Source organism: Schistocerca gregaria, chromosome 10 (genome assembly GCF_023897955.1).
Source record: "Schistocerca gregaria isolate iqSchGreg1 chromosome 10, iqSchGreg1.2, whole genome shotgun sequence".
Lineage (NCBI taxonomy): Eukaryota > Metazoa > Arthropoda > Insecta > Orthoptera > Acrididae > Schistocerca > Schistocerca gregaria.
Genome location: NC_064929.1, coordinates 65,533,420 through 65,636,543, shown reverse-complemented (window position 1 = coordinate 65,636,543; position 103,124 = coordinate 65,533,420). Strand labels below are relative to the sequence as shown.

The 103,124-nt window shown below is 39.7% G+C and overlaps 1 protein-coding gene and 1 long non-coding RNA gene across 2 annotated transcripts; one reads left to right on the top strand and one right to left on the bottom strand.

Annotated features, from left to right (window-relative positions):
- Positions 1 to 20,699: 20,699 nt before the first annotated feature.
- On the top strand, positions 20,700 to 85,509 carry LOC126293496 (ras suppressor protein 1). The gene is made up of 8 exons (XM_049986747.1): positions 20,700 to 20,935; positions 40,177 to 40,227; positions 40,332 to 40,452; positions 47,253 to 47,371; positions 55,743 to 55,825; positions 70,642 to 70,756; positions 78,769 to 78,901; positions 81,580 to 85,509. Exons 1-8 carry the CDS (start codon positions 20,791 to 20,793, stop codon positions 81,668 to 81,670), a joined length of 858 nt encoding a protein of 285 aa, XP_049842704.1. The 5' UTR covers positions 20,700 to 20,790; the 3' UTR covers positions 81,671 to 85,509.
- Positions 85,510 to 86,792: 1,283 nt separating this feature from the next.
- Positions 86,793 to 97,557, bottom strand: LOC126293497 (uncharacterized). The gene is made up of 2 exons (XR_007552296.1): positions 97,482 to 97,557; positions 86,793 to 87,587 (listed from the first exon to the last, which is right to left on the bottom strand). It is a non-coding gene; the product is annotated as an uncharacterized LOC126293497 (long non-coding RNA).
- Between the last annotated feature and the right edge of the window lie 5,567 nt (positions 97,558 to 103,124).

The window sequence follows — 103,124 nt, the reverse complement described above, 5'->3', positions numbered from 1 at the left end:
GGATGCCTCTCAGACGTATGTGTGAACCATATCATCAAACCAGTTAGTTTCAAAGAGGGAGCACTATTGGCATGAGACAAAGTGATGCTTCCATCTAGGACTCTTGGAATCACATTCCTGTGTGGGAAATTTTTTATTTTCAGTTTTTACAATACTTACGTGGCAAATAAACTGAAATAGTGCTCAATATATTGTATAAAAAGCATGAGAATGAAAAATTGGGATTGCAAACAAACTTCCAAGAAAGTATTGTAAATACAGCATCCACAGGGACTCTGCAAATAACTCTCCACTGAATGATTGTAATTAAAGTGTCCAATCTGACAGGTAAGTCAAAACTTCTCAATTGTCAATGTCAGTTGAAGTATTATTTTCAATATAATGCTTAATAAAATTTTTGCATTCGTATGTTCTCTTTCCAGGTTGCCAGTACCAACTGACTTATAAACAAACCTCAACCATTTATAATAATAATAATGATAATAATAATAATAATAATAATAATAGCAGCAATTGAAAATGTCACACACACAATATAATACAGTTAATACACACATTAAAAAAAGAGTTCTGGAACCTGTACAGAAAATTGAAATAGAGATCAACATCATTTCCACTCTTTTTACTGCTCATGAAAACCACACATTGCCTCATGCCTGTTGTACCACCATACAGCCAGACCTTCAGAGGTTGTGGTCTAGATTGCTGTACACACCGGTACCTGTAATACCCAGTAGCACATCCTGCTGCATTGATGCATGCCTGTATTCGTCGTGCCATACTATCCACCAGTTCATCAAGGCACTGTTGATCCAGATTATCCCACTCCTCAGCGGCCATTCGGCGAAGATCCCTCAGAGTGGTTGGTGGGTCACATTGTCCATAAACAGCCCTTTCCAATCTGTTCCAGGCATGTTCGATAGGGTTCATGTCTGGAGAACATGCTGGCCACTCTAGTTGAGCGATGTCGTTATCCTGAAGGAAGTTATTCACAAGATGTGCACCATGGGGGCGCGAATTGTCATCCACGAAGATGAATGCTTCGTCGATATGCTGCTGATATGGTAGCACCATTGGTTGGAGAATGGCATTCATGTATCATACAGCCGTTACGGTGCCTTCCATGACTACCAGTGGCATACGTCAGCCCCACATAATGCCACCCCAAAGCAGCGAGGAACCTCCACCTTGCTGCACTCACTGGACAGTGTGTCTAAGACATTCAGCCTGACCGGGTTGCTTCCAAACACGTCTCCGATGATTGTCTGGTTGAAATCATGTGCAACTCTCATTGGTGAAGAGAGCATGATGCCAATCCCGAGCAGTCCATTCGGCATGTTGTTCGGTCCGTCTGTATTGCGCTGCATGGTGTCATGTTTGCAAAGATGGAACTCGCAATGGATGTCTGGAGTGAAATTATGCAACATGCAGCCTATTGCACACAGTTTGAGTCATAACCCAACGTCCTGTGGCTGCAGGAAGTCATTATTCAACATGGTGGCATTACTGTCAGGGTTCTTCTGAGCCATAATCCATAGGTAGCAGTCATCCACTGCAGTAGCAGCCCTTGGGCAGCCTGAGTGATGCATATTATCGACAGATCCTGTCCCTCTGTATCTCCTGCATGTCCGAACAACATCGCTTTGTTTCATTCCGAGATGCCTGGACCCTTCCCTTGTTGAGAGCTCTTCCTGGAACTAAGTAACAACGCAGACACAATCAAACCATGGTATTGTCCGTCTAGGCATGGTTGAACTGCAGACAACATGAGCCGTGTACCTCCTTCCTGGTGAAATGACTGGAACTGATCGGTTGTCAGACCCCCTTCCTCTAATATGCGCTGCTCATGCATGGTTGTTTACATCTTTGGGGGGATTATTGACATCTCTGAATTGCCAGATGGACTGTGTCTGTGATATAATATCCACAGTCAACGTCTATCTTCAGGAGTTCTGAGAACCATGGTGATGCAAAAGTTTTTTGATGTGTGTAATTAAAAGAAACAATAGGCTAGCTGTTAACATTACAGCTCCATGTTACGGCTGGTAAAATCCTGTATATCATAGAATGAGTGGGTGACTAACCAATCATGCAGTGTTTGTTTTAATGCTCATTCTAACCTATAGTTTGTGGAAGTTTATTAAATAACCTGGGCCCCATGAGGTCATAGCTGTTAGGTGGTCTTGACAGTCTGTGGTATGGAGTATAACTGCATCTATTACTTCTTGTGTTGTAATAATGTATATTTTATCTGTATTTTGCTTCCGGTAACTTCTTCTTTGTATAAATTAAAACATTGTGTGTGTGTATGTGTGTGGGTGTGTGTCTGTACACTGTCAAAGTTTATTTGTTCGTAAAACAAAAGTTTACAGTGTGTCTGATGGAAAGAACCAGTAATTATCCTAATAGCTTTTTCTGCAATATTAAGATGTTATTCACCTAACTAGACTTAGCCCATAAAATAGTACTATATCATATTATGCTTTGGAAAAATAAAGAATAGGATGCTCTGACATATATTTCACTTAAGCAGTTCGCAAGATGCCTTGAGAAATAAATTACCACTAATATACTTTACATTTTGACACCAAGATAATTTATCATCTAAATATACCGCCAATAATTTAACTTGGATTACTTGATGGAAGCTTGTCTTTTAGACTAAAAACCATCTCAACCATCTGCCTTGTTTTCATTTTCAATCAGTAAGAATCCATTTGGTTTAAACGAATAGGTTGATTGATTAGTTGTCTATGCAACACAAGTTTTCAAATTTTAAGACTACTAAAATCATTACTACTGTGAAGAAAAGTAGTATCATCTGCACATGTGGGGAAAAAAGGGATCTCTTGTTGTCAAAGTCAACTGTTCAGTATTGGAAAAAAGTGGTTTGCCCCAAAACTATTGATTTCGAGATTTATTTATGTTCTTCTATTTTTGTTTATTTATTTATTTTGCTATTAATACACTTTACTTTGTCCTCTAAAAGCAGCAGCCGATAAAACAATTTTGATTATATAAAACTCTCAAATCTGTCATTAAAGTAGCAGATGTCATATGTAGAAAAATGTATCTCTTGTTGATTATGGAGAAATAACATGGGCTAACAAGAAGTCCGTTTTAATTAAAGCACTTGGCTAGTATGCATTACTTTGAAAACTAGTCTCTCCTGAATACCAGCAGTAACTGAGGCAAGTATTACTAGTTTCTCTCAATAGAATAAAGTTTCCTGATGACAATAATGTCTGCTGTGACTACAGTTCCCTTTTCCTCCATAGGTTTAAAAGCCGGTAATATTGCTGATATTCAAACTCTAGACCTGAACATTTCTTTTTAGGAGTTAGTTATCATTAATGGCCATTAATTTTAAAAATTTAATATACTGCATTTGACTTTTGTAAACAAGACATATTGATAACTATGCAAACAACTGCAAAGTTATTAGTGGAGCAACTCACCTGATTGCATTTGTTTCTGACTTGTTTGTTGAATGTCTAGTTAAAACATATGATTGGTTAAATTTTTTCACAAGGATGGTGCCATGAAAGTACCTCTTATAATTTAGTACAACTGCTTTGAGTTCAATGTAGAGAACCAGGGTAAAGTGTATTGCAAAATAAACATTGCAAGGAATGTGTTCGTGCATCAGACGCTCCCATTAGGAGATGGACCTCATGGATTTCCCGATGGAGTGACTCCAGGAAGAATAACAAGGAAAAGTCAAGAAAACATCTTCAAAAACATCAGACCATACTGCAAGGGTGAATTCAAAGACATTTCATGTCCTGAAGTTGAACTTTAACATGTTGCTAAAACCAACAGCAATGCAGCTGCCAATCCAGAGCTTGATGACCCACAAGCAGCTCCTGGACCCTCAAAGAAGTGCCAAAAATGCTCAATTATGGTGTCAGACCAATTAGTTGTGTGTGTTTATATTATTTAAAAGAGGACATTTAAATTCTGAGTTTTGGTACTAAATTCATTTCTTAAATGTGAAATATAAAAGTTCTGTGTTTCTTTGAACTTTTGAATGTATTTTCCTCAAAATTACTATTTTCATTTGGCAAACTGTAAAATTTTGTAATTTAAACAAAAAAAAAACAATGAAGTTGTGATTGTTGCATCAAATTATTTGGAAGTTAATGCTAAATTTGAAAATATTAATAACTCAAACTTGAAAAGTTCTGACAAGAGATCCCTTCTTGCTTTCAGCCCCACATGTAGAACTGTACTGGATTTAATAAATGGTGGCAGGTCATTAGTCATTATTGGCAACAAGAAAAGACCTAGTACAGAACTCTTGTTCTATACTACACATTTCTTTGACAACACAGAAAACTTGCTTATGGTTCTGTTAATAGTTTAAGGTTGCCATTTCTGATGCTGTAGAAATCCATTTTGTCTGGTAGTTGTGTATGCCTAGCAAAGTCAAAGGCTTTGCATAAGGCACAAAAAGTGACTTGAGCATAGCCTCCACCCTCAAGTGCTCAAAGTACGTATTTGGGTACAGAGTCCATAGCATCAACTGTTGACAAGTTTTTCCCGAAACCATATTGTTATCCACTAATTATTCTGAAATTTTCAAAGACATCATGTAACTATTGATAAATAATACTTCAAATGCTTCAGAGAAAACTGGGACTATGGAAACTGGCTTGCAACTTTAAGGTGAATCTGAAGCTCCCTTTCTATATACTGGAACTACCATAGACACTTTGAACTCATCTGGAAAACATCCCTCAGATATACGCTTGTTTATACAATATGATGAGGGGTACCCAATACAGTCATTTACTTTCTTTAACAAGTTGCAAGATATGTCATATACATCTGCACTGTCTGATGATTTCAGCTGTTTAAATACTCTTAGAACAAAACTAGGTGAGACCAGTGAGAAGGTAAACACATTTAAATTTGTTTTTGACTTACAAAGTAACTCTAATGAACTGATATCAGGTTTGATCACAGCATTTGCTACTTCTTCAACTGATTTAATAAAAAATCATTAATCATTAATTGTATGCAGACAAATATTAATTTTTTACTTCTCCCACTTCTGGCAACGCTATTGATTAGTGTCTGTGCAGTTTATTGCACTTATTGGTGGAATTCACAATGCTGCTGCAATTGTGTACCTTTTTTCCCCACAGTGACATTTTTGTACTAATTCCTACATGCCCCATAGGCTGCCTGACATGGTCAGACTTCAGGCTGTTATGTATATTGCACAACAACATACAATAATCTGATTTTTCAAGTTTGTCAGCTATTTAGTGTACCATGGATTTTGTTTGTTTGGAATCTTGGTTTCAAAGCCTTTGTCAGTTACTTAGCATTTCCTCATGGCAATGTTTTCATCAAATTGTATCAGAAATTGTTTAAAAACCTACAAAATTTTATCTTTGGTGACAAGTCATTACTTAAAGCGTATTGTGTGTCGCCACAACATTGGCCAAACCAGTTTCTGTCAGCAAGAATCTTTCAAAGCCTGATAATTTTTTCATCAGTGGCAGGTTTGGTGACAACTTTAGGGACAGGCCTTTTTATATTGCTCTTATTAAGGGGGAACCTACTTCTATAATATACAATTGTGATCAGAAAATGGAAACATTGTCACATCACATGATATTTGTGCAGTTTCAAAAGTGGCAAAAATATTGTCAAGTCAGGCTTGATCTCCTGTGGGCCTGTTTCTGATAGAGTGTAAATTGCACTGTGTTAGTTGATTTTTCAGTTTTGTGGCACTACGTTTGTGTGTTATATCCTAATTGGCATTCAAATCTCCATCTAGCACAATGTCATAATGCATCCATCTAGTCTCTCTAAATTTATCTAACAGTATGTCCAATTTTTTTAAAAAAAGCTGATGATACCATTACATGATCTGTACATTACCAACTTAAAATTGTTGATAACTGTACCAGCAGCTTCAAAGTTCTGTTTTTCATATAAAAATTTAGATCCCATTTAATAGCAGAGCAACTGAGTAATGTTAACACAGATTGCCACACCATGTCTTGCTACATGATAGTTATCAAATTTAACCATTATAAATTCATACCCAGTAGCTCAATGTTCACTTAAAAAACATCCAATTATTCTCTAGTCCAACATTTTTTACATTAAAGTATTTGTAATTTACTCCTGGAATGTTCAGATAGCAAATGTTTGGATAAAAACTATTATTCCTTTTTCATATACAGTGCAGTATGCTGTAACCCTTACTGAACATTTATTTCCAACGTTCATCATATATCTACAAGAGGGTACTGACTCTTTAGAACTGGGGATTCAAAAAATGGTGGCAGAAAAACATAGGAATGTCCTCACTACTTCATCAATATCAGGGAAACCTACAAAAGATGTGAAACTAATACTAACAAAGAGATAGAGGGGCTGGCCAGTACTTACCTCAGCTCAGTATAGCCGATAGATACACACAAAACAACCAAAAATTTACGTTCCTAGCTTTCGGAATAAATGTTCCTTTATCAGGGAGGAGAGAGGGGAAAGAAAGGGAAGAAGGGAAAGTGGATTTAGTTACTCACAACCCGGGTTATGAAGCAACAGGGAAAGGAAAACAGGGAGGGTAGCAAGGATGGCGGTATGGTTGTCAGAGGGAAGCCAAAGATATTCTATTGTAAGTACTGTGCCAGCTTCAAACCAAAGAGGATGCATACATCGGTATGACAACAACTAAACTGGCTGAGCGCATGAACGGACACGGACAAACTGTCTGCCTAGGAGATGTCCAATACCCAGTAGCACAGCATGCCCTCCAGCATAATTCTAGGGACCTTGGAACCTGCTACGCTGTATGTGCCATTTGGCTTCTCCCACCCAACACCAGTCCCTCTGAACTGCGGAGATGGGAACTTGCACTCCAACATGTCCTACCATACTGCCATCCCCCTGGACTGAACCTACGTTAAACAACGTCACTCCCATTTACTCTTCAGTCTTCTCCTCTTTCCCTTTTCTCTTTAGCCATTCACGCATCTTTTCATCCTACATAGTTGTGTTTACCTTTATACTATATACAACTTTACTTCTGTATGCATCCTCTTTGGTTTGAAGCTGGCACAGTACTTACAGTAGAATATCTTTGGCTTCCTTCTGACAACCATGCCTCCATCCTTGCTACCCTCCCTGTTTTCCTTTCCCTGTTGCTTCATAACCTGAGTTGTGAGTAACTGAATCCACTTTCCCTTCTTCCCTTTCTCTCCCCTCTCTCCTACCTGATGAAGGAACATTCATTCCGAAAGCTAGGAACGTAAATTTTTGGCTGTTTTTTGTGTGTCTATCGGCTGTACTGAGCTGAGGTAAGTACTGGCCAGCCCCTCTATCTCTTTGTTAGTATTTGTTTCACATCTTTATATGAGATTTTCCATTAATTATTTAAACCTACAAAAGACTTCTACAAAAAATGTTTGACTTACGTAACAAAGCCCTATGTGCAGGAGAACCAATTTCTCCTGTTAACTGACTCGTGGGGAGGGCTAACAAATCTGCAATTATACAATGGTGATTTCCAAAATGAAGCAGGATTGTCATCGTGCAGTACTAAAATGAATACTTCTTAAATACACATACTCGTGCAACCCTGTGATGTCTATTTTTAATGCCAGGTAAAGAACTTTCTCAAAAATCTTCAAAACTACTCGTCTCTCGTCAGGAGAGACAAAGAATTAACATCCTGAGAGGACAGCACCGAAGTCCACCCCACTGTAACCAACAGCTATCTTCACAATAACATGGTGAAATTATGCATTATGCGTGTTTGCTGTCAGATAGTGTGAAAAGAGAGAGAAACTTTTATGAAAGTGGATCAGATTTGTTTTTCTATTGAAACTTTAAAACAATAATGTAACTGTGAAACCACAATGTTTTCAATGTGCACAAGTTGCTGAGAAACTGACAGCTTCTCCTGTTCTTACAGCAAATATCACCCCAGATATGTAAACCATCGACTGTAAAATTACAGTGAATATCGCCCCAGATATGTAAATCATCAACTGTAAAATAATAAAACTATCTCATTTTATATAGAACTTTTAATGTACACCTTACAAGCCCTTCCTGGAAATTTATTGCACCCCAAATTTTCCTTTGCCTTCCTTTTATGACAATATTAATAAATACAATATACTGAGCTAGGACGTCACTCTGTTCGAAAGACCTCATTAAGACCAATTCATACTGGCCATCACAACACTCTCACATCGTGGTACTGTCAAGTCAATTCAAGTCACATGATCTCAACTCACATGGCTGTCCATAACTGTTTTCAATCTGCAACAAAATATAACAAAGAAGGAGAATAAGAATACTGTTTTTTCTTATTACAAAAGTTTCTTCACCGGATCACACAAAAGTACACAAATATTGCTAGCTTCAGTGAAATTAAAGCAACATCTCCAGACCATAAGCATTAAAACAAATTACAGGGACAATCCATTTCATCAACTTCACATTAATTGAACTCAACTATAATATACACAGAGATACAATTGTGGAAAATTCCAACCTCACACCAACATAAAACACATACAAACTGAAAGTAAATGTACCATATAGAGGCGTCATCCCACAGTTCTGTCTCTTGTCATACAATAACAGAGTAGCTGTGCAAACAGTGCACAATAGTTACAAATAAAAAAACATAAGAGCTACATAAAATGTTGTGTCTAATAGGAAACTTATGAGGGAATCAGTAGAATGCATCGTGTTTTGAGGCACCATTAGATGGCAGCAGTTTTTTACAACATAAGATTATATCTGTGAATTACAATGTAAAGAGTTTTATATTTTAATATAAAGTTTTCCAAATACATATATGTCAAAAATGTATTACAATAATATTTTATTACTGTACCATATATCAGTGTTATGGCCATTGTTACCAGATACACAAAGTGGTAAACTGTTAATGTTACAATAACAAATTCTTGCTATGTAGAGATTAAAGATATGATTTTACTACATGTGAATGTAGAGCCTCGTTCAATATTATCTTCAATGATCAGCTAATGTGTGCTACACAGCTCGAGGTATAGGTTATAGTCCAATGTATTAAGTCAGTCACCTGAGTCATTGTCTAGGTTACAAAAAGTGTTACAGATTGACTCATTATACAAAAGTTTTGGACAAAACTCCAACTTTAAATTCAAAAAAAGAGGACACCAGAGGTGGCACTCTGGTGAACTCAATTTTAATCTATTGCAGCTAGTTAGTTAGTTGATGGCATGTTCCATTGATCAATCACACGATATGGTAGCTGTTATGATGTGGAACATGTCAAGTGCACAAGAAATACACATATGAAACAAGATTTTTTAAATATATGTATATTGCAATACAGAGTTAAGGATTAATATTTCTACTATTTACCCCATTCCCTCAAATGGCACAAAATGTCTATACTGTATTTATAGATTTATTTATTCCTATTCAAGAATTCATCTATCGTGTAGAAGGAATTGCCAAAGAGATATGATTTCAATTTATTTTTGAAGCAATACTGCTGTCTGTCAGACAGTTTATTTCATCCGGTAATTGGTCGAATATTTTTATAGCAACATATTTTACCCCTTTATGTGCCAAAAATAGGTTGAGTAGAGGATAATGTAAGTCTCTCTTTTCTCTGGTATTACAATCCTAAATGTCACTGTTGTTTTTAAACTGGTCCATGTTGTTGAGAACAAATTTCATTAGTGAGTAAATGTACTGTGAGGCTGTTGTAAGAATCTCCAGTCTTGTAAAAAGATGCCTACAAGATGTGTGACTATGAACCCCACATATTATTCTGACCACTTTCTTTTGAGCAGTGAATACTTTTTGTCTAAGTGTCCCACAGCTGCAAGCGGTGTTAACTTCGGTCGCGCAGCTTGAAGCTGTTGCCAATGGGCACCACTGTGGGGAGCCGGACTTGGGTGTCACGGGGATGTCAACCTCGTCCCGTCTGTCCCCAGATCGGTCTGCCGCTGTGGTTGCCTGCAGTGGGGCTGAGCCCTCGCCTGTGGTTGATTGGGAGGTCGTTCCAAAGCATGGCAGGCAGCGAAAGACGTCTCCGGAGGCTGATCAGAAAGCCTCCCCGGTGCGTCTGACAAACAGGTTTCAGGCAACGTCTCTGGCTGAGCCAGATGCAACTGCCTGTCCTGTTTCAGAGGATGATTCTCAGCCTTCAAGGTCCGGGCAGTCGCAGAGGGTGCGCTTACTGGTAGTTGGGAGCTCCAATGTTAGGCGCGTAATGGGGCCCCTTAGGGATATGGCGGTTAAGGAGGGGAAGAAATCCAGTGTGCACTCTGTGTGCATTCCGGGTGGAGTCATTCCTGATGTGGAAAGAGTCCTTCCGGATGCCATGAAGAGCACAGGGTGCAGCCAGCTGCAGGTGGTGGCACATGTCGGCACTAATGATGTGTGTCGCTTTGGATCTGAGGAAATTCTCTCTGGATTCCAGCGGCTATCTGATTTGGTGAAGACTGCCAGTCTTGCTTACGAGATGAAGGCAGAGCTCACCATTTGCAGCATCGCTGACAGAACCAACTGCAGACCTTTGGTGCAGAGCCGGGTGGAGGGTCTGAATCAGAGGCTCAGACAGTTTTGCGACCGTGTTGGCTGCAGATTCCTTGACTTACACCATAGGGTGGTGGAGTTTCGGGTTCCGCTGAATAGGTCAGGAGTTCACTACACTCAGCTGGCAGCTACATGGGTAGCAGAGGCTGTATGATGTGGACTGGGTGTTTTTTTAGGTTAGAAGGCCTCGGGAAAGTACGGGGTGGGCTGCAATCTCAAAGGGTGCATGGCAAATACAGGACATGCTTGGATCAAGGAACAGTCGGAATTGTAGTTGTAAATTGTTGTAGTTGTGCTGGGAAAGTCCCTAAGCTTCAAGCGCTAATAGAAAGCACAGAAGCTGGAATTGTTATAGGTACAGAAAGCTGGCTAAAGCCTGAAATAAGTTCTGCAGAAATTTTTACGAAGTCTCAGATGGTATTCAGGAAAGATAGATTAGGCAGCATTGGTGGTGGAGTGTTTGTGTCTGTCAGTAGTAGTTTATCTTGTAGTGAAGTCGAAGTAGATACTCTGTGCGAATTGGTATGGGTGGAGGTTATACTTAACAGCCGAACTAAGTTAATAATTGGCTCCTTCTGCCGACCCCCAGACTCCAATGATATAGTTGCTGAACATTTCAGAGAAAATTTGAGTCTTGTAACAAATAAATACCCCACTCATACGGTTATAGTTGGTGGGGACTTCAACCTTCCCTTGATATGTTGGCAAAAATACTTGTTCAAAACCAGTGGTAGGCAGAAAACATCTTCCAAGATCGTCCTAAACGCTTTCTCCGAAAATTATTTCGAGCAGTTAGTCCACAAACCAATGTGTATTGTAAATGGTTGCAAAAACACACTTGACCTCTTAGCCACAAACAATCCAGAGCTGATAGAGAGCATCATGATTGATACAGGGATTAGTGATCACAAGGTTGTTGTAGTTAGGCTCAATACCATTTCTTCCAAATCCACCAGAAACAAACGCAAAATAATTTTATTTAAAAAAGCGGATAAAGTGTCACTAGAATCCTTCCTAAGAGGCAATCTCCTGTCCTTTCCTTTCGAACTGACTATGCAAATGTAGACGAGATGTGGCTCAAATTCAAAGATATAGTAGCAACAGCAATTGAAAGATTCATACCTCATAAATTGGTAAGAGATGGAACTGATCCCCCGTGGTACACAAAACAGGTCTGAACGCTGTTGCAGAGGCAACGGAAAAAGTATGTGAAGTTCAGAAGAACGCGAAATCCCGAAGATTGGCTAAAATTTACAGACGTGTGAAATTTGGCATGGACTTCAATGCGAGATGCCTTTAATAGGTTCCACAATGAAACATTGTCTCGAAATTTGGTAGAAAATCCGAAGAAATTCTGCTCATATTTAAAGTACACAAGCGCCAAGACGCAGTCAATACCTTCGCTGCTCAGTGCCGATGGTACTGTTACCAATGACTGTGCCGCTAAAGCGGAGTTATTGAACGCAGTTTTCTGAAATTCCTTCACCAGGGAAGATGAATGGAATATTCCAGAATTTGAAACACGAACAGCTGCTAGCATGAGCTTCTTAGAAGTAGATACCTTAGGGGTTGCGAAAAACTCAAATCGCTTGATACCGGCAAGTCTTCAGGTCCAGATTGTATACCGATTAGGTTCCTTTCAGATTACACTGATACAATAGCTCCCTACTTAGCAATCTTATACAATCGCTCGCTCACCGGTAGATCTGTACCTACAGATTGGAAAATTGCGCAATTCGCACCAGTGTTTAAGAAGGGTATTAGGAGTAATCCATCGAACTACAGACCTATATCATTGACGTCGGTTTGCAGTAGGGTTTTGGAGCATGTACTGTATTCAAACATTATGAATCACCTCAAAGGGAACGATCTATTAATATATAATCAGCATGGTTTCAGAAAACATCGTTCTTGTGCAACACAGCTAGCTCTTTATTCGCACGAAGTAATGGCCACTATTATCAGGGGATCTCAAGTTGATTCCGTATTTTTAGATTTCTAGTTACACCTAGAATTCAGAATGAAATTTTCACTCTGCAGCGGAGTGTGTGCTGATATGAAACTTCCTGGCAGATTAAAACTGTGTGCCTGGCCGAGACTCGAACTCGGGACCTTTGCTTTTGCGGGCAAGTGCTCTACCACCTGAGCTACCCAAGCACTACTCATGCCCCATCCTCACAGCTTTAATTCTGCCAGTACCTCATCTCCTACCTTCCAAACTTTGCGGAAGCTCTCCTGCATAGTTCTGTGAAGTATGCAGGAGAGCTTCTGTGAAGTTTGGAAGGTAGGGGATGAGGTACTGCTGGAATTAAAGCTGTGAGGATGGGGCATGAGTAGTGCTTGGGTACCTCAGGTGATAGAGCACTTGCCCGCGAAAGGCAAAGGTCCTGTGTTCTAATCTCGGTCTGGCACACAGTTTTAATCTGCCATGAAGTTTCAACACCTAGAATTGATTTAAGAGATTTCTGGTTTGCAGTCTAGATGACTCTTAATGCAGTCTTTCAGTAGTTATACATACTAAGTTATTCTAACTAAGCTTTATAATATTGAGAGGTGATAATACAAATGCTGTCTCTCATAGGGAAAGTAAAGCTATTAGTGGTAATTGCACTTACAATAAGGATTGTTACATACAGCCACAGTAGAACCTTTGAACTCACTTACAAAGAGTCTTATTCTGTCATGTAAAACCTAGACCTCTAAATATGCTGTATTCAGTGGCGTGCTTTACTGTTACCACATCATATGAGGTTAAGATATTAGACTTTGTGAAGCAGTAACACCATTTGTGATTCTTATGACTTGGCATGTTCCATGACGTTGGTACTTTTATTAGTATTAATGCGGTCTGATATCTGGTACCATAATATAACCCATGTAATTTTTTCTTTTTTTGTACTGCTTTGATACATATTATATATTTTTATCTGTTACTTAATTATGCATGATATTATGCTGGAAGGTGCTGCAGTCAATTAAAATGGAGCTCACCAGGGTGTTTTATAGATAATGACAGGTCACTTATGGTGTTTTTATGGTTCCACCTTGCAGCTCTTCTCTCCCTGTTTAAGTTCAATGATAAAGTTTTGTCCGAAAATTGTGTACAATGAGTCAATATATAACACTTATTGTACCCTAGACCATGACTCAGATAACAGACTTAATCTGATTTTGTCCAACATAAGTGGTTTTGTGTAAGCCTGCGAATGAAAACATTGGGTTTGTTCATAAATAACTTTACTGCTACCAGGCGTGATTGTCTTTTAAACACATTTTGGGAAATGATTCCTACTTTGAAGAGCATTAACACATTGGACCATAACCTAGACTTTATATACGCAACACCCATTCACTGATCACTGGAGATACATTATTATATGAAAGACTACTCTCGCCAGTAGCAAAATCACCAACTCCTTTTTCATACCTTTAATCTACCACTTTATGTATCTGGTAACAATGACCATAGCACTGATCAGCCAGAATATTACCTGCCTAATAGTCTTAGAAGAAAGTTTAAGGAAAGCCAAACCTACGTTTCTAGCATTTGTAGACTTAGAGAAAGCTTTTGACAATGTTGGCTGGAGTACTCTCTTTCAAATTCTAAATGTGGCAGGGGTAAAATACAGGGAGTGAAAGCCTATTTACAATTTGTACAGAAACCAGATGGCAGTTAATAAGAGTCAAGGGGCATGAAAGGGAAGCAGTGGTTGGGAAGGGAGTGAGACAGGGTTGTAACCTATCCCCGAAGTTGAGCAAGCAGTAAAGGAAACAACAGAAAAATTCAGATTAGGTATTAAAATCCATGGAGAAGAAATATAAACTTTGAGGTTCGCCAATGACATTGTAATTCTGTCAGGGACAGCAAAGGACTTGAAAGAGCAGTGGAATGGAATGGACAGTCTCTTGAAAGGAGGATGTAAGATGGACATCAACAAAAACAAAATGAGGATAATGGAACGTAGTCGAATTAAGTCATGTGATGCTGAGGGAATTAGATTAGGAAATGAGATGCTTAAAGTAGTAAAGGAGTTTTGATATTTGGGGAGCAAAATAACTGATGATGGTGGAAGTAGAGAAGATATAAAATGTAGACTGGCAATGGCAAGAAAAGCGTTTCTGAAGAAGAGAAATTTGTTAACATCGAGTATAGATTTAAGTGTCAGGAAGACATTTCGGAAAGTATTTGTATGGACTGTAGCCATGTATGGAAGTGAAACAAGGATGATACCTAGTTTGGACAAGAAGAGAATAGAAGCTTTTGAAATGTGGTGCTACAGAAGAATGCTGAAGATTAGATGGGTAGATCACGTAACTAAGGAGGAGGTATTGAATAGAATTAGGGAGAAGAGGAGTTTGTGGTACAACTTCACAAGAAGAAAGGACTGGTTGGTAGGGCATGTTCTAAGGCATCCAGGGATCACAAATTTAGCATTGGAGGGCAGCGTGGAGGGTAAGAATTGTAGAGAGAGACCAAGAGATGAGTACACTAAGCAGATTCAGAAGGATGTAGGTTGCAGTAAGTACTGGGAGATGAAGTAGCTTGCACAGGATAGGGTAGCATGGAGAGCTGCATCAAACCAGTGTCTGGACTGAAGTCCACAACAACAACAAAGAATAGCCAGTATCCTTTGGCAAGGATAATAGCAGTGATGCATCATTGTATGGAAGCAATGAGGCCTTGATAAGTTGCTAGAGGGAGTTGGCACCACATCTGCACACACAAGTCACCTAATTCCCACGAATGCTATGGAGGGGGACGATGAACTGTGACGCCACATTCAATCACATCCCAGATGTGTTCGGTTGGGCTCAGATTTGGCAAGTTTGGGGGCCAGCACATCCACTGGAACTCGCCACTGTGTTCATAAAACCACTGCGTCACATTCCTGGCCTTGTGAAATGGTGCATTATCTTTTTGAAAGATGCCAGTGTTGCTGGGAAACATAATCATCATAAAAGAGTGTACTTGGTCTGTAAATAGTTTATGGTATTCCTCGGCCATCATAGTGGTGTGCATGAGCTCCACTGTGATGTGGATGCTCATGTGAATGTTCCCGAGAACACAATGGAGTCACTACCAGCTTGTCTCCATCCTGCAGTACAGATGTCAAGTTGCTGTTCACCTGAAAGACGATGGATTCACACCCTCCCATCAGCATGATGAAGGTATCGGGATTCTTCAGAGCATGTGATGCTCTGCCACTGCATCACTATCCAGAGCCAATAGCCCATTTCTGTCGTACTTGTCGATGCCGTATTAACATAGGAATTTGCATGGGTTGTCGGCTGCGGTGGGCCATTGTTAGGAGTGTGTGGTGCACAGCATGTTCAGACACTCTTGTACTCTGCCCAGAAAGTCTGACGTTAGTGCCACCAGAGTCCACAGTCTGCCCCGTTTTAACAGTCTGTCTAGCCTACAACAAACGACACCTGTGGTTTCACCTTGGTTTAGCCACATACTGGAGACGCCATAGCACTTCTCAAATACCTGATGAGTCACGCAGTTTCCGAAATGCTCGTGCTGAGCCTCTGGGCCATCACAATCTTCCCTTGATCGAAATAAGACAGACAGCACACCTTCCCCAATCCACACTTGGACAGCACACTCGTTGTTACTATATGCACCATGCGTGTGTCTGACTAGCAGTCATTCCTCACCAGGTAACGCTGCTATCACCTGGACAGGGTTATATTGGTAGCAGGTCAGCGGTCAGGTTCTGGCTGATCAGTGAACAAGACACAGTAATAATAATATTTTTGTAATGACTTCTTGACGTATATATTTGGAAAATCAGAACATAATCCTTTTAATTTTATGGATTTTTATAAATAAAAATATATAAAATTCTTAACATTGTATTTTGAAGACATAATCTTAACTTGTAAAAGCAGAAGTGTCTTGATTCCACCTGTCTGCTTTGACTCATGATGTAATAATGTTGTGGTGAGTGACATCACTATTGCACAGAGTTTTAGAGTTGGTTGTGTTTGTAGCTGTCATGTTGTTGTATTTGGTGGTGTCCTCTAATGGTGGATGTTGACATACTGAGTTTAACATGTGGTATTTAGTTCATTTGACTTTTGGTTGTCATTGTGCTAATGTAGCTTTGAGGTGCAGTAATGTGGATTGTGGAAGTGTCTTCTTTGTTTTCAGTAAGTTACTAAGGTTTCTTTTCTTTTTTTCTGTTTATGTTTTAGAAGTTTTTGTTACGTCTGATTAGTTTGGTGTTTGTTGAATGGAAATAAGTCTAATTTTTTATTGCTTTTTTTAAGGTATGGATATTACAGTGAAGCTTATAAGTGTATCATTATGATCTGTGATGGGTGATGATATGCTGTCTACCATACAGTTTCTGCAGGTGTTTGGTCTTACTGCTGAATATCCCCAAAAAACGGTACTCAGGAATTTCCACACTGATCAAAATAAAAATCCGGCACAACCTGTAATATGTATAGATAACCAAAACATTATTGCTGTCAATGAAACTAAATTTCTTGGGATGCATATCCAGGAAAATCTTAAATGGAAAACTCATATCACAGCCCCAAATTCAAAACCAGCAAAAATGAGTTATGTGGTAAGAATTCTCTGCAACAGTACTAGAGCAGAAACAGTTAGGGCTGTATACTTTGCTCATGTACATTCAATACTGAAGTACGGTATCATTTTCTGGGAAAATGTACATCAGGCCATAACAGTTTTCAGGAAACAAAAGGCAATTATAAGAATAATGAAACAAGTGAGCAGCAGAAAATCATGCAAACATTTCTTTAAAGATCTAAAGATCCCACCCCTTCCCTGCATTTATATACTGGAAGTAGTCATGCATGTAAAAAAAAAAAAAAAAAAAAAGCATACTGAGAAAAGAAAACCTTTTTCCTCAAAACAAAAGTGTCCATGATTACAGTACCAAGTCAGACAGTGACATACATCTTAATCATTGTAACGCCATATTATGCCAAAAAGGTGTATATCATGCAGGAACAAAACTTTACAACAGATTACCAAGACATACAAAATCTGTTACTGAACTATAAAAGCTTTAAAAAGTCTGTGACATCCTATCTTCTGAAAAACTGCTACTATTCAATCTCATAGTACCTCATGCAAAAAATGTATCTTTAATTGTAGAAATAAGTTACTAATATACAGTATTTCAAAAATTTGTAATTATTAACTGTATAGATCCAATTTGTCATAAAAATTTATAAAATGTATGTTTGACATTTGAAAAACCAATAGCTAAAAAGGTTTTTCTGTCCAATATCCTGTGTACAATATATGTACTGAAAAAAAGATTTATTTGGACAAATAAATAAATAATAAATATGTTAGGTGTCACATTTGTGACAATAACATTAGATTGATGAGAGTTCTTTTGGTTCAGACCAGGGACAGGTATATGTGGTGTTGTCAGAGCGACAATATCTGTTGCTCAATAAGATGTGGCACCTGGTTCAAGAACTCTAGGTTGGCAATGAGGGAGATTGTCTTGCTTGCTTATTATTTTTGTTATTGGTCCTTTATACGTTTTTGTGCAGATAAGACTGGTATCAGTGGGACAACTGTTTTGGATTGGTTTTCTTTTTGTTGAGAGGTTTGTTTTGGAGTATGCGAAGTATAGCGGGAAGTTGGGTGGGCCAGGGGTTGTTGCTGGAACTGATGAATCGCAGTTTGGTAAGAGGGAGTATGGGAGGGACAGTTCTCTGAATGGTTTGCACGCATGGAAGGATGTTATTTCAGAGTGAGGGGTTTGCTGATTGTGTTTTTAGGGTTATGCACACTCGTAGTAAGAGGGAACTATTGGGGCTGATTGAGGAGTATATTGAGAAGCGTATTACTGTAATTAATGATGCATTTTCGTCTTATAGGGTTTTGGAGAAGAGGAATTACAATCATTTAGTAGTTAACCACAGTAGTGATTTTAAGACTGATGATGCTAGGGCTCCTATTTAATATGAAGAGATGTTTTAGGGGGTAATTAAATCAGTTACAGGGAGAGGGAAGTTGCAGTCTTCCAATCTGCAACCTCTCATTTAGATGAGACTGTTGGTGGAAAAGCATCACTGAAAATGTTTGTATTTTTTTTTTTTTGTGCAGGGGGGGGGGGGGGGATGTGCAAAGGATTTATATGTTGAATATGGTGCCTCTCATTTAGATGAGACTGTTTGGCGGAAAAGCATCACTGAAAATTTTTGAATTTTTTATTTTGGGTGGGGCGGGTGAGGGGGGGGGGGTGCAAAGGATTTATAGGTTGAATATGGTGAATTGAGATTTCTTTTCTTCTTTGTGTGTGTGTGTGTGTGTGTGTGTGTGTGTGTGTGTGTGTGTGTGTGCGCGCGCGCGCACGCGTGCTTAAGTGTGTGTGTGCAATGATGTGTGCTTGTGGTGGCCAACCTAGGCAGTATTGCCAGAGGATTTTGTTGGTAAGTAATTCTTGTTTTGGTTTTATTCTATAGTACTTGGGATGTTTTGTCTGTTATATGTTTATGGTAGATTGGTTGTGTTTTAATTGATATGGTGAATATGGGAGTATTTGTGTTTGTGAGTTGCTGGGGATCTTGGTTCCACTTGTCAGAGCTGCTCGTGTTGATTTTTTGGTATTGATAGCTGCAGTTGTGCTATAGGTCAAGGGAAATGTTTGATTCCGCTTGTCAGAGTAGCAGGCGTTGAGCTGTATAAGTTAAGCAAAATGTTCGAGTCCAATTTTTAGAGGTGGTAACTGTCTTTTTTTTTTGTATCAATTGAGCTATTGGGTCAAGGGAAATGTCCGATTCCAGCGGTTTCGTCGGTGTAGTGGTATATTCTATTGAATTTTTTTAAATTAGTTACTTGAGATGGTGTGTTTTTTTAAATTGTTATATATTTAGCTTGTCCCCGCCCTAAACCCTCAAATTCCCGCGGTTGCCCTGTTAGTTTCATTCTATTTTTGAAGTGAGACGTTATTGCGTCTTTTATTTTTGTACAAGATTGTTGGAGTGTGTATGTAGTGACGCCATAGTCGCCATTTAGTATACGCTGGAATAGGCGTTTCCGCGTCAAAGCAGACGCGTGGAATCGGACGCTTCTGTTCGGCCGGTGGCGCCTCAAAACATGATGCGTTCCGCTGACCGCCTCATTACAGTTTCGCATTAGATGTCAATAAGGATACAACATGAAAACATTTTATCCACGTCTTATGAATTTTATCTGCAACTTGTTTACTTTCCGGACGGCTGTTACAGTATGACGAGAGATGGTAATATCGAATGTCGTTCCGTAATAGTAGTTTTATGAATATTACAGCTGTGTCCAATTAGCGTGAGCAGTTGACGAAATGGGCCAGCCCTGTAAATTTTTTTGTATACAGATGATGTTAAGATGACGATTTAGTTTCGCTGAAATAAGAATTCATTGTGTATTTTTGCGCGATCTGAGCGAATAAACATCCGTAATAAGAAGAAAAACCGTGTTTAAAAGAACAGAAATTTGATGTTACAGGGTGTCGTGACGCCGATCTATTTGTCGTATCATTCACGAATATTATGGCAAGGAGAGGTCAGACAATTCTGTTTTTTAACATTAAATTCGTTAAGACTTCACAGAAAACTTGACACCACATTAATACTGACATATCTACACGTACAATTAGAAACTGAAGCTCTGTTTTCGGGTCATTGGTCTTATGTCAGTAAAACTACATACGAAGTAGGGTACGGTATCCTTCAAACGAACTAGAATTATGAAAGGCACTTAATTCATTACGTCATGTGCTGTATATAGTTTGTCACAAGAACAGGAATAGATGACTGAGGCAGAGAAGTCCCCTTTCCCCAAAACGCTTGAAAGAGATTTTTCTGATTCCTTATAAAATAAAGTTCTGAAAAATCGTCATGTTGATGCACTACAAATAAACCTAGTAAATTCCTGCTCATGATTTTAAACTCTAACGGTGCTAAAAGCTTTGAAATAGACGAAAATCAATTAATTTCACGATATATTCCCATGTTCTCAATGCAAAAAATTGAGCGCTCTTTCCGACCTGACCTGCTTGAATTTGCTACATAGTACATTGCCATCTGTGAGCAAATGCAGATACTACAAGACACATTTGGCACATGGCACGACGTGCTTGCCATCTAGTGGCAGGAACACGTACTTTGAAGTAACTTTGCTTGTGTCAGGAAGTGGTGTGTTCTTATCAATTGGTGTTAAAAAAAGTCGAGCAGACAATGAATCAAGCGCCAGTGTCGTGTATTCCCAACACCAAAATGTCGAAGGCGCGTAAAGTCATCGACGAAGCGAAGGAAATCCAGAATCCTGAGCTGGATTTGGCCGATAAAGGGATAGCACACTTCGAGGAGATGCCTGGGCTGTGTAAGTTACGCTTCAAAGTTGCGGGAAATCGCACAGTCAGGTATTGTTGACCAAATTTGGAAACTTGTTCGACGGCTTTCAGGTAGTAGGCGGGGCTAGCTAGCCCACGGCTGTCAACGCTGGCGCGTGGGAGTTGACAAAAACGGGTACAAATGAAGAAAAACAAAAGTAAAATATGAATTCATCGAAGTAATATGCGTAAATACGTAAAACGATGGACGTGCCATGTGGAAATACACGTATCAAAATATTTGAGATTGTGGACAAACCTTTAGGGTGAAAGACAAAATAATGTTTATAGAGTAGTACATTTCAATCTTCTAAACAAGATCAGAATGAGTGTTTCGCTCATTTGCTTCCAGACTAATCTCAAATTAATAATTCAGTTGCCTAAATTATGTTTCAGTCACCCGCTTTACTGCGGTTCCTGGGACTTTCAAACAGTTTTTAACTGTAGTGGAATAAATAAATAAATAAAGTAACAACACACAAAATCATCACAATCGCTTTTGCTGCTATGAACTGACAACCTTACCAAAATTTGCGCATCGTAAGTTGTAGAATTACAGTTACAATGTCACAACAGTACAGTAACTGACAGAATTGCGACGCAAGGGATGTATATAATTTAACAGGATTTTAATATTATACTTACACATTGGTCAGAAAGGCCCAAGACTAGCATAAGAGTTATATATATTAAAAAGTTATCGGCCTCAAAAGTGTAATAACCGAAATTACTGTAACTGTTTCTTTGAATATCATGACATTTGAGACTGACAGTGCTCGATTCAGAATCGCCTTAGATAATCATACGCTATCTGAATTGTTAACATAATTTACGTAAATGTATATCAATCCCGTTCACTCACTAGTTCAAAGTACTTACTGTTTTTGTGAAATACGAGTTGCCTTTGTTACATTTGTGCTCACATTTCAAGTTAAAAGTTAACTATGCGTATTATGCTTCAGAACTTTTTGGCTGTAGTATGGTACCCAAGCTAATTGTCATAGACCGACCATTAAAAATCTTTTACTCAGATATATTTTCTAAGTTAAATGTAGACAATCCTTAGGTAAACTAAGTAACAAGTTGAGATCTGTGCGTTGTCTACTTAAGAGGCCTCTGTCATTGTGTTGACATAAAAACAAATTTGTTGGCTTATTTTGCATTTTAGTACTCCTTGGTTCATGGAACTATGTTCTGTGACATTGCTCCGAAATTAATTATACTGTTTATCATGTGGAAGTGAGCAGTAAGAATTTTGTGTAATGTAGGTAATAGTATATGTTGCAGAAGCCGTTTTAAAAATCATGCTATGCTCACACTGAAGTCCCAATTTATTTACTCTTTAATGGTGTTTGTTGCTAATAACAAGTTCAATGAACTATGATTTACACAGTGACAGTACAAGACCCAAAAATTATTTTCATATAGGCATTTTACTTCTTGTCCAGGGTTCAGAATGGATTTATGTATTCTACCATTAAGAAATTCAACAAGCTCCTGTCTAACAGAAAGCAAGAAATTGGAAATCCCTACTAGTTCGAAAGAAAATGGAAAACAAATCTAGTTATTTACTGACTCAGGGATTAACTCTTTTCTGGAGATATCTATTGGGTTTCCTTATAGGCTTATTTTAAGAATGTAAGTACGTATGTACTAGAGAAAATTATAAGAGCTGTGGTAGGTGAATTTTAATGTAACACATAAACTGAGCAATGTGTTGACACATGTAAAGTGATCATTTGTTCATTCATTCTTTGTCATATGTTGATGTATAGAGGGTGTTCCAGGAAGAGTGGTCATTATATTGAGATATGCTATGAATAATCATTCAAGTCTGTTAAACATGAGCTCTAAAATGTGTATCTTAACACCTATGAAGACTACTTCATCTTTAAAACTGTGCAAATCTCGTCCATAACAAGCTCTTTGATTTCCATATTTTGGGAGGAGGTAGTATGTGCCAAAACAAGACAAAAATGCCCAGTAAACATAGGGTCTAAAGTGCATACTTTGAGAACTAGGAGCATTTGTTCAGTAGAAGAGATGTGCTTCACAGTAGTGAAGATGGAGAAGTGATCATAGTTCTTAAGGTATGCATTTGGAAATCCCTACTAGTTTGAAAGAAAATGGAAAACAAATCTAGTTATTTACTGACTCAGGGATTAACTCTTTTCTGGAGATATCTATTGGGTTTCCTTATAGGCTTAAGGCCCATGTTCACTCAACACTTCTCTTTTGTTTGGTCCGTACTACCTCTTTGTAATATGTGGAAAACAAAAAGCTTGGCAAAGAAGAGATTTATTTCATACTATCAAAGATGAACAAGTGCTTATAGCTCTTAAGGTATGCATTTTAAGGCCCATTTTTACCATACATTTTTCTTTGAATGACTGTGTCATTTCCGTGAATACTAGCTATTTCTCCTGGGACACACTGTATACTGATTCATTTCACATCTGTGGCGGCTCTCCTGCTTGATGGGATTGTTGTTGTTTTTGTCTTCAGTCCAGAGACTGGTTTGATGCAGCTCTCCATGCTACTCTATCCTGTGCGAGCTTCTTCATCTGCCAGTACCTACTGCAACCTACATCCTTCTGAATGTTTAGTGTATTCATCTCTTGCTCTCCCTCTACGATTTTTACCCTCCGCACTGCCCTCCAATACTAAATTGATACCTCAGAATATGCCCTAACAACCAGTCCCTTCTTCTAGTCAAGTTGTGCCACAAACTCCTCTTCTCCCCAATTCTGTTCAATACCTCCTCATTAGTTATGTGATCTACCCATCTAATCTTCAGCATTTTTCTGTAGCACCACATTTCAAAAGCTTCTATTCTCTTCTTGTCTAAACTATTTATCGTCCACGTTTCACTTCCATACATGGCTACACTCCATACAAATACTTTCAGAAACAACTTCCTGATACTTAAATCTATCCTCGATGTTAACAAATTTCTCTTCTTCAGAAACGCTTTCCTTGCCATTGCCAGTCTACATTTTATATCCTCTCTACTTTGACCATCATCAGTTATTTTGCTCCCTAAATAGCAAAACTCCTTTACTACTTTAAGTGTTTCATTTCCTAATCTAATTCCCTCAGCATCACCTGGCTTAATTAGACTACATTCCATTATCCTAGTTTTGCTTTTGTTGATGTTCATCTTATACCCTCCTTTCAAGAGACTGTCCATTCCGTTCAACTGTTCTTCCAAGTCCTTTGCTGTCTCTGACAGAATTACTTTTTTTTCTTTGAGTGACTGTGTCATGTCTGTGAATACTGACTATTTCTCCTGGGACACACTGTGTACTATATACTGATTCATTTGACATCTGTGAAGGCTCTCCTGCTTGATGGGATTGTTGGAACGGAAAGGAATGGATGAATGGATTATTTTGTTCACATATTGTGGTCAGTACTGTTGGGCCTTCCAAGGCTTGTTCGGACGGAGTTTAGTTTTAGTTTTATATCCCATCATGATATGGAGAGAGTGAAGTTGTGAACTGACAGGCAAAAGGCCCTGCTGGATAGTTCTGTGAAGTACACTAACAAAAAAGTTTGGTTAAAGCAAATCTACTCACATCAATAATGATGGTAATTACTTCTGTGTTACATTATATATCTACTTTAGGAGAAAGGCAGCTGCTTCGACAATAAACTGCTGCTCCTCCTGTTATGGACACAGCTTTTGTTCCGATACATCACAAAGGCATTTTAGCTTTACACAGACCACTATCTTTATATTGACAAAGTAAAGATGAATCTAATAGAGTTACGCAGATTTTACATTGTGGAGTCCAAGTGATCAATAATTTCAAATGTAGTGGGTATTCCTTCGCTTTGTCTTTGATTTTCAGTATTCTGCCTTATATCCACTAGCAACTTTTTTCAGATTTTTGTATCAGAATACCAAACTCCATCCTAAGTCCTAAAGAGGGATGCATAGCTTATCTGGAGCTTATTTCTACTTGTAGTATTGTGCTTATGAATTGGTGAGGTCATCCTAAATACACACTTCTTATTTACGACTGCCATGATTAGATAGTATATGCATTGGTATGATAAGTGTAAGAATCTCTAGGTCTGAAGAGTCTTCTGCAAGATGTTGGTTATCAGTTTTAGTATTCAATGTTTTTATTGCTCGCTTCTGTAGAAAAAAACATTTTGTTCGCCTTAGGTGAAATGTTTCATAATACGCCATAGGACAGAACTGAGTGGAAGATGCTAGCTGTCATGTCTGCAGGTCAACATGATGATAGAGATTTCTGGATGCAGAATATTCAGAACAGCATTGCCACAGTGGCAAACACCAGTTCTCATCAGATCACCAAAGTTCAGTGCTGTCAACTGTTTGGACAGGTGACTGTCTGGGTTTACAAAGTGCTGTTGGCAAGGGGGGTGCATTTGGCCCTTGTGAGGCCATTTAAGGAGCTACTTGACAGTAGTGGCTGTGTCCACAAAAGCTGGCAACAGCTGGGAGAGCAGTGTGCTGACCACATGACCCTCCATATCCCCACCCAGTGATGCCTATGGGAGCACACAATGTTTGATTGGTACTGGTGGGCTTTCAAGGCCTTCAGGAACAGAATTTAGTTTAGTAAATCAGGCAGAACTGAGCTTTTTGGTTAACTTAGCCACAAACTGGGGCATGTCAGTTTTTTGTCCATCTGGATCTCTATTTCTCATACATGTAAAGCAGTTCTGTCGATTTAGAATTGCATAATATGAGTTTTTGAAAGGTTGAAGTATAAGCTGTTGGCTATGAACCAGTAGTAGGCCTATTCCATTATTTTGTAGCTGTGTTTGGTATGCATGTGTTTGGGCCCTTTGTCAGCCTATGGGGGTTGACAAAAATATGAAAACATCAAATTACCACCCCTAATATAGTCTACAAAACCTCTTGGCATTCAAAGCAGCTTCAAATCATCTTGGATAAATACAGAACCTGTATGGTTTTCAACAGTACCTTAAACCATGTTGTTGTTGTTGTTGTTGTGTTGTGCTCTTCATTTCAAAGACTGGTTTGATGCAGCCTGTCCAAGCCTCTTCATCTCCCAGTACCTACTGCAACCTACACCCTTCTGAATCTGCGTAGTGTATTCATCTCTTGGTCTCCCTCTACGATTTTTACCCTCCACGCTGCCCTCCAATACTAACTAAATTGGTGATCCCTTGATGCCTCAGAACATGTCCTACCAACCGATCCCTTCTTCTAGTCAAGTTGTGTGACACATTCCTCTTCTCCCCATTTGTCTTCAGTACCATCTCATTACTTGCGTGATATACCCATATAGCCCTCAGCATTCATCTGTAACACCACATTTAGAAAGTTGCTATTCTATTCTTGTCCACACTGTTTATCGTCCATGTTTCACTTCCATACGTGGCTACACAACTTACAATTACTTTCATGAAAGACTTCTTGACACTTAAATCTATACTCGATGTTAACAAATTTCTCTTCTTCAGAAACGCTTTCCTTGCCATAACCAGTCTTCATTTTTATGTCCTCTCTACTTATTTTGCTCCCAAGTAGCAAAACTCATTTACTTCTTTAAGTGTCTCACTCCCTAATCTAATTCCCTCAGCATCACCCGACTTAATTCGACTACATTCCATTATCCTCGTTTTGCTTTTGTTGATGTTCATCTTATATACTCCTCTCAAGATACTGTCCATTCCATTCAACTGCTCTTCCAAGTCCTTTGCTGTCTCTGACAGAATTACGATGTCATCGGCGAACCTCAAAGTTTTTATTTCTTCTCCATGGATTTTAATTCCTATTCCAAATATTTCTTTTGTTTCCTTTACTGCTTGTTCAATACACAATTGAATAACCCTGTCTCACTCCCTTGTCAATATTGCTTCCCTTTCATGCCCCTTGACTTATAACTACCATCTGCATCCTGTATAAATTGTAAATAGTCTTTCGCTCCTATATTTGACCCCTGCTACCTTCATAATGTGAAGGAGAGTATTCCAGTCAACATTGTCAAAAGCTTTCTGTAAGTCTACAAATGATAGTAACGTAGGTTTGCCTTTCCTTAATATATCTTCTAAAATAAGTTGTAAAGTCAGTATTGCCTCATGTTTTCCAACATTTCTACAGAATCCAAACTGATCTTTGCCTCATGTTTTCCAACATTTCTACAGAATCCAAACTGATATTTTCTGAGGTCGGCTTCTGCCAGTTTTTCCATTTGTCTGAAATCTGAGGGTATTTCACCTGTCTCGTACATCTTGCTCACTAGATGATAGAGTTTGGTCAGGGCTGGCTCTTCCAAGGCTATCAATAGTTCTGATGAAATGTTGTGTACTTCTGGGGCCTTGTTTTGACTTAGATCTTTCAGTGCTCTGCCAAACTCTTCACACATTATCATATCTCCCATTTCATCTTCATATACATCCTCTTCCATTTTCATAATATTGCCTTCAAGTACATCACCCTTGTATAGACCCTCTATATACTCCTTCCACCTTTCTGCCTTCCCATCTTTGCTAAGAACTGATTTTACATTCGAACTTTTGATATTCATACAAGTGGTTCTCTTTCCTCCAAAGGTCTCTTTAATTTTTGCTGTAGGCAGTATCTGTCTTATCCCTAGCGATATATGAATCTACATCCTTACATTTGTCCTGTAGCCATCGATCTCGTTTTTGAGATGTTTATATTTCTTTTTGCCTGCTTCCTATATTGCATTTTTATATCTTCTCCTTTAATCAGTTAAATTCAGTATCTCTTCTTTCACCCAAGCATTCCTGCTAGTCCTCATCTATTTACCTACTTGATCCTCCGCTGCCTTCTCTATTTCATCTCTTAAATCTACCCATTCTTCTTCTACTGTATTTCTTTCGCCCATTCTTGTCATTCCTTCCCTAATGCTCTCTCTGAAACTTTCTACAACCTTTGGTTCTTTCACTTATCCAGGTCCTATTTCCTTAAATTCCCACCTTTTTGCAATTTTTACAGTTTTAATCTACAGTTCATAGCCAATAGGTTGTGGTCAGAGTCTACATCTGCCCCTGGAAATGTCGTACAGTTTAAAACCTGGTTCCTAAATCTCTCACTTACCATTACATAATCGATCTGAAACCTTCCAGTGTCTCCAGGCCTCTTCCACATGTACAATCTTCTTTCATGATCCTTAAACCATGTGTTAGCTATGATCAAGTTATGCTCTGTGCAAAATTCTACCAGATGGCTTCCTCTTTTATTCCTTACCCCCATTCCATATTCATCTACTACTTTTCCTTCTCCTCCTTTTCCTACTATTCAATTCCCCATGACAATTAAATTTTTGTCTCCCGCCACTATCTGAATAATTTGTTTTATCTCATAATACATTTCTTCAATATCTTCATCATCTGTGGAGCTAGTGGGCACATAAACTTGTAGCACTGTGGTAGGTGTGGGCTATGTGTCTGTCGGTGCTACAATAATGCATTCACTATGCTGTTTGTAGTAGCTTACCCACATTCCTATTTTCCTATTCATTATTAAACCTACTCCTGCATTACCCCTATTTGATTTTATATTTATAGCCCGATGTTCACCTGACCAGAAATCTTGTTCCTCCTGCCGCTAAACTTCACTAATTCCCACTGTATCTAACTTTAACCTATCCATTTCTCTTTGAAATTTTCTAACCTACTTGCCTGATCGAGGGATCTGACATACCACACTCCTTTCTGTAGAACGTCACTTTTGTTTCTCCTGATAACGACGTCCTCCGGAGATGCGAATGGGGGACTATTTTACCTCCAGAATATTTTACCCAACAGGATGCCATCATCATTTAACACACAGTTAAGCTGCATGTACTCAGGAAAAATTACGGCTGTTATTTCTCCTTGCTTTCAGTCATTCACAGTACCATCAAGAAAGGCTGTTTTGGTTAGTGTTACAAGGCCAGATCAGCTACGTCCATACTGTTGCCCCTGCACCTACTGAAAAGGCTGCTGGCCCTCTTCAGGAACCACACGTTTGTTCGGCCTCTCAACAAAACCATGGATATTCAAGGGAGAACAAGGTGCTAGTGACCTACTACGTTATACCTATCAAATTGTACACAACACACATTACAGTGGTTTTAAGAGAAGCAGTGGGTGGTTGCATAACTTCAAACGGTGCTACAGGACAATTTGTCACCTTGACACTACACAGCAAACAGCAGAATTGTTCCAAAAATGTGTAGATGAGATAAGCAAACTTATCCCATCGTTCAATAAGGAATTTGTTTTCGACTCCAACCATTTGAGATTTGAAGAGAAAATGCACATGAAAAGAACTCTTTGAAATTAGAGGTATAAAAGACAGTTGTATCAAGATCAACTAACACCAGTGCCTTAATGCATTCATATACAATTGTGTCAACAGTTAATCTGGAAAGTCATTTACTGTTTCGTGAGAAGTTGGAGGTGCTCTGCCCCTACGATTCTTTCTCATGTGGTTGATCTTGCAAGGGCAGTAGGGAATATTTATGTCACACCAAGCAAGAGTGGGAAAATGGGCATAAGAGAAATAAAAGTATGGTGTTACTACTGCTTTTGTCAAATAGCTGGTCAAAATAACTTGATTTTGCTCGATTCCTGGTCCACATAAAAAAATCGTACTCATTTAGAGCAAACTATCCCCCCTGAAAAGTGTGTGTCACTGCAATAGATACTACCTGTAACTGCTGGACAAATTCAGTCTCTGGATGTTTGTTTTCTCCATGCTTATAAAACATATTATTACACTGTCTGCAGCTGTGCCTTAAAGGATATCCAATTTCACAATAAGCTCCATGACAGACTGTTTCGCATTGGTTGCATTCCATTCCATCAGTGCTCATCACCCATTTGCACCATTATGATTCTCTATGCATTCTTTAAGAGTGGATACTAAGCTGAATGTCATGCACAGTCTGTAATCCCAAGGACTTCGCCTTCAATCTTGATGGTGCAAACCTTTGTGGTCACTACGGGATGTCATTTTTCATCCAGTGTATGTGGTGCAAGGTAATGGTTAGGTTTGAACACTTCCTGAATGATGTTGATGTCCATTTTGTGAAATGTAATACATACATCCCATAGATGCTTGATCTCTGCACCTCCCAGACACTCATTTTCTTTCGCCCTACTGATGCATGTGGTGAATCATTAGCAGCTAATATTTCTCGTGCCATAATTGTTAACACAACACTTTCAAATGAGCCTTACTAAAGGACTTGTGACCTTGCACTCAATGGGTTCCATTTAAATCATCTTATATCCTCCTATAATTACTCAATGATGACACTTACTCATACACTACAGCATCATCTGCAAACAGCTGCTTATCCTGTCCACCAGGTCATTTAAATATATAGAAAATAACAGTGGTCCTGTCACACTTCCCTTTGGCATTCTTGACTATATCCTTATCTCTTGAACACTCAATGTACTGGGTCTGTTTCTTCGAAGTCTTCAAGCCACTCACACACCTGGGAAGGTACTCCCCATCCTTGTACCCTGGTTACCTATTGGCAGTATGGCACCATCTAGAATGCTTTACAGAAATCAAGGAATATGGAGTCCATCTGTTTCCCTTCATCTGTGATTTGCAGGATCTAATATGAGGAAAAAGCAAGCTGAGTTTCACTTGAGTGATGCTTTTTGAAACCTGTTGGTTTGTTGACAGAAGCTTTCCCCTTCTGCAGAAATTTATTACGTTTGAACTGAGAATATGTTCAGAGATCCTGCAGCAAACTGGTGTTAGAGATATTGGTCTGTAATTTTTCTGGTCTGTTCTTTTACCCTTCTTATATAAAGGAGTCACCTGCACTTTGTTTAATATTCTAGTAAGAGCTCTTTTTACACCGGAAAGGCAAGGTGTGTCTTCTTGAATGCCACTTCAGGACAGTTGCGTGGAATCAGAAGAAAAGAAGACACAAACCTAAAATGGGTATCAATTTATTGTGCAGAAGTTTAGCGCTTATAATGTAGCACAGTTTGTCTAAATCACCTGTGTTGCACTTGCAGGTTAAATATGTTGTTCTTGTTGTGGTCTTCAGTCCTGAGACTGGTTTGATGCAGCTCTCCGTGCTACTCTATCCTGTGCAAGCTTCTTCATCTCCCAGTAACTACTGCAACCTACATCCTTCTGAATCTGCTTAGTGTATTCATCTCTTGGTCTCCCTCTACGACTTTTACCCTCCACGCCACCCTCCAATGCCAAATTTGTGATCCCTTGATGCCTCAGAACATGTCCTACCAACCAGTCTCTTCTTCTTGCCAAGTTGTGCCACAAATTTCTCTTCTCTCCAATTCTATTCAATACCTCCTCATTAGTTATGTGATCTACAGCATTCTTCTGTAGCACCGAATTTTGAAAGCTTCTATTTTCTTCTTGTCCAAACTGTTTATTGTCCATGTTTCACTTCCATACATCGCTACACTCCAGACAAATACTTCCAGAAACGACTTCCTGACAGTTAACTCTATACTTGATGTTAAAAAACTTCTCTTCTTCCGAAACACTTTCCTTGCCATTGCCAGTCTACATTTTATATCCTCTCTACTTCAACCATCATCAGTTATTTTGCTCCCCAAATAGCAAAACTCATTTACTGCTTTAAGCATCTCATTTCCTAATCTAATTCCCTCAGCATCACCAGACTTAATTCAACTACATTCCATTATCCTCGTTTTGCTTTTGTTGACGTTCATGTTATATCCTCCTTTCAACACACTGTCCATTCCATTCAACTGCTCTTCCAGGCCGTTTGCTGCGTCTGACAGAATTACAATGTCATCGGCAAACCTCAAAGTTTTTATTTCTTCTCCATGGATTTTAATTCCTACTATGAATTTTTCTTTTGTTTCCTTTACTGCTTGCTCAATATACAGAATGAATAACATCAGGGAGAGGCTACAACCCTGTCTCACTCCTTTCCCAACCACTGCTTCCTTTTCATGCCCCTTGACTCTTATAACTGCCATCTGATTTCTGTACAAATTGTAAATAGCCTTACGATCCCTGTATTTTACCCCTGCCACCTTTAGAATTTGAAAGAAAGTATTCCAGTCAACGTTGTCAAAAGGTTAAATATGTCATGCCAAATACCTATAACTGGACAACGAATCGAGCTTCTCGGAGTGAAGATCATTTGTGAAATGTGGCCAGGGCTGTAAAGATGAGGAGAAATTCATTGAAGGTGAGTGTGTAGAATGTCTGGAAGCTTATTCTGAAACCTAACTAAAGCTGATTAACCTAAGTCTTATGGCCACTGCTCCCTGTGAGACAAAATGCTGTCTGGTGGCATTGTGGGCATGTGATGCGGTAAGGAAAGTAAGTAAGTGGCTGATGTTAAGAGATACAAATGGGGAAATCAAGTGACATACACTGAGCTGACAAGTCATGTGGTAGCTCCCAGTGTTATGTCGGACCTCCTTTTGCCCAATGTAGTGTAGCAGCTGATCTCTAGATTATGTCCCATGAATGTTTGATGGGATTCATGTTGGGCAATCTGGGTGGCCAATTCATTCCCTGGAATTGTGTAGAATGTTCTCCAAGCCAATTGTGACATGGCGCATTGTCATCTGTAAAAAATTCGTCTTTGTTTGGCTGCAAATGGTCTCTAAGTACCCAAACATAACCATTTCCACTCGGTGATCTGTTCGGTTGGATCAGAGAGAGCAGTTCATTCCATGTAAACACAGTCCACACCATTATGAAGCCACCACCAGCTTGCACAGTGCCTAGTTGATGACTCGGGTCCACAGCTTCATGGAGTCCGTGCCATACTCGAATCCTACCATTAGCTGTTACCAACTGAAATCAGGATCACCTGACCAGGTCACAGTTTTCCAGTTGTTGAGGGTCCAACCGATATGGTCACGAGCCCAGGAGAGGTGCTGCAGTTGGTGGTGTTCTGAAAGCAATTGCTCTAGCCCATTGATGCCAGATTTTGCTGCACTATCATAATGGGTATGTTCGTTGTAATAATGGGTATGTTCGTCGTATGTCCCACATTGATTTCTGCAGTTATTTGACACAGTGTTGCTTGTCTGTTAACACTGACAACCATATGCAAATGCCACTGCTCTTGACCATGAAGCGAAGGCCATCAAACACTGCATTGTCCATGGCGGGAGCTAATATCTGAAATTTGGTATTCTCAGCATACTCTGGACACTTAGATCTGCATTCTTGAGGATAAAACATGTTCCATGATTCTACAACAGATTGATGTCAACGATACAGACCTATAATTATGTCCATCTGTCGCATGCTCCTTCTTAAAAATGGAATGGTCTGTGCCATGCTTCAGTGCTCCAGCAATCTATGATAAAATGCTGCTAGAAGTGGAGCAAATTCTTTCACATAATTTTTGTAGAATCTCTCAGCCATCTCATCTGATCCTGCTGTCTTTCCACTACTAAGTGATTGTAGTTGCATTTATTTTCCATGATCTTTTATCTCAGTATCTGCCATTTCAACATTCATAGGTGATTGAAGGTCATCCACAGTGAAACACTTTCTGCTCAAAGCAGTTTTCGGACAACACATTCGTAATACTCTCCAATGAACCCCTCTCTCTGGCACCAGTTTTTGTAACATGAGTCTCCAAATGTCTACCTGGCAAGTTGAAGTTGAACTCTACAATGATGATACAATCAGGAATTGTGTGACTTATTGTGTAATCGAAATTAAGCGGATTTCTTTTAGTACTGTGATTCATAGGAAGAATGTTAAAGTTCAAAATAGTTCAAATGGCTCTGAGCACTAGGGGACTTCTTCTAAAGTCATCAGTCCCCTAGAACTTAGAACTACTTAAACCTAACTAACCTAAGGACATCACCCACATCCGTGCCCAAGGCAGGATTCGAACCTGCGACCGTAGCAATCGCGCGGTTCCAGACTGAAGCGCCTAGAACCGCTCGGCCACTCCGGCCAGCGAATGTTAAAGATTGTAACTCATCCACAAAGGAAGTAGCTTACAGTGTGCTTCTTGACCAATTCTTCATCATTGTTGACCAATCTGGGACCCAAACCATGTAGGACTGATAGAAGAGATCAACAAAGAGGAGCATGTTTTGTCAAAGGTCATTTGGTCAGTGCAAGAGCATTATGGAGTTGCTCGACAAACTCCAGTGGTAGGTGCTACAAGAGAAGTCTTGTGCATCAAGGAGAGGTTTACTACTGAAATTTCACGAGAGAACTTTCCAGGAACAGTCAGACAACATATTACTTATTCCCAAATACATCTTCTGAATTCAGCCAGACGAGAAAATTCGAGACATTACAGCTAATACAGAGCCTTAATGACTGTCATTCTTCCCAGACAGCATTTGCAAATGGAATGGGGAAGAGAGAATCATTTAGTGGTACTGTAAGTACCCTCTACTACACCGGTTATGTGGCTTGTGGAGTATGATACAAATGTGGATGTAAATCTCAATCTCACTGTTGCATCATTCTAACAGTAGATGTCTCTCTCTTATTCTGGAGACTGAATCACCTGCCGCATACCTCTTTCTTCCCCAAACATGGGCAGCTGCTGTGTACTTATATTTTGTGTATCAGTAGCACCAAATATTTCATCTCCTTCCAGTAAATATTCGTCAGCAATTCTGCCTCCTAATGATCTGTGGTCATTTCTAAAGTCACTTCTTTTAACCCAGCCAATGTTTGTTTTTGTGAAAAATGTTGAGTTCACCATGGTTCTAAGTTAACACTAAACTAGAGGTCCCCCCTGTAACTGACTGTGTGGTGTCAACGTTAGACACGACGCTAGACGTTGCGATAATCGATAGCGGTCGAGCACTTGCAACCCCTCTGGACTCGCTGGCACTTGCAACGCCGCTGTATGATACGGACAGAGACTTGCAGATCACACCAGCCGAGTCAGCGACAGGTTTTGAGTGAAGTCAGATTAGAATAGCCTTCAGCTCACTAGGTTTGCAGCCTCTAGTTTGTGCATGTTTTACACATGTAATACCAGAATTGTGTCAGCTTGCTTGTTGTATAATCCAGTTAATGTTTGTTAATGAATCATTTGTGTTCAAGTAAGATAGTTGTTATTAGCTATGTTCCTGGAGTGCAGTAGCAGGACAAAGTTAAGTAAAATTTATTTACTTAAGTATTCCAGCACTAATTATTATAGAATGTTCCAGATTCTTACAACCATCCCACTCGTGCTAACCTCTGTCGTCCCACTACAAATCCCATGAGTACTGATCGAAAAGGATCCTGCATTTGTGTGAGGGCATGACATGCTGCCACCGACCTTCACATCAGACTGGGTGAGTCAGTTCAGTGGTCAGAGGGATATCACCTCCTGCAGTAACGTAACTGTTACAGCTCTGTGATATTCGAGACAAACTTCAGGTTGCAATAACCACTCACAGATGTGCCCACCTAGCTAACCGCGCGGTCTAAACTGCTGTGTCTTGAGCAGGAAGGCATGCCAGTCCCCAGCATAAATCTGCCCGGCGGATTAGTGTCGAGGTCTGGTGTGCCGACCAGCCTGTGGATGGTTTTTAAGGCAGTTTTCCAGCTGCCTTAGCGAATGCGGGCTGGTTCCCCTAATTCCGCCTCATGTACACTATGTCAGTGATTGCTGCGCAAACACTGTCTTACACCATAATTACTCTACCATTTAGGGTTACACTTGTCTGGTATGAGAAGTTCCCAGGGGGGGGGGGGGGGATCCACTGGGGTCCAAACCTCACAATAACTCTGGGTTCAGGGTGGGCCAGCGGTGGGGTGGGTGGACAGCTGTCGCCTGTTGCGATGTTGTGAACCACTGAGGGCTATGGCAGGACAAAGCCTCTCCATCATTTCTAGGTCCCCGGTTCAGTGCACACACTCACAGATGTCAGGGTGGAGGGTATACAAAGCATGTCAGGTGGATACGAACAACAGTACAGTTGTTGTCATAATGTGGAAATGGAGTGATTTATTTGACATCCATATGTGTATGATCATTGGCTTTGGGCCAAGGATGGAAGCATTTCCGAAACTACAAAGCGTGTAAATTTTTCATCTCCCGCTGTACTCAAAGTATACCGTGCAAGGCAAAATGATGCTATCCAAAACTGGCATACAGGCAACTGTGCTTCTCAGTGGGCCTTCGATGACAGGGCTGAATGATGGCTGTGGAAATGTGGATAGGCAAACAGACATGCAACTGAAACTTCCAGGCAGATTAAAACTGTGTGCCGGACAGAGACTCGAACTCGGGACCTTGGCCTTTCGCGGGCAAGTGCTCTACCAACTAAGCTACTGAAGCACGACTCATGCCCCGTCCTCACAGCTTTACTTCTGCCAGTACCTCGTCTCCTACCTTCCAAACTTTACAGAAGCTCTCCTGCGAACTGGCAGAAGTGAAGCTGTGAGGACGGGTGTGAGTCGTGCTTGGGTAGCTCAGTTGGTAGAGCACTTGCCTGCGAAAGGCAAAGGTCCCGAGTTCGAGTCTCGGTCGGGCACACAGTTTTAATCTGCCAGAAAGTTTCAAATCAGTGCACACTCTGCTGCAGAGTGAAAATCTCATTCTGGAAACATCCCCCAGGCTGTGGCTAAGCCATGTCTCCGCAGTATTCTTTCTTTCAGGAGTGCTAGTTCTGCAAGGTTTGCAGGAGAGCTTCTGTGAAGTTTGGAAGGTAGGAGACGAGGTACTGGCAGAAGTAAAGCTGTGAGGACGGGGCGTGAGTCGTGCTTGGATAGCTCAGTTGGTAGAGCACTTGCCCGCGAAAGTCAAAGGTCCTGAGGTCGAGTCTCTGTCCGGCACACAGTTTTAATCTGGCAGGAAGTTTCATATCAGCGCACACTCTGCTGCAGAGTGAAAATTTCATTCTGGAGACATGCAACTGCTGAGCAACAGTTGAACCGAGGTGCTACGAACAGTGTCTCCTCAGTGACCGTTCAGCAAATGTTGCCACTTATGGGCCTCCGCACCAGGTGCCTGCTGGTTCATGCACCAATACTGACTGCTGTTCATCAGCAAGGAAGGCTGGAATTTGTACATTAATACTGGAACTGGACATCCACTGAGTGGAAACAGGTGGCCTTTTCAGATGAGTCACATTTTGCACCTCATGCAACAAATGGCTGTTGGCGAGTAGGGTATAAATCATCGGTAAGCAAACAGACTGCAACAATCATCAGAAGCTTTCAGGCTGGAGAAGGGATCATTATCTACATCTACATGGTTACTCTGCAATTCACACTTAAGTGCCTGGCAGAGGGTTCATCGAACCATTTTCATACTACTACTCTACCATTCCACTCTCGAATGGCGCGTGAGAAAAACGAACACCTAAATCTTTCCGTTCAAGCTCTGATTTTTATTATTTTATTATGATGATCATTTCTCCCTACGTAGGTGGGTGTCAACAAAGTATTTTCGCATTCAGGAGAGAAAGCTGGTGATTGAAACTTCGTAAATAGATCTCGCCGCAAAGAAAACCGCCTTTGTTTCAGTGATTGCCACCCCAACTTGCATATCATATCAGTGACACTCTCACCCCTATTGCGCGATAACACGAAATGGGCTGCCCTTCCTTTCATTTTTTTTTATGTCCTCCGTCAATCGTACCTTGTAAGGATCCCACACCGCACAGCAATATTACAGCAGAGGACGGACAAGTGTAATGTAGGCTGTCTCTGTCTGTAATGTAGGCTGTCTCTGTCTGTAATGTAGGCTGTCTCTGTCTGTAATGTAGGCTGTCTCTGTTTTTTCTGTCTTCTAAGTGTTCTACCAACAAAGTACAGTCTTTGTTTTGCCTTCCCCACAGTATTATCTACATGGTCTTTTCAATTTAAGTTGCTCGTAATTGTAATTCCTAGGTATTTAGTCGAATTGACAACCCTTAGATTTGTACAATTTATCGTATACCCAAAATTTATCGGATTTCTTTTATTACCCATGTGGATGACTTCGCACTTTTATTTGTTTAGTGCCAATTGCCACTTCTCGCACCATACAGAAATTCTCTCTAGATCATTTTGTAATTGGAATTGATCATCTGATGAATTTGCTACATGGTAAATTAAAGCCTCATCTGCAAACAATCTTAGGGGGCTGCTCAGATTATCACCTAGATCATTTATGGCAATCAGGAACAGCAGAGGACCTATGACACTACCTTGTGGAATGCCAGATATCACTTCTATTCCACTCAATGATTTATTGTCTGTCAATACGAACTGTGACCTCTCTGAGAGGAAATCGCGAATCCAGTCACACAACTGAGACGATACTCCATGTGCACGCAATTTGATTAATAGTTGCTTGTGAGGAGCGGTATAAAAAGTCTTCTGGAAATCTAGGAATATGGAATCGATCTGAGATCCCTTGTCGACAGCACTCATTACTTTATGGGAATAAAGAGCTAGCTGCATTGCACAAGATCGATATTTTCTGAATCTGTGTTGGCTATGCATCAATAAGTCATTTTCTTCAAGGTGATTCATAATGTTCAAGTACAGTATATGCTCCAAAATCCTACTGCAAATTGAGGTCAGTGAAATGGGACTGTAATTCAGTGGGTTACTCCTATTTCCTTTCTTGAATATTGGTTAGACCTGTGCTACATTCCAGTCTTTAGGAACAGACCTTTTGTAAAGTTAGCAGTTGTTTATGATTGCTAAGAAAACCGCTATTGTGTCTGTATACTCTGAAAGAAACCTGATTGGTATACCATCTGGACCAGAAGACTTGCCTTTCTTAAGTGAGTTGTTTCGCAACACCTAAGATATCTACTTTTATGTCACTCATGCTAAGAGCTGTTCTGGTTTTGAATTCTGGATTATTTACTTCGTCTTCTTTCATGAAGGAATTACCGGAAACTATATTTAGTAACTCCACTTTAATGACACCATCATCTGTAACATTTCCTTCACTATCATGCAGCGATGGTATTGACTGTTGTGGTGTGGGAAATGTTTTCGTAGCATTCCCTGGGTGATCTCGTCAATCTGTAAGGCGCAGTGGATCAACATAAGTCTGCATCTATCCTGGGAGACCGTGTCCACCCCTAAACGCAGTTTGTTTTTTCTCAGCACAATGGCGTTTACCAGCAGGACAACGCCACATATTACACAGCTCGCATTGCACATGTGTGGTCTGAAGAGCACCAGGAAGAGAATTTCGTACTCTCCTGGCCACCAAACTCTACAGATTTGAACACAACCAACAATCTCTGGGACTACCTTGATCGGGCTGTTCATGCCGAGGATGCTCAACCGGGAATGTAGCACAGCTGGCCGCAGCGCTATAGTTGGCACTGTACCACATTCCTGTTAGTAACTTTCAGAACATCGTTGTCTGCCTTCTTGCACGTCTTGCTGTGGTCCACGCTGCAAAATGTGATTATTCAGGCATTTGACAGGTGATCACATGAATGTGACTGTACAGTGTATAATACTGCTTCTTAAAGTAGTCATTGTCACCATCATTATCTTCATCTTCCCTTTGTGGAGAAGGCTGCCCAATGTCTTCCAGAAACCATGTTGTCCTCAGACTTCAGGCACGTCACAGTCCACTGAGCTTGTAACCGGAGGCGATTTTAGACAGATGATTTTGGTGAATTCTTGGTAAATGGTTACATCAGTTGACTTTGCATTTTAATTTTATTTTCCACATAAAAGATCTGTAGCTCTCATCTTATTTGTGTGTTTCATATTTTGTCCATCAGTATCCAGCCTTCAACTGACCTGACAAATTTCACCTTGGCTAATGTAATTTTCCCTGTGCCTTTCTTAGAAAATACCCATATCTCTGTTCGGTATAATACTACTGGTTTTGCCGTGACTTTATAAAGCGTCAGTTTTGTTTTAAATTTCAGAGTTGTACATACATGTATGTTTAAATTTGCGAAGTTTTATTGCTATGTTATGATCTGTTGTTGAGGATATGTCACATGTGAGCTAGTTCGGGGTGGATGATGCATGCTTCAGTACTTATCTCAATTTTGGATCTTATCATGTTTTTCTCAAGAAATACAATTACTTTTGATTTATGTGGAGACAGTATCAGTCAATGTTCTTGTGTTATATTTAAGATTTATAGGCCATTTTGTAAATTATCTTGTGTGTTAGACAATAACTTCATCATTTGCATATAAAATACTACTTAACCTACACATTAGAAAATCTATTCCCACCTCATTACAACCCAATCAACATGTTAACATTTTTAAATATGTTCACTAACGATTAATGCAAATTAATCATAGTAATAGACATTATTTATTTTTGATGTTGCAGTTAATATGGTAAACATCACGAGACTGACTCTCAGCCATAATAAAATTCAAGGTATGTATGATTACTTTCTGTATTCGCCTTTATTCTGTTTTAATTTTTTTAGTAAGCATATAGGAATAACTAAAAATCTTCTTTTGTTATTTCTTACATTGCAGCTGTACCCCCAGGCTTAGCAAATATGGTTAATCTGGAAATCCTAAATTTATTCAACAATCAAATTGAGGAATTGCCAACATCCTTATCGTCAATGCCAAAACTTAGAATTTTGAATGTGGGGTAAGTTTTTTCATACTTCGTGTTGTTATGAACAATCACAGTTCAAAAAGCAACAAAATTCATAAGTATGAGAAATAATGATAAGTACATATAATTTGGAGAAATTTTGACACTATTTATTACTCAGTTTTCAACATGACACAGAAAGGAGTCACACATTCAGCTACACAAAAATATTTGACCACTCATCCAGTCATGTGAAGAATCTAATGAATAATAAAATTGAAGCTTCCTGGCAGATTAAATCTGTGTGCCCGACCGAGACTCGAACTCGGGAGCTTTGCCCTTCACGGCTTGGTAGAACACTTGCCCGCGAAAGGCAAAGGTCCCGAGTTCGAGGCTTGGTTGGGCACACAGTTTTAATCTGCCAGGAAGTTTCATATCAGCGCACACTCTGCTGCAGAGTGAAAATCTCATTCTGGAAATAATAAAATTAACTTCAAAAACAAAGTGAAGTCATATCTTTCAACCAGTCATTATACTTGGCAAATCATTATACTGCGTATAAGAATTTCTGAAAATGTAGTACTATAATGAATGTGTGTGTGTGTGTGTGTGTGTGTGTGTGTGTGTGTGTGTGTGTGTGTGTGTGTGCAGGGAGAGGGGGGGGGGCACATGTTCTAATATGCTGTACTGGGAGTGTACATCACTTTTGTGAACTAACTGACATCTTCTACATCGTAGCAGAAGCTCACAATTATGGTCCATGGGAGATGCAGATAAATGCGAGGAAACACGGGGACCATTTATGGGCAGCTATAGATGTACACGAGATATAGTAAGGCAGGCCATAAAAGTAGGAACTATAGAAAAATGGTTCACCCCAATTCGTAATCCTCCTGGCAATAAATTAACAAGAAATTTCTATGCAGAATTAATTCAGATGATCACAATTGTACTCTGTTCCTTGTTATTCTGCAACGAGTGAACAGAGTGATTTTCTCTTTATCTCTTCTCAACACTGTAGCAGGTTGTTAAAAGAACTGAATCTGATTTTGCTTTTTTATAAAGGCCGCTACTGTGATCATGGCAGGCAGAATATATAGACAAACCTCTATGAACACTGGCCTCATTCTGTATTGTTTTACAGTTGTTGTTTGATTTCTCATGAGCTGGTTTTTTAAATAATAACTCGCACATAGGAGAGGTATTTCACTGCCTTTGACTGTTCCTCCTTTTCTTCCTCTTTTCTAATGATGATTCCACACTACAGCACTCATTCAATTTGTCAATGGCAAGCGGAGTACCCATTCTTGTGAAATATGGTGCAGAGGTGGAAGACATTCTCAGAAATATAGGTACAAATTATAGGGAAAAGATGGGTAATATACAATATGTACATGAATCAAGAAGGAACAGTGAGGATGTATACTAGGATTAAAGAGGGTATAAGGCAAAGGTGGAGTCTTTCACATTTCTTGTTCAACATATAAATCAAAGAAAGACTAAGAGGAATAAAAGAAAGGTTCAAGAGTGGGATTACTCATAAAATTCAGGGTGGAAAGATACCCATGATAAGATTTACTGATGACATTACTATCCTCAATGAAAATGAAGAAGAATTACGGTATCTTTTGAATGGAATGAACAGTTTACTGAATACAGAGTATTGATTGAGAGTGAATCAAAGAAAGATGGAAGTAATGAGAAGCAGCAGAAATGAGATTAGTGATAAACTTGAAATAATATTTGGGGAACATGACATAGGTGAAGTGAAAGAATAGGCTATTTTCCTATGTTAAAAATACAGTTCAGATTGTTGTTATTCTGGATTATAGCTTTCAAATAGCATTTATGGTCAATATTCTCACAAAATATCCATTATTTTTGTGTATTTAAAGATGAAATCATTAAATATCCAGATCTGCTCAAGTGATCAAAAATGCTCTGTTATTGACTGATGCTCTGATGAAGTCACATATGAAGCTGTATGTGTGTTGTAGGAGTGTTAGCTGAAGTTATGAGGTGACTACGAAGGCTTTCCCGGCGTAATAATTGATAATATTCTTCTTGGGTATGCAGCCGGATCATAACGTCTTCATGACACAATATTTCCGCGGTCCAACTGGCCGCCATCTTCAAGTGAGAGTGCTGGTGCACGATCTCGCCGGAACTGACTTCCTAGCGCAAGCGGCAGCCCCTATATAGGCCGCTGAAGACCCACAACGTGTGCGCGAGAAGGTGCCGTAACTGCCCTCTAGCGCAGTAGACATACCCCGCTGCCAGTGATGGAAACAGGCAAAATCGAGATATTGCTGTCAAAAATTAAAAAATAAAAATAAATAAAAAAATTTTATTCCGACGATAGAACCACAGACCGTTGTTTTTTAATGTCAGATAACACTGGGTCCCAAGTCTTACTTAAAAGAAAACCCTTGTCTCTATTAATAAGATTGTCAGATAACCGAATCTCTATGGATTCTTTTAAAATACAGTCCCAATAGCGAGATGCAGGGGCAACCACTTGTGTCTCATCATATAGTATACTGTGTCCCTCGGTGAGACAGTGTTCCGCCACTGCAGACTTCTCAGGTTGAAGCAGCCTTGTGTGCCGCTGATGCTCAACACATCGCTCCTGAATGGTCCGGATTGTCTGACCAATATAAGCCTTTCCACAGTGGCAAGGGATCTTGTAAACACCGGGCTTCCTCAAACCCAAGTCATCCTTAACAGAGCCAAGGAGCGCTCTAATCTTGGCTGGCGGACGAAAAATACTTTTGATGTGATATCTTTTCAGAATCCTTCCTATCTTCGAGGAAATGCTCCCAGCAAAAGGCAGAAAAGCTACCGATTTGCAGGTATCTTCTGGTGGTTCAGGCGAAGGTCCAAACTGGAAAGCACAACGGATCTGTTTATCTGTATAGCCATTCTGCTTGAACACAATCTTAAGATGGTCTAATTCTTGTGTCAAGCTTTTTCCATCTGAAATGGCATAAGCTCTTCTCGCCAACATCCGCAGGACCCCCGTACGCTGGAACGATGGATGATAGCTAGAAGCGTGTGCGTAGGGTTTTGATAAACGCTGTGTCCCATCATCCTTTCTGTACACCAGAACATCCAGAAACGGAAGCTTTCCATCATTTTCCACCTCCATGATAAATTTGATGCTAGGATGCAGGGAATTGAAATGATCTAGGAGGCGGTCCAGAGCTTCTCTCCCATGAGGCCACACCATAAACGTATAGTCAACGTACCTCCAAAAACAGGTTGGTTTTAAGGACGCCGTCTTCAGTGCCATGTCCTCAAAATCTTCCATAAAAAGATTGGCGACTATTGGGGACAAAGGGCTCCCCATAGCCACTCCGTCATTCTGTTCAAAATATTTGTCATTGAATAAAAAGTACGTCGACGTTAACACGTGGCGACAAAGCCAGGTTGTTTCCTCATCCAGTTTCTCACCAATTAACTGCAAGGATTCTTCCAGAGGAACCCGGGTAAAAAGCGAATCCCAGGGACTAAGAGACAAGGACTTCAATCTGTCTCACCGAGGGACACAGAATACTATATGACGAGACACAAATGGTTGCCCCTGCATCTCACTATTGGGACTGTATTTTAAAAGAATCCATAGAGATTTGGTTATCTGACAATCTTATTAATAGAGACAAGGGTTTTCTTTTAAGTAAACTTGGGACCCAGTGTTATCTGACATTAAAAAACAATGGTCTGTGGTTCTATTGTCGGAATAAAAAATTTGTATTTATTTTTATTTTTTAATTTTTGACAGCGATATCTCGATTTCGCCTGTTTCCATCACTGGCGGCGGGGTATTTCTACTGCGCTAGAGGGCAGTTACGGCACCTTCTCGCGCACACGTTGTGGGTCTTCTGCGGCCTATATAGGGGCCGCCGCTTGCGCTGGGAAGTCAGTTCCGGCGAAATCGTGCACCAGCACTCTCACCTGAAGATGGCGGCCAGTTGGACCGCAGAAATATTGTGTCATGAAGACGTTATGATCCGGCTGCATACCCGAGAAGAATATTATGAAGTTATGAGGTTTTTACATACTTTTTCTGCAAACAGTTTAGCTATTTGGTGATGGGAACACAATTACAACTTTTAAGTAACTATAGAAAGGAATTTTGGGATACTGATAGTGGAAGTCTTGTGAAAGTTGATCCATATATGCTCCACCAATTTCAAGAGGCGATATGTGCAACAGACATTCTGTAACATCATTAAACTTGCTCAGAACTGAGGAATTTTAGAGCTTTTGTTAATGGATCTGTATATTATAACTAGGTGTTAGCTATCAGTCACGAGCTACGATCCAAAGCACAATAAAATTATTCTTGGCAGAACTTATTACTGATTACCACTGTAGAAGACACTCGGCAGAGAATCTGTTTCTAGCAGGTGTTTGGTGACTCAACAGATAATGCATCCAACTTAGAGAAAGAGATCATATGTTTGAACCCCAGGAGGATTATATATTTTTAAAGGTTTTACACAAAATATGAAAATAGTATCACTGATTGTAGCAGTTGTTTTGATTGTGGGATGTATTATATGTAGCTTCACATTAGTCTGAGAAATGGACAACAGAGGATAAACACATTTACTTCGCGAACAAACAATTCACTTTTTTTTGAAAGCATTGCTAGTACTGAAGATATCACCATACACCCACACTACAATGAGATGTAGGAGAGTGAGGTTATACGGAGAGATATAAAGCGTGTACAGCATGCAGGTGACACAAATGTAAGGGGTGTGAAGTTTGTGAGTGTAAACTAATGTTGGTGTCTGAAGCAGACTTACTTCATTTTTGTGTAAGCTGATGAAACTGCAAAAGTTTAAACAATAAGGATCCTAGATGGACAATATGAAGATGAAAACATTGTTTCTCATAAACTAAAAAGTGTGTGGTCATACTAACTAGAAAATATCTCTTTGAACATGAAGAGTGTGAACAGGGATTGAAAATGTAAGCACTTGTAAACAGCAAAAAAACAGAATAATATTCTGTTTTTGATTGGTGTGATGAAACTTTGTGATTGTGATTTAGTTATCATATGAGAGGACTGTCAAATCATTTTACATGTAAGTTAAAATGTTCTTTCGGGTTAGATTCGAACCAGCAATCAGTAGATTTCAATTCATAAAATTCGATGGTCTACCGGTCTAACAACTGAGCTACTGAACAATTGTGATGTAGTTGGTTAAGGTGACAATTTTCACTAGGAGGTTAGTTCTGTTGAATGATGCTATACTCCATTGTAATAGTGGGAGAGCGTATCTTTGAGGTAAATTAATGTTAATTTCACCCGTGCAACACATGTTTAATTAAGTTAGTGAACTTGTGCGTTGACATGGTGGCAGTTTGCTGGTATAGTGCAACCACATTCTATGCATTTTCTCATTCTCAGGAATGCTCAAAAACAACTTTTCAGAACTTTTTAAAGATGTATTTGTACAGTATGATACTACACACCATTTGTAACACATTTACTGAAATATAAATTCCAAAACAAGACATCACTGTGAATTAGCATTATTACAGTAGGAGCAGCAAGCTAGACAACATCACAGGCATAACATGACTCGAACGGAGTGTTTTAGCTGGTGTTCAGATTATTTGAATTTCATTTCTGTTTTTATATTAGAATACTGAAACTCAAGAGATGGTGGGGGACATGTTAGGAGTATAAAACGACATAATATATCATTTAAGACAATTTCGAGAAAACAGTCAAATACTCTATTCTACTACCTTGGAAGCAAAATTACTGATGGCAGATGAAGTGAGGAGTACATAAAAAGCAGACTAGCATAAGCAAAGAGAGCATTCTTGGCTAGAAGAAGTCTACTGATGTCAAATATCGGCCTTAATTTGAGCGAGAGATATGTGAGACTGTATGTTTGGAGCACAATATTATTCATTAGTGAATCGTGGGCTGTGGGAAAATTGCAAAAAGAGAACCAGAATGTCTGATAGTGTTACATAAGTATGCTGAAAATTAAGTAGGCGGACAAGATAAGAAAGGAGAAGGTCCAGTCCATAATTGACTAGGAGATCAATGTGTGGAAAACACTGACAAGAAGAAGGGACAGGGCGATAGAGGAGGTGTTATGGTATCACGGATTTACTTCCACGAGACTAGAGGAGCCATCGTAGGCAAAAACTGTAGAGGAAGACAAATAATTAAGGATGTTTGTTGGAATTGCTTCTGTCAAATGAGAAGGTTTTCACAGGAGTGGAAGTTGTGGCAGGCTACAGCTATGAATATTTTGGAGTGAAAGGAATGGAAAGGAAACAGGGTGGGAAAGAGATAGGGAGGAAATAATGACCTCCAGCTGTGGCAATGCAATGGCAAGAGTTGAAAATTCATGGCAAACTCTTACTTGAACCTAGATGCTCAACTTCTCTAGAACAGTTGCTGTAACTGCCTTGGCTATCCGGACATGCTGTCTGTCATACCCAAATTCCCAGCTTCCCACATGTTGCACTGCAACAATCCCCACCCATTAACCCCTTAGTTGCAGATCTGTGATTCCTATGGGAGTTTGGATGTTGGTTTTGCATCTGCATTGCAACTTTTTCATCAACCAGCCAGTGGTTTGTCGGATATAGCCGACAGAATGGACACTACTCATATCTATTATCTGAAGACTGACAACCTACGTTCCCATCCCCTTATGGTCCATGCTCAATTAAAAATTAAAAAATTTCCTTTACCAAATACTGTGGCGTGATTTGTAGAGTACAAGTAGATGTGGATGTGAATTTTCTCCTACAGTAAATATGGAAATTGTTGAAATGCGCCATTAAGTGAATAGAGTTATTTGCATCTGTTACAGAATGAATCGTCTGGATTCACTACCACGCGGGTTTGGTGCATTTCCAGTGTTGGAAGTTCTGGACCTCACATACAACAATCTCAATGAAACTGTCCTGCCTGGGAATTTCTTCAAGCTTGGTAAGTAATACTGTGTGTGCTTCATAAAGGCTAGGGAGCACATACAGAAACATAAAGTGGTGCAAGATGTTTGAAACTTTCAGAAAAATAGGTATGCACTAGCAGGAAAGGCATTTAACCTATACTACTGTATAAAAGCAAGGTGTTGTTTAATTTTGTTGGCAAATATATAGAAATGTACTTGACCAGTTTACTTCAGATTTTTAGTTGATACTCGAATAAACCTTCAGGTGGACATAGTCTACATTTTTTGGGGAGTGTTGACAGTAAAAACATCAAAGTTCTAGAACAAGTTATTTATACACAGCACTCTAATAAACATTTGGATGGACATATACTACATTTTTAATATATATTGTATATAAATGTGTGTAGCTATGTCGTTATATAAAGACTAGTCATTGTTAAACATTGTAACCAAATACCTCAAAGTTATCCACTGATGTTGAAATTTTTACATTATTCTCTAATAAATGTTGGCCACATACTTTTTTTAATATGTTGTTGTTGTGGTCTTCAGCCCTGAGACTGGTTTGATGCAGCTCTCCATGCTACTCTATCCTGTGCAAGCTTCTTCATCTTCCAGTACCTACTGCAACCTACATCCTTCTGAATCTGCTTAGTGTATTCATCTCTTGGTCTCCCTCTACGATTTATACCCTCCACGCTGCCCTCCAATACTAGCATGTCCTACCAACCGATCCCTTCTTCTAGTCAAGTTGTGTCACAAACTTCTCTCCTCCCCAATCCTATTCAGTACCCCTTATTAGTTATGTGATCTAACCATCTAATCTTCAGCATTCTCCTGTAGCACCATATTTCGAAAGCTGCTATTCTCTTCTTGTCCAAACTATTTATCGTCCATGTTTCTCTTCCATACATGGTCACACTCCATACATATACTTTCAGAAACTACTTCCTGACACTTAAATCTATACCCGATGTTAACAAATTTCTCTTCTTCAGAAAGCTTTCCTTGCCATTGCCAGTCTACATTTTATATCCTCTCTACTTCGACCATCATCAGTAATTTTGCTCCCCAAATAGCAAAACTCCTTTACTACATTAAGTGTCTCATTTCCTAATCTAATTCCCTCAGCATCACCCGACTTAATTCGACTGCATTCCATTACCCTCGTTTTGCTTTTGTTGATGTTCATCTTATATCCTCCTTTCAAGACCCTATCCATTCCGTTCAACTGCTCTTCCAAGTCCTTTGCTGTCTCTGACAGAATTACAATGCCATCGGCGAACCTCAAACTTTTTATTTCTTCTTCATGGATTTTAATTCCTACTCCAAATTTTTCTTTTGTTTCCTTTACTGCTTGCTCAATATACAGATCGAATAACATCGGTAGAGTCTACAACCCTGTCTCACTCCCTTCCCAACCACTGCTTCCCTTTCATGTCCCTCGACTCTTATAACTGCCATCTGGTTTCTGTACAAATTGTAAATAGCCTTTCGCTACCTGTATTTTACTCCTGCCACCTTCAGAATTTGAAAGAGAGTATTCCAGTCAACATTGTCAAAAGCTTTCTCTAAGTCTACAAATGCTAGAAACGTAGGTTTGCCTTTTCTTAATCTAGCTTCTAAAATAAGTCGTAGGGTCAGTATTGCCTCACGTGTTCTGATATTTCTATGGAATCCAAACTGATCTTCACCAAGGTCAGCTTCTACCAGTTTTTCCATTCGTCTGTAAAGAATTCGTGTTAGTATTTTGCAACCGTGACTTATTAAACTGATAGTTCGGTAATTTTCACATCTTTCAAAGCCTGCTTTCTTTGGGATTGGAATTATTATATTCTTCTTGAAGTCTGAGAGTATTTCGCCTGTCTCGTACATCTTGCTCACCAGATGGAAGAGTTTTCTCAGGACTGGCTCTCCCAAGGCCGTCAGTAGTTCTAATGGAATGTTGTCTACTCCCGGGGCCTTGTTTCGACTCAGGTCTTTCAGTACTCTGTCAAACTCTTCACGCAGTATCGTATCTCCCATTTCATCTTCATCTACATCCTCTTCCATTTCCAAAATATTGTGCTCAAGTACATCACCCTAGTATAGACCCTTTTTTTAAATATACATGGTACAAAATATGTACCTAAATTCTCTTTACTATTCAGAAAGAGGTTAATGTTTAACCTTGTTACCAAAAGACTCGGGTATTATTTGACCAATTTGCTTCTGATTTTTACAATATACTCTAAAAGAGGAAATGTTGATAGGAAAAAATCTCAAAGTTTTTGACCTATTTACTTCAGATTTTTACATGATACTCTAATAAACATTCATACAGACATAGCCTATATTCTTTTTAAACAACAATGTACTGGTTGTCTGTTATAACTGACTGCGAGAAAGAAATGCTACGCTGTGATAATGTGTGGTTTCATTTTTTCCTTGCAGTCAGATTTACATAAATGAGGGAAATTGTATTCATGGCTTATTGGTTAATGATTAGAATACCAAATCAGTGTCATCCAAAAGTTTGTGATCCTACCCATTTGCAGATTAAAACTATGGAAAATAGTGTATCTTACCCGATATAACATTTATCCCAACTGATTTACCTGTTTACTTTAAGTGACTTGATTTCTCAGTCAGATATTTGCTGGTAGTAGCAATAAAGATGGCTCAGAGTCAGTGAGGCAAGGGGTGGGAGGGGGGAAGGATGGACAGAATGGGCAGAGAGAGGGATAGAATGAGGAGGAAATGGACCACAGGGGGGTGGGGGAGATGAACAGCGAGAAGGATATTACAACATAAATATTTAGCAATTGCGAACCATTGCCAGGTTCACTAGTGTACAGCGTATTCAAGAATTGAAAGGAAACAGTAGGAATGAAAAAGCAAAAGAGAAGTCCTAAGTAAAAGGTGCAGAAGATGAGGGTGAAATCTTTCAGTTCTGTCTGTTTGCCAAAGAAACAGGGAAAAAAATTAAAGAAAGGCTCAAATCTGTGATTAAAATTCAGGGTCGATGTTTCACTTTACTTTTTCATGTGTATGATAATTTATAGTCAGCTGGTGATAGTGGTGTACTCTGTTTAGTTTTGTTTAGAAATGTATTAAGAGAAATTGTTAGAATAATGTTTGGTTTGGTTTTGTTTTGCTTTAGGGCGCAAAAGACAACTGGGGTCATACACGCCTGTTAGAACAGTATGTAATGGTATAATCGAAGTGAGCTGATCATTAGTTTTGAGAGGGTTGACACCACTCATTGGAAAGTCATAATTTCATTCATTCTAGTTACCTGTTTAAGTTTTCAGAAAACTGTTTAACTTGAAACATATTAGGAATTAAAGATAGGCCACACTCAAGATTACATTTCTGTTTGAGCTAGTATGCTTGTTAGATTTGACATTATATTTTTGTTGCGATAATTTTTGTGAACCAGATAATAATCTTCATTATTCAGTGAAGTCCATAATTAAGAATTTGCGTAAATTGCAAAGTTTCAAAGATGGCAATTTTACATGTAAGGCAGTTATCCATCAAAGAGTCATACAATATTCAAATCAAATAGTACTGTGAATGTCTATACTTTTCTAAACAGCTACCTTGTAGTTACATCAAGTCATTGTTGGAACACTAGTAAGTGTTCACCTTTTAGTTTTATAAACTTATATATAACATCTGAGTTTACAAAAATATCAGTACACCAGTCTATAGGTACTACCACCACACCCTGCCAAAAATCATCAGTCCACACCCTGTAATCACATGAGTAAACTCTATCTACTGAGATTGCAGTCACCTCCTAACATCTCCACGTCGCTCATGTGTTAACATTGTAAAGCCCTGTTTTGGCAGTCATTGTGGTACGATCTTGTAACAACTTTTCTTTTTTTTGCTTTGTGTGAGTTTGCACCCAGAAAAGAATCTGATAACACCTCTGTTAGTGTAACAACAAAAACAGTCAATTTTTGACAATATTATGTAATTGAATAGATAAAAAATGTACTTACTAAGTGGCAGCAGAATATGCACATAAAAGAAAGTTATAATTATGCAAGATTTTGGAGCCAGTGGCTCCTTCTTCTAGCATAAGGGTTGAAGGGGAAGGGAGAGGGATGGGGAAAAGGACAGGAGAGATCTAGAAAAGTGGGTAGATTTCAGTAAAGTCACCCAGAACGACGGGTCAGGGAAGACTTCATTCTCATCCCATGTGGTAAGTCTCTCCTGACCCACAGTTCTGGGTGACTTTTCTGAAATCTACCCATTTTTCTAGATCTCTCCTGTCCTTTTCCCCATCCCTCTCCATTCCCCTTCAACCCTTATGCTAGAAGAAGGAGCCACTGGTTCCGAAAGCTTGCACAACTATAACTTTCTGTTACGTGCGTATTCTGCTGCCACTTGGTGAGTACATTTTTTTTATTCATCCAATTACATCTGTGTTAGTGTGTGTGATAACATTGTATAGACACAATATTATTAGTGAGCTGCTGCTTGGTAAACACAAAGCCAACATCTGTATGAAAAGTCGTGTCCATTTGGTACTCATTATCATAGTGAGGTGTACAACAGTCGGCAGGCCGTACTCATACAAGTAACATTAATGTATGTAAAAAATACTGGTTTGGCAATCTGCACAATAATATCATACAGTAATTCATGTGGTTTCTTTATGGTACACGTGCATAAACTAGTAATGTGTTGTCAATTTTGCTGGACTGTGTTGTGAGTAAACCAACATGCTCAGTCATTATAAACACAGATGAAAACTTATCGCCAAACAAAGAGAGTATGTAAAATGCTGCCTGCAGTAGCAAGAAAAACATTTATGAAAAAGAGAAATTGAATATGAAATTAAATGTTAAGAGATCTTTTCTTACTTAGGGTGACGTGTCCCTTTGCAGAAGTGAAATGTGGACTATAAAGAGTAATAGTAGCTATTGAATTTTGATGTTGCAAGAGAATTCTGAAGACAGAATGGATACATCAAGTAACTAATGAGAAGGTATTGAAAGCAAATTGGGGGGGGGGGGGGCAATTTTTGAACAATTTGACTAAAAGAAGGGATTTATTAGTTGGAGACACCGTGAGATATAAAGGAAACGTCAATTTAGTAATTGAAGGTGTGTGTGTGTGTGTGTGTGTGTGTGTGTGTGTGTGTGTGTGTGTGTGTGTGAGAGAGAGAGAGAGAGAGAGAGAGAGAGAGAGAGAGAGAGAGAGAGAGAGAGAGAGAGAGAGAGAGAGAGAGAGGGAGGGAGGGAGGGAGAGAGAGAGAGAGAGAGAGAGAGAGAGAGAGAGAGAGAGAGAGAGAGGAGGAGGAGGAGGCGGAGGGGGGGGGGGTTAAATGGGGTTAAATCATAGAGGGAGACCAAGAGATGAATACAGTAAGCAGGTGCAACTGGTTGTCATGGAAAACTGTATCAAAACCAGTCTTCGGACTGAACTGCTCAGTATTGGGTATTTGTTAGTATATTTTAGTGGTAGTAAACCTTCATGTGTGCGCTGAAGAAATGTGTGTGTGCAAATATAGGCTGCATCTAATCTTTTCATATGAGATTATAAAAAAAGCAAATCTCAGATATAGGCCACACTATTAAATTTACAGTAAAGCTCAATTAGATGTTACCTGAAATGTATCTCTCTCCCTTCCCTTCTTCAGCTACATCTACATCTACATCTGTACTCCACAAGCCACCTGATGGTGTGTGGCGGAGGGTCTTTGAGTGCCTTTATCGGTTCTTCCTTGCCAATAACTAAGGTTGTCTCAGCACACACACAAAGTTATGACCTGTTCCAACACTTCTTGGTCCTCATTATTCTGTGGCTTATAGAAGAAGAAAGGGTGGGGGTCATTTTGCCTATGGAATTTAAACTTTCATATTTGTGGGTTTGGCAATTTATTCAGTGAAATAATCTATCTGTTTGTCATGGAACTACAATTTTGCAAAGCTGTGTAAAGCTTACGAAAACAATTTTATGTTACATGATCCAACTTTGATGCAAAAATTTTTATTTACACTCCCAAAAAGGGAATACACACCAAAAACCAGTCTATTTTGGTATGTTGAACAACACTGCAGTAAATAATATATGGGAAAGTAGTATGCAAATACGTATAAGTGGTGCTGAAAATCATTAGTCCACATTGCTACTGAGTATTAAGACTGATGTACAAAAATTACCACTGTTTTCGTTTTTAATCACAAAACTATCCCCTAGTGAGAAAGCTTCCATGTTGGTATTACTGTAAGAGGTCATTACATTACACTGCAGTAACTTTTAATGATATTAATTTCAACCCACAAGAGATATGTACATGTTGTTGTTGTTGTGGTCTTCAGTCCTGAACCTGGTTTGATGCAGCTCTCCATGTTAATCTATCCTGTGCAAGCTCCTTCACCTCCCAGTACTTACTGCAACCTACATCCTTCTGAATCTGCTTAGTGTATTCATCTCTTGGTCTCCCTCTACGATTTTAACCCTCCACGCTGTCCTCCAATGCTAAATTTGTGATCCCTTGATGCCTCAGAACATGCCCTACCAACTGATCCCTTCTTCTAGTCAAGTTGTGCCACAAACTCCTCTTCTCCACAATCCTATTGAATACCTCCTCATTAGTTATGTGATCTACCCATCTAATCTTCAGCATTCTTCTGTAGCACCACATTTCGAAAGCTCCTATTCTCTTCTTGTCCAAACTATTTATCGTTCATGTTTCACTTCCATACATGGCTACACTCCATACAAATACTTTCAGAAACGACTTCCTGACACTTAAATCAATACTCGATGTTAACAAATTCCTCTTCTTCAGAAACGCTTTCCTTGCCATTGCCAGTCTACATTTTATATCCTCTTTACTTCGACTATTATCAGTAAGTGTCTCCTTTCCTAATCTAATTCCCTCAGCATCACCCGACTTAATTCGACTACATTCCATTATCCTCATTTTGCTTTTGTTGACGTTCATCTTGCAGACATCTATTTAAGGATCTAGGGATCCTCACAGTAACCTCACAGTATATATATTCACTTATGAAATTTGTTGTTAACAATCCAGCCCAGTTCAAAAGTAATAGCAGTGTGCATAGCTATAACACCATGAGAAAGGATGATCTTCACTATTCAGGGTTAAATCTGACTTTGGCACAGAAGGGGGTAAATTATGCTGCCACAAAAGCCTTTGGTCACCTACCAAACAGCATCAAAAGCCTGACAGATAGTCAACCAACATTTAAAAATAAATTAAAAGAATTTCTAGATGACAACTCCTTGTACTCATTGGCTGAATTTTTAGATATAAATTAAGGTTGGGAAAAAAACTAACTTAAGCATTAGTGTCATGCAATATTTTGTGTAATGTAATATCTTGTACAGACATCTTTCATTAACCTGACTCGTTCCACATCATTACGAAGTGTCGTATTCATGATCTATGGAACAAATATTAATCTAATCTAATCCTGCTTTCAAGATACTGTCCATTCCATTCAACAGCTCTTCCAAGTCCTTTGCTGTCTCTGCCAGAATTACAATGTCCTTGGCAAACCTCAAAGTTTTTATTTCTTCTCCATGGATTTTAATATATATGTACATGTCATTTTGAAACTGACGGTTTATAATCCAAGGGGGAAAATCTCAATTACAGGCCACACCGTGGTTTTTCAAGCAAAAATTTATGGAAAAAAATGCAGCCAATATTCACGCAAATGTCGTATTATAGTGCAGATCTTGGATTTTAGAGTTGTTATGGACCTACTGACTACATTTACATTGTTAAGAGATTTGTAACAACCACTTACCAGTCTTCTCCATGAATATACTGACATGTAAATAGTCTTCACAGCTTTGCCGCCCAATCACATTGTGGAAATTCCACAATATTTCCTCGGAGCAACTGTCCGACATCTTCAGGTGGTTCAACCTTGCTGGTGGCTAGGTACCTAGCTACTAGCAAAGTTGAACCACCTGAAGATGTCGAACAGTTGCTCCGAGGAAATATCTTGGAATTTGCACAATGTGATCTGACAGCAAACCTGTGAAGACTATTTACCACACATCTGCCGGGAAAGCTTGAATTGTTTTTGGTGTGGTCTTCAGTTGGAAGACTGGTTAGATGCGGCTGTCCATGCTACTCTATCCTGTGCAAGCCTTATCTCCAAATTATTACTGCAACCTACATCCATCCGAATCTGCTTACTATATTCATCCCCTGGCCTCCCTCTACAATTTTTATCCTCCACACTTCCTTCCAGTACTAAATTCACGATCCTTTGATGTCTCTGTTCCCTTCTTTATGTTGTATATACAGTTTTATTTGCAAGATACGATATGTTTTAGACCCTAGATAAGAGCCTAAAAGTAAGCAGCAAATAAATAAATTCTCATATTTTTGTTAGCACCAAATAATCATTTTATTTTCAGAAACTCTTCGTGCTCTGTACCTGGGTGACAATGACTTTGAAACTCTATCACCTGAGATAGGACAGCTAAAGAATTTACAAATTGTGAGTACATTTAGATATTACAAAGAACTTTTACTCTTCATTTTTTTAAAATAAATTATACTCTTGTAAGCTGTGCACTGCATTTACGTACCACTTTCGTCCATACCATCTTACTGACATGCAAGTTGAACTTGACAATGCATATTATAGGAAATATTTTTTGGTGTGTAGCCAATAGCTCATGACCACCCAAACTTTATTTTTGAGGGGAATGGAAGAGGGATGAAGGAAAAGGACTGGTGAAGCTTAGGAAACTGGAAGAGCTACAGAAAAGTTCTCCAGAATCAAGGGTTAAAGGAAGTCTTGTTGGACAGGATGGGCTTACTGTATTTTGTGGGTGACTTTTCCATAATTCTCCTCATTTCCCAGACCTCGCCGCTCCTTTTCCTTTACCCCTCTTCCTTCCCCTTCAACCCCTCTGCCAGAAGAAAGAGATAATGGCTCTTAAACCCTGTACATTTCTATATCTTGTATGTGTGTTTTCCCTTGTCACTGCTTGGTGAGTAGTTTTTTTAATCTGTCCAAATATTTTATACCTTCAAACATTTATTTTACTCGTATTAAAATCATCATGGTTTTCCACTAGATCACAATTAGCTACAGACAGTTCCCAGTGACCGGGCCAAATATCTCACGAAATAAGTGCCAAACAAAAAAACTACAAAGAACAAAACTTGTCTAGCTTGAAGGGGGAATAACCCAGATGGCACTATGGTTGGCCCGCTAGATGGCGGTGCCAGAGGTCAAACGGATATCAACTGCATTTTTTTTTAAATAGGAACCCCCATTTTTTATTACATATTCGTGTAATACATAGAGAAATATGAATGTTTTATTTGGACCACTTTTTTCGCTTTGTGATAGGTGGCGCTGTTATAGTCTTAAACATATGGCTCACAATTTTAGATGAACAGTTGGTAACAGGTAGGTTTTTTAAATTAAAATACAGAACGTAGGTACATTTTATTTCGGTTGTTCCAATGTGATACATGTACCTTTGTGAACTTATCATTTCTGATTATGCATGTTGTTACAGCGTGGTTACCTGTAAATACCACATTAATGCAATAAATGCTCAAAATGATGTCCGTCAACCTCAGTGCATTCGACAATACGTGTAACGACATTCCTCTCAACATCGAGTAGTTCACCTTCCGTAGTGTTCGCACATGCATTGACAGTGCGCTGACGAATTTTGTCAGGCATTGTCGGTGGATCATGATAGCAAATATCCCTCAACTTTCCCCACAGAAATAAATCTGGGGCGTCAGATCCTGTGAACATGCGGGCCACGGCATGGTGCTTCGACGACCAATCCACTTGTCATGAAATATGCTATTCAGTACCGCTTCAACCACACATGAGCTATGTGTCGGACATCCATCATGTTGGAAGTACATCGCCATTCTGTCATGCAGTGAAACATCTTCTAGTAACATCAGTAGAACATTACATAGGAAATCAGCATACACTGCACCATTTAGATTGCCATCGATAAAATGGGGGCCCGTTATCCTTCCTCCCATAATGCCGCACCATACATTAACCAACAAAGGTCACTGATGTTCCACTTGTCACAGCCATAATGGATTTTGCGCTGCCCAATAGTGGATATTATGCCAGTTTATGTTACCGCTGTTGGCAAATGATGGTTCGTTGCTAAATAGAACATGAGCAAATAATCTGTCTATATCCCGTAATTTCTCTTGTGCCCAGTGGCAGAACTGTACACAACGTTCAAAGTCTTCGCCATGCAATTCCTGGTGCATAGAAATATGGTACGGGTGCAATCGATGGTGATGTAGCATTCTCAACACCGACATTTTTGAGATTCCCGATTCTCACGCAATTTGTCTGCTACTGATGTGCAGGCTAGCCTCGACAGCAACTAAAACACCTACTTGGGCATCATCATTTGTTGCAGGTCGTGGTTGGCGTTTCACATGTGGCTAAACACTTCCTGTTTCCTTAAATAATGTAACTATCCGGCGAACGGTCTAGACACTGGGATGATGTCGTCTAGGATACCGAGCAGCATACATAGCACATGCCTATTGGACATTTTGATCACAACAACATCAACATATCGACTTTTTCTGCAATTTGTAAACGGTCCATTTTAACACGGGTAATGTATCACGAAGCAAATACCGTCCGCACTGGTGGAATGTTACGTGATACCACGTACTTATACATTAGTGACTATTACAGCACCATCTATCACAAAGTGAAAAAAGTGCTCCAACTACAACATTGATATTTCTTTACGTACTACACGAATATGTAATAAAAAATGGTGGTTCCTATTTTAAAAATGCAGTTGATATCCGTTTGACCTATGGCAGCGCCATCTAGCGGGCCAACCATAGCGCCATCTGGTTTCCCCCTTCAAGCTAGATGAGTTTGTTCTTTGTAGATTTTTCATTTGATGCTTATTTCATGAGATATCTTTAAAGCTTTCTTTCTGATATTTCTGTCATTCACTCATCTTGTCTTAGGTTTTCTCCCTGCACTACTACTTCTGTGAAAGTGATCTGAGCTCCCAGTATATGTAGGATTCTTGTAGTGTGGAACATCCTGCTGGAGATCGTATTTAGTCATGTTATGCTGTAAAGAAATTGAGACTTGTCTTAGTCAATTTTATAAAGGCTCAGTTAATATTTACGTTGCTAACCTGTAAACCATGGTTCATAAATGCCTGTGTGCACACTGTGATTACTCTGTTTTAGTCTTTATGCTCACAATGAGAACAGTATGTAAATGACTATACTACACTCCTGGAAATGGAAAAAAGAACACATTGACACCGGTGTGTCAGACCCACCATACTTGCTCCGGACACTGCGAGAGGGCTGTACAAGCAATGATCATACGCACGGCACAGCAGACACACCAGGAACCGCCGTGTTGGCCGTCGAATGGCGCTAGCTGCGCAGCATTTGTGCACCGCCGCCGTCAGTGTCAGCCAGTTTGCCGTGGCATACGGAGCTCCATCGCAGTCTTTAACACTGGTAGCATGCCGCGACAGCGTGGACGTGAACCGTATGTGCAGTTGACGGACTTTGAGCGAGGGCATATAGTGGGCATGCGGGAGGCCGGGTGGACGTACCGCCGAATTGCTCAACACGTGGGGCGTGAGGTCTCCACAGTACATCGATGTTGTCGCCAGTGGTCGGCAGAAGGTGCACGTGCCCGTCGACCTGGGACCGGACCGCAGCGACGCACGGATGCACGCCAAGACCGTAGGATCCTACGCAGTGCCGTAGGGGACCGCACCGCCACTTCCCAGCAAATTAGGGACACTGTTGCTCCTGGGGTATCGGCGAGGACCATTCGCAACCGTCTCCATGAAGCTGGGCTACGGTCCCGCACACTGTTAGGCCGTCTTCCGCTCACGCCCCAACACCGTGCAGCCCGCCTCCAGTGGTGTCGCGACAGGTGTAAATGGAGGGACGAATGGAGACGTGTCGTCTTCAGCGATGAGAGTCGCTTCTGCCTTGGTGCCAATGATGGTCGTATGCGTGTTTGGCGCCGTGCAGGTGAGCGCCACAATCAGGACTGCATACGACCGAGGCACGCAGGGCCAACACCCGGCATCATGGTGTGGGGAGCGGTCTCCTACACTGGCCGTACACCTCTGGTGATCGTCGAGGGGACACTGAATAGTGCACGGTACATCCAAACCGTTATCGAACCCATCGTACTACGATTCCTAGACCGGCAAGGGAACTTGCTGTTCCAACAGGACAATGCACGTCCCCATGTATCCCGTGCCACCCAACGTGCTCTAGAAGGTGTAAGTCAACTACCCTGGCCAGCAAGATCTTCGGATCTGTCCCCCATTGAGCATGTTTGGGACTGGCTGAAGCGTCGTCTCACGCGGTCTGCACGTCCAGCACGAACGCTGGTCCAACTGAGGCGCCAGGTGGAAATGGCATGGCAAGCCGTTCCACAGGACTACATCCAGCATCTCTACGATCGTCTCCATGGGAGAATAGCAGCCTGCATTGCTGCGAAAGGTGGATATACACTGTACTAGTGCCGACATTGTGCATGCTCTGTTGCCTGTGTCTATGTGCCTGTGGTTCTGTCAGTGTGATCATGTGATGTATCTGACCCCAGGAATGTGTCAATAAAGTTTCCCCTTCCTGGGACAATGAATTCACGGTGTTCTTATTTCAATTTCCAGGAGTGTATATTCTTCGATTCCACGCATAATACTAGTTATTGAAATGTGACGGGCTTCCATAGAACAAGTTTGACAATGAGTAGTATTTTGTTATCCATTGAAAATGGATAACAAACAAGATGACTGCTGTTCAGTTAAAGAGAGTTATGCGGCATCAGAGATCACAGAATAAATCGCTAGCTTGGATGCTACCATAAATCATTCATTATAATCTAACAACGGAAATAATCAGGTTTTGATAATACAATGTAAATGGATAGATTAAAAGTCTACTCACTAAGTGGTGGCAGGAGAACACACACAAAAAAATGTTTAACTTTTACAAGCTTTCAGAGCCAGTGGCTCCTTCTTCTAGCAGAAGAATTGAAGAGGAGGGAAGAGAGATGAAGGAAAAGGAATGGAGAGGTTTAGGGGAAGGCGTACAGTGCAGAAAAGTCACCCTGACCCCTGGGTCAAGGGAGACTTACAGGACGCGATGAGAAGGAAAGTCTTTCCTTGTTGGAAAGCAGAGCGACAGTGGGTGTCGTCCCTTCGTCCGTGCCAGCTGCGAGTGCAGTTTCCACAGTTGCTTGCATGCCTCTTCCGTGACTGCAGAAGAGTGGCCTTAAAAGCTGGGGGATATTTCCAGAATGAGATTTTCACTTTGCAGCGGAGTGTGCACAACACAACAAAAATCTCATTCTGGAAATATCTCCTAAGTTGAAACTTCCTGGCAGATTAAAACTGTGTGCCCGACCGAGACTCGAACTCGGGACCTTTGCCTTTCGTGGGCAAGCGCTCTACCATCTGAGCTACCGAAGCACGACTCACGCCCGGTACTCACAGCTTTACTTCTGCCAGTATCCGTCTCCTACCTTCCAAACTTTACAGAAGCTCTCCTGCGAAACTTGCAGAACTAGCACTCCTGAAAGAAAGGATATTGCGGAGACATGGCTTAGCCACAGCCTGGGGGATGTTTCCAGAATGAGATTTTCACTCTGCAGCAGAGTGTGCGCTGATATGAAACTTCCTGGCAGATTAAAACTGTGTGCCCGACCGAGACTCGAACTCGGGTCCCGGTTTCTACAAACTTAACACATAACTTGAAACCTTTACAAAACTTTCTTTCATTGATGCCTCCCACAAAATGATATGAAATGAATTGAATTCATTACTTATTACATTTTCATTGTTTGTGCACTGAAACTTCATAAACATGCATTACATTTTAATTTATTACTTCTTTACTACTAACTCTGTTTCCAATACATTTTGCAAACAGTACCCACATGTACCATTCAGAGTACAGCAAAATTAAACCATTGAAAGACAAATAGTTCATGAAGGAAAACGTTGAGATGCGTGAAAAACTTGCTTTTGCTTAAAACAAAGTACAAATTACTCAAATTATTCACATCCAATGTTTGATCATGAAAGCCCTAAGGAAATTTAAACAAACTTTAAACATAATTTGAAGCCATTTGTAAATTTATTCTCGTTTCCAAGCTTAATGCCAAATATTTATCACATTAACACATTTGTAAAGTAATCTGATAATCCAAGGTGTTTGATACAATGGTTTCTTATTCCTTAAAGAATCGAATGAGGGGTTTAGTGGTTGTGGAGAACTGGCTTAACTGCAGCCAAGGGTATAGTTTCCACAGTGACTGCCTGTTGCCCTCCAGCAGATTCTGTGAGGTATGCAGGAGAGCTGTAAAGTTTGGGAAGTGGGAGAAATCTACTGGCAGAAATGAGGCTGTGGATGTGCATTTTGAGCCATACCTGGATACCTCAGCTCGTATGATTATTGTTTGCGAAAGGCAAGGTTCTGGATTTGAGTCCTGGAGTGGTGCACAGTTATAAACTGCCAGGCAGCTTGAAAGCACTGCATACTGCACTGCAGACCGAAAACTTCATTCTGGAAGTTGTTTTTCTTTCTCTGCAGCCCACATAAAAATTTGCCGAACTTCTTCTTCTGGCCAACTGAATACTATGTGTTGTACCATTTATGCCAAAATACAGGCTGGAGGAAAGCAACCATCTAACAGGGTCAGAGCAGTGTGTGGGACCTCAAATTGAATAAATCTCTTTACACAACTATAGGTCAGAAATGCTGCATTGTGGGAATATGGCCATAAAATGGGCATGCTGTAGTTAGGTAAGTGAAAGTAGTTGGGTGCGTGTAGCAGTGCAGTTCTGTCCAACTTATTATCTTAACAAAGTAGTGACATTACTATACTTTGAGTATAATTGATTTTAAAATCAAGACTTACCCAATAAACATCACAGAAAATAAGTGTCTAACATAACCAGCCATGATTAATAATTTAAAATTTGCCTAGCTTTGACTGTTGGGATATTCTGTGTGTTGGGTATGTTTATTTGTTGTAGTTTGATGTTCACCTGAGCAGTAATTATTGAATGTTATTTGGCTCAGCTGTAGTTATGGACCGTGGCTATGTAAATTTCTCAGACTACTTCTCCTCTGGATACTGTACATTAGATGTAGTTTCCATTCCAGTAAAGCTGTAGTGAAGGGACCCCCCAGGATGTAGAACGTGTCAGAAAACAAGGATACACAGCAGATATTTACAAACATGCTAATGTACCTTCCAAAGATTACAAATGAAATGGTCCTCATTGGTGTGGAATAAGTGAAAAACTCTTAAGTATGTTTTCATTTGCAAGGTAATAGCAAATGTGTTCACCTCATAAATGTTCAATGCAGCAAAGTGCATATGATAATTCTTAGGGTATTATAGCCATGCTTCATCAAAAGAAAACATCGTTTTACAATACTTATTTACAATGATCACATTACTGTCCTGAATTTGTGAATTTGTACGTAACTCAGGTTCCCATTATTTGGTATTATCGCTAACATATGCACATCAGTTCATTCCGCTAAGAAAGTATCAATGGAGTAGGAGGAGTGGGACACCAATAAATCACTTAGGCTCCTCTTAACCTGAACTTTATTAGTAGATAAACTTTTTGTGGTGGTGGAAAGTTATAGGACATACTGTATTTACTCGAATCTAAGCCGCAGTTTTTTCCAGTTTTTGTAATCCAAAAAACCGCCTGCAGCTTAGAATCGAGTGCAAAGAATCGAGTGCAAAGCAAGCGGAAGTTCTGAAAAATGATGGTGGATGCCGCCACAACTAACTTCTGCCGTCAAATGTATGTAGCGTACACAGGCATGCTTTGTAGGCACAAAGATAAATACTGGCACCAAAACCTCTGTGTCAGTAAATAAATTTTTTAAAAAATGTGGAAGACGAGCATTTTTCTCGGTCCTGAGTTTCGACCTCTGCATTTTCATACATTATCCAACGAAGTAAATACAAATTCCGTATTGTTCATCTTCGAATGTAGCAGCATTTCAATGTACTACGAAAATCTGACTGGCAAGACTGTTTGGGATGTTTGTCGATATGGCCAACTCTGTGTTCTGAATTTTTTCCTACCTGTGAGAAGAGATGGTTGCTAATAGGAACTTTTATGAATTGTGAATCACATGCAGTATTCTCTTCACCATAAGAATAATATGAATATAAACATTTTGCCATGTATTGTTTCGTGTTTGTTGCTATCTCATTTAAAATGTGTTTGCCTAATAAACTACGAAACTAGAGTGAGACAACAGCAAATGCGGAAGAATATACATATCATGTCATCTTTATATTCGTATTATTCTTATGCCTGATAGTGATACAGTCAGAAATGAAGCATGGCAATTGACTAGATTTTTAAATCTAAGATAACTCTAATTTATGTGCAGAATGTATTGTACTAAAGAGGCGCCTGCAAAGATTTTCAAAAGGAGAAAATTTTTCGCTAAACTCTCATTCAGAACATCTTCTATCATACGCAGTCTATTATTTGGTTCTTGTTGATCATTATCAAAGAAAGCAGCAATGTAAATAACAACAAATAGCAGTCTCTTGCCATTGTTTTGCTAATCAGATGATTCCTCTCTCTTTTTTTTAACTGTAAGCGGCGGTAGCGCACACAAAAGCAAGCCATGCGGCAAGCTGCGACAGGCTGTAAACACGCTCTATCAGAATGCGACAAACAATGCAGGACACAGTACAGTAATGCATTTTCAGCTTAGAGTGAAGTAAACACCTATAACAAAGAAAATGGTGCTTATCAGATCAAAGAAAAAGAAGCAATCGATTCAAACCAGACGAAGCACGTGAAAAAGGAAAGGTACCCATATAAGTACGGACGCAGCACCTGACGCATAGCAATGGCTACCTGGTAAAGCTTAACTGCTAAGCTTACGACTCGAAGCAAACTACTATAGCTGTATCGTCATTCATTTGACCAAAATTGTGTCTCATGTTACAATGCACCAACTTTGTTTCGATTTGGAGATGCGGCTTAAAACTTTTCTCTCCCCTTGAATTTCGAGTCTCATATTTCAGGTGCGGCTTAGATTCGAGAGCAGCTTCGATTCGAGTAAATACGGTACACTCGAGGCACCCAGTGAAGGAATTATCTGAGTGGATCAGAAATCAGTGTATATGATATACATCATGTACAGACAAAACAAATTACTATAATGTCAGAAAAATTGGATGGTTCATTCGAGAGAAAGGTCTTCACAAATTGAGTAAGTCACCAATGCGTTGGTCCATGTCTGGCTCTTATGCAAACAGTTATACGGATTGGCATTGATTGATAGAGTTGTCAGATGTCCTCCAGGGGAATAGCATGCTAAATTATGCCCAGTTGGTGCATTAGCTGTCAGAATATCAAGATAGTTGGCGGGCCCTGCTGATAATGCTCCAAACATTCTCATTTGGGGAGAGACCGACATCTTGACTTGTCCTCAGTGTTCAGTGTGAAGTGGGACTCATTACTGAAGGCAATTCTACTCCAGTCAATGAAATTCTGGGCTGAAGATGTCTGGAGATGACTTGAACAGCAGTTATATACCAACCTGACTGTCAGCTACCATACGATCCAACAAACAGGAGTAATGGTCTGAGGTGCCATATCTTCCCCTTTGGCTGTCATCGACAGCATCCTTATGGCACAGCGGTACATCAACAATATTCTATGTCCCATTTTGCTGCCCTCCATGACTAGCCATCGAGAGCTTACATTTCAGCATACACGAATTACTACTGTATGTTTGCATGCTTGCCGAACCCTATCTTCGCCAGCAAGGTTGCGAGATCTTTTCCCAATTGAGTATTTTTGGAACATTATGTCCTGGTATTCTGATCATCTAATGTGCCAATTGGACAGAATTTGGCGCAATATCCCTCAGTAGGACTTCCAACAACTCTAGCAATCAATTACTCGTGCATAAAAGCCAGAGGTAGACGAATGCATTATTGACTTGCTCAATTTGTAAAGCTCTTTCTTTTGAATAAATCATCCCATTTTTTCTGACACTTAGTCATTTGTTTGTCTCTACATGTACATCACATCTACCAATTTCTGTTCACTTCAGATAATTCCTTCATGGTGCACCAATTTTTTTAATTTTTTTATTAGTGTATGTGTTCCTAAATAGTGAACACATTTTCGGACTAAAGTAAGTGATTTTAAATCTTTGTGAAGATTGTTATTTTTTTCTAATGTTGGTTCCATGAACTGAGCTGTTGATTTGAAAAAGATATATATTTTTAATGACAAATTTCACTAAGGAATAAATATATTTGGAAATTGTAGTTAATATGCCACGAACAGTCATCTGTAGGATGTTATTGAGCTCACACAACAAATAATTCTTATTACCCATTTATGGAGTTGGAAAACCTTAACGTGGTGTGATGACATTCCCCAAAAAATAATCCTGTGTGTCACTATGGAAAGAAAAGTGAGTGTAACATGCTAGCTTTTGTGTTTTTGCACTGCAAATAGAGACTTGTTTAGGCACTTCAGCAGTTCTCTGGTATCGTACTAGTTGAATTCATTGTCAAGCTGTCATTCCAAGAATTGAACACTGTCCACTTATTCCGTGTGCGTGTCATCATATTTTAGGCATATGATGATGGGAAATCACTTAAAAGTTGTAGTAGAGTACATACAGTGTGTTTTTTCAAAGTTCATTGACAAAGAATGAGCTAGGAGACCTATATCAACGTGAATGAAAACCAATCTTCCTGGAACTATACATGGTTTGCTGCAAACTTGAATATTGCTGAAAGTAATGTTCCGTAACACAGTATTCAATTAAAATCAACAATATCAGAAATTGAGTCTGCCTTGATGCAAAACACCTCATTATTTGTTTATTTCTTTATTCTCCCAAACTAGTTTTGGCAACACATATCACCATCATCAATGTTTTTTTTCTTTCTGTCTTTCTTTCTTTTTTTTTTCTTTTAAATCTAAAACATGCAGAAAATAGAATCATTATACAAATGCAGTTGCACTTTATTACATTTTTACTATTCATTTGTTGAAATATAGTTTTCTAGGACAAACAAGCAGAAACTTCCAAATGATGTACACAGAGCAGGTGAGAGCTCTAAAGAGTGACAGTACACATTCAACTTTTGAAGAACATCTAACGAACAGAAACCATAACCCCACTAATATCGAAAACGATCTACACTTTCTGAGAAACAGCAACAGTCTAGACCGAGAACTAACAATAGAAGAAAATTACTACATACAAAAGGCTGTAGTCGAAGGGAAAAATGTAGTAAACGAAAACATAACACTTTGCAACATCACACTCTTTACCGCTCTGAGAGAACTGACCAAGGACACATAACGGAAAGCACACACATGCAAAAGAACCACTTTCCCATCAGACACAGAGACATAAATAAGGAACAGAAGTCGTCGTAATTTGCACTACAGTTTCATAGCCTTTCTTGCCACATGTGTACACAAATAGCGAAGTAACAGCTCAGTACACACCAAATAACTGGATTCCACAACACTAGCACAACCCCAAGTGTATATTGCTGACATACGAAGTCCACCTTTCACTGTTTCGTCTACTAACAGCCGCTCACACAGTTGCAGATGACATAATGTTCGCTGAGTAAAAACGGCAACAGAAAAGAAGCGCACAGAAAATATGTTGCAAACAGTGACAATAATTATCAAAATCATGCTGTAGCATGCAATAAGTAAGGTAGTATGAAAGTATCCATAGAAAACTAAATTTCATAAAACAAATAGTAAAAATGTAATAATGTGTAACTGTGTTTGTATAACCATGCTATTTTGTGCATGTTTTATATTAAAAAAAAAACCACTGATGATGGTGATATTTGTCGCTGAAACTAGTTTGGGAGAATAAATAGAGAAACAAATAACAAAGTATTTTGCATCAAGGCGGACTCAATTTCTGATATTGTTGTTTTTCCATGCAAACACGGGCCAAATGAAAGAGTTCCAAGATAAAATTATTCAGTATCCAATTCTTGAAACAAATATGACACTTGTCCAATCTGTGTGAGATACATTCTTGAATTACTTTACTATCAACTCTTCATAATAAACATTTCTGTGTATGGAAACATTTCTGTAATGACACTACTCAGAATCACAAAGTAAATGTCAAAGTGACAGTTCATAATAACACAAAACAGTGAATAAATTTCAGAATGTCCATTTGGTTTTTCCTATCAATTGCAACTTTGTCAACTGTTGCTGTCCCTGTGGAGCGTGCACAGGCACCTTACCAGATACTTTGTCTCGTAAAGTTAACGCCACTACTGTCATCCCATTCAGAGACACAAGTCATTGCTTAAAGTGACTCGCTGCACGCAAAATTGTACCAAAGTCACACAGTATCCACACTCTCCTGTTTATTAAATTGTTATATTGTTTTATTTGTTCACGAGCACAATTTGTTAGAAAATTAGGCAGAGAATAACACTTCGCTCTACAAGAGTGACATTTAATGCTACATTGTTCAGCTGAATTCATTATCTTCTATCAATTTAATTAGTAACAGCTCTCTTTAGCATTGCAGGTATCAGCCGAAACAAATTAGTTTACGTGAACACACTTTCGTGAGCTGTTTCAAAGTTGTTGAGGTTTAAGTGCCCCCTTGTTAACATATAGCGTGTAAACTTCTGCCTAGAAAACTTCAGTTTACATTTGTTTAATGATTTTCCTTACATTATCAACCATGGAGAATGAACCTTTGACAATGCTAGCCACTCTTGCCGATGAAATGTCAGAAAAAGTGTTAAACAAAACATCAACTGAACATTTTGAGACAAAAGCTGACAGGCAGCATGTCATTAATGATCAGCTGTCATACTACAGGCATAATTTCTCAACATGTTATTGTAGCCTAGATAAACCTGAAGCCTACACCTACCACATTAGTAGAAGTTTATATGCCATCTAGCTCTGCAAATGATGAAGAAGTTGAAGAATTTTATGATGAGATAAAAGAAATTATTCAGATGGTGAAGGGAGACAAAAATTTAATAGTCATGAGGGACTGAAATTCGACAGTAGGAAAAGGAAGAGAAGGAAAAATAGTTGGTTAATGTGGACAGGGGTAAGGAATGAAAGAGTAACCTGGCTGTTAGAATTTTGCACAGAACATAACTTAATCATCGCTAATACTTGGTTTAAGAATTGTGAAAGAAGGTTATATATGTGGAGGAGACCTGGAGACATCGGAAGATTTCAGATTGATTATGTAATGGTAAGACAGAGATTTAGGAACCAGGTTTTAAATTGTAAGACATTTGCAGACTCTGGCCACAATTTATTGATTATGAACTGTAGATTAAAACACAAGAGAATGCAGAAAGATAGGACTTTAAGGAGATGGGAACTGGATAAACTGAAAGAACTAGAGGTTGTAGAGAATTTGAGAGGGAGCATTAGGGAACGATTGACAAGAACTGAGGAAAGGAATACAGTAGAAGAAAAATTGATAGCTTTCAGAGATGAAATAGTGAAGGCAGCAGAGGATGAAGTAGGTAAAAAGATGAGAGCTAGTAGAAACCCTTCGGTAACACAAGAGATATTGAATTTAAGGAGAAAATATAAAAATGCAGTAATTGAACTTAGGAAAATGGAATACAAACGTCTCAAAAATGAGATCGACGGGAAGTGCAAAATGGCTAAACAGGAACGACTAGAGGACAAATGTAACGATGTAGAGGCTTATCTTACTAGGGGTAAGATAGATACTGCGTATAGGAAAATTAAAGAGACCTTTGGAGAAAAGAGAACCACATGTATGAATATCAAGAGCTCAGATGGTAAACCAGTCCTAAGCAAAGAAGGGAAAGCCAAAAGGTGGAAGGAGTCTATAGAGAGTCTGTACAAAGGTGATGCACTTGATGACAATATTATGGAAATGGAAGAGGACATAGATGAAGATGAGATGTGGGATATGATATTGCATGAAGAATTTGCAGAGCACTGAAAGACCTAAGTAGAAATAAGGCCTCTGGAGTACACAACATGCCATTAGAAATACTGATAGCCTTCAGAGAGCCAGCTATGATAAAACTCTACTGTCTGATGGGCAAGAAGTATGAGACAGGCAAAATACCCTGAGACTTCAAGAAGAATATAATAATTCCAATTCCAAAGAAAGCAAGTGCTGACAGGTGTGAGAATTACCGAACCATCAGTTTAATAAGTTACAGTTACAAAATACTAACAAGAATTCTTTACGGAAAACTGGTAGAAGCCAACCTAGTGGAAGATCACTATGGATTCCGTAGGAATGTAGGAACATGTGAGGCAATACTGACCCTACGACTTATCTTAGAAGCTAGATGAAGGAAAGGTAAACCTACGTTTCTAGCATTTGTAGACTTAGGGAAAGCTTTTGACAATGTTGACTGGAATACTCTTTCAAATTCTGAAGGTGGCAGCAGTAAAGTACAGAAAGCAAAAGGCTATTAACAATTTGTACAGAGACCAGAAGGCAGTTATAAGAGTCAAGGGACACAAAAAGGGAAGCAATGGTTGAGAATGACTTGAGACAGGGTTGCAGTCTACCCTCAATGTTATTCAATCTGTACATTGAACAAGCAGTAAAGGAAACAAAAAAAACTGAGTAGGAATTAAAATCATAGAGAAGAAATAAAAACCTTGTGGTTTGCTGATGACATTGTAGTTCTGTCAGAGCAAAGGACTCAAAAGAATAGTTGAACAGAATGGACAGTGGGTAGCGTAACTAATGAGGAGCTACTGAATAGAATTGGGGAGAAGAGGAATTTGTGGCAGAACTTGACTAGAAGAAGAGATCAGTTTGTAAGACACATTCTGAGGCATCAAGGGATCACCAATTTAGTGCTGGAGGGAAGTGTGGAGGGTAAAAATCATAGAGTGAGACCAAGAGATGAATACACTAAAAAGATTCAGAAGGATGTAGGTTGCAGTACGTACTGGGAGATGAAGCAGCTTGCACAGGATAGAGTAGCATGGAGAGCTGCATCAAACCAGTCTCTGGACTGAAGACCACAACACAACAACGTAACTTCTCGATGGTGTATTTCCAAGCTATGATAATTGGGAAAAATTTTCTCAGTTTGATTTGATTACTGGGGTATTTTCTTGCCTTGTGCATTCTTATGTTATTCTCTTATGAAGATATTCGTGTATTTGCACGACACTGCAACATTGCTGCTACTTTGTCAGCATGTTACTTTGTGTGACAGCTAGAATCTCAATGTTTTTCTTTAAGCTGGTGCTGCGTGAGAACGACCTGGTGTCGCTGCCGAAGGAGATAGGGGAGCTACACCGGCTGCGTGAGCTGCACATCCAGGGCAACCGGCTGACTGTGCTGCCGCCGGAGCTTGGTAAGTCGGAGAGGTCGAGAAACGTGGGGAGAACTCACCGTTTTGTGAGGGGTGTAGATTTAGGCCATGTGAGTCATCCAGCAGTGGTCTAAAGTGAAGAAACCTACACTTGCTATAATGCCACTCCTCACATGAACAACTCTTTCATACTCTCATTTCCATATGCTATGTGTAGCATTAATTGTTTGAAAATTCAGCAACTGTTTTTTACAAAACAAGCAATTGTTTATTGGAAATGATTAGACATAAAATTTCAGACTTGCCTGAAGTTGGAGCCTTAGGTTTTGAAATTAATCGCAAAAAGTAGAAAAGTTCCAATTAAAGATAAAAAGTAATAAAAGAGAATAAGTAGTTTTTTTTTTTATTGTCCACAAGTTTTCATTTCACACATATTTCATCCTTGTCTCCAACAAGTTCACCCTGCAGTTTCATCTGCCTGACATGCTGATCTCTTATTGACGAAAAGCCGTTTATTAAGTTTGCGTGACCAGTTTCAGCCTTTATATTAGGCCATCATCAAATGCCTCTGAAACTGCCACATGTTAATACGTAATGTGATGGGCATATAGATATTTCTGTTGTTTATAATAGCAGGTGAAAGACAGAGCTCATGTACATACAGTGCGAATGTGGAAATAATATAAAATTTATGTTTTGGTGTAAAGAAGCAATGTCATATGATAAAGAGAGTAGGAGTCAAGTGAACTTAAAAAATTTTCACACCCAATGACATCTCGAGAAAAAAATGGGCAAGTTGTAATTATAAAAAGTATACAACCTGATAAATCTTCTGTTATAAAAAACAAAAATATTTATATGGTCATCATATTATGTATTAATATGTGGCAGTTTCAGATGTACTTGATAATGTCATAATATAAAGGCCAAAACTATCTATGTGAACATAATAGAGTTCTTAATAAAAAAGCAACTGGAGCTGCTTTTCATTAATTAAGCAGCAGTTACAGAATCAGCAACAGCATCCATACATAGAGAAACTAGCAGTACTTTACTGTTTTATTCCATGTGACCCTAGAGAAGAAGTTAAATCATCTGTGGTATTGAGTCACGTGACTCAACGATCTTTGTCCCCAAAACACAGTGGCAAAATTATTGGCTCTTTTGTTGTGCTCTTTCTCACAATATGGTTGATGCATTGAGCAATGCAAACAAGAGGCAGATTTCACTTCACACTTTTAAAGTATTCCAAGTAAACCAAATACAGGAGAGAAATACCAACAGTCATTTTCGGACATTTCTACACATCGCTCTTTCTTGTCATCACCCACACTCTGAATGGTAGTGAGGTATCTCATTTCCACAAAACTTTTATACAAAAGAAGTGAGTTATATGTACCAAATTTGTATGAAATTGCTCCCAGCACTCCTGACCCGTGCTTTTATGTCACTCATACCCCCCTCCTTCCAAACCTCAGCAGTAAGAATGCTAAGTGTGTCCACATTTTTCATCAAATCTGCGGCACATGGACAATGAAACACAGCTCTGTGATTTATGTGATGACATGTTGAAAACCGGTTATTACCGAACGTAGTTTTAAAGTTTTTAAAATATACAGATGTGAAGGTAATTTATGAACATGCTGTGTATTTCCTTGTTGTAGAAGAGACAGAAAGTAATGTGCTGTGATATTCCTTATTTCATTTAAACTTAAGTTTTCAATTTCTGCTGATTTGTTTTTTTATGTCTCAGTGCCCAGAGTACAAGACTTCTACAAGACTATATTTCTTTTACTTTGTAAAAGTTCATAATTATGAAGTCACACATGACTGCCACTCATTAGTTTAATAAAATAATTGTATTATATTCTCACAGTGCTGAAACTCCAATTATTCATTTTCATGAATCTCAGGTTATCTTTACTACATCTAGAACAAATGTGAATTGCTTTCAGCTCAGTGATTCAAATGAGTAAATACCCTTTGAATTTTAAAAAAGTCACAACATTTATTTCCAGTAAAATTTTCTTGTATCACCATTTATTGAATCCAAGATAGATACATAGATTGTTTTCTTACTGTGTGGTTTATTATGGACTATATTCTCTTTCAACAATTATACGAGAACTATTTCCATTGAAAGTTGGGCAGTAATTGAACATTTTCTTAACATTAATTACATAGCATATTTACAGCCCTTTTTTCATTCATTTATTTACCATTCTTGTAATAAAGTACAATGAGAGTTTTGACTATGATCATCCCACTTCTCGCAGTTGCTGGCAATCAGTTTGTGCATCACTGTGACTGGCACTGCAAAGTTCTCTGTGTCACTTGAGAACAATGGTACTGCATTGTCTTCTTCTATCAATCTGTAGATTTGAAACGTTTAGAAACATGGTATTTGGAAATGTCAGCAGTCATAAAATACTATCGAAAGTATAATATAAAGTGTCTAAATTGTATAAAATAATTTCATTTTAAGAAAAGGTGATCGGTTTCAGTCAATGTTCGTTTGTCTTCAGACCATTACTCCTTGCCGACTACTGTAGATGGTGGCACGGAGCACGAACTGCACTAGGATGGCATCTCAAATCTCTTTGATCAAATTGAAACAGATGATAGTGGGTCCACAACTAATTATGTTAAGATAGGGAATCAGTGGTCAGAAGTGCATATTTAGTGTGTTACGGACATACACAGCGTACACCACATAACATTAACATAGGTCACAAGAATTGGTCAAAGCGACAATCACCAGTCTCAGTGCATAGATGGCACTCCCACAATCTCTCAAGGATCCTTGATGTCTGTTGTATCAGGAGACTGGCAACTTGGACCCTAGCAAGCAGGTTTTCACCCATTTCCCTGGGGGTTTCATACACCAACATCTTGAAGTAGTCCCAGAGGAAATAGTTCAGAGGTGTGAGATCCGGTGATCGCACTGGCTGTGGGGCGGACCTCCCTGTCCAACAGTTGAGGTGCACGTGGACATTAACATCGAAGTGAGCTGGTGCACTGTCATGTTGAAACAACATCCTCGATGTGTGACAAGGGGTACGGTCTCCAACCACTGTGGTGGCATATCTCGCAGGGACGCCAGGTAATGTGGACCAGTCAAATGGGGAGGCAGTAAATAAGGTCTTATTAGGTGATCTCAGACAATGCCCACCCGTATGCTGACAGAGAATTTTTGCTGGTGCCCATGATGTGCATGGGGTAGGGATTGTACTCACTCCAGCCATTGCCGTTACAATCATTGATAACATAATTGTGGGTAAATTGGGCCTCACCCGTGAACAATGAGAACTGTATGACGTTTGGCACTACTTCACTGTGGTGAATATTCCATTGACAGAAATGAACGCAGTGTATCATTCCAGACTTATGGGTACCACCCCTGCATTATACTGGGTGATCAAAAAGTCAGTATAAATTTGAAAACTTAATAAACCATGGAATAATATAGATAGAGAGGTAATAATTGACACACATGCTTGGAATGACACGGGGTTGTATTAGAACCACCCCATATTGCTAGACGCATGAAAGATCTCTTGCGCACGTCGTTTGGTGATGATCGTGTGCTCATCCACCACTGACGTCATGCTTGCCCTCCCAGGTCCCCAGACCTCAGTTCGTGCGATTATTGGCTTTGGGGTTACCTGAAGTCGCAAGTGTATCGTGATCGACCAACATCTCTAGGGATGCTGAAAGACAACATCTGACGCCAATGCCTCACCATAACTCTGGACATGCTTCACATTGCTGTTCACAACATTATTCCTCGACTACAGCTATTGTTGAGGAATGATGGTGGACATATTGAGCATTTCCTGTAAAGAAAATCATCTTTGCTTTGTCTTACTTTGTTATGCTAATTATTGCTATTCTGATCAGATGAAGCATCATCTATCGGACATTTTTTGAACTTTGATATTTTGTTGGCTCTAATAAGACCCCATATCATTCCAAGTATGTGTGTCAATTTGTACCTCTCTATCTACATTATTCTGTGATTTATTCAGTTTTCATATTTATACTGACTTTTTGATCACCCGGTATTACTAGATCAATACTCTTATATCTCCAGCTATAATTAAATTCAATTACTATTTGATAATAGGAAAAAGTCTTTTAGAAGAATAATAGCAATACCAAACAATAGTAGTTACAATACCCTTTGTACCATAAACAATCAAAATCTGATTCAGGAATATAATATATGTAAAATGTTTAGATAAAAGAATAATATATTTCGTTCTCATCATATGTAAATGATAGGAATTAAATCTCAAGCAGCCTAATTAACAAAATATGGATAATTGATTGTTTAGCATTGTTAAAATGCCTATTTCTGAAAGTTCAATATTAATGTGATTTTTATGTGTTTAGGAAATGTCTTAAACTTCTTCTAGCAAAGTAGAGAATATTATAGAGTGCTTGATAATGTTGTTAAACTATTTCATATTATAAATTATGTTTTGCATTATTATAACCATTAGTACATTGTAGGAAGAGTATAAATACTCAGTCTCGAGTATTGTTAGGCAGATGAGTGTAGGTGCATGAGTCAGGTTTGGATTTACAATAGAGCAACTTGTGTGTTGGACATCATCCAAAACAGCATATTAGAACAGTACAGTGACGGATTAGTTTGGAGTATTAAACAGTTTGATTTAATATAGCAAAAAGCAGAATGATATGTGACTTTATATTCGTACTTTGTTGGGTACTAGTGTTGAACAATGCAATGGACTTCAGACACGTATTGCTATCAAATTACTGCACCTGGACTATTTAATATCGCCAGTGTAGTACGTGCTACCATCGGTTAGCTGTAGTAGCAACAACGAGGCTTATTACACCGAAGATTGATCATGAACTCATAAGATACAGGTTTTGAAGTGAACAATTCTACGTACTAACTTTACTTCAGTTGTGGCCTCCATCATTGTAATGAAATCCATTATGGTATCCTGTATTTATTGAATAAGCACATTTTAGCTCAGGTATGTAGTCGTCAAGGGACACTGAAGGCAAGATGTTCACAGGTATTTAAACCATTTTTAACTACTCACTTGGTGGGACGTTACAGCAGGGTCCAAAATTCATTGGTCCCATCACTTACACACATTTTTTTATGGTAGGGGCTAATACCTGTTCCACCAGTATTCCCCACAAAGTATCCTTCGAAGTTAAGGAGTGTTTATTGCTGGGTGGTCGGCCACACGATCAGACGCCATCCCCTCAAAGTTTGATGTTAAGGCACGTCCTTGGTGGGAACCTCAGCCACTTCTCTGTGGCATGAATGACACTGTCTCTCGTAAATTGGTATCCTTGGAGATAAACTTCTTCCAATTAGGATGATGCCTGTTGGAAAAGCATTCTCTGTACATTTGTGCTGTTTTATGTGCACAGTATCCTGCTGCCATTAAATGCAAGTCTGTCAGCTCTCATGATGAGTAATGTTCTATCTCTGACTTTGCATCACGCACTGTACACTGTAACCCACCTCACTGTGGACACATCATAAACTGAATGAGATTTTCACTCTGCAGCGAAGTGTGCGCTGATATGAAACTTCCTAGCAGATTAAAACTGTGCGCCCGACTGCGACTCGAACTCGGGATCTTTGCCTTTCGCGGGCAAGTGCTCTACCATCTGAGCTACCCAAGCACGAGTCATGCCTGGTCCTCACAGCTTTACTTCTGCCAGTATCTCATCTCCTACCTTCCAAACTTTACAGAAGCTCTCCTGTGGACCTTGCAGAACTAGCACTCCTGAAAGAAAGGATACTGCGGAAACATGGCTTAGCCACAGCCTGGGGGATGTTTCCGGAATGAGATTTTCGCTCTGCAGCGAAGGACCGGGCATGAGTCGTGCTTGGGTAGCTCAGATGGTAGAGCACTTGCCCGGGAAAGGGCAAAGGTCCTGAGTTCGAGTCTCGGTCGGGCACACAGTTTTAATCTGCCAGGAAGTTTCACATCATAAACTGTCTGATGAAATAGTCAACTGACACCAGAGATACTGGTGTGAATGTGGCACAGGTTAATGCACCAGTGTAGTGCATGCAGTTGTAACATGACGTGTGCTGTGAGATAAGTTGTGTACAGTATGTGTGTCTGGTGGTCAGAAATGTACACTATCACCCACTGTCTGTTTCAGTGTACAACTGACACCAGGACTCTTTGAGATAGTGCAGCAGAACTGCGTGCACCATTGCAATACTTGCAGTGAGATTGACAGTTGTCACTTTGAACAATTACTATGAGCTACGTCATCATTATGCGGTGTACACTGTGTGTGTCTGTAACACAATAAATATGCATTTCTGACCATTGGTTCCCTATCTCAATATAATCGGTTGTGCACCCACTATCGTCTACTTCAATTTGACCCAAAAGCCTTGAGACACCCTGTATGTGTTGTATAATGCAGATATCAGCTACTTTGAAAAAAAAGAAAAAGAAAAGAATGCTAATGCTCCTCTTCCTGTACTACACAGCTAAAATGCCAAACTAAGTAATTATGCTAATTTTACACAGACCATTATCAGCTGTCTGCATAACGGAAAAGTCAGGATGTGTCAATACAAATATTAGAGTTATGTGGAATTCACATTCTTGAATTCTAGGTGTCGCTATACATAAAATAATTCCAGAATTTGTCATAAAGTCTAAACTAGCAAACCTAATCCATGAAACACTTACAGATACAGTATGTAAATTAAGATTTATGGGGAAAATTTCACAGCTTTTCAAAAAGGGGTTATGGTGTATTCACAATTCTTTTTGACAGTGTGTTAGAGAAACAGTGAGAGTTCAGAACAAAAAACTTATTGAACTCAATATTTTACCGATAAGATTAGGAAGAGGAAGTAAAAAGATTGAAATCAGATGTCTTGCATTTGCAGATGATTTTGTTATACTTTCCAAAAATTTGCCATCTGCCATAACACAAATAAATCTTCTGGAAGAAATAGCCAGCGGAACTGACTTAAAAATTTCTGCATAAAGAACAAAATCTTTAACAAACAGTAAGGATGTTCCAAATTTCTTGAAAACTAATATTGACCAAATAGAGACAGTAAAGAAAATCAATTATCAAGGGAAGATAGTCCAAGAAAATGCTCTAGAAAAATCTGCAACAGAAGAAAGGTTGCATAAAATGGGGAGAGCATATGGTATCACCGAAAACCTCTACAATAAAAAGTGTCTATCAAAAAATGCAATAATAAGGCATAGCAACACAATAGTGAAGCCAGAAAGTCTTTATGCAAGTGAATGCATGGCATTAAACTTTAATTTAGATAACGCAGAAAGTATTAGAAAGTCGATTATAAGGAAAATATTAGGACCACAGAACACAGCAGAAGGTTGGAAATTATGAAGTAATGCTGAAATATACCAAAGTATAGAAAATATATCAAATGTAATAAGATACAGAAGACTCATGTTTTTTGGACATCCATTTCGAATGCAAGACAGTAGATTAACTAATAAGGTTTTCAAATATTTGTGAGGTAAGAAGAAGAGGTAAGAAAACAGGAGAAAAAATTGAAAAATACATCCAACTGGCTGAGGAAGTCAAGGACATGTGGCATCAGGATAAAGTTGACATTATACCAATTATACTATCAACTACAGGAGTCATACCACACAATATCCACCAGTACATCAAAGTAGTACAGCTACATCCAAACGTATATATACAACTACAGAAATCTGTATTTATTGATACATGTTCAATTACCCGAAAGTTCCTAAATGCAATGTAACATATACCGTACAGTTAAAAGGAAGTCACGCTTGATCAAGGAAAGAAATAATAATGATAATAATAAAAGCAATAGTGAAAAATTGTGGATTGCTACTCACCACATAGAGGATGCATAGCACAGCAGACAGGTGAATTTAAAAGTAGAATAAGCTATCAGACATAGAAAAATACACTTACATTCACACATGCACAACTCTTACAATGCAGCTATTTTGAATTCTGGATGTTGAGGCAATATTTGAAAGTAAAATACCATTCATTTTCTGTTACAGGTCAGTTGGATCTCATCAGCAATAAATCGGTCCTGAAGATGGAGAACAACCCATGGGTCGCACCGATCGCAGACCAGCTGCAAGTCGGAGTCTCGCACGTCGTTGACTACATACGATCTGACACTTACAAGTTGTAAGTAGACTAACCCAAGCTCAGTAACGTTTTTTATCCTTAAAAGTAGAGTCAAAAAATTAACTGGATAACATTGCTACAGTACGTAATTTCCAGAGGATGATAACTTCCCACATTTCTTTCTGTACAGCAGTAACCCTTTGTAATTGTGACTGGATATTTGCTTGTAATGACACAAGCTACAGAACTTTGTCATTAATATCTACATCTACATCACTAGTCTCCAATTCACACTGAAGTGTTCGTCAGCGGGCCCACAGAACAACTTCCAGACTATTTCTCGACTGTTCCGCTCTCGAATAGCACACGGGAAGAACGAACATGTAGCTCTTTCCGTGCGAGCTCTGAGTTCCATTATTTTATCACGACTGTTCAGAACTTTACAGTAAACATGGTCTGCAATGAGACAGTGACCAGAGGCTTGTGAGCAGCAAGTACGGTACCCATATTCCCTGTCACATTACAGATAAAGTACTACAAACTACAGATGTCACAAACTGGGTACCCAAAGTTTTATCATTTTTCCTTTTAGTTGTGCTGCAAATTCTGATTTATTTTCCAAAATAGCTCTCTCTCTCTCTCTTCCCCCCCCCCCCCCCCCCCCCCCCCCGCCCCCCACCCCATCTCCCTCTCCCTCTCCCTCATCAAGCAGAGGTATCCAACTCATGGCCCATGGGCAGCTTGTGGCCCAACTCAAGTATTACTGCATCACAAGAAGAGAGCATCTGTCACACAATCAGAAAAAATCCATAAAATTCCATTTTTGTAAGGTTATGATAGTCATGTATTTTCAGTTTCAAACTACTGTACCTACCTCCAACTGACCATTCCCCCACCTCCTTTTTTTCTACTCAGTGGTTATTGTTATAAGTATATTTTGTGTGGCCCAAAAATACTAATGTGTGGACAAGATAAGGTAAAAGGTTAGATGCCCCTGCTGTAGAAGCATAAAGTAATAAATTCCATGACAAATCTACATATTCTAAACTTTCTTCATTGCTGCTAAGAATGTCACATTGAGCTGTGTGCCTTTGATATCTACATTTTCACGGAGCCCTAGAGAAAATGCAGTGAAGTCTTTACAATGATTGTGCAAGCTTGTGAACATCATCTGTTGTAACTTGTGTGTGACATATGATTGCCGTGCTTGATAATGGCACTGTGAAAATGTGTTTAGCCTGAAGCTGACTTAAATGATCAGTTGCAGCTATCAAGTATTCTTTTATTAGATTACCATCCATGAAATGGTGCAAAGACAGTGCAGTTTTGTATCTGATCCAAACAGAGCATTCACTTGATTTTTCTTCATCTATTTCCTCCTCTTGAGAGAGTTTCTTTTTAAGTTTTAACATCTCCTGTACACACTGACAGCTTTCACATCTTCTTTTTCTGTATTCTTTGACATGAAAAGACATGTCGTACCTTTGTAAATTGAACCTCATGCAAGTATTTAGTGCCTTATGATATTCTAAACATTTTGCAAGCTCATTGTACTTCACACAGCAGATTGAAATGCAAAGAATTGTCAGTGGTACACAATGCCAACGTGCTATTGCTTGTATTAGGTGGTACTGCTGTCAGAACTGACTCTCCCGTATTTGAGTTGGCACTTCTCATGTATTAACACAACTACACGTTGTACGTGCATTTTCCTCATGCCGTAGCTGCTGTGCTCGTGAGTAAGAGAATCTACAGGTACAAGTGTTCACACTCAAAATCAGCGAGTTCTTGAGCCATGCAGCAGTCCTTTCCCCCCAAATGTAGATGAGTCAACAAGTATTTTTGCATTTAGAGGAGAAAATTGGTATTGCAATATAGCGAAAAGATCTTACTACAAAGGAAAAAGACTGAGTTTAATGATTGCCACCTGCAATTTGCATGTCATATCCATGACACACTAAATACAAAAAGAGCTGCCCTTCTTTGAACTTTTTTGATGTCCTCCATCAATCCTATCTCGGAGGGTCCCATACTGTGCAGCAATAATGCAGAAGAGGATGGACGAGCAAAGTCTAGGCAGTCAATTTAGCAGATCTGTTGCACCTTTTAAGTGATCATATGTGCTTGTTTTGGATTCTGATATTATATGCGTTTTGAGGTAAACAAATAAAATATCAAATCTCTGGGACTAACGGCAAGGCAAACTTTCTAGAAAGAGCTAAAGAAAGTAAATCTGCAGCATAGAAATGAATTAAAAGTCGAAAATTATGTTTGTGATAAAAGAAAGATAAAGTCTGGATCTAAGTATGAACTGAAATGGGCAAAACAGTAGTTATTTATTTAAAGTGTATGCGAAAGATAAGCAGTGGTGGGATTGAGGTAGTAATTACTCTTGGTATTGGTAATTTCAGTGTGGCTTCCCATCTGTCACATTACAGTCTGACCTTCCGCTTTAACCTTCCCCAAGGAAGAATTATTACTTCCAAATGGTAGAAAACATACTTTCTACACATCTATTGACAGTACTTAACGTGTCAGATATCTGTTCTGTTTATTGCATGAAACTTACATAGCCAAGGAATTCTTCTCGAGACATCTGCCGAGTAAACTGATCAATTTGTAGTGACCGTGCTTGTCAGCAGAACTAAACGTTTTGTCTCCTTAAGACAAGTAATTTACTGGTTGTAAGGACTGGATTCTCTTTCAATATATTAAACACTTTTTGTGTTTGTTTGCAGTGTTTACAATCGACACATGCAGACGGAGACTCCACCACCACCACGGACAAACGACAAGAGGATGAAAATCTCAAGACGCCAACAGAGTTAATCTCAGAAACTATTTTGGAAATTAGCTACTGAAATATGTAGCCAGTGTCACAAATGATGGACTAATGCTGTGTTTGTAGATTAATGGAGTTACAGTCATTTAAGGATTTCCCAAGTTGCTTCTGCAAAACTTTACGTGTTTTTAACAGTGAGTGCTAACCAGAATATAAATAAAATACTGCAATATTAGAACAACACCTCTGTATGAAAAGTCTAGAACTTAAAAGCACTCTATTGTTGAAAAATTGAACAGGTAATGAAAAATTTACAGATGTAGATCAAACATTATTTTTTGACATAGTTGCCTTGATTGTTAACTTTCTGAAACTTTAGACAAAAAGGTCTCCTTTGGACTCTTTGGCTCATAGTTTGTGGCACACTGGGCCTTGTCACTGATAGAAAAATATTTTCAGTCCATAAACAACTTCATAGAGGTGCCAGATCAGGGCTGTGGCTGTGATGGTTGATGATGCCCCAATCAAATGAACCCAAAGATTACTCTGCGACACTGGCTGTGTGGGGATGTGGATTGTCCTGCAACAAGCACACTCTCTTTGTTAACACTCCCCTTCTTTTGCTCTGTATCAGCTTCCTTCATTTTTAAGGATTTTTCAGTATCACACAGCATTAATTGTTTTTCCTGGTGTAAAAATTTGAGGAGGAGAATCTATTTATGGTCCCACAAGACAGAGGCCATGTTTTTTTCTCTTTTTGGCTGCAACAACAGTTTTGAATTTTTTTTCTGTTTGTGAGGAGGGAAGTCATTACTGCATGAAAGTGCTTGACAGATTCCCGTGAAGATTGTGTTGATCTAGGAGCTTTCTTCCCCCCCCCCCCCCCCCCCCCTCCCCCCCCCCCTGCCTCCTCCATTAACCACCTTGCAAACAAAGTGATTCAATAATTATTGTATGCAGAAAAGACCTGGATATTTCAGTAAAGATTGCATTCATATTGTCCAAAGTCAATTGATGGTCACCATCAGTCATTTCTTGGAGACTGTTCACCCTCTCACCAGTAAAATTGAGGACCACAAACACATTGTAAACTTTTGGTCTCCACCTTCAAACTTATGACACCACTTGCATACGTTATAACAATGAAAACTCATCCACATTAGTATGATGTGCCTCACTATCCTTATAAACTATTTCCATTTCATAAAAATCTAGAACATCGCATTTTCCTCAGAAAGGAGAAACCATATTACACTCCTCCCCTCAAAGCTTGCAGCTGGCACTACACAACGTATTTTCAACTTACTGTGAGAAACAAGTGTCTGTTCTATTGCCAAGACTGAGTCCTTGAATGCAGTGCTGCCACCTTTGTCAGAAAAAAATCCCTTTGAATGCCACAGGCTCAGTGGTCTAACTTTCTGGATTTGCCTTGTATTACTTGTCTATGTATCAGCACTGAGATTGAAGGATTTATTGTATCTCAGAGACAGCAGCTAGCCCTTTGCAGCATCTTGAAGCTCTCCATCAAAGTCAAAACACTGAGACCCAAGCTGAACTGTGAGAAACATGTACAAAGTTGTCTGCCATGGGAGGTGTTGTGAAACACCAGTTTTCACAAGTTTCCTCTTCTTAGTTTATCAATTCATTGCATCGGGCTGCCTATTCTGTCATTGTCATAAGAATTTGTCCTCCACTCTTTATGGGCAACTCCACTGACCCCACAGTGCCTTTGTTCATAAGGTTGGTCCATATATAGCTCAAAGTTCATGATGAACATCCATGGCTTCTTAAATTCTAAAACTGTTTTCAGAACAGGTTTCACAATTGGTGGGATTTTTTATTACAACGTTCATTTTGAACAGACAGTGTAGGCAATCGAGGAGCAGTATGGCTGTCTCACTGTTGCAGCTCTACTGTGCGAGTCAGCGTAGCAACACTACTTTCCTTCCTACGTGAAACCTGAGGTTACTTTCCATTCAGTCTTCAGAGTTAACCCACAATAAAATATAGATACAGTGAATACCATTTTCCCCCTTCAGTTATTCCACAACAGTGTGGCAGTGTTTGGCCAAACTATTTGAAGTCAGATTTGATTCATCTGTTAGATGTCCCTCACATATGCAAGACCTTTGATCCAGTGATTTCACTTTGCGGGGAGGTTGACATAATTTTTGTGGAAAAGTCTCAGTGCCTATAAAGGTTGCCTTAATACTGCTGTGATGCATGGTGTGTTACTGAGTTGAGTTTTTGTAATTCTGCTTGTAAGCTTTGTGAGATAATTCATTCATCTGTACATGCCTAAACTACTTCAGCAAATAGTGCTGAGTATTTTTTTTTTTAATATTTGGAAACTGTCAGCCACTTACATGTCTTTTCAGCCTCTTTTTTCTGCAGATGCAGGTATAGAAGTTGTGTAGGTTGATTACCATCTTTTGCAACTGTAATGAGAGCCTCATTAAGACCAAACACTTTTTGCTTTACTACAAAGTATCTTAAGTGATCAGCTTTTTTGTTGTTTCGCTTCATTCTTCCATCTCTCTCTCTCCCTCTCTCTCTCTCTCTCTCTCTCTCTCTCTCTCTCTCTCTCTCTCAATCTGTGTGTGTGTGTGTGTGTGTTAGTGTTAGATTTTAGCACACATCACTTCTTTTACTGCACAAAGTATATTCACATTTCTGTATTGTGAACACTGCTGGCAAGAAAACCACTACACAACTGTGAAGGGAGTCAGCCAGTGCTGGCTGTGGGGCTGATGGCGAATGCTGAGGGTGAGCCTGTTCTCTGTAGTGGCTGGCAAACTTCACACACACACACACACACACACACACACACACACACACACACACACACACACACACACACACAGTGTACTGTATAAATGTTTTCCTGCCCTGCTGTAGAGATGTAACACACCACTACCAGCTCTGCTCCACCTTACAAGCAAAAGTTCCAGAATGAATGAGATCACAACCCTTCCATCATGTGACCCCAATCTCTGAACTGTAAAAACTTATGCCTGCTTAATTTTGGAGATGTGACAGCACTACCTGCTCTGCCACACCTTATGATCAACAATACCATAACGAGTGAGGTCGCAGCCCTGCCATCGCGTGACTCCACTCTCTGAATGCTGCAGAGTAGGCTGAACGTTATTTGCGTGGATTTTTTCTGAGTAATGAGCCAACTCAGCACTTCCTGGAGAATGTAATATTCAAATTTGTGCTATATCACGAAATGGCAACCCCATAACTTCCACATGACACCTGTTGTGTAAAATTTACGGGCAGGCCAACCTTAGCACTCGCTATCATTGCCACGGCAACCGCTGCTGGACTCCCATCGTATCTGGGCTGTGGTTTTTTTGCCGGAGAGGTTCACAATGCAGAAACGTGAATATACAGTGTGAGTCAAACTAATGTGAATACTATTTGAGAGAAACCATTTACTCAGAGATTTCATTATACAGGGCCTCAGCCTGACCACAAGAACGGTTAATGCACTCAAACCGACGTTCAGCTTTGTAATTTAGTGTCAGAACATGTATTTCTGTGAAAGTGTTGGATATCACACCTTTTATTCTGTCCTTCAGTTCTTCGATGTCTCTCACTTTTGTACTATACACGCACTCCTTTAGCTGTCGCCATAACAAGAAATGCGGGATGTGATATCCGGGTATTGGGGAGGGCGTAACAACAGTCTGTCGTGACCAATCCAACAGTATGGGAACGTATGATCAAGATAAAGAACAGAATGAGCAAAATGTGGTGGTGCACTATCGGTCGGATATACGCTTCTCATCTTAGTTGTAGGCAGTGCATTATCAATGGCAAACTCTTTCAGCATTTGCAGTTAGTCATGTGCATTCACCATTATGGCTGTAAAGAAAAATGGGCCAAGTACACCAGTAGCGTCCACTGCACACCACACGTTTACCTTGAGGGAAGCACGTCCGTGCTCATGGTACGTGGGTTTTCAGTATCCCAGAAAATTGTGTTATGACAATTAACGTGAGCACGGGTATGAAAGGAAGCTTCGTCGCTGAAAATCATTTGCCAAACAATGTCCAGTTTCATCTGTGACATTTCTACAAGAATCTCGTAGCATTCTACTCATACCTGTTTCTGCCAAGCAGTCAAACCTTGAACAATTTGCAGGTGATATGGTCTCACGCCCAGATCATTGCACAGAATTTGGTTCACTGTCCTCTGTGGAATCCTTGTCTGCAGACAGCAACGCCTCATGGATTTTGATGGACTCTGTACTGTGGCCTACTGCACTACAATAATGTTTTTGTCTGTTCTAGGTTGCTCCCCATTTCTGTGATAATTGCTTCAAATTTCTGGTAAATGTCATAAATTGTTAAATGAGTTGGTGGCCGTCTATGTGTAAATTGTTCGCAAAGCTTCGATGCACTTCTGTCACTGTACAAAACTCCCATTAAGCTCGTAACTGCTCTCCTCTGCTCCATTGGGAATCTTATCACTCATCGGTACTAACAATGTGGAATAGAAAAGAAACAAAATTAACATTGTTCACATAATTTTGACTCGCCCTGTATATAATGCTGTGAAAGGGCATGTGCTAAAATCCAACTCATGCCTGTGGAAGAACAGGAAGAATGAAGTAAAATAACAAAAAAACATGACCACTGAAGATGCTTGAGAATAAAGCGTCATGCGTTTGGTCTTAATAAGACATTCATTACAGTCACAAAAGACAGTAATTAAAGAATGAACTGTACCAGGCATTACATGTAATTATTTAAAGAAATAGCTCTTATCTATGTGAAATATTTTATTTTTTGAGCTTTAAATTCTTATCTTCTCCTCTTAGAATGAATGATATAGCTGGATAGAATAATTTATGGGTGCTTATAGTGTGTGTGTGTGTGTGTGTGTGTGTGTGTGTTTGAGAGTGCATGGAAGGGGGAAATGAGATAGAGATTTCATGTGTATTGTGAAAGCTTTTAGTCCAATCATTTTTCCTCAAATGATGTATCCTAATTCCTATGAATAGTGTCAACATTTATATAAATGTGTATGTGCTCATTTTCTTTATCTGCTACTAATGAATCTCTGTGCCTTAATTGTGAGCTCTGTCAAGAGTAGCCTATTATGTCAGTTGACAGTATTTTTTTAACAATTTCTGTCTTGAAGAACAGACTGCAGTGAGGGAACGCTTCCTAGAGGCATTAACAAATTTATTCTAAGATCACTGCCATTGTATAAATGTTTAACATATTTTTATAATCAGTATTTAAATAACTATTGTTAACAAATGTTGATATGTCTTATGTGTAACATTTCATGTACTTTTATGTATAACATAAGCTGTAAAACATTAAATTGAGAAAAATATAGGCTTACAATATTACAAAATAAATGACAAGATGTTGACATGTTACAAAATGTGAAAAAATGGTTACCTACTGATACATATGTTCCACATTTTTTGTATGCATTGCAGATGTTTTGCTTGTTAAGTATGCACAATGTGTCTGCACCGATATACCCCATTTTCAGTTTGCTTCCAACACACAAATAAATGAAATAAATTTATTTACTTCTCAAAAATAAGTTGTATGTCAAATTAAGTTTTTAAAAAAATACATGTCAAACTAAAACACATGTGAAATTCTTGCATATAATATCAAATGAACACTCTTTCACATGAGACCCTGCAGTGATGCAAGGAATGTCTAGTCTGTATTCAGTTTCCATCCAGGCTTGCTGCACCATGTCTGGAGGAATGTTTACCGATAATTTCCACAATTTCAGTAATGCATAGACCCAGAGAAAAAGATTCAGTTGTGTGTTGTCAGGAGAACGTGGAGGCAAATTCATGGGTCCATCACGCCCAATCCAGCATCTCGGAAGTGTTCAATTCAAAGTTTTCCAAACATCCAAGGACCAGTGAGGTAGAGCACCATCTTTTTGAAACCACAGCTTTGGATCCAGATCTTCAACCTGGGAAAAAGCAAAAATTTCCATCATTTCTAGGTGGGTTGTTCCTGTGACAATATTCTTAACAAAGAAGAATAGTTCAATTATCATGTCACACATGAAACCACACCAAAATGTTGATTTGGTTTTTGGGCTATATTGCACATTCTCCCTGATACTGTGTGGAGTTTGTGATCCTCAAATGAACATAATGTTTTTATTCACAGGTCCTGAGACATGGGTTGTGGCCTCAACAAAAAACATTACGCTTGACGGTAAGAAAGGATTTTGTCAATTCAGTTAAACATTTCAGATCCAAATCCATATCGGTGTTGTTTGTCACTGGGCTTTATGGTCTGCTGAATCTGCATGTAACTGAAATACAGATGCAACAATTTTTTTGAGGACCTTATGAAAAACCTGAAGATTGTATGAAGCCTGACAAATTTATTTGTAAGAACTTGGTTGGAACACTTGGTGGACATTCTCAACTTCCGGCACACTCTGGCTCCCTACGTGCCACCTCAGAACGCTGCCAGTGTCCATGCTTTTATACCCTAGGTGTCTGGTGCTACTTTCTTGTAAACAGAATGAAACAGTTTCTGCACTGTAACAATGGGTTCAAATGCATTGTGTGTCAAAACATAGTTTGTGCCTTCTCCTGGACCTACTCTATTTTTGCTTTGGTGGATAACAGTCAAACACTGGAAATGTAGCAGACATTAACAAAAATTAGGCAGCAATTTTAGGTCCTTCTGCACCCAACAGACAAGTCAGACATGAAACAAAGAAAGTTTTACTGTTTTTAAACCATCTCAAAAATGGGTAATTTCAGTGTGGCACTCTGTATTTCTTTTGGAGCACTGGGCTCTTTGTATGATCTTCCAGTACCACAAAGCAGCATTGTGAGAAAGAGAGAAAATTATAAATTCACATTTTTATAACACCTAGAATGATCCAATTCGCGCTCCAAACATGGGCGACATGGACATGTGTACTCAACTCTTTCCGGACCCACTTGTTGTTGTTGTTGTTGTCTTCAGTCCAAAGACAGGTTTATGCAGCTCTCCATGGCACTCTATCCTCATCTCCGAGTAACTACTGCAACCTACATCCCTCTGAATCTGCTTACTGTATTCATCTGTTGGTCTCCCTCTAGGATTTGTACCCCCTCTCCCTCTCTCCCACACTTCCCCCCAGTACAAAATTGCTGATCCATTGATGCCTGTTTGGAACTGCATGACCGTTATGGTCGCAGGTTCGAATCCTGCCACGGGCATGGATGTGTGTGATGTCCTTAGGTTAGTTAAGTTTAAGTAGTTCTAAAGTTCTAGGGGACCGATAACCTCAGATGTTAAGTCCCATAGTGCTCAGAGCCTTTTGAACCATTTAAACCTTGATGCCTCAGAATGTCATTTTGACCCCATGACTTCTCACAGAAGATAGGATAAAGAAAGGCAAACTGATGTTTATAGAGTTTGTAGGCTTAGGGAAATCTTTTGACAATGCTCTCTTTAAAATTCTAATGGTGGCAGGGCTAAAACACAGGAAGCGAAAGGCTATTTGCACAAAACCAGATGGCAGTTCCCATTAGAACTACTGTTAGCCTTGGAAGAGCCATCCATGACAAAGCACTTCCATCTGGTGAGCAAGATGCACGAGACAGGCGAAATACTCTCAGACTTAAAGAAGAAAGTAATTCCAAATAAAACAGGTGCTGATAGGTGTGAAAATTATTGAACTATCAGTTTTTAAGCCGTGGCTGCAAAATACTGACTCAAATTCTTTCCAGAATAATGGGAAAATTGGTAGAAACTGACCTCGGGGAGATCAGTTTGGATTCCTGAGAAATGTAGGACCGTGCAACGAAATACTGACCCTACGACTTCTCATAGCAGATAGCTAAGGAAAGGGAAACCTATGTTTACAGCATTTGTGGAGCCTAGAGAAAGCTTATGACAGTGTTGACTGGAATACTCTCTTTCAAATTCTAAGGGTGGCAGGCGTAAAATACAGGGAGCGAAAGGCTGTTTACAAGTTGTACAGAAACCAGACAGCAGTTTTAAGAGTGGGGGGGCATGAAAGGGAAGCAGTGGTTGAGTAGGGAGGGAGATGTTGTTGTAACCTATCCCTCGTTATTCAGTCTGTATATTGTCCAAAAAGACCAGGGAGTGAAAGAAAAGGTTTGCCATTGTAATTCTGTCAGGGACAGCAAAGGACATGGAAGAGCAGTTGAGCAGAATGGACAGGACAGTGTCTTGAAAGGAGGACATAAGATGAACGTCAACAACAGCAAAATAGGGATAATTGAATGTAGTAAAATTAAATCAGATGATGCTGAGGGAACTAGATTAGGAAATGAGACAATTAAAGTTGTAAATGAGTTTTGCTATTTGGGCAGCAAAATAACTTATGATGGTTGAAGTAGAGAGGACATAAAATGTAGACTGGCAATGGCAAGGAAAGCGTTTCTGAAGAGGAGAAATTTGTTAACATTGAGTGTAGATTTAAGTGTCAGGAAGTCGTTTCTGAAAGTATTTGTATGGACTGTAGCCATGTATGGAAGGGAAACATGGACGATAACTAGTGTGGACAAGAGGAGAATAGAAGCTTTCGAGCTGTGGTGCTACACAATAAGGCTGAAGATTAGATGGGTAGATCACATAACTAATGAGGAGATGCTCAACAATAAAAAAAAATGCTCCTCCATATAAAGTGATGAATGGTCAGTTCACAATTGTTGATGCTTATGGAGGGCCTCATTATTGGATTGTTGCTCGGATTAGCTAATTTAGTAGTTTAGATGCTGTAGTTTACAATCTTATAGTTACAGAATTTTAATTGTAGTGTATGTAGGACAATAGCAGCATCATAGTACGTGCGTTTAAGAGATAACAAGTTTTGTAGTGAGAAAATATGTTGCAACAGCATCTCCCACTGAAGTTTAGTTTCAATATTTAATTTTACAAAAATATCAGTTAGATTTGTGCAATTACTGGTTTTTGGTAACTTTGGTATTAGTCAGTTAGTCGAATATGATCTAACTGATAAATTATCAATTAGCTTGAGTCTATAACGGCTGTGAACCAATGTAACCTCTGTTTCTGTGCCAGTAAACACTTGCACACATTGTAAAATCATCACCAGTTGGCCCTTAAAATTGATAATTTGCTCTTAGAAATTGTGTGAACATATTCTTTCGCAAATAATTCTAATTCTCTTTCACATATAAAGTTGTCCTTCAAGAATAATTTTCATTATCTGTCATAAGTAAATTTCAGTGCATAAAGTATTTAAGCTTAAAAGGAATAGTATACTTAAAGTATCCAGAGCAATTCTCACTAAATAATTATAATCTTATTAGAATTATATTTAACAGAATTTAGAATTTAATAGAATTTAGAATTATATTTAATAATATAATTAATATTATTACTGTTTTATTATAATCAAAAAATCAGTTTTTTAAATCCATTAAGTGTTATACTTTCAAATAAAGTTTTTTAACCCAATACCTTGACTGCCACAATGCACAAAAGTGCAAACTGTTACAGAATTGTCAGGAAAAGCACTCATGTGAGGAATGGCCTCCATGAGGAATGTAAGTGGTCACTTTTGGAGATGAACCGATGTCACTACCACTACATGATACTTGAAAAAGAACCGCTTATCTTGAAACTTTGAGCCGATTTCACAGTGGTGTAAGAAGAGATAGCAGTTTTGAGTCATGCAGGCTACAGTAGTAATGCCGTGTCAAGACCAGAAGAGTGGATAACAGTCAAGCCTTCAAAATTGGTGAAAAACATCCAGCACACATTGCACATCTAATTGCTTCAGTGCAGCTGTTTCCAACAGCTTCAATGCTTTGGAGACTAAACACAATAGCTTTCAGATATCACAAGAAGTTCTTAAGCCGTCTGCTGATACTACAGGTTATAAAATGTGCAACAAGTGTGGGGAGAAAAGTTTTAAAAAGACCTAGAAGGTTTTGTTGCTGGGAATTATTCTACGTGTACATCCCATATTCTGCATACCACTATGAAGTGCATGGCAGATGGTACACCCTGTTGTAACATTTATTAGGGTTTCTTCCCGTTCCATTCACATATGGAATGTGTGAAGAATGATTGTTTACATGCGTCTGTGCGTGCGGTAGTTATTCTGATCTTGTCATCATGATCCTTATGTGAATGATACGTAGCTGGCTGTAGTATATTCCTACAGTCATAATTTAAAGCCAGTTCTTGAAACTTTATTAGTAGTTTTCTTGGGATAGTGTACGTATATCTTCAGTTCTTTCAGTATCCCCGTGACACCATGCTGCCCTTCTCTGCATACGTTCAATATCCCCTGTTCATCATGTTTGGTACAGGTCCCACACATATGAGTAATATTCCAGAATGGGTTGCACAAATATTTTGTAAGCTATCTCCTTTCTACACTGGTTGCTTTCAACAGTATTCTACCAAAAAAACAAAGTCCACCACCTGCTATACCAACGAGTGAGCAAATGTGATCTTTCCATTTCATATCCCTACAAAGTGTTACACACAGGTATTTGTAGGAGTTGGCCAATTTCAGCTGTGACTCATTGATATTATAGTCATAGGATACTAAGTTTTAGTTTTGTTTTGTAAAGTGCACAGGTTTACTTTCCTGAACATTTAATGCAAATTGCCAATCTTTGCACCACTTATCAAGATCTGACAGAATATTTATGCAGTTACTTTCAGACATTTCTTCACTATAGGTAACAGTTTCATCTGCAGAAAGCTTGAGTTTACTATTACTATTCTCTGCAAAGTCATTAATGTGGAAGATGAACCCCAAGGGTCACAACACACTTCCCTGTGCCACTCTTGAAATTACTTCTATACCTGTCAATGGATAACATGCTGCATCACCACTACCAAAAAACTCTCACTCCAGTCACGAATTTTGCTTGACACATCATACAGTCATAGTTTAGACTGCAAGAGTAGGTATGGTACTGAGTCAAATGCTTTCTACTGGACTGCCTTTCATTATTTTATGTGATAAAAATGCGAGTTAGCTGCTGCATGCTGGTTGGAATGGAGGAGGTAATTCTGTTTGAGATACCTCATTATGTTTGAGCTCAGAATATGCTCTAAGATTCTACAACAAATATATGCATTGTGGGATCTTTACCACACAGGATTAACAGACTACTTGAAGAAAGTTCAAAGAAGAGCAGCATATTTTGTATTATCAAGAAATAGTGAAGAGAGTGTCACTGACATGGCACAGAATTTGGGTTGGATATCATTGAAACAAAGGTGTTTTTTCCCTCCAGAAGCAAAAATATTTTGTTGATGCCGACCTACGTAGGGAGAAATTATCATTGTAATGAAATAAGGGAAATCAGAGCTTGCACGGAAAGGTATTGGTGTTCTTTTTTCGGTGCATTATTTGAGACTAGAATAATAAGGAATTATTGTGAAGGTGATTCAATGAACCTTCTACCAGGCAGTTAATTGTGATTTGCAGAGTATCCGTGTAAGTGCAGACGCAGAGGAGGGATATGGGGCAGTAGTTTTGTGGATCATTTCTGCTATCCTCCTTGTAAACGGGTGTGACATGTGCTTCCTTCCAGCTACTGGGAATGGTCTTTTTTTAAGGGTCCTATGATAGATTGTAGTTAAAGCATGGGCTAACTCAGCTACAAATTCAGTATGGAATCTCGTAGGTTTTCCATCAGGCCTGGAGCTCTGTTCAGTTTACAAGAGTGGAATGTCACAACTGGTTCAAGAAGTCTTTGGGATATGATTAATATGTAATCAGTATTTTTAAGCTAAGTGCAGGGCTCAGTGATGCCAACTGTGATTTAGGCACTTCAGGGAAGGATCTTGGAATGGATCTTGTAAAAATAGCAGGGAATGAAGTTGAAAGTTTGAACCATAACCTTAGACAGTTTGCTGAGAAGGTTCCTCACACTAGTGCAAATATCATGTCAGTCTCTGAGCAATATGATAAGCCCAGGAAGAAGTTTTCTGTGGCACTTGTTAATGCATAGCTTGATCACTAGTGGGAGATGGATCAGCCCTCACACGACTGCAACATACTTGGCGCGGATGTGCATTCCCAGAAATTTCTTCCTCAAATTAAGGCCGATATTTGATATTAATAGACATCTCTTGGCCAGGAATGCCCTTTTTGCCATTGCTAGTCTGCTTTTGATGTCCTTCTTGCTCCATCCGTCATTGGTTATATTACTGCCAAGGTAGCAGAATTCCTTAACTTCATCTACTTTGCGACTAATTGCCAGAAGCATCCAGTCTGACAAGAGTAGTATCTATCCTATCCCCGTGATTTCCAATGTGTCCACTAAGCTTATTTTATGATACATTCATCTGTAAGGCAGAGCTACAGAATTAAAATAGTTACAGTTCAGTTAGCTACTAGAACAGTAGAGCACTACAACTTGGTCAAAGCCAAGGATATGCATTTAGTCCTCCATCAGGACATCAAAAGTCTCATTACTAAAGAAAACCTTATAAATAAAAAAAAGATGACCTTCTTACATCCATTAAAAAAAATTAAAAACTAGGTGGAATTTCAGCAGCCTTGTTGTGCATATCAGGACATAAAATTGAAATCACTGTAAGTGGATATGAAATATCACACTAACATAGAACCAGTAAAAAGAAAGGAGGAATGGCTATAGAAAAAAAAGTGGAGTTAAATCCCATGACATTCATGTTACTAAATATTGTGCTGAACCCTTTTTAATGCTGTGCCATAATAGCACATCAGGAACCACACAACTTAAAAGTACTGACAGTTTCCACACCACCAGCAAGAAATATCTCAATATTCATACAGCAATAAGAAACAGTTTTCATAAGGCACTGCAGACCTAACTGGAAAATTATTGTTTGTTGAGACTTTGGCATTGGTTTTCTGAGAGATGGTGCTGACTAAGGGCATGTCGACTTGTTGATGTGGAGCTTTGGATTATTTTCAACAGTAAAATCCCCTTTAATGATTGAAGTACATGGTGTAACAGCTACTGACAATTTGATTTTAGACCCAATGAACTGTAATTTTAGCTAAGGAAAGTTACTTAGAAATGTTCAGCATGTAATCATAAGTACAAATTTGTGACATGAATGTAAAATGAGACTCATCATTATGATTTATTTTGCAAAATGATCCATGGAGAATGAAACTAACTAACCAATAGTCAATGGTTTATCTTACCATGCTGGAAAAATGTTAATGAAATTTGCTGACCAGTTACAGTCCATCGCAGAATCTTAAAACGGGACTTAATCACAGTGTTTAGAGAAATTATGTGAAGAATGCTGAGGAGGAATTTGTAAAGCAGTCAGTGTTGATGGGAAATTTATTTCCTTGTTAAACATGTTCCTGCAGTACTTTGAGACTTTGTTTTGCTTAAAACAAATTGGGACAAATTTGAACAGAATCTGGGATAAGTGATGGCTAACTACTTGTGCTAGGAATTCAGAGAATGAGAAGTGGTCAATATCTGAAACTCTATGGCCAGTATTATATAGAACCATCCACTTTGTCATTAAAAATTCAAAACTTACGTACTATGGTAGAAAACTAAAAGTTGCCAAGTATTGGACTAAAATCTGATTGGAACATTATTAAAAATGAAGCAAAATATAGGGTCCTAAACAATATTGACTTATGTACTGTGGTCAAAAACTAAAAGTTGCCAAGAATTAGACTAAAATCTGATTGGAACATTATTAAAAATTAAGCAAAATATAGTGTCCTAAACAGTACGCTTGTTCGCACACTGCTTGAATACTGCTCAACAGTGTGGGATCCGTTCCAGATAGGGTTGATAGAACAGATAGAGAAGATCCAACGGAGAGCAGCGCGCTTCGTTACAGGATCATTTAGTAATCGCGAAAGCGTTACAGAGATGATAGATAAACTCCAGTGGAAGACTCTGCAGGAGAGACGCTCAGTAGCTCGGTACGGGCTTTTGTTAAAGTTTCGAGAACATACCTTCACCGAAGAGTCAAACAGTATATTGCTCCCCCCTACGTATATCTCACAAAGAGACCATGAGGATAAAATCAGAGAGATTAGAGCCCACACAGAAGCATACCGACAATCCTTCTTTCCACGAACAATACGAGATTGGAATAGAAGGGAGAACCGATAGAGGTACTCAGGGTACCCTCCGCCACACACCGTCAGGTGGCTTGCGGAGTATGGATGTAGATGTAGATGTAGATGTAGAAATTGACCCCAACAGAAAAACACAATCCCCAAGGAGATTACAGAATTAATCATGTCACTAAAAAGTAGTAATTCTGTTGGGTATGGTGGTGATTCTAACAGAGTACTAAAAGAATGAGCTGACTTTATACAAGTGTATTAGAAATGATCCACTTGTTTCCAAAGTATTACACTTACATATATGGTTAATGTATGAATAAAACTGTAAACTCACTCAGTATGGACTGTGACCACCAGCTGGCATTATGAATGGAGTGCCTTGACAAAATGGCAACAAAGTAAGAAAAGAGTTTTTGTGCTGGAATATGACACATGTTTGTCTGTTACACCATTGCAGCATGCATTCAGAAGGAATTATGGAAAAGAACTGCCATGTAAACAGAGCATTGTGGGTTGTTATTGAAAGTTTAGGAATACTTGTCTCTGTAAACAGAAATGTACCAGTCAACAGAATGTGCCAAGTACAATCATTAAAAGGGTGAGGGAAAGTTCAGAACAGAATAATCAGTGGTCCGCACATGTTACAAACTTAGAATACTGCAGCAAGCTGTATGAAAGATTTTATGAGTGGTTACATTTCAGACTGCACCATCTGCATCTCGTGCAACAGTTAAAACTTGAAGGTTATGGCCAGCGTCTTCAATTTTGTGTCAGAATGCAGGAAGCACTTATGGGTAAACATTTCACCTTCAAGCTGATATTCAGTGATGAAGCAACCTTCCATTTATCTGGAAAGGTTAATTACCATTGAAAATCATGAAATTGTGGGGCATGAATGTGGCTTGCTGGAGGTTAACATTTACTGTGCAATGTACAGACGAACCTGTATGAGCGTTTTTTCTTCCGTGAGAAGACTGTGATGGGTACCTCTAACCTCGATATGTCACAGTTGTGATTGTTTCCACAACTGACTGCTAATTCCGAGACTTTAATCTTCCAAGAGGACAGGGCACCCTCTCATTGGAGCAACAATGCTCTTCACTACCTAAACGACAAAAACTTCTTTATACCTGGATTGGGCATATCGGTGAGGATGACACGGCCCTGTTCTCTTGCCCTCCTTCCATGTCAAAACCATGCTAATAGTTTTATTTGAGTTCGAAGGATTAATTCATCATGAAGTTGTGCCGCAGGGACAAACTGTTAATCAACAAACTGTTGCAATTTGTGAACAACACAAAAATTCAACTGAAGGAAAAAAAACTATGTAGACTGCATTCTATGTGAGGCCATTAAGCAAATTGATCAATCGGTCCATGACTGTACTGCCACTCCATGGCATCCAAAGGGGCCCATTGGACTGCGTGAAATGGCAGGACATCCAAGGACTGTTTAATCAATAAATCTGTCAGGAGACACTGAAAAATCACATTAGACATATAGTTTTTCATAATATAGTCTTTTTCCTTAAACGTAATTTTAAACAAAAATTGTGTACACAGTAATGTGCTGTTTCATTTTCTTCCTTTCAGTGATTTTACCAGAATACAGGAAATATGTTTCAGCTTATGATTAAAATGCTACTAAGGAACGCAACTCGTTCAAAAATTTGTAATCCTTTGAGTTTGCGGATTACAACTACATGAAATACTTTCACTGGAGCTATGATGTGCACAGATCCTGCAGTTGGAGAAGTGTCTCTCATACCCTGTATACAAATCAACCCAACTGACTTACCTATTCATGTTAAGTGACTTCAGTACTCAATCAAGATTTCGTTAGCAATAACAATAAACAAGGCTCAAAGTCAGTGAGTGGGTGGAAGAGAAGATGGTCAGAGAGGCGAGGGAGGAAATGCAGCCAAAGAGGGGGAAGGAGAAGACTGGCACAGGGAGGCGGAGGCTGGGGGGGGGGGGGGGAGGAGGTGGAGGAGATGGACAGAGAGACAGAACAGAAGGAGCTCAGGACATGTACCCAATTTGCATACATACATACATCTTTAGCAATTTGTGACAGTAGGCTTTCCTGGCATGAACTATTGATGAAGGTTTCTCGGGTCTCCAGCCAGGTGGTAGTGTTGATATCTCACGACATTTCGGGAAATGTCATACTACTCATATTCTGGCAAAGTGTCAAGATTCGCGGAGAGCGGACTATTTTTATGAGCGGTCACCCCCTTCCACTAGACCTCGGGTGGCTGTGGTGGACCAGCAGCATGTGCGCGGTGGTGGGGATGTTGGTCGCCCCCCAGCGGCCACATTCAGTTCTCGGTGTAAGCATTCTGTCTGCATCCGCAGCGGAGGACGTTGACATTTCGCTCCTGACGGATTGCCGCTATCATAGTGTTCCATGCTGCGCTGAGTTGGTATCCCTCATCTCTGTTGACCAGATTGTCGTGAATCTTTATTTCTATGGATTCTTTGATAACGCTTTCCCAGAAGCCAGATGCTCGGCACAGCACCTTCCTGTTTTCGAAGTTGAAGGTGTGTTCTTCATTTATGATGTGTTCTGCTATGGCTGATTTTTCTGTGCGACCTAGTCGCACACATCTGATATGTTCTTCGCAGCGTTTAGATATGCAGCGCTGTGTTTGCCCAATGTATTGTTTTCCACATTCGCAGGGTATGCTGTATATTCCTGGTGTGTTAAGGTTAAGTGCATCTATGGCAGAACGTAGGAGCTCCCTCGTCTTTGGTGGTGGTCGGAGAATGGTTTTGATATTATATTTGGCCAGAAGTCGTGCAATTTTGGCCAAGAGCAGGACCACTTACGGAAGGAACGCGAGTCGCGAAAGAACGCACCAGGAAACGAAACTTCTCAGCACACTGACTTTCCTACAACGCTGTCGAGACGAGAGGTTTGCGGTGATTCGACATCCAGTAAAATCTAAGAAGACCGACCGGATATTAGACGAGTAGGCATGGCCTTAGTAAGGGAGCGCATTCATTTCACTCGTAAGCTGCTACATAGGAATGCGCGCACCTTCCTCACATGCCACCTACAACTGGCAACGACATTACCAGCCTATCTGTGAGAATGGGCTGACAAAGCACGTACTCCAACAGCCAGGTACAAAAACGGGACTCTACATCTAAACAACTCGGCAAATTCGGCAGACTAGCTGGGACTCAGACGAGAAATAAAGTAGATGAATGACACTAGAGCCGTGGTCAATTTGACTGGAAAAGAACTGGACGCTATCACAATCGCAGTCCTCAGAAAAGGACTGAATTTCGCCCTCATCCCCAAAACGATCCTGAAACGAGACATTATCAGAAGCGTGGAAGAAGCAATACGAGGGCTTCCAAAAAGCAGAGGAAGTCAGATGGGCAACCTGCAGAATAATCGACAGATCTCGATTACCTAAAAATAACATATCTGCGGATGAACGAGCAGCTCTCCGGTCCCTTAAGTTGGGGTTATACTAGCAAGTCGCTTGCAGAAGTTATTGCTGCAAGTTATTGCTAGCCGCTTGCAGCAATGTTTACACAGCAGCGCAAGAATTATGCAAGATTCTTCCGCAAGTTCTTTGGCAAGAAACTTGCGTCAACAACTTGCTGATACTGTTTACATATGCTTTCAGTACCACTACGAGTGTCAGCTGAAGTGTAAAATGACAAGTAGGCGGGTGGGATAAGCTGGAGCTCTTGTAATTGTAATGCAAAACGTGAAAAAGAAAAAGAGAACTATCTGAGTTAGAGAGTAGATAACGAGAAGATCGCAAAATGGTGCCTATAATAACATTTTGCAAGAACTTAGTATCGAGAGCATGGATACTTTTGAAAACTTTTGCAGAATGTTCTCAAATGATCTGGCGTATTTGTTGATGTTAATAGCGCCCGCCATACCAAAACGAGACACAAACTTCCGTACTGCTGTTTCAGCAAAGGAATGTTTGCTAGTCACTCTACGATTTATAGCTACCGGTGAGCTACGAATAAAATAGGCATTTCATTTATTTATGTGAAACATACAACGAAAAAAAGTTTCAATTTTGAAATATTTTCTTTGTTAGAGGCTCATAGAAGTCCCTAATGTACTTGTTTCATATTCCCGTCAGCACGATTTCTCTCATCGTATCCGATGTATGTAGAGCCATTTTTAACGTCTTGAAAAGGGAAAATTATTTGTAGGTATGTGAAAACACACCAATGAAATTAAATTTTTATTGAAATAAACTGCATTTTACAGAATGATATGCTTATAATTTTTTTTCTAATTAAATAGAACATGTAAAAATTACACATTGTCTTTTTCTAGACTCCTAAAACAACAAGTTAGTGGATGCAGGTGGCAAAAGGGTTTTGTCCAAGTTATGCTACTTTCTCTGTACTTCTTTCACAGATGTGTCGAATATCGACGAGATTTCATTTAATGCGCTCATCTTCTTCACTCTATCCTTAAAGTCTCGATTATGCACGTTCCATACTTCTGGGTAGCTGTCCACGGCTTCAATAAAATGTTCTGTACTCTGCTTCATCCATTCCCGTATCTCCTCCATTTCTGGAATTTGTTTGCATATAATACATAAGATGGTTGCATAAAATTAAGTCACCACATTAAGTAAAATGTTAAATATGAGTGTTATGCAGACGACAGACTTAATATAACTTGCGCTTCCTACTTGCAGGAAATAGAAACAAATCCTAAAAGCTGCAAGTTACTTGCAGATACTTCTTGCGTGGTGTTCACACTGAAAGCGGCGAACGTCCAGCAAATCCGCAATAAATTGCTACTTTTGCAAGTCGACTTGGCGATATGTTTACACTCGCAAATCGCGCGGAAAGTTCCTCCGCGCAAGTAAATTGCTGCAATAACTTGCTAGTGTAAACCGAGCATTAGAGATGACCCTGATATGCCACACGGGATTAGCCGAGCGGTCTGAGGCGCTGCAGTCATGGACTGTGCGGCTGGTCGCGGCGGAGGTTGGAGTCCTCCCTCAGGCATGGGTGTGTGTGTTTGTCCTTAGTATAATTTAGGTTAAGCAGTGTGTAAGCTTAGGGACTGATCAACTTAGAAGTTAAGTCCCAGAAGATTTCACACACATTTGAACATTTTTTGATCGTGATATAACGATGCTACCAGCTGACAAAGGAAACGCTACAGTGCTATTAAGTGCTGCAGAGTAGAGGCAGAACATAAAACTTGTGCTACAAGACGAGGCCTACAAGAGGCTGAAGAAGGATCCAACCCCGACGATGAGTAGAAAGACGACAGCTCTGCTGAAGAAATCTGACTTAGCTGAGCCAATGAAGAGGCGGCTGTACCCCAGAGCGCCAGCGATACCACGTCTCTACCGACTCCACAAGATCTATAAGAAGGGGTACCTCTGAGACCGATTGTGGACTCCATTCTCACAGTTACGAAATTGCTAAATACACTCCTGGAAATTGAAATAAGAACACCATGAATTCATTGTGCCAGGAAGGGGAAACTTTATTGACACATTCCTGGGGTCAGATACATCACATGATCACACTGACAGAACCATAGGCACATAGACACAGGCAACAGAGCATGCACAATGTCGGCACTAGTACAGTGTATATCCACCTTTCGCAGCAATGCAGGCTGCTATTCTCCCATGGAGACGATCGTAGAGATGCTGGATGTAGTCCTGTGGAACGGCTTGCCATGCCATTTCCACCTGGCGCCTCAGTTGGACCAGCGTTCGTGCTGGACGTGCAGACCGCGTGAGACGACGCTTCATCCAGTCCCAAACATGCTCAATGGGGGACAGATCCGGAGATCTTGCTGGCCAGGGTAGTTCACTTACACCTTCTTGAGTACGTTGGGTGGCACGGGATACATGCGGACGTGCATTGTCCTGTTAGAACAGCAAGTTCCCTTGCCGGTCTAGGAATGGTAGAACGATGGGTTCGATGACGGTTTGGATGTACCGTGCACTATTCAGTGTCCCCTCGACGATCACCAGAGGTGTACGGCCAGTGTAGGAGATCGCTCCTCACACCATGATGCCGGGTGTTGGCCCTGTGTGCCTCGGTCGTATGCAGTCCTGATTGTGGCACTCACCTGCACGGCGCCAAACACGCATACGACCATCATTGGCACCAAGGCAGAAGCGACTCTCATCGCTGAAGACGACACGTCTCCATTCGTCCCTCCATTCACGCCTGTCGCGATACCACTGGAGGCGGGCTGCACGATGTTGGGGCGTGAGCGGAAGACGGCCTAACGGTGTGCGGGACCGTAGCCCAGCTTCATGGAGACGGTTGCGAATGGTCCTCGCCGATACCCCAGAAGCTACAGTGTCCCTAATTTGCTGGGAAGTGGCGGTGCGGTCCCCTACGGCACTGCGTAGGATCCTACGGTCTTGGCGTACATCCGTGCGTCGCTGCGGTCCGGTCCCAGGTCGACGGGCACGTGCACCTCCCACCGACCACTGGCGACAACGTCGATGTACTGTGGAGACCTCACGCCCCACGTGTTGAGCAATTCGGCGGTACGTCCACCCGGCCTCCCGCATGCCCACTATACCCCCTCGCTCAAAGTCCGTCAACTGCACATACGGTTCACGTCCACGCTGTCGCGGCATGCTACCAGTGTTAAAGACTGCGATGGAGCTCCGTATGCCACGGCAAACTGGCTGACACTGACGGCGGCGGTGCACAAATGCTGCGCAGCTAGCGCCATTCGACGGCCAACACGGCGGTTCCTGGTGTGTCCGCTGTGCCGTGCGTATGATCATTGCTTGTAAAGCCCTCTCGCAGTGTCCGGAGCAAGTATGGTGGGTCTGACACACCGGTGTCAATGTGTTCTTTTTTCCATTTCCAACAGTGTACCTAGCGACACTGCTAAAACCCCTTGTGGGACACTGCAGCCACCATGCGAGAAACTCAGCCGATTTCGTAAAAATACTCAGGGACATGCGACTACAAAGGGAAGACCTACTTGTGAACTTCGACGTGACGTCGCTTTTCACGAAAGTGCCTCTTCAACACTCCTTAGCTCTTTTAGCCCAACACTTTGAACCACAAACAGTCAGTCTCCTCGAACACGCACTAACAACAACCTACTTTCAGCGCAATGGGGAAATCTTCGAGCAGATCGAAGGTGTGTCCAAGGGCTCCCCACTGGCTCCTGCGACTGCAAACCTCTATATGGAACATTTCGAGGAGATGGCCCTTCATACTGCCAGACAGAAACCAAAGCACTTCTTCAGCTATGTCAACGACACTTTTGTCTTGTGGGGACATGGCAAACGGACGCTAGATGAGTTTCTTGAACACCTCAAAAGCAACCATCAGAACATCAAATTTACAGTGGAAATGGAGGAAAATGGATGCCTCCCCTTCCTTGATATTTTAATTAAGAGGAAGGCAGATGGTTCACTAGGAAGAAGACACACGCAGACCTATA

Bases quoted from the DNA above. Each gene is read 5' to 3' on its own strand.
- LOC126293496 (XM_049986747.1), top strand. From the start codon at position 20,791: ATGAATCAAGCGCCAGTGTCGTGTATTCCCAACACCAAAATGTCGAAG. The intron at 47,372-55,742 runs GTAAGTAATACT...TTTTATTTTCAG, and splicing joins TGGGAATTTCTTCAAGCTTG to AAACTCTTCGTGCTCTGTAC. The intron at 78,902-81,579 runs GTAAGTAGACTA...GTTTGTTTGCAG, and splicing joins CGATCTGACACTTACAAGTT to TGTTTACAATCGACACATGC.